We start from the raw sequence: 144,179 nt of genomic DNA on the forward strand, positions 1-144,179 counted from the left end.
TTTCCTTCTTCTTCTTCTTGTTAATCTTTGAGACAATTTCTAGTTCTCTGAGGGTGGCTCAGTATTTAAAGAAGCTGCAGCCCAAGCCTCCGCAACCTCTATGGGACCCCCAGAGCCCACATAAAGATGGCAGTGGAGAGCCGACTCCGCTGTTGTTCTCCGAGCTCCTCACAGGCTCCAGGGAACTCGGTGACCACACTAAGAGAATAAAGAAAATACATTTTGAAATTTAACTTAAAATACAAATAAAAAGATTTTTTTAAAGGGGATGGTGAGAAGTCCCATTGAGTCAAGAGCTCACTGCACAAGCCTGCCAACCTGAGATCAATCAGCAGACCCCACATTAGAGAGAACGAACCCCACAGAGTTATCTTCCAACCACCACAGCTGTGCCAAGGCATGCCCCCCCCCACACACACACAAGCGAAATCCAGAAGCACAACAGGAATGACACACAGGAATGGATTCTGCATGGATTATTGTGGAATGGCACACAGTGGGAGGAAGCTGACCCGGCACCCCAAGTCTATTCCAGACTGTATGGAAGGGCAAGGTTTGTTATTCTGGTCTTGTTCATTTGGTCACATGACTTCTTTCAGTTGGAATTTTACCTTAAATAAAGGGTTCAGATTTGTTTTTTCTTTTAAAGTGTGCATTGGTGTTTGACCTGTGTGTATGTCCGTGTGACGGTGTCGGGTCCCCTGGAGTTCCAGCTCTGAGCTGCCACGTGGGTGCTAGGAATTGAACCCAGGTTCTCTGGAAGAACAACCAGTGCTCTTAACCATTGAGCCATCTCTCATTTGAAAGAAGGTGGTGTGGGTGAGAGGAAAGTCAACAAAAGGACAATGTAATGTGAGAAAGGTATGTTTCTGTATTTTAGTAAATATTCCATTTTAATTCAATGTCAAAAAATAACAAGATCTCATTATATAACCCAAGCTAACTTTGAACTTGCAACCCTCCTTTTTCAGCCTTCAGAGTGTTACAAGTACGGCATGTGCTACCATACTGCTCTGGGAATGGATCGTTTTTAACAACTAAATTGGCCTCCAAATGATAAACCAGGACCATTCTGGGCCCATAAAAACATCTTGCCACTTTCTGAGAAGGTCCTATTCTCCTAAGGCCAGCCTAAAAGTGACCCATTTCTTCTTCGGTGTGGAGAAACCCATCTCCAAATAAGTAAATGCCAATAGCTCAGACATTTTATCGTTTTATCACCGCTTCTCAATTTTCAAGGGTCCATCTTGGCAACATTGAGGTAGGTCATGGAAAAGTCACATGGGGAGCTGGAGAGATGACTCAAGAGTTAAGAGCACTGGCTGCTCTTCCAGAGGCGCTGACTTGGCGGCTCACAACCATCATCTATAGTGGGATCTGATGCCCTCATCCGGCATCGAGTTGTTCATGCATATATATATATATATATATATATATATATATATATATATATATATAATAAATCCTTTATTTATAGCTAGTATTCACTTATGAGTGAGTAGATACCATATTCATCTTTTGGGGTCTGGGTTACCTCACTCACGATAGTGTTTTCTAATTCCATGTACCTGAGCTAATGGGAGCTGACCAACTCCAGCAGGACTGGGAAGGAACAAGCATAGGACCAAACTAGTTCCTCTGATTGTGGGTGACAGTTGCATGGCTGGGGCAGACTGAGGGTCCACTGCAGTGGCATCAGGATTTATCTCTACTGCATGTACTGGCTTTTTGGGAACCTCTTCTCTTTGGATGGATACCTTGATCAGTCTAGACATAGGGGGAGGACCTTGGACCTTCCCCAAAGCAATGTGCCTTAGCCTCTCTGAAAATTGGATAGAGGTGGGGTGGGAGGATATGTGGAGGGAATGGAAGGAGGGGAGGGAGTAGGAACTTGGATTGGTATGTGTAACGAAAAAAAAAAAGATAGTTTTCTTTTAAAAAAAATAAAGAAAAAATAAATCTTTAAAGAAAAAAAGTTATATGGGACCCAGCTGAGAAAATCTGGGGGTGGCAGTTAGATTGTGCTAGACTTGAGCATGAGGTAGAAGCAGACAAGGTTTTTCTGAAGGCCCATTGTTAAACCAGAAAAGCCAGGCATGCTGTCTACCGACTCCCTACTTTCTAGTTCTAGGTCTTTCTCCCTGCTCCTTCTGCCTGTGGCTACTCAGCAAACTAAAGGCAAGAAAATCTGATCTTCACTTTATCTCCACCCCAAATAACTATTTTCTTGAAAAACTAAAACTAAACAAACTGTGTAGTGACACAGGGCTTTAGTCCCAGTACTTGGGAGACAGAGGCAGGCAGATCGCTCTGAGTTTCAAGGCCAGCCTGGTCTACAGTGAGTTCCAGGGCAGGCAGAACTGCAACATAGTGAGACCATGTTTCAACCGCAACAAAACAAACAAAAACTGAGGCATTGTTCACATTAATCAAATTAGCACTTTCTGAATATATAATCAAAGGTAAGCTGGTACATTTAATTGCTCAGAAAACCCCAAAATAAAATTTTAGAATATTCTCATTACCAAAAGAATGTGCCGATTTATAGCTCAGAGGACCCTTTCTATCATTGGTCCTTTCCGTCCCAGTTCCATCTCCTAGATATGTGGGAAATGCTGCAGTCCAGCACCACAGCCAGCCTTCTCGGTGGATGTACTGTTACGCACCTCGCTGGTTTGGTTTTGGTTCTTTTATTTAAGCTTTATTGATTTTTACTTTACATGTTTGAGTGTTTGCCTGCATGTATGTCTGCGGCATCCAGGGTTTTTGTTGTGCCCTCCTTTTCCCTCCCTGGGAAAAACTGCACAATTAGTACTAGGACCCGGAGGCGTGACTCAGTCACAGCTGGCCGTTCTGTTCTGACCACTAGAGCTAGAAGCCTAAGAGCAGCCACACTCAGTGGGACGGTTCTCTCTGCTCCCACCTTTAGGCCTTGGGCTTTCTAGACCACACTTTCTCCATAAACCTGTTAGGGAGATCAGTCCCTGGATAAACTGTACCATCTGCGGGTTATTCCTGTTTGAGCAATGCCAGCTCCTCTGATCCCCCCCACTGTCCACTGCCTGGGAAATTCCGCTCACCTGAGCTTTACTTCCCCCAACCTTTTTGTCACTGTGTATTTTGTGCATGATATATATGCACAGCCATGTGTGTCACCGCGCCTGTGGAGGACAGAGGGCAGCTCTGGGGAGTGGATCTCAAGTCGCCAGAGTTTGCAAAGCAACTGGTTTTACTAGTTGTGGCACCTTGCTGGCTTTTCCACTTTAAAATGGTACTTTCTCTCAGAATCCCTTAATAGTCTTCAACATAAAAATTCTGAAAAGCTTCATTTCCCACTTGGCTTCATCACCATCACTTGCTGAGGTCTGATGGAGACTAGTTCAGAGCTCCAAAAGGTACCTCTAGAAAATTCACAATAAACTTAGGTCATCCATAACTGGATTTAAAAACACTGTTCCAACTTCTTCACTATCCAGCTGTGCCTGCTATCATGGAACTGATATGCTAGTGAGGGTTGAGGAGAATGTTCCTGTCTGCAGAGGAAAGACAAGATGGGAGAGAACACTGGTTAAATTGTGGTCTCCCAGCAGCAGCAGCAACAACACCCGATGGGAAGTTGGTAGGAGATAACTCTTGGGCCCTGTCTAGACCAACGTCAAGCTATTGGATCCTGATGCATGTGAAAATTCAAAGGACCTGGATTCCTGTAGTGTCTACTCAACCACAGACCAGGCTGTACTTAGAAAAAACTGATTGAAAAATACCTCTTCTAATGATCCTCCCCTCCCATGGCTGCCCTCACCCCAGGGGAGCACCCCTACTTACGTGTATGTTTCGACTCATTTATCATTTATGGGAATGTGTTATCACCTCATGAAGCTGGTATTTAGTATTAGACTTGCTAATGAGCTGTATCAACACGCTCCTGCTGCCCGTCATTCCGTGCAGTTACAGGTATACTGTGTGCAGCACAAAAGCTCAGCAGCCAGCCTTCCATTGTCAACGAACACGCAAGGGGAGGGTCCAGAAGTGTCGTCAGTGTGGACGACAGAGGGTATTTTTTTATTCTCATGCAAAAGGGCTAAGAGAAAGACCAACCTAAACCAGAAGCTAACATCTGCAGGGAGGAGCTCCATGGAAAAGGCAATGCTGGCCGCTGTCTTTGCCGATTCCAATTCCAGCATCATGAATGTGTCGTTTGCCTACCTCCACTTTGCAGGAGGGTACCTGCCATCTGACTCCAAGGACTGGAGGACCGTCATTCCGGCTCTCTTGGTGGCTGTGTGTCTGGTGGGCTTCGTGGGGAATCTATGTGTGATTGGCATCCTCCTTCATGGTGTTTGGAAAAGCAAGCCGTCCATGATCCACTCCCTGATTCTGAATCTCAGCCTGGCTGACATCTCTCTCCTGCTCTTCTCTGCACCTGTCCGAGCTACAGCATACTCCAAAGGTGTCTGGGATCTCGGCTGGTTTGTCTGCAAGTCCTCTGACTGGTTCATCCACACATGCATGGCAGCCAAGAGTTTGACAACTGCTGTAGTTGCCAAAGTATGCTTCATGTATGCAAGAGACCCAGGCAAGCAAGTGAGTATCCACAACTGCACCATCTGCTCAGTGCTGGTGGCCATCTGGGTTGTAGCCAGCCTGCTTCCCCTGCCAGAATGGTTCTTTAGCACCACCAGACTTCACGGAGGTGTGGAAATGTGCCTCCTGGATGTGCCAGCTGTGGCCAAAGAATTCATGTCAATGTTCAGTAAGCTCTACCCTCTCCTGGTGTTTTGCCTTCCTTTACTTCTAGCCAGCTTCTATTTCTGGCGAGCTTATGACCAATGCAAAAAGCGAGGTACGAAAACGCAAAGCCTTAGAAACCAGATGCGCTCAAAGCAACTCACAGTGATGCTGCTAAGCACTGCAGCCACCTCTGCTCTTCTGTGGCTTCCCGAATGGGTAGCCTGGCTGTGGGTATGGCATCTGAAGGCTGGAGGTCCGCTGCCACCACAGGGTTTTATAGCCCTGTCTCAAGTCCTCATGTTTTCCACCTCTACAGCAAACCCTCTCATCTTTCTAGTGATGTCTGAAGAGGTCAAGGCAGGCTTGAAAGGCCTATGGAAATGGATGATAACCAGAACGCCTGCAGCTGCCTCAGAGGTTCAGGGGGCACCAGCGGGAAACACAGAGGCCCTCCCTGACAAGACTCCGTCTCCAGAGCCCCAAACATCCACTCAAGAGACAGACAGACCTGACTTTCCCAACTCCAGCAAAGAGAAAACTGACAAGGCAGTGGCTCCCATCCTCCCTGATGTTGAGCAGTTTTGGCATGAGAGGGATGCGGTCCCTTCAGTGCAGGACAATGACCCTGTACCCTGGGAACATGAAGGCCAAGAGACAGAAGGCTGCAATTAATGGACTTGATTTTCAAAGAAAAACAAATTGTCATTATTGTATTTACTTGGGCTGTTGCTTAGCCTTATCCTGACTCTAAGTTACCATTAGAAATTGCAAAGGTTTCTATCTGCATTTTCAAACCATTCAACCGGTAAGTAGACTGGCATGCAGTGCTTAGGCTTCAGAGTTCCCTGTCTAAAGAACTCGTTACAAGTGTTATGTAAAGTGATTATTGGGTTCACAGTAACATATGCCCAGGGAACCCCCTAAACACAGCCAGGTACTGCACTGGCTGAAGTAGTTTATCAGACTGAGCCCATGTTCTCTCTATCTTCCCGAAACTGCTGGCCTCAAGTCAGTCAGCAAGTTATATTTCACCTAAGCATAGCTCAAAATCTGTGTCTCCTCTGGCTTTTTTAAAAGTGTAAATTTTACTTGTAGTTCTCTTCATTAGCTTTTAGCACATGCTAATATCAAGTCCATGTAATTTTCCTGAACAAAATTTACAAAATAATGAATAGATCTTCTATTCTGGGCTAACTTCAAACCATGGCTTTTGGGGCCCAAGTTTAAGTAAATTCAAGTTTTGCCTTACAGTATAAAAGCTGTTTCAATCTTGAAAAATATACCTGAATGAGTTTTGGATTAAAATTCTGAGAATATTAGTAGCCTAACATGACATTCTATATGTATCACAATGCAGAGAATTTTCAAACTATAATGTCTCTTCTCTTCTAAGAGTATTCTCCTTGATCTCTGTTCTTTAAGGTAGACTGTAAGCTGAAGCTAATGATACAGGTATTAGCTACTGGTTAAAGACAAGCATAAAGGACAATGAGGGGGGACTTTCCCTGTGTCATCAAACTTGAATACCCTCAACTTTTAAAATATTGCAGGGCTTCTAAGATATATAATCAAGTGAAACAAAATGGAATAATACACATTCAAAAAGATAGAGAACGCAGCAAATAATAACACGAAATTTAGGAAACACGAGAATGGTCCCAAGGACTATGCAAAGCAAAGATCAATATAAGCACTCGGAGCTCCTAGATGTGGAAAATTTGAGTAGAGCAGCAAGCCAATAAAGCATGATCGTGCATCCCCTTTAAAGATAAAAAGACACTTAGGATTCTTAGCTGCTCCATTAAGGGAATTTTGGGATTTTTCCACTGTTGGGTACTTCTGAGAATAAGAATGCCTCTAAAACAAGCAAGGGAGGAGTTTGGGGAATATTCTGTACAGTACCAAGAACTGTCATTTGCAATATTCAGTCTTGAAATGATTTTACTACAAAAGGCTGTAGTATTCACCAGAGACAAAGCTGCCTTCCTTTTCACTTGTTTCAGGATAAACTGGATTTGAAGCTGTCATTTTAAAATAAATAATAGTATAGCCCAAGATTCCAAAATAACTGCTTTGTGAATCCAGATACATGAAGAGCTGCCACTGGAACTGAAAAGAAGCTTTTGTTTTATAGACATAATATGTAGAGTGTAAGCTTCAAGTATATGACATCTTGACTTGTAAAGAAATAAAAGCGATGCTTTACTTCTGACAGGTGTTACAGACTTAATGCTGTCTTGTGTCTTGAATTAGCATTTCAAACCATCACTGAGAACAAGAGGGCTTTATGAGGTAGCCTGAGGGTGACAAAGTCCCAGGTTTCTAGATAAGCTGCAGTAACACCTTAAGCTACACATAAAACAACATATAATTATAATGAATTGTTCATTAAGAACATCAGAGTCTGATCTGATCTCTTTAAAAATCTGCAAGGGAAGAACTGCCTCGCTCCTTCTAAGAAAAGTCCGCACAAAGACTGTGCCCAAACTAGGAAGCAGGAGCTCTATCTCATGGAGCTGTTTCTTTACTCTTTTCTAGGATGACAGATGTGGTGGATGTGCAGACACTACCACACGGAACTCAGAATGAAGGCCTCAGGGAAGGAAGGCACACTTCGGTAATAGTTTTTCTTTTGGCAAGCATTCAGTCAGTCTCACTCCTTACAAAACAAAAACACTAAATTTATAAACGTGAATTTCAAAAGGGGTGGTGTATAAATTCTACTTGTCTATCACTTTCACAGCTTTAGAGCTCAGTCTGCTCATCAATACCAGGCTTCATAGTTTCTATGACACCCCACACTAAAGAGTATGGACAGGAATGGCATACATAACACAAATAGGCCAGCTGGTATTCCTTCCTTTCTCAGGCTTTGTTGCCATCCTGGAAGGTGGGAGACTAGAGGTAAGGTAATTAACCTATCTTCTCACACATCTTATTTATGTGGCACCCTGGTACTAGCAACCTATGAGACCAACATAGGATTTACAAAGAGAGAACAAGATAACGAGAGAGACAGAGAGAGAAAAGGGAAAGCTAGGAGAATTTAACTGAACATCAAAGGAAAGTTCATGGTATATACATGACAAGTTGAAAGGAAGCCCAAAAGGCACAAACCTTTGATATGTTAAGAAGATAGAAACAAGAAAACAAAAATAACAATATTCTTGCCTCTAAGCCCCAGGTAGCATTAAAAGACTGAACACACAGGCACACAAAGGGAAAAGGAAGAATAGGCTTTCTACAAAATTTCTTGTCTTTTATATTGGAAATACAATATCATAGTCAAGCCTTTAAAAACTACATACTATCCAAGAGTCAGTTGTCTCAAATCTCACTTGCTTTCTTTAAAAATAAAAAAAAAACAGATTTAAGAGTTTTTATAAAATATATTGTGTAACAATAATCATTTACAATCCACATATATAAAAGGGTTGGTTTATTGTAGTTCAAATACATAAACTGAACATTCAAACATCTTAAAATTAAACTTTAGAAACAAAAGTTCAACATTCAAACAGGAGTAGTTTACAGGGAACACCCAGAAAGGTAATTTTGTATCTAATTCAGAATTTCGGTAAAGATCATTCACTGGAGAATAAAGTATGTTTAACCAGGATTCTATTCTGGTCAACATGTTAGTTAAGAATGTGTTCATACCTGAGAAGAAATTACTAAATAAATCTTCTCCTGGGCTAAACAAGACTTGGCCTCTAACTCAGAGGGGAGAATCAAAGCACAGAAGTAAACAAATACAACTAAACTGTTCTTTAGAGACAAAGGTCAAAGTGTGTCCATTAGAATAGTCATAGTCTCCGCAAGAATTCAATTCAGTGTTTTCTCTTTTACCCGCTTAAAAAAACCAAAATCAAAACAAACCCCTTAGTTTTCTTGGAGTTTGTGATATCTGCAAGCTCCAACCACAAAGGCTCCTGTCTTGCTGAGTAACACTGCTGGTGAGAACACCACCAAGTCACTGACTTCCACACCTCAGAAAAGGATGATTTTTAGCTTCAAGATTTGAAGTTTACTAGACAGCCTATAGATATACTATGACAGTATGTACGTCAGTCATGCCGCACGAAGAAAAGCATTAACTATGTTCAAAGTGTTCTCTTCAGAGACTGTTCACAATTGCTTCTTCTGCTCATCAGGTGGTTTCGCAATAGGTTGACTAATGCACATGTATGTAAAAACCTGAACATTTGGCTCATGCAAGCGTTTTCAATAACAGAGAGCCCGGGGAAGGGTATTTAGAATTATTTTGTTGATCGTCTAGTGGGCTCTGATGCTGTGGGAGGTGGAGGTGGACCCCGGCGATCCAGGTCATCAACGTAGGCCACAATCAGTTTCCTCCTCTCCTCTGGTACACAGTCCAGTACTAGATACCGTTTGTCATTCTGCAAAATCTTTTCTACGTCTTTCAGGTGCTGGTCAGATTCTTGGATTAGCTTTTTGGATCTGAAATAAGAAAAAAAGTACAAGAATTACTGACTGCTGTTCACTGGTCTTTCAGAAATGAGCCGGAAATGTCCATCTAGTTCCTAATTGTGTTTCCACTTTTTTTTAAAGAAAAATTTCACTGCAGCAGTCACCTTTGTAAATCACCTCGGCAGAGACTCCAAGGAGTGAAAGGGCCTCAGAAGCTGAATTACCCTCCCACCCCTACTGGTGGTCCCTCCAGATCAGGGCTGAGGGTGGGTAGGTAAATCTTGCCCGTGCTGTACCTGTTCTGTGGATGAACAGAGGACTTCAGTCTGCGGGGCTGCCAATCCCAGCATCTTTCACAAGCTTTCACTTTCACATCTTTCACTAAATTAACTATAAAAATGTAGAAAGAAGTCTTACTTCACATCTAATTTAAAAGCCCAAGCTGATGCAAAACATTAAGGATCCTGACCAAAAAATCCAAACGACAAAACACCTGAGAACCACACCTCAGCACTATCTATCCTCCCGTGCACACCCTTCATCAAGGTTGTCTTTAAAGGAAGAAATGCTGGAGCAAGAAGCATAACTAGTTCCTTGAACATGACTGAAGGCAATGCCAAACTGATTTCCTGATGAAAGGTTACTAGTGGTGATGGATTACTGGGTGTGCTACACCAAAACCTTCTTTTAAGGGCTCTGATTTTTTTAAAAAAAATAAATGTATCCAGCAAACTGATTTCCCAAGAGGGAAAAAATGACTTTTCTGCCTTAACAAGATGATTTCAGGCACTGACAGTCTAACCACACTCAGCAGTTCTCAGAGGAGGCAAAGATAATTCATAGTGAAGGATTCATTTCAAGTCTCTTCGTGAATTCCAATTCTTAAAGAGTTGAGGGTCCTCAAAAAAGTAAAAAGAAGCAGTGAAGTAAAAATAAAAGTGTATTTAAAAACTGGATGTAGATAACACAAAATAAGAATTGACATCTGGGCCCTTTCTTTAAAAAAACAAAACAAAATCAAAAAGGTACTGTGGTACAGCCTGTATCTGCCTTTGCGGAGAGCTGGCATCTTCTGACCCCTACAACTCACAATGTCAACATGTGTGTGAATGAACAGTATGCTCTGCCATCAGAGTACAGGCTAGGAGACACCGCTGCCAGTGGAACACCTGACTGCACGCACCTGTACGTGATGAATTTGGTCTCTTTCAAGAGTGTCCGGAAGTCAGCTTTGGCAGTGATGTATTTGTCTCTGATGTATTCTTCAAATTCCCTTTGTTTTTTCTGCAGGGATAGGGGAAAAAAAATAAGATTAACGAGAAAACCCATAAACTTTAAAATAACTTCTTTATTAAAGCCGTAATCTGTGAGTCCTGTAATAAAATTCAGAATAGAAAAAGACAGAGAAATGATTTTTTTTCTATAGAACTTACTGTAGTATATAACCTACACATTCTTAAGGAGAAAGAAAGAAAACCACAAGGGTGTGGAGGTACATTCAGCTAAAGTGAAAGCTGTCTTCATAATGTCCTCAGGAAGTAAGCACAAGAGAAACAAGGCACTAAGAATCAAGCACTCATTTCCTATAGAGTGTCTATCTTCCAGCACAAAGAATAATGCCATATAATGTATGAATATACAGAGCAAGAGAATACTCAGAACATAAGTACATATTGTGCATTTGGCTTTCTCGTGAGGAATTGTAAGCAAGTTCTATATTATCTGTATAGACCTTGCTATCACTTCCTTATGAGCAGTGAGGTAAATTAGGAACTGTCAGTGGGTCCTCTATGACTCTTTCCTAGTTCTACATATTTTGTGGTAAACACATCAAAAATTCAACTTAGTCGAGTTTGACTAAGGTTTGAGAAATTCAGTCTCTGGGCTTTTCAATGTCAGACCTAGAGATACCAATCAGTGACAAAATAAGTAACAGCAGAGGGACAAACGGTGTATTATGGAAAGTTATTTTGCTGTATTATTTCCTATATGAGACATCAGGTGAGTTTCTTTCCTACACAGAAGCCAGTGCACAAGAACTTGGCTCTGCTTTTAAAATCTCATACACAGGAGACTCTGCTACTGTAGTCTCCTCGGCAGAAACTCAGGACCTCACACTGTTTGTCAGTGACTTCAAAGGAAATGAGTACCAACTGCCAGCCTAATATTCTCCTACCAGAAACTAAATATAGTTTCTTTCATTTGGTAAGATCCTTAAACACAAACTCAACCATACTAATTAAAATTCTAAGCTTTAGATTACTGCTTTCTTGTTAATGTATGGAGCACAAATTTTAAAAATATGTACTTGAAAGACAGGCATTTCAGCACATGACTTTAATCCCAGCTCTAGGAAGGCAGAGAGGCAGGTGGATTTCTATGAGTTCGAAGCCAGCCTGGTCTACAAAGTGAATTCCAGGACAGTTAAGGAACTTACAGAGAAACCCTATCTTGAAAAACAAAGCAAATAAATAAAATGTACCTAAATCCTGGTTTCTATTTCACTTAAAATCATGTTTGTAAAAATCAGTTTCATGTTTGGTCGAGCCACTAATGACATGTCCACCTATTAGTATTTATAAACTTCAAGGTGTTATAGTGCACATCCATACCTGAGCGACATAGTTAATTCCATACAAACCCAAGTGCCATAAAGAGATATCCCAAATCCTCTTACCCTGTCACTAGAGGAGAACTTAATGCACCGAGGATCTTCCTTAATTATTTTTTTCACTTCTTTCCATGTGGATGTTAAGGTAATCTTTGGGGGAAAAAAAAATGAAGAGAAAACATAAATACAATTCCCGTTTACTCAGGGAGTCAAACTGCAGCACACATGGTACATAATATTACACACTGACCTGCAATCTCTCGTAATGCCCAAGCGTAACTGGACTAGTTAGGGACAGGGAGCAGCTTTAATACAATTTCTTTTTGCTGGCTTGACACAAGAGTTATTTTCATGGCCATACTTTCAAGGTAGCCTAAGACAATCACCTGCAAACCCTGTATTTACATGGGCAAACATCATAACTTCTGAAGAAACCATCACTAAAAAGAGCAGATAAACAGGAACAAAACCTGGATAACAAAGCATACAAACTGCCAGGTAAGGGGCTATAGCACCACACTGCACACAGAAGGACAGAAGGAGAGCCTGCTGGCAATGCTCAGCTCAGGCATTTCAGTCCAGAGAAGCAGCTATACATGTGGAAGCTGCAAAAAGAACTCATCCATTCCTGACAAGTGACATAGTGGCATGTTTTAAAGGGGGGAAAATCAGAAGAGAATGTCATAATGCCTAAGAATTCAAAAATGGGTCTGACCAAGACACCAAAAACTATGTTAGTATATTGTACTACCAAACTATAAATGAAGATTCCAGAAATAAAAGACAGGGACTCTCACCGCAGAAGTTTCATCCAGAAGCTGCCTAAAGTGCTCCCTTTTCTTTTTGGTAAGTGCTTCAATGTGCTCATTAAAAAGCTTCTCTTTCTCCTCTCTTTCCAGTAAGGACCCAGATTCCCAGCGGTGATCTTTCCGGAGGGTTCTCCTTGTATCAGACCATGACACATCAGAAGAACGTACCTAAAAACAAAGAACAATGTGCATGCTTGGTGTGTGCACATGAAAGCACGTGCACATACATGCGCACACCCAAAAACACCACCAAGTAGACTTTGTGTATTTACACAATAAGAAGCTCAACACTGTGGTCAGGAATGATTAACTTCATCTGGGCTTTACAAAGGTAGTCACATTCAAAACTAAAATACATTTCCTGAAAAGCAAACAACCTTTTGACTACATTACCTCATAAAGGAATCCTGTGGTAAAAGACCACTTTACGTACAACATTTAGAAAGTAAATTGTTCAGGAGATTAGCTTACCACCAGGTTAATCAACAACCAAGCAATGTACATTTCTAGTAATTTAAGCAAAAACCTTGTGGTTAATGCCATTTTAGTTAAGAAGTCACCTAATACCTATTTTAGAACAGACACCTTAACTCCCAGTGATCAATTACATGATGAATAATACGCAAGCTGGGGGTAGTGGGTAAAAATGAGAAGCTGATCATCTTCCAGTTATGACCACTAAAAAGTTTAAACAAGTCTTAAAATGTGTCAAATTAAAAAAATGTAGTAATGAAAATAATTATACAGTTGGGGGTCAACCACAACATGAGAAACTGTTCTAAAGGGTCACAGCATTAGGAAAATTGAGCTACTAGCCCTAAAACATCCAGAAAAAAGTCCAATTATGCTCAGCATTTCAATGGCAGTATGTAATATTTCAAGATGGCTTTCACCAAAACCTATCTTAAAAATTGTTTTGAAGTTACAAATTTTATTTGTAAAACATTGAGCTTTGAAACTTGTTTTCCTATGCCAGTAGTACTAATACCAAGAATTCAATTTTTAAATGCTCCACAAATAAGAAATATTTCATAATCAATTTACAGAACATTGGTAATAAAATGGACTTCCAACATCCAGTATTCAGAAGAAAAGTACCATGTCAGACAGAAGAGCCTTGAAATTCTGGATTGCTTCTTCTCGTTTGTGCTGTTCTCTCTCTCGGTCAATTTCTTTAGTTTGCTCAGAACGTGCTTTTTGAACTTCTCTTTCTCGTTCTCGGAGGCTTGCCTCAATTCGGGCTTGCCTTTCTAGCTCCTTTTCCTTTTCTGAATCTAAATTCTGTAAAAATAAAATTACATTATCCTCCTTATCAACATCATTAAGATTTTTTTCATAAGTTGGGCAGGGGCAGTGCACGCCTTTGGTCACAGCACTTGGAAGGCAAGGCAAGTAACCTATGAGTTCAAGGCCAGCCTGGTCTACAGAGCAAGTCCCAGGATAGCCAGGGGCTACACAGAGAAACTCTTTGTCTTGAAGATTTTTTCTCCCATAAAACACCTTGTCAACAAGTGTTCAAGTGTAATTTTTGCCCAGAACATTTCTAAACATGTCCTCTCAATCAACTACAAGATTCATAATTCCACCCCAATATCCAAGCAACATACACCCTTAAATAACATTAAGCAATGTAATACCCAAGGGTATAATACCAGGGAGTATAACTGTTACCTTAGCTATTTTTTCGATGTACTGTTTGAAAAGGTCTTCTCTCATTGAAGAACTATCCACCGCTTTGTACCGTGGGTCACTTTCTACTTTGTCTTTTACTTTGCTCCATCGAGACTGACTGTCCAAGTGATGATTGGATAACAGCTCAAAGAAATCCGATTTAATCTACATTTTAAAACAAGAGGGAGCAAGATGATGCACTGTGAGAAATTCTCCTTGTCTAAGTAATTAACAATTCAACAACCTACTTCTTACCTTAAACATGATCATAGTAACTTTTAAAAGTCACTTACTTGGAGGGCAATGAATCTTACTGAAAGAGCAATTCCCCCCATTATTAAGAAAAGATAAAACTCAAGATGCATACAGACTACTTAAAATCTGCCAAATTCCCACCTTGATATTTTAAACTATACAGACAACAGCATTTAGTTGCTTACAGCCTTTGAGTCCAGGGCTGCGTGTTTTCATACAGAACATCAACTCGAACTGAGATGCACACAGTGTTAGCAAGATCCAGACTTATGAGGTCACAGCAAAATACTTTAAGATGAAGATGGTAAGAATGATTCATTTTAAAAACTAGATGAATAATTTTCATTCATTAAAATTAAGAGAGAATCCAGAAATCACTGAACATAAATAGCAAGTTTTTATGACCTGCTATCAAATGTCTAAAATAAAAGAATTTAAATCTTCTATTTGCTTTAAAAACACAATATTTATACCTACTTTCCTAAGTAAATTATACAAATTTTTATAATTACAATTAGTTTACAAAAGTATTCCAGTGTCTACTTTTTGAGTAGTAGGTGCACATTCACTTTGTAATAAAGTTTAGAGTATACACATTTGTCAAGTACTATCATCAAATTCAGTGTCAAAGGCCCTAAGTAATACTAAACCCAGACCTCAACCCCAAGAGAGGTCTGTTTAACAGGGGAGAAAATGTGGGGGGGCACTTGTTTTATGAATCTCCACTGGGTTTTACATGTTCATCCTTTGATTATTACGTACTGTTACAAAAGAAGATAACCCAGAGTCAGTTCAACACAGGATTCCGGTTAAGTCTCCCTTTTACCACTGGGATTTAAATATTCTACCTTTCTCCTGACCGAGGAAGGAGGAATTAGAAATGGCATTAGAATAATCTAAGATGTGTCGCACAAGAATGAACGGATGATGCTTTCTGTCTATTCCTAGTATCATGTCCTCTCAGAACCACATTTCTCCTATCAGGATTATGGGAAGTTATGTTCTTTTTGAAAATCATTTGTAAAGTTCTAAAACAAAGAACGTCTGTATTAGAAATATTTTTGAGCCAATCAGCCATGAATTCGCTATTAAACTTGAACCTTAGCTTGAATTAAGAAACGCCCATAAGCCCAGTTTTTCAAGTATTAAAGCATTTGATATAATGGCAAATAATAAAAATTCACATGTCAACTTTGTATCTAATAAACCAAATTCCTAGGTGTATTTGGTAACTAGAAGGTGAAATTTACACTAATATAACACATGTACTTTGTGTCAAAAAAGATTTAAGCCATGGAAATTTATATTAACTTAAAACTCTTCAAACACTATATATAAACTATATAAAGTAGTTACAGTTTTTAACATGTGTGATACATAAACAAATACTATAAATAAACTCTTAAAATCTTTTCATTGTTGGCATTACCATGACAAGCCTACTAAAGCTGCTAAGTATGAAAAAAAGTAGTTAATAAATGAATGGGAAAAATAAAATTTACCATCAGCTTAACTCACAGCCCATTTTTTATCCTTACCACAGCAAAAATGGACTGTACAGCACAAACTTTAGACAGAAAAAATGCAAATTTCCTAACATGATTAACTCCACTACTGTTGCCTTCAAAGGTGCAGTTATAAAGGACGAAGTGTTCCCAGTAAGCAGCAGTAAACAAAAGCTCAAGCACTGGCTTCACAAACAAATGCACACTCCCATCAGGTAAAAGCCAATCAACTCTAAGGGCATGTTTTTACAAAATGAAAAGCTACAGTGAAGCAGACCCTAATTATCCATACCCTGCTACTGCTGCCAGCAGTCTTACGAATAACAAGGTGACACTTTTTAAAGTCTAAGATTAACCGAAACAATACAGAGGAAAAGAGATAAAATTTATTAACTAAATACCACAAAATGTGAACATAAAATCTATTACACTTAACCCTTGTAAATTCTCTGATGGTCTAGCAATCTGTTTTGCATTTTTTAAATTAGCTCAATCTGTCTTTATAATCTAGAGGATAAAGATTTTATAGAAGTCTTTATTCGGATTTATTTGCTGTCCTGTCTATTGAATGCTCTTGACTGGGGACACCACACTGTAGGGATATCAGGGGAAACTTCTAAAAATAACATATGGAAGTACCAGAACTTCAGGACGCTAAAGCAACAACAGCACAACTAGGAGATCCCCTAATACCAAAAGCAGCACAGGGCAGCTGTTAAAACAAAGGCAGTTGTGACCCAGTCGGAAAGAAGGCAAAATGTGACTGCTTCGCCAAAAAAGGCACCAAGCCACGTGGCCAAAATAGACAAGTATTGGCTAATACAAGTTATAAGAATTAGTTAATAAGAAGAGCCTGAAATACTGGGCCAATCAGTTTATAATTGGGGGGAAAAAAACCACATAGAATAAAACTGCAAAGTTTTATTATAAAATAAAATTCTTAAGTTATTCCAAACATGTTTATAGAAAATTATGTCATTAAAAAAATTTACATTAAGTGTAATCATATACTAGCAAATGATCGTTTGGTTTTTGTTAATTAAATACATTATTCTAAAAGTCAAAAGTAGGGGCAAGAGAGATGGCTCAGCAGAATAAGAGCACTGGCTGCTCTTCCAGAGGACCCAGGTTCAATTCCCAGCACCCACATGGCGGCTCACAGCTAAATGTAACTTCAGTTCCAGGGTTTCTGACACCGTCACACAAACATACATGCAGGTAAAACACCAATGAACATAAAATAAAAATAAAAAACACATTAAAAAGAAGAGTAGCAATTCATTTATGTGATCCTAACAGATATATAAAATACTCATGTAATTTCTGTTTACATGATAATTCTGTACATTTCTTTTAAGAAGCATAATCATTTAAAATTATCTGTAAAGTAATTCTATAAAAGTTTACTTTGAAGCCCAACATATCAGATAACCAGAGTTCATCTAATATTCTTACTATTTTAATTGGAAGAGGTTTCTGAACAATGAGACTTGGGATGATTTCCCTAACAACGTTTCTTAATAGAATTTATAACATTTTAGCTTCCCACAATAGAAAGCAATTTTGAGTATCAGGAATGATGAGGCTCCAGAGGGGCTATTTCCCCCATTACAAAGCATACTGGAACACTCAGGAGAGTAGCTGTTTTGATGGCTCACAGTGCCATCTCCCCACTGTTCTGCCTCCACATGGTGAGCTCTCTATTCCTGACATTGCTATCAAATGACATTTCAGACGCATTAATCTTTAATAGCTGACCTTTAATTCTGAAAAGCAATAATTTATATGTAAGATACATTTACTGAAAGATTAGAAACTTACTAAAATGATATTTTATGTAATAAAAAGATTAAGAAGCCCTTTGAAATTCAAATGTTAGTATTTATAAAGACTTCTGAAATCTTAACACACTTTAGTTACCAAGGAGCATGTAGTTCTAAAACCTAGTTCCAGGTTTACCAGATACCTTATTTAATAGCAATTCAAAATAGTTTACTGAGGTTTCTAAAATAAGGATTATGAAAATATATATGTATAATATATATTATACCAACAATTGTGCAAAACACTGATCCAATTGCTTGTGCCTACAAACAAGGTTAGGAAATAGTATAATAATTAGTCCTCATTCCACCAAACAGGCCACTAAGAATAAACCATCTTACCTTCTCACCTCTGCTCTTCGAATCTTCCTTTTCTTTCTTCCTTGCAGCCGCCACAAATTCATTAAACAGCGCTTCTCTATCTTTCATCTTTTCAATTGCTTTGAATCTTGAATCTTTAGCATGTTTGGCAGCAAATTCACTAAAAGTAGCTCTGTAAGAAAATGGTCAGTATGCTAGCTTTAGTTGACTACTTGTTTGTAAAACAAGCATAAAAGGAACACACCATTTTCCTAGCAAGAATTATGTGCCACAGACGTGTAGGTCCCAAATCTCAACAGTGACACACAGTAAGGAAAGAAAGAGGCCCTAACTGAAAATGTGGTTGGTGGTTGTATGCCACCAGCCAAGATCAGGGAATGTAATAAATTACCTTTTAATAAAGGCACACCAAGATGAAGAATGTATCTAGAGGCTTAATAACTCATCTACTACCCAAAAGTTTTATAGCCAAGGCTTGCTTCAAACACAATGGGATAGCTTATCTGACCGACTCTTCCTAAACTGAACAAAGTACATAGGGCAACTGATCTACAGCAGATGATATCAGGTAGGAGTAACGGTACCTGAAAGGAGAGACTTCATGAGGTATACCATACTGTTATATATCTTCAAGTAACTGCCCAAGGTGCAGAGCTAGGTGCATGTAACACAGTGGCCACAAGAATTTGTGCACTAAAAGAGCAGAGGAAGAAGTCCTAGAGACAAGATTTCCCCAGAAGACTCATTGAGGGGTAATTCCCAATGGGGCCTCAGACACAACCTACCTGTTGAAAAGCATGGCACAACCATTTTCTCTGCTGTAATCACAGCTAAGAATGAAAAAGCGTCAGGGCATGGTGGCACACACCTTTAATCCTACCACTAGGAAGGCAGAAGCAGATGGATCTCTGAGTTCGAGGCCAGCCTTATCTACATAGCAAGTTTTAGAACAGCCAGAGCTGAGTTTGGTTTCCAACACCTACCTCAGATGGCTTACAACCACCTATAAGTCCACTTCCAGGGTATCCAACACCCTTTATGGTCTCTGCACGTCACTGCACTCACACCCTCATATAGACATACACACACATAATTAAAAATAAAAAACTACAGAGATAATAGACTTTCAATATGCTGAAAGAATAGTATCAAGCAAGCCCATAAGGGAGATAGTTCCATTTGCAGAAGTCCACCCTAGTAAAACATAAAAGTCAAGCCAGTAATTACACTGTCTGCTTAGCAAATGGAAGATATAAGAGTACAGAGTTTGTAAAATCCATAATGCTAAATATTAAAAAATACGATACATACAAAGAATTATGTACATAGCTTCAGGGAAAACAAACCCTAGACAGACATCCAGATACTGTTCTAAGAACCAATCAATGTTTTCAAGCTATTATAATTACACTAGAAAAATAAAAATCAATTCAAACAACTGAAAATTATCTTAATTAATAAGAAGTTTCAACACACAAGTTGGCTTCAACCCTACAAAGATCCACCAGCTTCTGCCTCCAGAGTGTTGAGATTAAATGCATGAACACCCAAACTAGAAAAAATGTTTACAAAAGTTAAAACCATTAAGAAAGATTAACTGAGTATGTTTAACATTATAATGGACACACTAAGAAGGTCATTTATGTGAAAGTGAGATCAGTAACAAAGGATGAGCCACAGAAATGACTGACGGTGGGGAGCCAGGAACTTACTAATACATGAACAGGCAGACCCCCAAAAGAGCCAAGAGTACATGAGGACATAAAATCACTAGCCAGAATTTCCCAAATTTAATTAAAAATACCAATTTTTAATTCTAAAAATCTTCGCCAACCCCAGAATGTCAACTACAAAGATAATGGCTCTAGGCTAAGGACATAATGAGGTAAAGGGGCAGTTCCTACAAGCCAAACAGTCAGGAGGTTCAGTTGGGGCTGCCTACCTTTCTCAGTCCTAACAGAAAGGTCAACTTGTCCTCTGTGCTATTTCTTTCTTTTAGATGCTGGCCATAACCAAAGTGGGCTTTGACCAGAACTTCGGGCTTTCTTACTTTTCCTCTACAGCGTCTCCCCATCATGCACCACCTGTCTAACCACTATCTGATCTCTGAGCCTGCTCACATGGCTCGGATCTTCTCATTCTCCTCCTCCAGGCAGCTGCTGAGATTTACAGCTTGCCTGGCCTGGGATTTTTTTTAATCCAAAAAAACTATACTCAAACTTCAAAAACAGGAAAAGGGTAATTTTCCCATGAACACAAAGCATTCTTTATAAAGCTTATACAATGAGATTTACTCCTATAATAAAACACTTTCATGTGGGAAGGAAAAATAAGGCTTATTTATCCCTTTAAAAATCATGTTAATACAAAACTAAAATACACTGCCTTCTGTGTTAAAAAACAGAAAGCTAACACCACTACAGCCCAACTAAGCCACTCCTACCTACACTATTTTGAGCAACAGCAAACTCCTCTCTTGTCACCACCACCTAATTTGCTTGTTTACGGTCCTTATCTACAAAATAGGTAGGTAGAACTTGATTACCTCACTCACTCTGCCACATACACACTTGATTATGGGGGAAATACATACTCAGATGTGACTGGTAAAACACATACCTTGGATTAAACTTTGCTTCTTCCATCATTTTTTTGAAATCTTCCTTGGCTTGCATTATTTTGTTTTTCTTTTCTCTGCGTTCTTCCTCTGCTCTGGTCTTGACATACTGATCAAACACCTACCACACAACCCCCCCCACACACACAAAAAAAAGAGAGAGAAATACCAATTTTATAATGCAGTCTTTTTTTTTTTCTTTTTCTCTTTTTTTGGTTTTTCGAGACAGGATTTCTCTGTGGTTTTGGAGCCTGTCCTGGAACTAGCTCTTGTTGACTAGGCTGGTCTCGAACTCACAGAGATCCGCCTGCCTCTGCCTCCCAAGTGCTGGGATTAAAGGCGTGCGCCACAACCGCCCGGCTATAATGCAGTCTTAATAGAAAATTATAAAACAAAGACTCCATCCAAACTGTACTAGGGCCTGTATACTAAGTATAGATAATTAACAGTACATTATCTCCAGCAAATCTCACTTCAAAGTTTCACCAAAATAGTGCACAAGTATATGGCTCTCCATTTAGCAGTCTGGGACAAAATAGAAAAAGAGAAACAAAGAAAAGTTTCACAATTTTCTCCCATTGGTACAATATATAAGTATTTCAAACAGAGACATCCAAGCTAAACCATAGTCCTCTTGAACTCATTCTAGCAAAGTCAGAAGCACGGAGTCCATAATTTAATTCTACTTCAATACTTAAGTCTATTCTATACTATCTCCCCACTTAGTATCTGGCCCTTAAGAAGTTTGCTCCCTGTTCTAAAAGGTCAAATAAACGAGTGTCTCCTATCTTGAGGCAACATGATTTCTGAAAGCAGCATGCCAGAATAAAAACTGCATCTCAGAACTGAGGCACAGTTCTCTCTGAACTATGGGGGTTGGGGCTACTCCCCTCAATTACTAATCTAAGTAATCCCTCAGAGGCATGCCCAAAGACTTGTCTTCCTGTGTAAGTCCAGATTCTGTCAAACTGACAATATTAGCCATAACCAGAGCATCTTTGCAGAAGTGTCACCATGGGAGCCCACCCAGATGGCAAGCTGTTTTGGTGCTTCACTCTTCACCATGAGGCAAGAGTTCAAAGGAATCTGGTTTAGGACTCTGTCAAAATCAAAGTTCCAAAGGAAAGGTGGGGGGGGGGGGGGGAGACAACACACACAATTTAAACAAGTTATGAAACTAACTATAAAAGAAACCTAAAAAAACCTTAGAAATTGATGTGGAAAAAGTAAAATTTGAACTGAACAAGTTGGCTAAGAATAGTGAGGGAAAGCACATTTAAAAAGAATCAAGAGAAAAGAACAGGATTTAAGGATGAGGGCTATGGATTTAGTTCAGCGGCAGAGCACATGCCCGACACATGGAAGACCAGGGGTTCAATATCCAATACCACAGAAAAAAAGGGAAGGGGGGAAAAAAGGTGCAAGAGAGAGGCTGGGGATGAACTCAGAAAAGTAAATCTGCTGCTTCAAAACAAAACAAAACAAATTTGGAGAAACTGTGACTGGGAAGTTCATGCACCATACAGAGAACCTAGTATTATTATTTTTATAAAGGTGTATAGTGTCAAACTTTCTTCTAAACACTTATCTCTATATCCAAAATTTACTCAAGCTTTCAGCCCTCATCATAGAACTTCCTTTTCGCAGTCGATGGCTATTAATAAAGAATGAGTAGCTCTAGAGTTCTCAATCCTAAATGAGACACCTGTATCACACTACTCCCATAGTGCAGGGAGCACTGTGGAAGAGGAATTGGAACTACTGCTAAAGTAGATGTTGAGGAGGAGCCAGAGGCTATGACTGCCTGAAAACGACCTGGTTAAGACCAACCCAGGGCAAAGTCCAGCACAAAAGAGGAAGGGCTACAGGACTTACATAAAAATGAAGACTTCAGCAATTAAGGACTGTTGAGTAGAATGTCCCACTAGGTTACCTGTGATCCAGTCAGTGGCCTATACCAAGAGGATGTGAGCTGGGAAGCAGTCATGGCAACGGAGGGTCTGGGAAGAGCTGGGGTTGATATTATAATACATTGCATGCGTGTATGAAACTCAAAAAGTAACAATAATAGTGACAACAAAAGTAATGAATGAAAGAGAATTTCCCAAAACTGAAAAACAGCAATTTCCATATTGCATAATGTAATCTACTCGGACAAATCTCATTGGAACACCATCAGATCACAAAGGGTTGAGAGAGAATATACATATTTACTGGGTCTAAGGGAATCAAGAAAATAATAGGTAACACTACAGCTTCAAAAATATCTCTGAACATTAAAAAGCAAAGCAAAATCCTTAAGAAACAATACTTAGCCAGCCCTACAGTGCCAAAAAAGACAAACAAGGCTTCCTCAAATATGTAAAACTCAGTAAGTTATCAACACCCACCCCCCACTTCATTGTAAGCTAAAAAGGGATGAAAGCAGCAAAAATAAGTACAACAAAAACCACCTCTGATTGGGCACAACGAAGGTAGATGGAGCACAATTTTGAAAGCAGCCCAGACTACATGGGAATATCCATCTTAAATGTACGCACCAAGGAGGAACTCAGTAGCAGAGCATTACTCAGCTCATAGAACACCTTCATCTACAGTACTACCCCAATGAAAACCAGACAAAAACCTCATGATGGAGCCAACCAAACAAACGGATGAAAGAGGCCTTCCAAATGATCAGAGTTCATCTCTGAAGATGACAGCCAAAGAGAAGGTGAATTCAGAGAGCTGTGGGGGAAAAGGTCTCACTCCAGCATCAGAAGGTCCATAAATACACATGAGATAAACAGAAAATGTTTCCTAAAATGCCTTTCGCCAGGCCAGTCTACACACAGTACCATCAACAAAACTGTATGTACTGAAACTCTAGATTACCTTACCCTGCCAGAGAGAGACAACACTCCTTAAGTCACAGGAAAGCCTCTTTTCTCCTATCTTCCTAATCACCCAAGTATTACATAATATATTAAAAGTAACTTCTTTCCTTGAAGCAGGAACATAAATGAAAGCCTCTGCATCTCTGCTTTCTGAGTGTCAATATTACCACAACAGCCTCAACCAACTTTTTCGATACTTGAAAGAATTATATATCCCCTCCTTTAAGATAGTCCAGACCAATGAATGCTATGAATTACTGAGATGCACATCATAGAAAACAAGGGTTCTCCTATGCTCTCAAATAGCTCCTTATGCCTATCACGCTTTCCAATATACTTGAATGAATGTGCCCTATTTTAAACCATCATTTTCTTTTAATTTCAATTCATGAATGCAACAGTTACAATGAGAGTGGATAGGTTTTAAAAGTAATTCCTAGCTAAGTTCCTTTTATAAATATAAGCAAAACTACATTAGAAAAGGACTATACCACCTAGGCAGTTCTGGGGATGCTGGTAACATTTCTTTATCTTGGTAACTTACACGCATACATGTTCCTCTTGTAAATATTCACTCATCATTTTTGCTTTTCTAAGTGTTCTTTTTCTTCATAAAATAGTTTATGGGGCTGAAGGATGGCAACACCAGTAAAGTTTAAGCATGGGTACTGAATTCAGATTCCCAGCACCCACAGGAAAATCAGAAACAATGGTGTACATCTGGTCCTCAGGCTCTGGTGGGAGGGAGCGGATGAAGACAAAAGGATCCATAAAGGTTACTGGCCAGCCAGTCTAGCCAAATCAGTAAACTCCAGGTTCAACGAGAGACTAACAAAACTAAGGTGGACAGTGAGGAAGGAAGACACCCAACCTTGACTCCTAATCTCCGTTTGCACATGCACGCACTCACACATGCACATCACACCTGCATAAATACGTATGTTTACAAAAACACGAGACTATCTAATTATCATATCAATATCGCCTAGATGCACAATCCTAAAGAATCATGCTGGCAACTTGATCCTAACAGTCAATTTTCTGAAACTCTGAATTACATACATTAAAGCAATAACTCATCCAAATGTTAGTAATTATCTACACCAGAGCCTAAACTCCTCCACAGACTTCTGTGAAAACACCGTTTTATAATTTGTCACAACATATAATAAAAATTTCTAACCCTTTAGGATACCTTTCATCCAAAACAAGATTAAAGACAAACCATAAGCTAAAACGTATGGTTAGAACTGAAGGATGCAATTTTAGATTAAGACATTAAACTGAAATTTTTGTGAAGTCAAAACACAAACTTGGATAGGAAATTATGATGTGCAAATGTTTAGTAAGCACCTATTTACTTTATCCTTTATTTTTTATTCACATGCAAATAATAAAACCAAGTACTTAAGATATATATAACTTAAGTTCTAAATAGTACTTGGGTTTCACTCAGACAGAAATTTTAACCCCTAGTAATGTAAAAAATGTGCTGTTAAGTTTTCTAGGTTTTTTTTTTTTTTATAATAGTCACTGATCCAGACACCATATAGAACTAAACTGCTGCCCTTACAGAGTTTACATCCTGCAGGAGAGGGAAACATATGATAAACAATGTGATTTTATTTTATTTCCACTTATCTATTTGTATGTATACATGTGTATCTATCTGTGGAGTATGTATGTGGGCATGTATGCCACAGCACGTCTATGGAGAGCAGAGAACAATCTGCAAGGACTGGTTCTCTTCTTCCATCATGTGAGTTTGCAGATCAAACTCAGGTCAGGTGAGTCACCCTGCCAACTCCAATCTACTAATTTCAGATAATTAGAGCTATCAGTGCTATTCAAAAACCATAACAAAACCACAAAAGGTAAAGAGAATATTGATACAAACTGATTATGCAAAGAAGTGTGTTGCCTTATCCGTTGTTGTGGCTATAATATGCACAGAGAAGAACTTTAGAGGAATATAGCAATGACCACATGTAAAACATTCCATGTCAAGAGTCTGTTTTACCTTAAATGAAATAGAATACATTAGACAATTTTAAGAATAGCAACTTAATCGAATTTCTCTTAAATCTTAAATGACTCTCGGCTACTATGTAGAAAAACTTGACTATGAAAGAAATAGAAGAAGAAAGGGGGCTATTTAAAAAATATGAGGCTACAAGATAAGAGTCCATCTTTGTGGTTTAGACATGTAGTATTCATGCACACAAACATTCCAAGTACCACACTTCCCAGTATTCACAAACACAGACAAACTGGCACACTGGTTAGGAAGGCAGTGAACAGTGGTCATGTCTGCTGGGAATTACAGATGGGTGTTTCTTTCTTAAACTCTATTTTGTTATTTTCTACTCTAAATTTACATAATTTGCACAAATTGATAAATGCAGACATAATTTCATTAAGTATAAGGCACATATGAAAGTGGCAAAAATAACCTTGTTTCTGAACTGGGAAAGCTTCCACACTGACCTAAGCACTAAGATGCAAAAGTATGTTGTGAAGTACTGTTAAAAAAAAAAAAAACAAAACCAGATGGAGGTTAAAGGGTGTGTGCTGTGATTCCAGCACATGAGAGCAGTGCAGAATGACTGCGAGCTCAGCCAGGCTGGGAGCTTGTTTAAACACTTAAAACATCAAATTTCATTTAAGTAAGTTCTCACTATTTTATTTCCTTTTACCTGTTTTCTTTCTTTAGGATTGAGAAGCAAGTACCGAGGGTCAAATACTATCTTGTGCAACTCCTTCTCCCACGTTGAAAAAGCAGACACCTTTAAAATAAAAAGAAAGCATTGCCTCATAATTAAGCAGAAAGGTCATAATTTTGCTTGAAATCTACAGGGCATCTGTTTATAAAGGAGACATTAAAACCATAGTGAAGTTTCCATCACTAATAAATGATAAGCAGTGGGAGGCTAGCAACAGCAAATTTCCACATTAATTGGCTCTGACCATTTCTTTGTTATAAAGAAATAACACACACTTCATTGCTCATTAAAATAACCACTACTGTGTGACATTTTAACCTTAGTACATCAGAAAAGGCCTTGAAGATTTGCATTTTGATTTCACACCCTTAACTGCAATCTTAAAAGCAATATTGTGATTTAAAATAGAATGGCTTACTTAGTCAAACACATTTGCGAATACAACCAAAGTTTCTTTCTCATTTAGCTTTCAATATCATAAAAGTATCGTTTTTTTCGCCAAAAGCCACTCTGAAGATAGTGGAAGAATCATATATACCTTACCTATCTGAAGCAGTCCGCAATTCTGCAACGTTAATACTCATTCATGTTACCGAAATTATATGACCCCACAAATGTTAAATGCTATTTTTACTTAAGGACAGCAAAATGCCACTTAGTTTAACATGATATAAGCCAAGGAAAAGGCCACTTCAAAAGTGTACAGTAATTTAATAGCTTCCCTTATCCTTCCCACCCCAATTTTATGAGCACTAACCTTAGATTTGACCTTTTAGCAAGACATATTTATATTACTTATATAAAACAGAAATATCTCCCCCAAAGATTGTTTTCTGACCCCTCTCTCTAGCAGCATGTCCTTGAACTGCTTCATTCGAGCCTCCAGAGGGACAATGGCCCTTTCTCGGGCAGCTTTAATTTCAGCTTCCATGGCAGCTTCTTTCTCTGAATCAATGTCTTTATTATCATCTCTCCTATAAAAAAAATAAATCGTAAGGTGGTATTAATACAAATCTTACTAAGTTCTTAAAATCAGGGGAATTTTCAAGGCACTACTAAGCAGCATATTTTTGACTAAACAAATCATCCTGACGATCTCAAATAAAATATATGGCATAGCTTTCATTCTAATAATAAAATTATAATGCATTTCTAACGTTACAATGGCTATACTGGTCAAAAAAAAAGTTAATGTATTTTCTCTCTTACTCCAGTTAATATAGAAGGTGAACTAAAATGAAAAAACTTTTCAGGCATTGCTTGCAAAATTACGATAGAATTAAATAGAATATATTTTTAGTTCTTGATACATAGAAAAAATTAGCATTTCCCAAAATATTTTATTATAAATTCTTAAAATATTTAAAAATCTATTAAGATGATAAAAAGTCTTAATAATTTCAAATATTTATTTTAGGAATAAAATTAAAGTGTCTTCTAACTTGGCCAAGTGTATGATGTCTGAGATAACACCTTACCTACTCGACATTTTTATTACTCACTTTCTGGGTGTCAAGCAGAAGTTTAAGTTGAAGGGCAGGTCACAGAGAACAACAAGGGCACAGGAGTAGTTAGGTGGGAGGGATCAGTAGGAAATAAAATGGTTCAAAGGCTTAGCTTACTTCTTGTTTATCCAAAAAATGCACTTCAGGGCTAAGGTTGGGCCTATTACTTGTATGTATACAAGGAGACTGTAAACATGAAATCAGGTGACCTCTCAAAACATGTGCACTATGAAAAAGAACTATATTTGTATATCTAATCCAAAAACTAAAACCAATGTATTCAAATGTATTTGAACAGATCTTCCTTCTTAAATATGATCTGCTAAGAATATAAAACTAATATTATTCATTTATATTCCCTACACGAGTTACTGCAAATTCAAAAGTATATTATAGGTGGCCTATGAGCTACAAAGACTAATTAATAGTGACAGGTAATTAGCAATTGGGGAATAAAGGAATGCCTCAAAAAGAAACAGAAAACACCACCTATGACCTACAGGAACTTAGCAAGACAGTCTGAGACCTAAGACATGCACAAAATAAACAGGAAAAGCAATTTGCCAAGCAATATACCTTCTTACTTTACTGAAGAACTATTTAAATAGCTAAAGGAGTTCAAAGACAGCAAACAAATATAATAGAATCAACCTTTACAGAATTATACTAAATGTCACAATACAAACTATCACTATCTAGCTCAATAAGATAAGTAAAAAGAAAACTAAGCCAGGAAAAACAGGCTTTTAGCTTTGTACCTAAATAGAGAAGCTCGGGCAATCCACATAAAGGACTTCTTTGACATTCTCCTGATAAAAGCAGTTAAAAACCTTACAGAGATGTCTATAAGAACAAACAATTAAAAACAATCTAAAAGTTTAACATCACAGAAATATCTAAAAATATGGCAAATAAACAGAATGAATACAATCATTTACAATAATTAAGAAAACAAATGTCTAATTCTACAATTTTCTAAAAAGAACATAAAATAACCACAACTAGTAAAATTACATTTGATTAAACAATGAAAAGGTCAATCGTGAAAATAAGAGCTGTCTCAGTTGCAGATTACGGTAATTCTCTTTAATAAGACCTTAATGTAACACTGCTGCCCATAAACAAACAGGTATTTAAAGGAACCACTCTTCCAGGAGTTGTTCTACTCATCTTGCCACAACCGGGCTGCAGTCAATCTGTTCTTTTTCAATCAGAACTATTATCAACCAGTCCCTAGTAATGATCTCAAACTTTCTTATTTGCTGTAAAATAATAATCCCATTTACATACACTTTATACTCCAACTTTACTCCCACCCATAAAAGTAACATCACATTTTGCCCAGTTCTAGAGGACTATTCACACCAATGCTACAACCCTCTTCCATTGTCTCTCACAGTATTTCTAACTGAGTCCACTCCCCACTAGGAAATAATGACCAGACTCTAGGAATAGGCAGATCATACTCTAAGCACATATAAAAAAAGATGTCCATTTTTAATATCACTCTTTGAATGGCATTTGTGTAGGTTGATAAGAGAAATTTTATTTTTTAATAACATCTAGACCTACTTAAGACTGTAGAAATTTAATCAATGAATTCTAAAATGTCAGCTAGCCTCATAATATCTATTTGTATAACCAAGTATTCTGAACTCTAACAGAAAGGAAATCATCTCTACATTACAAAACAAGATTAATATCAGGTCCAAGAAGGCAATTATGACTACTGTTTCCTAGTCACAAGTACTACACATTTACCTTCCAATCACAAACTGATAATTTTATCAACTCTATACTCTAAGTCTACCTGGATATGCATAAACTATGTGTTACTTACTTCCGTTTTTTTGCTTTAATAGGCTCATCTTCATTCATTTCTTCCATTAATTCTTGTTCTTCTTTAACTGTAAGATAAAATTTAGAAGACTGCATAAACATTAGCAGATAACTACTGAATCTCAGCCTGGATTCCTCTGCTAACGACTACCGGAACACGGGTGTTCATGCATGAAAACGCTGCACAGTTACTGCACTCACTTGCACTCATCGAGAACTGCCACTTTTGGATGGACAGCATTGTTGGAGCCGGGTGTCCTAGCAAAGACATTTCAAACACTGTTACAACAGTTATATACACATATTCACAAGCTTTTTAAAAAAATGCAGTCAGGGTAAAATATCTACCTAACAATCACTAAGCCAAGTAAGACAATTCTACAGTTTAATTTACTTTGAGGTTTCCTACCTACCCCTTAACTTTAAAAGGTACAAGTTTTCCCAGTTTTAACTTTACAAATAAATAATACTCCTGATTCATAATTCATAGAACTTTCATAGATGCACATTATGCAACAAATGTGACTCAAATATAAAGAAAATGTTCCCAAAAAAACCCAAAAGCAAATTGTGTATTTTTTGGCACCATTCACTACTATGATTATAAATAACATCATCATGCCTATAAAGTAAATATTGCTGAAGGTGAAAAAAGAGATGGTAACAGAGTACCAGATAGGCAGTTACACTGATCTGCAAAGTACTTTAAAGCACAAAATGACAGAAATTATAAATGTATATATATACATGTATATTCCATGTAAAGTTCTTGACCACTTTAAAGACCACATCAAGATTTATTACATTAGAAGTTTTAAATTATTTGCTTACCATGTTTCTACATTATTTATGAATATGAGTTCCATAAAAACTGAATAAAATACTCTGAATAAACGTAAGTGTAATAAATATATAACAAAAAGTTATACACAAATCTTTGACCCAATGTTCTGAAATACAATCAGTACAGGAAGTAGATTTCAAAATCTCTTAAGAGATAGGATTTCTTTATTCAACAAGGAAGTTGTTATTTAGTTCGAATGATTCAGGGGGGTGGGAGGTAACTATGTATGTAGCTGGTCTGGAACAAACTCTGCAGACCAGACTGTGCTGGATCTGAGATCTACCTGCCTCTGCCTCCCACATGGTAGGTTAAAGGTACATGCCACCGCAGGATTAGCTACTTATATTTTCATAAAAGTTTACATTGTGTAGTCTACAAAATTTTAGCAAAATAAAAATATTCTGCATAGTCTGATTATTGCAAAATATATCACTAGTAACAAAAGGAGACAAAAGGCTATCTAAGGAGTGTTTCAAGTGGCATTAATGAGCACTAAGCCAAGAGCAACAATTCCAAAATCTCAAACTAACTGAAAACCTTCACACAAAGTTAAGACTGTTCTACCAAACAAAACCTTATCCAAATTCTTCACATTTCTCACATTTTTATTGTATCAAACCAGAATAAGTCTATTTTTAAACATTAAATATTTTAAATGGCATTTATACTTCCATCAAAAAATAAAAAGGGGTTAAATCCAGAGCATGAGTTCCTAATTTAAAACTTACTTAGCTTCTTCATGTCTTCCAATCCTTTCTTATGAGGGGGCTCTTGAATAATTTTGTCAACATCTGCCCTTCCAATCAAATCATCAGGTCGGTCCCACATAGAAAGACGAGTGGTGGGGTTGTAAAAGAAGACCCGCTCATCGCCAGTCCAAACAACACACCTGAAGATTAAGATAAAATACCATTTTTCTCTATTACAAAAATGCACTCTGACGGCTATGTCTTTTAATGTTAACTCTCAAAAGACGAAAGGTCAGTAAGTAGTAAGAAAAGGAAAGATCCTAATTAATAATGGTTTTCATATGGCTTTCAGAACAAAAGAGGGCCAAGTAGCTACAAAAATGCAAACCAATGTGTGGTTAGAGTTTAAAATGTTTACAAACTGAATTCACCCAATTTGACAGCACTAAATTTTAAACTATTTAAAGTTCAAAGGCAACAAAAAAGCTAGTGTGCTAGATATCTCTATAATTTTGTTCTAATGACTGCAGAACCTGAAAAAGCTGTTGCTGCTATTGATGCATAACACACTGCTATTATTGATTTATTTATATAAGTATAAATATATACACATATATAATTTGAGTTTTGTCAATTTTGGAAAAAGTATCCCAGTTTACTGCATTGAGTCACCATTGTACAGAAATTAACAACCATATTGGTCTCAAAATGTTGAACTTAATTTTTCTTTCCATTTGTTCAGGGGTAACACACTGTATTAAATATATAAGGTCTTATCTACATGGGTTTGATTACAAAAACTAATATTCTCTAAATAATAAAAAAACTAACACCATAAAAACTCTACAGCTTAAAAAGCAAGTCACAGTACCCAATAAATTCTTAGTATTTCTTAATAAAGCAAAATTACATATCAAATGCAAACATGATCTAATTATAGGTGATATAAAATATAAAGAACTACACTAGAACCCCACAAACCACTACAGTCCATTAATCCTATTTTTACAATTAGAAAATTCAAGTCATAACAAAAATCAAGCATAAGAAAGGATTTATAAGTTTCATAATAAATATATAGAAGTACAGTGAGTCAAAATTTACAGAGGCAACTATAAGGAAGTAAGTAGCCATTTATGCCCCTTTACAAGTTCTAGTCTGATGATAGTTTGTATAAGAGCAGACAGCCAAAAGTCCAAAGGAAACCAGATCTCTCTAGACAATCAAAAATTAACAACTGTCAAGCTCAAAGTGACCTGGACATTGAAATGAGAAAAGGATCCTATGGTGAAATAATCAGATTCCACAGTAACAACTAAATTTCATGGGATAAAGAAAACTGTATCTGAAATTAATGAAAAAAAAAACCAGCTGTTTTCAGAGAAGAAATAGAAACAATTTTAAAGATAAACAGGAAATTGATTAACTGAAACTGGGGTTGGAGAGATGGCTCAGCAATTAAAAGCACTGACTCCTCTTCCAGAGGCACCTGGTTCAATTAGCAGCACTACATGGCAGTTCACAGGTAACTCTTTTTTCAATGGCTCCAATGCCCTCCTCTGGTCTCCCTGGGTACTACACACATGATGCATGGGGAGACAGACACACATGAAGACAAAACACACACACATAATATTTCCAAAGGCTTATATAAAGGACAGACTTCGCTCATACAGGTAAACCTCAAACAAAATAACTTCAAAACACCTGGCCTAGATAGGACCAGCTGTTAAAGTACAAAAATCACGATAACTAGGGATGGGAGAAAGAAATGACAAAACTTCTCTGAGCGAACTTTAATCCTTACCAAGAGCCCCACAATCCAAAATATGAAGGAACATCATTAAGGTTCTGGGAAAAGAAATTACCAACGAGAACTTCACATCCTACAGAACCAAAAGGGGAAAGAATTTTAAAGAAAAGGGACTAAGAGGTTCCAACCCAGAAGACCAGATTGAAAAGGAACGTTCTCAATGCTGATAACTCAACAAAGCCTGTGTTTTAAGCAATGAAGGCAGGAATTGTCAATACAAAATATCATCATCTTCTTAAGTTCTTTGAAATTCTATTTGCCTGATGGAATTTTAATGCACACAGCAGTTCTATGTAAGATAACTAAGACATAAGCCAGGGTGTACAGGTTTAAAGGGCCCTGCCCTGCAGGGTTTATCCATAGCAGAATGGGGAAGTTACATATGGGTGCTATAATTCCTGAAGTAACGACTGAAGACAAAAGAGATGCCCTCAAAAAGCCATTAAGTTAAACAGAATGCTAAACAAATCAAATATAAATTAAGAGAGAACAGAGGAACAGAAGGTTAGAAAAGAAAACCAGTAAATAATTATATCTCAAATTCAATGCTATCAAAATTTACATTAACTGTTAATAGTTTCATTATACCAAATAAAAGCAAGAACTGACAGAGTAGATTTTAAATGACATTGTAAGCTGTTTGTATAAACCATAGCAAAATTGAAATATAAAAATATATCCAGCCGGGTGGTAGTAGCACATGCCTTTAATCCCAGCACAAAGACAGGCCAACCTCTGGGTTTGAATTGTAATATAAATATCTGTTTTCTGATGTTCTTAGGCAACTCCTGTGAAAAGGTCATTAGACTACCAAAAGAGGTCGCAACCCATGTGTTAAGAACCTCTAACTTAAGGGATGCAGACTACTGGTCCGGAAGATGTGAATGGGAGTCTGAGCAGACTGGTGGTGGTGGGGAGGCCGTAGACCCAGAATGCTTAAACCCCTCACCTACTACCTTGTTTTCAGATCTGCCCTGCTCAGTCCCTCCCCACCCTCAACCTCAAGCTTTAACCCCCTTAAAAAAAAGTCTTAAAAGGTCAATTGGGGGGAGGGGGGATACAACCCTACAGATAAAAATCATAAGAAAAACAGTTAAGGGTTTGGAGGGAGACTAGATTCAAATGTCTAGACATATAAATTACAACTGTTTCACAACAGAAAAAATAAAGAAGCAATAATTACAAAAGTCTAAAGGAATGTTCAACTATTCCAAGAACAGGTCCACATGTGAGCATGAAGCCCCAAACGTATGAGGTTGGTTACCAGTTTTATCATGATAAACCAAACTCAGGAGCATGCGTATTAAATACAGACTATTTTTATAACTCTGATTTTATATAGAAACATTTTGCATAATTACTTTTAAATGAGTTTATTAAGTTTATTAAATCAGTGAATAATATATGTAGAAAACCATACCTAGGGTCTTTAAAACACATTTTTACTACAAGCCTTAGTGATATTCCCTACATACAAAATCACAAAAGCGTAAACTGCCTTAGCAAGTACATGAGATAGAGTTAATTACACTAAAGGCAGTGTCAGTACTGATATTGTGGCCCGTGTGAGAAAGGTAAATAGTACAGTTATGCTGCCCTCATTGAGAAACAGGAACTCAGTACGATGTGAGACAGATGATGCATTCAGAAAAATGGCGCTACAAAACTCAGTGGCACGAAATGGTATGAAGTCACATTGTACCTTTAAATATGAGTCTTCCACCTAAATCTACCACAGTATTTTTAAAGTCAGAATTCAACAGCAGCACTATCCCAAGATTTAACACCGTGACTTATAAATGTCACTGCTCACAAAAATGAACTAGGTCTCCTTGGAAAAATAGCTAAATCCAAAACCAGAAATACAGAAAGACAAGCCTCAACATCTTGTCACAACAGAAAGAAACAGAAATATGAAAGAATCAAATCAGGAGTGATTTAAGAACCAGAGATGAGCTATCAGTAAAGATAATACCTCCACCAGAAGAAACATAAGGACATTTAAGTCAACTATTCTGGAACTGCTAAATACTTTCTAATACAGTCTGTCCCCTTAAGATAGCAATGCTAATGAGGGTCTCTCTCCACAGATATTTCCATTAATAAAGTAGAAAAGGAGCTAATACAAGGACATACCACTGTCATCCCTTAATAACATAGAATCTAGTCTAGGGATGTCATTGCCCTCAAGATCTGCTTGCTATTTTGTGGGAAATTCAAAAAGAAAAGAACCTATTTAACATTATCTCACAGACATGGTTTTTAAACACAGATGCTGGGTCACCACAGGGGAAAAAAAATGGAGGGGGGGGCAGCAGAGAGGGACAGGGACAAAAGTAGCAACAAAAATAAGTTGTGAAAGACTCTATGTAATAGTACAAAGCCTCAAGAAGAAACAAGTAGCCACAGTACTGCAGTGGATATGGGTTAAATAAGTGAGAAGGAACAGAGGAAGAAACACTAATGTGGCAGAGGAAGAAAGGGAAAAACCACACCCAAGAAGCAAAAAACAAGCCCAAGAAGAGTAAGGAGATTATTCCATAATTGGATTATAAGTTGTAACTTTACAGATTTCTGTAATAATCACATAGTGGGAATCTACATATGCATAATTATATGTACATAGAAATAAATTTAAAACATTAAATAATAAAAAGCAGGCTCAAGATTTCACAGTGGTTCAAATACACAACTATAAGGACACGACCATAAAGGGAAGAAGATATTTGTTTGGTCATTATGGAAAATATTTGTGCCAACTGAATTTTAGGTCTGCATACCCCAACTATAACAAACAAGAATCAAAATATTGAACAGTTAAAAAAATATGACCTATACTTTTAAACCCTATTTTCTTCCCACAGAAGTCAATTAAGAATCAAGTAAAATAAATAAAATTCCTCAGTTAAGTACATACCATGGAGTACCAGGAATAGGAGTAGTAGCTACTGGCTTTGCCTTCTGGGCAGCCTTTTCTTCTTCAGTCATCTCTTCTTCTTTGGGCTCCTAAGAGAAATAGTATTTTATTTAATAAATAGTACACGACAAATGAAAAATAAAGTATCATCACAAATACCTCAAATGGAAACTAACCCAAGACCTATTGTAAGAACTGTAAGATTCTGGGTAGGAATTTCTATAAAGTTATACATCCTTGTTCTACATTAAGAGCTGAATCTCACTTCAGCAGAAACGAGCAGCAGCAACTAGCCCTATATCACAGACTAGCCATGTGCTTACAACAGAAATAACTAGAGAAAACTAGGAGACCTCTTCCTTTAACATGGTTTCTTACTTCTTCTAACTTTTGTAGTACTGAAACATGGCTATCATTGTCATCTTAGAGAATGAAAGAAGCTCCACAAACCAGAACTCAAGATTACAAAGGGACCACTCCACACTAAGTGGACAGTGGGGAGGGCAGATGAAATACACTCAGCATTCTTCAAACAGTAAATTGTACTTCTAACTTTAACATGAACCAGTCTGCAGGTCAAGAGGCTGGAGATTAGTTTCAACCTTTAGGTCAAAACCTTACCGTTCAATGGACCTCAGTTAAGTATAAAAAGGAAAGGGCTGGAGAGATAGCTCAGCTGTTAGGAATATGTACTGCTCTTCCCAAGGCCCTGAGATCAGTTCCCAGATCAAGCAATTTACACTGCCTGTAACTACAGATCCAAGGATCTGACACCTACTCTCTTCTGGCCTCCAAGGGTATCCACACATATATACAATGAAAACACACCCACACTTTAAAACAAAAATTATTATACCTAAAATATTAATGAACCTTTTAAAGGGAAAAATATTAGAAACTTCAAAGAACCCCAAAATTTCAAAAGTCAAATTTGAAACTGTTTTAATATCCATCAAATACATGTTCAGTTTTGTGTAGATACTACAAACAACACAGGTTGGCCCCCAGTTTAGCATGCCTTGGCCCTTTACCTCCTTTATCTCCTTTATAGGTTCCTCCTTAGGATCTTCCTCCTCTGTCTCCATTGGCAGTGGTTCTTCAGATGCCTCCTTAATTGGCTCTTTAATCTTCTCATCTAATTTTTCTGTTAAATAACTAAGACAATGTCATTCAACAGTTTTCTGTAATTTTTAAAAGAACTTGCACAGAGTAAGCAGTTGAGATGCTCTATTTCTAAATGATAACCATACACATAAAATGCACTTCTTGGTACTATCTCTTAATATAATTAGAAAACTCTTTAACCTGCTGACTTCAAGAGAACATATTCTCAGGTCATGTCTATCGCCTGCAGCAACTACCCATAAAATACTGAACTATGCTGCGGAGAAGCAAGGACTCATAACACGCAGCATTATAAACCTGCTACATACTAAATGCCAAAGACCTAAATTTTGTTAATCAGTGTTATCAGTCTCCATAAGGACAATCTAATTATACAATGCTTCATAACTGAAAAATGTGTAATATGCATGAACATTTAAAAAATATTTTGTAGTTTACAAAATATGAATTCCAAATAGCTACTTGTTACAGTTCATACTACGTCCTAAGCCACAAACAACTATACCTTTTTCCTTCAGTTCTTGGGGCTTTTCCCATGTTGATTCTAGTGTTCTATTATTGTAATAGTACGTCTTCCCATCTGCCGTTTTATATTCAGTCCACTCAGAAACTGCTGTTGCTCCAGCTAATGTAGCAGGTGAAGCTGCAATAGCAACCTGGGGATGTATCATGGGTACTATAGGAGGGGCCATTCCTGGTAATACACCTAAAAAAGAATAATAAAAAGTTAGATCCAACTACTAAATAAAACCACAAGCTAAATCCTCCTAGTATAAATATTAATAAATACTTAGAACAAGAATAGTATATAAAAGGTGAACTAAATATTAGTCACCCTATCTCCTTGGTCTTTTGACTCTAATGTCTAAATTCAACTGGATGCGGAAACTGGATCCAAAAATTAAACCTTAAGAACAGTCAAAAGTTTAGGTGTCTTCTATGACAGTGTCTAAATATCATGATAGACTAAATAGACTTTTTTAAGTTCCCAAATTCTAAAGAGATAACAATTCACTGAGTGTAATTCCCTACTTCTCAGAATAAAGATCTTTGTTTTAAAGAAACATGACTTAACAACTGCAACTGATAAAGCCGTACAGACTATCACATCACCCTTTCCCTTAACAAGTCAGACAGAGTCTAGTTTAAAAGACAAGCCACAGTTTTTGTTTTTTATAATGCTAAATAAGCCGGTATTATTTAAAATACTGTTAAAATATGGATACAAGAATCCAAATGGAAAACAAAATCCTAGGATCTATGTTCTAGGCAGTTTACTTTGGTCACTTTAAAATGCAAACATATGCTATATACAAATATCACACGCACATAGTCACTTGCATGCAAGCATAATCACATCATTTTTTACACATGGAAATGACATTTTAGATTTAACTTAAAAACATACATCAAAAATAAAATTAAATGTTATGAATATGAGAATGAAGTTGTTTACACTTATTACATAAATTAAGATATAAAGTGATCTGACCTCATTTGCTTTTGTGAACCAAAGAAGCTAAAACTACAGGCAATTGGGAAATTAAGTGTTGGCCAAATATGATAACTGAATTTAAACTGCTCATTAAAAAGAAAAATATTTTTTAAGCTCCACTCACTAGGGCAAAAAATAAATAAAAGGATAAACAACAACATTCACTACCATGCCAACTTACAGACAAAACAAACTAAGATGTTTTAAAATTACCGGTCTTGGTGGTAGCGACTGTCTTTACATACGGGCAGCTGACTATTTGCATCATTGCTACACCTGTAAAATGGATAAGCAAGCATTGGTTGGAAAGCTGCCATTGTATGTCGGCTACCACTGGGATTCAGGGAACTATTTTACCACTACAATTTAGAATCTATTTCCAATGAGAAAGACCAAGAATGGAATAAAATAGTAGTTGACATTTTGTGGGAAGTGGTCCAAAGCCAATGATTCTATTTCTAAGCTATAACACCGATTACCTACCAGCTCTCACATCTGAAGGAGTCTCAAAGTTTAAATTCAACGAAAGAAAACCCCTTTGTCACTCATATGTAATAAATTCTCATGTGGGAACTTTTCCCACCAGACACCAAACCCAGCTGTGGTTGCTTACAGGCCAGTAAAAGGCAGTGCACACAGCACTGTGCTGACAAGGTACTTTTGCTATGCTGATCTCATTTCAAACTACAGGCTGGGTCTGAAGAATAGAGCACAACTATGCAAAAACAGAAAGGTAGACAGGGCAGAGGGGCAAGGGAAATAAGAAAATAAGGCATAAAATGGATTTAAATATCCCACTGCAAATAATGGTGAAAACAAAAGCATAGATGGAGAGAGCAGCATTCAACTAGTGTCAAAATATCTGCCTGGTGCCCACAGCATGGGATGGCACGAACATGGAACACTGTGGAGGCAGGCCAAGACTACACTTCATCCCTTTAATGTTCTCAGTCACTGTCTGCTGGGAACAGCAGCCACCTCTATCACTCTGCTGGCTACAGCAGCCCATGTATTAAGAACAGATATTACATACAGTTTTGAGAAGAAGGAAGACTTATCATAAGGCATTACAATGATGGAAAAAGAATGAAAAGAAAAGCTGGAAAACCGAGGAAGTTCAAAATTGAATGTGAATTTCAAAATGTTTAAAAGTCTGAAGAATACAGGGGAAATAAGTTTTTTTTGTACCTGGAAAAAACCCTCAACTTAGTTTGGTACTACAAATCTAAAAAATTAAAATCCTTTACTAAAAATAAACTTTATTGCTTATTTTTATTTATTAAATCCTATTGAAGGTAGGGAAAAGAAGTCTCTCCTAATCAGAAAGTAAACTGTGTTTTCAAACAATTTAAACTGGACACACACGCACAAGCACACACACATTTTTGAACTGTCTTTAATTTCTTTGCCATTTCACATAAAGAATATTAACACTAAACTTTCTACAAACTTAAATCAAAATAAAATCCTTGAATTACCAAAGCATGCTGAGTGAAGAAAGCTTATTTCCCTAATGTTGAAATAAAGCAAAGAAAAATTCACTTCACTAAAGAAACTACAGGCTGTAAATATTAAGTTAATATGAATACTGTAATCTACAAGATCACCAAACCTATTAAGCCACCACTTCCCTTAGAATATACATACTTTATTCCCATCTCTATTCTTCTAAACTAGCCTCCAAAAAATTTTTCACTATGTAACTTAAAATTAATCAAATCTTCATATTCAGACATAACTACCAATGATAAAAATCAACAGGGCCAACTCTAGTCTTTCCTCCTTACTATAAGCTAAACCGATAACTCTAAGGCTTTCCCTGACAATTACAAGCATATTATGAATACTCACAAAATAACCACATATCTGAAATACTAACCTTTTTTAAAGGGGGAGCTTTTGTCCAATTTTCCTACAAATTATGCTGTCCTCAAAATATGCTCTATTAGGAAATTAGAAAATTCCACTTAGCATTTTGCATAATTCTGACGTCAGTGACAGTAAATTTCTTAAAATTGCAGGTAAGATTTCAGTTTTAAAAACAGACATCCCCTAACCCTAATCTGTTACCACCCTCAAATCCTACCTCTTATTCTTGTATTTCATCTAATTCTTCCACTACTTTCCTTCACCATGTTTATCTCTTACTTAATTATTCTTATTACAACCAGATGATGCTATTTTAAAAAATTTCAAGCTGCAAAATAAATAATATACAAATAACTCCTGGGCGACGGTGGTGCACACCTTTAATCCCAGCACTTGGGAGGCAGAGGCAGGCAGATCTCTGTGAGTTTGAGGCCAGCCTGGTCTACAAGAGCTAGTTCCAGGACAGGCTCCAAAGCCACAGAGAAACCCTGTCTTAAAACAACAACAACAACAACAAAATAACTCCTTCCAATTTAGCCAGGTTCTGGCACACACCTTTACTCTCAAGAAGCAGGTGGATCTCTGTGAGTTCAAGGCCAGCCTATTCAACAAAGCAAGTTCCAGGATAGCCAGGGCAGAGAAACCTGTCTTGAAAAATCATTAAAAAAACAACAACAACAACAACAACAACAAAAAAAAAACCTTCCAATTTACCTTAATTCAAAGTTGACATTAAAACAGGGAAAAGAGAGGATCTAATTGTATAGAATAAGAAATACAGGGAGGAGATACTAAGTGTTTTGGTCATTTTCACTAAACTAATTTGTAGAACTTAAGAATAAAAAAGGGTAATGAGAAAAATAGATGAATATTGAATCAAAAATACCATAATACCAACAAATATCACTGTTACTTTCTATAAGACACCCTCCAAAGAATTTTGATATCTTGGACAGCCCAACTGCTACCCAGTTGGGAGTTTTCTTGGGCTGGAAGTATAACTCAGGAGTACAGTACTTGCCTAGCATGCACAAGTCCCTGAGTTCAGTTCCCAAAACTGCACTCGTGTGCACACACACACAAACACTCCACAATGCACAAACACAGAGAGGAAAGAAGAAAGAGAGACAGAGACAGGGGAGGCCAAGTTTCCTTCCAGTTAACTTACAAAGTGTTATTAGTGGCTGCCATGTATTGTCATTTATTTCCAAACTTCAAAAGTATCATCTTGATTTTGTGGTCATGACTACCTACCCTAAATTTAGAAAGTGAAGTATGAAAATGAAGAATCTGGCAAACTTCCACATTCCACACAAATCTTGCTAGTGTGTGTGTATACCCTCTACCTTTTCTCTGCTCCAAGTAGGAACACTAGAACAAAGAATCCTTTCAGAAGACAATGGTTTCTCAAAATAGTGTGAAAGCATCACCATGCTACCTCTCAGTCTGTCCCTGCAAATTAACAGCTCAGTACTTCCAAACTCAAACCTGGAGCTAGCCCCAACACTGTCCTTAACCATAAAGGAGACCACCATTTCACGGTTTACAACTAGAAAAGTGAACACTAGGCTAGGGTGGCCTACACGGCAAGACACTATATCTCTCAATAATAATTTTTTTTAAAAACAATGAACTTTTGACAAGTATCAAACTACACCCCATTTGCCACTTCCCTACAAAAATAAGATGCTGCTTGGGAGCTGGCACACACCTTTAATCCCAACACTCAGCAAGCAGATTTTTATGAGATCGAGGCCCGCTTGAGCTACAGAGAGAGTTCCAAGACTGCCATGTCTACACAGAGAAACCCTGTCTCCAAAAATAAATAAATAAATAATAACAATAATAGTAGTAAGCAGCAGTAGAACAAAGTACTCAGCTTCTCTTAAATTTAACTCAAGAGAAAAAAAGCAATCCTTAGTACTGAACAACTTCTGTTTTTCTTATTTTTAAATAACTAGAGTTTTGTCACCTTCACATATAGAATATTTTTTAGTACATCAACAATGTTTAAAAGATTTTTATTAGAATAAAAAAATCAATTCTTAAATTTTTGGTTCTTGCAAATGTTTACTATTTAAATGGAGTTGCAGCACATCTCTATTTTTACACAGAACCTGATAGACTAAAATGGCAGTAATCTCATGAAAAGTGTCAAACTTAAGAGACAGAAGCCGGGTTCTCTTCACCCTCACCAAACTAGCCTTGTGAACTTGTCTACAGGTATCACTATTTTCAACTACAGCACATAAGGAATAAATCATGGATCAAGGATGAAATCCAGGCATTTGACAACAGCAAACTCACTCAAATCAGAATGCCCAACACTATTATGCAATCCCTGACAGAAAACTTACCCACAAGTCTTTTAATTCCTTCTCTAATCTTCATAATTTCATATCACAACAACACACACAAATTTGCCATAACAAACTTTTAACTAATACATATTATAAATGTTGCACAGAAACCTTCTGATTTGTCTTACCCCGATCTGTTCACACTTAACTGACTCACATTTTCTTCCCAGAACAACATAATTATTAAGAGCTTGGTACCTGGATCCGGAGGGTACCAGATCGATATCTAACCCTATCACTTAGCTAGGTGACACTGGCCAAGTAATTTAACTTGTCTGTGTACCTACCTCCTAAAATGGTTTAAAACTTAAGACTGAATGCATGTGTTAGAACAATATACTGTGTACATTATTCAACCTGTGCTAGCAGTTATAGCTTGTAACTCATCAGCTTTATAGACTCAATCCCTTTAAAAATTACATTTAGAACACATTTAGAAACAAAAAAATCATTTCTTTCACTGAGGCTATTATCCAAAATAAGTGTAGTTTTAAATGTGACTCTAAATTTTAAGATATGTAAACAACAACAACAAAAAAGACATTTACCAAAACTTAGGAAAAAAATATCGCAGTTAGCCATGAATCTTTCAAAAACGTTTCAAACAGGTGAGATTCAAGGCAAAATTCAAATGTAACAGACACATGAGAACAGACTGACAATGTGAAAACAGCTAGAAAAGCAACCGCAATCTGTTGTTTACCTGGAAGTGGAATTGGCATGCCAGGAAGGGGAACACGAAATGGAGGAACCATTACTGGTGGAAAAGCAGGTATTGCTGCTGCTGGCTGAGGTACTGAATGAGGAACAGCAGGAGGTAACGTCTGGGGGTGCGGCTGGGGTACAGTTTGCACAGGTGTGGCTGTAGGAGCAGGAGTTGATACACTAACTGTAGGCGTGGCAACTGAGACAGCAGAACTTGGAGTCTGGTCCTGTGTTGTTGGTGCTGATAAAAGAGAAAACACATATCACTCCTTCGGGAACCTTTTTACTGTATTCACCTATCACTCATTCATGCAGCATTTAAAGGCCCATTATCCCATACACTGCAGAAATGTTTCACAAAACCCATCTTCCAGAAGCTTGAAAATAGTCAGCAAAATGAAATTTAAGCAAGTAGTAAAAGAAGCAGGAGTGAAGGCAAAGAGGACAGAGCAACAGAAGTGTTCAGAAAACGCAGGTGACACTCGACTCCTAAGACACCAGCCTTGAGTAAGGAAGGATCACAAAGTCTGTACTTCTTTGCTGGGTAGGGGAACACTTATGCAGACAAAATGGAGTTGGAAAATGGACACCACTGCGTATAACTGTGTCTTCTCACACTATTAGCATAATTTCATAAATGTAAACAAAGAGTTCATGTGATGAATTAACACAGGAAGAAGAGAAGAAGGGAAATCAATTACATTACTGGAACTATCTAAGCAAGTAAGAACAGAGGAACAAGAATGTGCAAACAATTAAACTCTAGCTATGAATGAATAGACAGAAAACATCTCACGCCTTCTTTAATTATTTCAAAATTTAAGAAAATATTTTACATATTTCCTATCTACAGTATATCCAGGTGAATTGTAAAATATTTAAAATAAAACACTTCATCTCTTGAATTTACATTTAAAGTAGAAATGATCAAAAAGGTCTATAGTTCACATTTCTAAGGTTTTACCTCATTCACTAAAACATAGTATTTATTTATAACTTACCTAATTCCAAATAAAATCCACTGTGATAGTTCACTAGATTTCAGTCATTTTTTAAAGAAAGGGAAAGTATCAAACTCTATCTATATTAGACTAAGAATAAACTTACCAAATTAGTAACAGTGCTTTTCCAATCTTTAAGCAACTTCAATTCTAAATAAAAGCAGAGCTGGATACAAACCACCCAACTGTACTGTCCATCTGACAACAAAAATCTGTCCATTATCACCTTCTTGCTTCTAAAAATGAAAAACTCACTTAGGCTTAGAAGATGTGAGTAATTTCATACTTGTTAATGAGGAACTCACCTTGGCTAAATAGACAGCAGGGCCAAACAAGTATCTTCAGGGGCCCAGGAATGAATTGTTGGTCTAGCATAGACCTAGCCTTAGGGTACAGTATGATATTAATATAATTTATAACAGTGTGAAAAATACAAAGTACATGCAACATTTGCCCAGTCCCATACAGTCAACAACTGTAGACCAGTATAATGTCTATTTATTTTCTTCCCAATTTCTCTGAGAAATTGACTTTATGATCAGTTTCCATAAACTTTCAAAAACTGAGCTTTGCTCAACTTCAAGTAAAATAAATCATTTTAATGTTTAGTCCCATGTACCCACAGATCTATACTCTAGCTTACAGAACTAATTTTAAAGTATTACTTGTATTCATATTACTAAAATTATGTTCCAAAGCACCAATGCCAGAAAAATGAGTTTATAGGGACATAAAAGTTCAAGCAGAAAAGATTACAATCAAGGAGATGGCAATAGTATGCACTCATCTTTCCACAGCAGGGTAGTCAAAGGGAAACCTGGGAGAAAGGCAATCAATAAGTTCCTATGAGTTCCATGTGCTCAAATAACTACCAATGCGCTACATCTCAACCCATGCTTTTTAACCCAGGGTGGGATTCTAACATGACAAGTGACCATGTAGAGAAGGTGGAGAAATAGTTAGACTAAAACCACAGCACCAGAAAACTCACACACACACAACATAAAAACTGGTACTCTAGCAGCGAAGAGAGCACTGACTTTGTTATCTTATGTTGAGAATAAAGGTCCTTTCAGGACAATTACAGCAGCAAAGGTTGGAGCACTCAGAAAAAGGAGCATACACAGGACAACTAAAATACCTACATAACCACACTCCTTAAAGCAAAAGAAGGACCATCCTTCCCAAGCCATCAGAGAGACCTTAAGCAACAGGAGGCTCCATAGAGAGTTATATTGCCTCTAAAACCCTGCTCCCATTATCACCATGAACTCCATAAATCACTGGCAGGTTTCTGCCTTAACACTCAAGCATAAAAACCATAAGCTAAAAATCACAACGTAGTTAGGCAGCACAACTTTCCTTCCATTTACATCTTATACTTATAAAACATCTATGTTTTCCTGTTTCATACATTTTCCCCAGTTTGTCTAAAAATACTAAATAATGTCTAAAAAACTGTCTCCAGGCAGGATTCATTGCTAAGCAGTAGAGTACTTGTCTAGTATGCATAAGGCCCTGGGTTCCATATATGCCTATACACATACCTTACTTCCTCAATCAATAAGGTATACTCAAATTTGAATCCATTATGATTGTATATTTCAGTAATTTTTTACACTACTGATTCCCAAGCTTCTGAAGCTACCAAGTATAATGTGTGGCTTGTTTTTCTCATCTATTGTCCAGACAGTAAAACAATAGGAATATCCCGTATAAGGAAATCTAGTCAGTGCAATGCAGTAACAATGATCATGCCAAGATTATTTCAAGAGTTCTGGCCCAGTCTGTTTCCAGAGTGAGACCACCAACATACAAAATAGTTGTTTAAAAAAAAAAAAATTCCTCTTCAGCCCTTATATGTGGTATGTATACATTCTTGTTTTTATTTTTATTTTTTAAAGTTCTAAGTCTTGGGATGTAACTATATACTTGAAAATTTTTTCCTTCTCACTGTTTCCCCTGCATTTACAAATAACTTACTCAGGGCCCACCATCTCTAAAAAAGTAAAATTCCTAACAGCCTTCTCACTTCAGTTTCACCCAGACCTAGCACCTAAAGAACATTCCAGAACATGTCTGATTTTTTTAAAACTATCCATCCCCTGGGCTTGCTCTCACGCAGTCTATTGACCAATATAAACTGTCCTGCCTCAGAACTTCCCTGCCAATCCCATAAACCACATCAGTCCTCATTTGTTGACCTTTGTTCAAGTCTCAATTAAAAACTCTATAAAATAAGGTCGAACACAATTTTGTAATTCCTTAGTCACTAGTGTTAGTCAATTAAAATAGCTACACTTTTACAGTTTAACTTCAAGAACTACACTTGGGCAAGTAAGAGTATGTCTACTCAAATGCCTGGTTTTCTCTAACTCAGAAATTTTAATGTCAAACATTTTAAGTACCATCAAAGGTAATGCCAGAAATTACCTTTTCAGAATACAGTACTTATTTGGTTTTACACCCTAAATACAAACCCCCATCAGGACAGTACTCACTTGATACTGTCTGTGCAACTGAAGTAGCAGTTGTTGTGGTAGCTGTCGTAGAGGATGGGGTGGACGATGGTGTTGAAGTAGACACTGCAGGAGCTGGGCTACTGGTTGTAGGGGTGGGGGCGCCTACTGCCTGCGCTTGCACTTGTGCTTGTACTTGCGCCTGGGCCTGGGCTTGAGCTTGTGCCTGGGCCTGAGCCTGGGCCTGGGCCTGGGCCTGGGCCTGGGCCTGGGCCTGGGCCTGAGCTTGGGCCTGGGCTTGGGCTTGGGCTTGGGCCTGGGCCTGGGCCTGGGCCTGGGCTTGAACCTGCGCTTGGGCTGCAAGCATAGGTGTCAGTTCTGATTGCTGAATAACCTTTACTCCATCTGGCTTGGTCCACGCAGATTCACGTGTCCGAGCATTGTAGTAATAAACCTGCAAAGGAACGGGGAAAAGTGATAATCACAATATCTGATATTACAAATAACATTACTATATTTTGTCTTAAAAGATTTTTAAAGTAACTTTAGATAAGGTTACAAAATACTCATATGAGTCTATGTGTCTATGAAATAGAAAGGAAAGCTAATGTAGTATTTTGCAAAGGAAGTTAACAAAGAAGGCCTGAGACTACAAATAGAGGAAAGCCTTGCTGACAATATTGGCCGTTGACTAGTTATGTTCAGAACTGGACTTGATGTTGCTATGCACTGTGCCTAAACTGTGTATGCAAATGATGCAGCCATGCTGAAAGTCTCTTTTCCTTCTGGGAGTCTGGAATTTTAGGAAATGCCAGACTAATGGTACTGTATGACCAACCTCTAATAAAAACCCCACAGAAAACCTCTAGGCTCAGGTAAGCATGCTGCTAGAAAAACTTCTTATGTGTGGCCACCACTCTCCTCTGAAGAAAATGAAGCACACATGGTTTCATTCCTTAAGAGGACTGTGGTAAGCTGAGGTACATTTCCCTTAGGTCACATTTTACCTCAGACACCTTCTCTGTTAGTTTTGTATTCTTTCACCGTAGTCTCAGCTACTACAGTTCAACTACACGCTAAGCTCTGCTAATGATTCCCATGCCTAAAGATAGTCTAGAGAATCTGTGGTACATCATTTAAAATACAAGCCTCCATGCAACCTTATAACTCCAGCAAAATCTAATGCAGCCAGTTCTTCTGGAGTTATAGCCTAACCCCTGCTGGAGGCTCATTTTTAACGAACAGAAGTACTACAATCTCAATCTATCAAATTTTCCCTACTTTGGCACCATAGAAATAACAAGCTGAATATGTTTTGTAATTTACCTTCCCATCTGGAGTTTTGTTTTCTACCCATATCTCCTCAGTGGGAGGCAGTGCTGGGGCACCAGGAGCAGTCCCAGGAGGCATTCCTGGTGGGAACATCATACCTGGAGGAGGAGGCATGGCTCCCATGGGTGGAGGCATAAAAGGTGGTCTCTGTGAATACACAAGAACAATATGGTCACTTATAAACTCCAGGTTATTATTATTAAATTATACCTCTACACATAAGCAAAGAACTATAAAAGCAAACAGTTGTCTGCTCAAATACATTTGGCTACTGCATAAGAAAAATGATTAATCTTTAATAAAAATGATTAGTAACAAGAATGTCAAAATATTGACAGGTGCTAATTCTAGGTTATACCACCATGGTAAGCTTTTTGTTCTTTTTATTTCATTGCATTTTTCATACACTGGATTGCTTTAAAAGAAAAAAAGTTGACTTTTTAGAATGTTCTGGGAATTTTTTTTCCATGTTTTGTTTTTGTGGTGGTAGGAGTTGAACCCCAGGGCCTTGTACATGCAAGGCAATTGTTCTACTCCTGAACTATATCCCAAGTCCCTATGTTTAAATACTAAGCTTATCAATGACCTAAACTCATTCACAGTAGCTACTAACAAACATTATTTTACAAAATCACACAGCAATAACCCTTCATTATTTACTTCAAGAAAAATGTAGTTATATAGGTATTTTCCTATCCTATTTTTCCTATAATAGTAATAAAACTAATTTTAAATGTCAGTGAGTGTCACAAATACAGAAAACAATTGTCCACTCTATCTTCAGGCTTCTTTTATTCTGGTCTGGTGTTGGCACTGGGAATTGAACTCACCCCTGCATGAGCCTCTCATCCTACTCTTTAGTGGAAACCTTAGAAATAACAGAGTCCATAGAACCTGGAAATTCCTCCACTGTCATCAGTGACTACTAACAAGATTTCACAAAGCTGCATCTGAAGCAAGAGAAGTTGCTGCTTCTTCTGATACCTAGGGGCTTGGTAACTTTAGCATAATAAAGTACTCTTTGATCAACTAAGTTTACATCATCAGTTTCAGAAGTAAAAATAAAATGAATATTGGGACTGCCATTTTGAACAAGGATAAAAAGATGTTGTCTATAATTTGAATGTAATATAAAAATTCAATTACCAAAACCAACTTAAGTTGGACAAGGAACTGAGTCCCACTTTCCTGAAAGTACCCTCTACCCCACTTGTTTCTGTTCCATACACAGACCAACAGACTCCATTTATAAAAGATCTACCCTAATGTCCCATGAACCCTAAGCAACAAATAATTCAGCGGATTTAATGTAAAGCAAAACAATTATCCATCAAGACCAAAAGCAGCATCACAGCATTTAAGACATGTCACTCCACTACTAGAGGAGCACACTTACTGACTACATATTGTAATAATATTCAACTAATAGTTTTAAATCAACTGCACTAGATCAAATGTATATATAGTAAATTTATAGTCACTACTTAGAAAACTGGATTTTTGTAACTTCAAGTAAATATAATGCCACATCACTTATAGATAAGCCTCCAATTAAATGAGTTTAGCATATTTTATATGGTGGTGCATGTCAACAATTCCAGCACCCAGAGGCCAGTCTTGGATACACAGTAAATTCAAGTCCAATCCAGCCTATGCTAAACAGCAAGTCCCCATCAAATTCAAAAAAAAAAAAGAGAGAGAGAGAGAGAAAGAAAGGGAAAAAAGGAAGAAAAATAAACACCTCTTTGTACATCACGAGGGAAAAAAAGAAAGAAAAAAACTGAAATCTAAATCTACTATCATTCTCCAAATTCTACCTCAGGATCATTTCGAGAAGTGGACAATTACTCAATATTATATTTATACATCTACATCTATTATATACTTGCTAGCAACATAAGCCATGAAAGAGAAGCATCCTCCAGTCAGTACACTAAGATGTCAAAGTCTTCTCACACAGCAGACAGGTTACAGAAGAGAACCCAGTTACTGAGGATAAACATAAACTAGTCGTCAAGGCAGGTGTGTTAATGGTCTTCTGTCACCACCCAACAAACTCCCTGCTAACCTCCCGTATTAATAACTTCACGTCTCCTTAAGTGTCATTTTCTATAGTTCTACAGTTCAAGTTGAAAACTTGAATTTTTGTTAGATGAGATCTCTCACACCTATATTTAAGAGCTAAGGCAGGAAAATCAACAGTAAATTCAAGGCCAGCCTGAGCTATAGAGAATCTGTCTCCAAAAAATAAAAAAACAGAAACCGAGTCAATAGTTAGGTATGTTTGCTCCTCTTCTAGGGAAGCTAAGCGTGGTCTCCAGTACCCATGTCCAGTGGTTCGCAGCATCAGAAGGCATTGGATACCCACTCCCACCCCCTACCCCCCCACTAAAATATAAAACATTCAAAAAATTAAAACATTTAAAAAATGAAATAAAATCTTTAGGTGCTGGAAAGATGGCTTGGTTTCCAGCACCCACACAGTGGCTTCCAACTGTCTTTAACTCCAGATTCAGGGTATCAGATACACGCTTCTGGCCTCCGTACATATACATACATGTAGGCAAAACTCATACACATAAAGAAGAATCTTTTAACAAAAACAAATAGAATCAAGTTTAAGACAAAATCTATATATAAAATTGATTCTGATGCCAACCAAGAAATGGCAATCTGTATATTCTTTACCTGGAGGTGTGGTGGGCCCATGGGTGGAGGTATTCCTCCTGGGGGAGGCATTGGTGGCATATTAGGATCAAAAGGAGGCCGTCCAAAGGGGGGTCTGGGTGGTGGTGGAGGGCCTCTCATCATGCCGAAAGGAGGAGGAGGTCTCATGAGAGGTGGCGGGCCTCGCATCACTGCATTTGGTGGGGGAGCTGGGCCTCGGAACCTCAAGGCCTGCTGTTGAGCCATCCTGTATGGAAGAACAGTGAAAGAGTTTCTCAAAACTACAAAAGTAGTTAATACTAAACTAGAGCAATTTTTCAAGGGCTCAAGTGCAAGCAATAGTTGAAAAGCCATTATTCTGCAACTGCGTGGTAAAATGAGATGTGAATGAAGATGAGGAAGGAAATTTAGATGATTTTAAAATATCTTCCCACAACAGTACATATAGTCATAAGGTGGACTGAAAAGCAAATCAGAAAATTAAGCAATACCAAATTATCATTATTAACGTTGTCTAAGGATATGACTGAGAGGAACACCCCACATATTCCAACCAAGAGTATACAACTTCAATCTAATAATAAATATATAATGTTTTGGGCAGTGAAAAGACTCAACAGGTAAAGGCACTTACTGCCGAGCCTGGTGCCCTAAGTTTGATTCCCCAGATCCGCAAGGTAGAATTAAAGGGTTAAAGATGTGCAGCACCGCTGCCCGGCTTTTTTAAATTGTTTCTTTTTTTTGAAACATGGTCTCTACATGGCTCTAGCTGTCCTAGAACTAACTCACTACCTACACTGGAATGGCCTCTGCTTCCTGAGTGCTGAGATTAAAGTTTTTAAGGCAGGATGGAGCGCTGGTGAGATGCTCAGCAGGTAAAGGTACTTGCTGCCAAGCCTGACCACCTGAGTTTGATCCCTGGGATCTACATGATAGGATAACGAATTCCTCCTGCAAGTGTCCTGACATCAAGGCACACACAAAAAATATTTGTAGCGAGAATTTTCTTTTTATTGGAAGAGAGTAGAAGTAGCTTAAGACACTTCAAATATTGTGCACTTTCCCTTCACTGCACCCTCCACCACAAGCTATGGCCAAATATCTCAGTGTAGTCTCTCCACGGCATTTGAGTAAATAACTAATAAATAAATAGCTAGGTGGTGGTGGTGCACGCCTTTAATCCCAGCTCGAGAGGCAAAAGCAGACGGATCTCTTTGAATTGCAGGCCAGATTGTTCTACATAGTGAGATCCAGAATAGCCAGGGCTAACAACACAGTGAAACCCTGCCTCAAAAAAAAAAAAAAAAAAAAAAAAAAAAAAAGGGGCTGGAGAGATGGCTCAGAGGTTAAGAGCATTGCCTGCTCTTCCAAAGGTCCTGAGTTCAATTCCCAGCAACCACATGGTGGCTCACAACCATCTGTAATGGCATCTGGTGCCCTCTTCTGGCCTGCAGGCATACACACAGATAGAACACTGTATACATAATAAATAAATAAATATTAAAAAAAAAAACAAACCCCACAGTACTATTATTTACCTTTGCCTCGAGTGATCAAAAAAAAAATCCCTAGAAGTGGTGCCAAGGTGCCAAGGAGTATGCTATGCTCTTCAAATACTGCTGGTTTAGTAACACTTGTATGAGAACATGAGGTGAACACTGCCATTATCCCCATTCTATGGTAAGGACTAGGGCACACAGAAGTGAAATGCCGTACCTGTGGCCGAGGCCTCACCGCTGGCTCAGTGGCCAAGCAAGAATTAAAATGTCAATGTCCTATAAACCCTCTCAGGGGAGTCTGCTCCCTCATTTCCCCAGCACTGCCAGGGCTAGACACAGTATGGCCCATTGAATCCTCATATGAGGGGTCGAGAGATGGCTCAGCAGATAAGAACACTGGTTGCTCTGAGAGGTTTAATTCCTGCACCCACATGGCAGCTCACCACTCTCTTCAACTCCAGTTCTAAAGGATTCAACAACATCCTCACAGACATACGAGCAGGCAAAAGACCGGAGCACATGAAATAAAAATAAGTAATTAAAAAAATACTCATATGGCCAGACATAGTGGTGCACACCTTTAAGTTCAAGCACTTGGGAGACAGAGGTAGGCAGATCTCTATGAGTTTGAAGCTAGTCTGTTAAACAGTGAATTCCAGGACAGCCAGGGATACAGAGAAAAACAAAACAAAAACAAAAAATCCTACTCATACGAACCAATGAATACTTTAGTGATACTATACAAAAGCTACCATACAAGGATGAGACACAGAACCTACAATAATTATTTTTATTACTGCCAGACATGGTGGTTATTGCCTGCAATCCTAGCTATTCAAAGACAGAGGCAGATCAGGCATAACGATGCAGGTCTTTAATCCCAGCACTTGGGAGGCAGGAGAATCTTTGCAAGTTCAGACGAACCTGGTCTACAGAGCAAGTTCCAGGACAGCCAGGGCTACATAGAGAAACCTTGCCAAAAAAAAAAAAAAAAAAAAAAAGGAAGGACAGACGGACAAACAAACTACATAGTGAGATCTTGGGGGGGAGGACGACAATAGATCATAAATTTGAGTACAATCTAGGCAACCCAAGACCCTTATCTCTAAATAAATAATTTTTTTTAAAAAAAACCTATTTATAAAACTTCAACTTGCCAAAGTCAATTACAGCACCTACTCAGATCTTCTAGGTAGCTAAACTAAGTTTGTACATTACACACAATCTAAATTTCCATACCCAAAAAACTAGATTAACAATAATATTCTTTCTTTGGAGTGGGGGTTGGTTTTTCTATTTGATGGTGCACACCTTTAATCCCAGCACTCAGGAGGCAGAGACAGGAGGATCTCTGGGGAGTGTGAAGGCAGCCTGGTGTACATCTACAAAGCAAGTTGCAGGACAGCCAGGACTGTTACACAGAGAAACTCTTGTCTCAACAAAAAAAAAAAAAACAAACAAAAAAGAATGTACCTTAATATCAAATATTCTTTTGGTGAACTTTTCCTTTTTCAAAAAACCTACAGTATTTTTCTTTGGAATTCATATCTCCTACCCTAACTTAAAGTCAAGCTTTAAGCCAGGCGGTGGTGGTGGGAGCCTTTAATCCCAGCACTCAGGGAGGCAGAGGCAGGCAGGTCTCTGACTTCAAGGACAGCCTGGTCTACAAGAGCTAGTTCCAGAACAGCCAAAGCTACAGAGAAACCTTGGCTTGGGAAAAAAAAAAAAGCATTGAACCTCTAGGACCACGAAGCCATACCCGCTCTGTTCATCAGGCAAGTTACATTAATTTCCAAGTCTGAATTTCCTACCGCAGAAATGAATGAAGACTGCAAATGAAAGCTACCCCACAGTTCTGCTCAATGAGATGACCCTGTGAAACAATTTAAGGTACCAGCCAACATACAGAAAATTGTATTAGCACTTTCAATTACTCCCAATGTCTCAGAGCTTCACCTATATAAATAAGGTACTTAGTTAATTTCCCAGATTTCTGTTTAAAAGCTGCCACTAATTTCCTGCTGCAATAGCCTAAGGTTACTATTTTCTGATGCCAGTTACATGCAGAACATGTCCTGAGATCTTTATATACATTACTTCAACACTTCCTCACCCAAGCCTAGAGAGAGGACTAAATAACAGATGAAGCACCTGGAAGAGCAACTACCAGTATGCTTTAAAGCACTAGCCACTCAGTACTGTTATTGCATTAACATTAGTGTCCCATGCTATTAAATTACTGCTGTTGATATTAATGTCAGCTACCCAGCTAGTATCAGGCTGCTCTTATCTGGATGTTGTGGGCATTTCCAGACTCCAGTATTTCTGATCTTCAAATACATCAACTTTATTAAGCTGAAGTTCATGCTTACAGTTCCCATGTTTGGCATGTGCTTCCCACATCCAACTGTTAATCATTCAGACTCAGCCCAAATGTCACCTCAGCCTGTTCCCCACCTCTAGGGTCTGTCTCGCGGGCCTTCTCTTTCAAGCACAGCAAATGCTATGAAGCCCTCCACCACTGACCTTTACTGCCAGTGGCCAGCTCTTTTAGTGCACTGAACTGCGCTCACTGTTAATAGTGCCTATGAGCTGGCACTTCCTCTTCACCAGCACAGTTACCTGGCATTTTCTGTACTCTCTTAATTCTTATAACTCAAGTGAGTTTAATGGCATCTTTACAAAGAAAAAAGTAGCTTGTTACGGAGGCTAGTTTGTAGTAATGCCAGAGTATTCTCATTCCTGTTTTCACCAGCAAGGAAATCCAGGTTTGGGGTACCTTGTCCTAAGTATTAGTAGTAAACAAAGCCCCCCTGCACAAAACTGTCTGCAAGTTACTTCCAGGGCCCTCAACCATAGAATGACATTTGGATCTCTGAATTTCAGGGACTGCAAGCGACTTAAGATCCCACCAACTCCCAACATTTTGGAGGAAGTCTACGTGCCTGAAGAAAAAATGTCTAATTTTTTTTCAAAAGGACATCCTGAAAAATACAAATATATTTTTCTAGAAGTAATCTATCTAGATAAGCAAAATCCTCAGAGAAAACACTTTAGTCGAATGAGCAAGGAACTAAAGATGCTACCTACTTACATACAGGCAGCAAATATTGGAAACAATCAATTAGCTGGGACCCAAGACTTCGTCCCAGCCCAGCCAACTAGCTTCACAATGCTTCACACCTGTAGAATGGTTCCTCATTTGATGGGGTCAGTTTCCTTTCAAATTTGACCAACCTCAATTAAAATGGAAGGTCTTTGGGAATAGAGGACTTTTTCCTTTACTGCCAGGACCTAGGCCAGTAACTGTCACAGACTGCATAATAAGTGTAGTAGAATAAGGCAACCATATCTCAATATTGGTTTATTACCACATTTCTACTACACACTGAATTTCTCAGACTATATGATAGACACTATTATGAAACATATGGGATGCAAATACAAGACAAAGGCCAGTTTCGGCCATCAAAGCAGCCAGCTTATCATAAATCTAGAGCAGTGCTAAACCCTCTACAATGTTATCTACAAAGCAAGGAGACAGAGTCACAGGAATCGAGGCTGGCCTGAAACCTAACAGTCTCAGCTTCCTGAATGCTGGATTAACAAGTATTTGCCACCATACACAGATCCATAAGCAACTTCGAAACCACGAAGCTAAGGTACCAAATACTTGCAGCAGGCCATCTAATTAAAGCCTTATTAAAAATCAGTTTTGCAATACTGTCTAGAGTCTAGACTACCAGGATTAAGTTCACAGGACTACTAACTGTGAAGTTGAAGTCACGCTCCACAAGGCTCTGCTAAGACACTGAGACCAGCTAAGGTAACCTCTTGAGACCACAATCAAAAATAAACTTCCTATATCACTGATACTGGAAGACACTGAAAACGCACTCCACACGTATGGGGATAAAAAGGGGTCAAGATTCACCTCAGAAATAAGACAAAACCTTGTTCCTGCCAAAGAGGGGAATTTGTGTGTGTGACATTCTGGACCCAAAAGCCATTATTTTCTTCCAAGCAAGACTAATCTCCATTTCCTTAGAAAGTTTCAGTCCTCACTCTAGAAAACACGAGTCCTCGAAACCAACACTGCTGTTTTCCTTTGGGAAAACGGCACGATTCAGAATGGGAGCTGAGTATCTGAAATGGCAATTCTCCCTTACATTAAAAAAAAAAAAAGTACGGACAGAAAAACATAAGTCACCTCTCTTTCTCTTCAAAAACCACCTACAAAGAGATGGTATTTCCCGGTCACTCCGATCAAACGTTAATCACGGACTGCACAGGCACTGAAGAGAGGAGGTCCCAGAGGAAGAAAGGTCACTGCCTCTGTAGGGCTAACGCGTGGGTAGCAAAGAGCGAAGTGGCAGGCTAGGGACCCAGGCACATCAAGCCACTTCTGGGTCCACCATTCCAACCTTTACCCGTTCTACCACCCCAACCCCTCTGAGAAGTCCCCTCGATCACTAAGGGGGACGAGTGACAGGCCTGGCGCCGCCTCTGGCCCGCGAACGGAGCCTGCAACCCGTTCAGAGCCGGGGTGAGGATCCGGGGGGGGAAGAGAGCGCTTTCAAGATGAAGCCGTCGCGGCCCAGCAAACGGTCAGGGCTGCGAACCCTCACAAAAGAAACGGAATGGCGAACAAGGGCCGAAGGAAAGCAGGGCAGGCTGAGGAAGGGGGAGCGGGAGGCCGGGCCGGCGCGAGGCCGCGGAGGGCGTGGAGGAGGCCACGGCGGCTCGGGCAGTGCCGGCCGGGCCGGGCGGCGGAGGGGAGCGGCCAGCAGGGGCCGCCAGGCGAGGCCGGGGAGCGCGGCCTAAGGCGGAGGCGCACAGATCAGGGCTGCGGGCCCCGAAGGACGCGGGTGCGCCCCGCCGCGCGCAGGAGGCCGCAGCCCAGCCCCGGCCCGGCTCTCATTCAAGCCGCCTTCCCTTCCCCCTATCGCCAGCCCCACGCGGTCTGGCCGGCCCCGGACTGCCGCGGCTCCTGTCCCCACACCGTCCCCCGGGGCTCCCGAAGCCAGCCCCAGCCTCTGGGACACCAGCGCGCCGAGATGGGAGGAAAGGGGGCGCCCGTTACCTCAGCTCCCCCGGGTTGAATCGCTCGCCTTCCCCTCCGTCCCCGCCACGCTCCGCCATTACAGACACTCGCGTTCATCTACCCGCCGACCCGGCGTCCCCAATTGGTCGGAAGGGTCGTCAATCCCACACCCAGGAGGTGGGACTACGCGGGATCCATAATCTGATTGGGGAAGCGAGCCATCAATCTTGACACTAGGCCGGCATTTGCTTGACTATTGGGCAAAGGGCCCGCCGACTTTGAAAGCGGTATTGAGGCTGTCCGTTGATTGGCCGCTCGTAGGCTTCATGGGAAATGAGACGGTGGCAAGGAGGAGTAGGTGGCGCCCTCTGGCGGAGAGAAAAGCTAGGTCCTCCCGAGTACACCCCTGCCTAACGCAGCCACGTGTCTGCGCGGCTGGCTGCGGCCAGATGTGGAGCCATATTGGCCACTAAGAGCTCAGTCTGAAGGCTTGTGCGTTCTCTGAGCCAATCGAAATCGACCTGGGGCGCACCTGAACCAATTACCAGGTTGCCAGGGAAAGCGGTTTTTCTCTCCCTTGCAGTTTACAAGAAGAGGCATAAGTCCCTAAGCTGTGTATGCTTGTTCTGAAATAATTACAAGCATCAACTACAACGGGAAGGTATTCCAGTTTGTCCACTCAACAGCAGGCTGCTTGTTATATAATTTACTGCATTAAAGTAAGTAAATTGGAGAAGGGAAGCCTCTGCGATTTACGGCTTTAGGATCTCTCCTTCACTCTCAAAGTAAAGCTGTCTAAATCAGCACGGCCTGATGCCAGAAGTAATTATAAGTATGCTATGTGTTTAACTTAAAAAAAAAAAATCGGGCCTGGCGGTGGTGGCGCACGCCTTTAATCCCAGCACGCGGGAGGCAGAGACAGGCGGATCTCTGTGAGGCCAGCCTGGTATACAAGAGCTAGTTCCAGGACAGGAACCAAAAGCTACGGAGAAACCCGGTCTCGAAAATTTAAAAAAAAAAAAAAATCGGACCCAGGGATTTCAGTGGCATAGTGAAAATGACCACTGTCATTACTGAACTCAAATTAATAATAAATTGGGCTGGAGAGATGGCTCAGTGGTTAAGAGCATTGCCTGCTCTTCCAAAGGTCCTGAGTTCAATTCCCAGCAACCACATGGTGGCTCACAACCATCTGTAAGGAGGTCTGGCGCCCTCTTCTGGCCTTCAGGCATACAGACAGAATATTGTATACATAATAAATAAATAAATAAATAAATAAATAAATAAATTTAAAAAATTAATAATAAATTTTACACAGACCTAATATATGTGCTATGCACTATTCTAAATCCTGGCCATGCATTGCTTCCTTTCGACTTTGAAATCCACTAACAGGTAAGTACAAATACTTATAATTTATAGGTGAGAATAAGACCCAGTTGTTAAATTACTTGCTCAACATGTGCAGCTAGTAAATGATACATCTTGGCCTTAAACCGAAGACAGTGCAACATCAAGGTCCCACTGTGGTCCAAAGTGATTCTACCAACTCAAAAACGTGTACTCTAATGGTCGTTGTACCATTATTCACAGTGCTAAAAAAGGAGATGACATCCCTCAGCTGGTACATGGCTTTAAAATGGGATATAGCCCTATGCCGTGCTGTAGGAATTCCTCCCATTCCTACCACCAGTACCATTTCAGTTACCCGCCCACTTGGAGTGGTCTCTTATACAATTTTTGCCAATGTAAAGCACGTGTCCACCCTTTTTTTTTTATAAATGTGGGATTTGGTTGCTGTTCCTCGTTCCAACAGAGGATTGTGATATGTGAGTCTACCCCTAAATAAATAACCCTCTATTATACTCAATTCTGAGCTAGTGTGGGATGTCTTTTACGCGTCCTTATTCAATGATGGAATATTTTTCAGACTTGAAATACCTAAAAAAAATGGATGGATGGATGGATGGATGGATGGATGTTGAAAGCAGTATACTAAGTTAAAGAAACCAGACACAAAAGTCCACTGCTGTATTGCTCTATTTATATGAAATGTCCAGAATAGGCAACTCAAGAGACAGATTCAGTTATTATAGAGTTGGTTAGCCATTTGGGCAAGAAACTGCTCTTGCCTGGACTGATGTATAAACTGGACACAAAGAACCCGCAGAGAGAGGACTGCTAAACTTGCCTAAAGGTGAGATGGTCTTTCGGGGTTCCTGATTCATGAAAGAGTCTATAAGACATTCTGCAGGGCACAGCAGATAGTGACTGAACTGCCTTTGAAATTTCCTGCTTCATGGAAATGTCTGCTAGATCCTATGGGCCTGTAGGCTGAAGATGAATGCCCCAACAGTACAAAAGAACTTTGGGTGACTGTCTAGATGGCGAGATGTCTCTGTCATTTCTAGAGTTTGGAAGTGGCTTATTTCTTGTTTGCTTAGGTAATATTATATCCTTCTGGAGTCTTTGATGGAGTTGAAGAATAGATAGATAGTTACAGTTTTCCATTGTTATGATAAAAGATAAAATAGATATAAATATTGTAACTGTAATTCTTGCTTGATAACTGTTTTGTTATATGTAATTTTATTATGTTAAAGTGAAAGCCTTTCCTTTTTGTTTAAACAGAAAAGGGGGAAATGATATAGGTGGGTCTTCTATCTATCTATAGGTTGGTTTCATTGGTTAATTAATAAAGAAAACTGTTTGGCCTGATAGGTCAGAACATAGGTAGGTGGGGAAGACAGAACAGAATGCTGGGAGGAAGAAGGTAGTGAGGCAGAGGCCATGATTCTTTGACCCAAGACAGATGTAGGCTAGAATCTTTCCCAGTAAGCCATCACCTCATGGTGCTACACAGATTATTAGAAGTGGGTTAATCAAGATGTGAGAATTAGTCAAGAAGAGACTGAAACTAATGGGCCAGGCAGTGTTTAAATTAATATAATTTGTGTGTTGTTATTTCCGGGACTAAGCTAGCCTTGCAGGAGTCAGGCAGGATGAAAAGCAGGCCTGCTCGCCTCTCATCACTACAAGAATGATTGATTACAGTTGAATAAAAACCTGTTCATAACTATAAAAAAACACTCTGTGTTTATACTAGCACCTAAATGTTGGGGGAGGCTCCTTGTTCATTTTCTGGCTACCCAGACTCCCGAATAATCACTCAGAAAACTATGTTAATTAAAATCACTGCTTTGCCAATCATTTAAGTGTCTTTTTGGCTAACTCTTATTTCCTAAACTAACCCATCTCCACTAATCTGTGTATCACCCTGTGGCTGTGACTTACTGGGTAAAGTTCCGTCCCTGGCATCTATCTCTACTGGGGCTACATGGCATCTAGAGACTCGACTTTTCTTCTCCCAGCATTCAGTTTAGTGCCCCCTCCAGCTCTACCCTGTCCTATCACAGGCCAAGACTGCTTCTTTATTCATTAACCAATAAAAGCAACACATACAGAAGGACCTCTCACATCATTTCCCCTTTTCTGTTTAAATAAAAAGGAAGGTTTTAACTTTAACATAGTAAAATTACATGTAACAAAACAGGCATCAAGCAAGAATTATAGTTACAATACTTATATCTACTTTATCTTTTATCATAACTAAAGAAAACTATAATTATAACTATCTATTCTTCAACTCCATTAAAGACTCCAGAAGGATATAATATTACCTAAGTAAACCAGAAGTACATTGTAAGCAACTTCCAAAACTCTAGAATTGGCAGAGACATCTCGCTGCCCAGACAGTCATCCAAAGTTCTTCTGTACCGTTGGCGCATCTATCTTCAGCCTATAGGCCCATAGTATCTAGCAGACTTTTCCATGAAGCTGGAAATTTCAAAGACAGTTTTGCCTATATTGTCAATTTGCCAGTCACTTTCTTCTGTATCCTGCAGAATGTCTGGAGGTCTCTTGCATGAAGCAGAACCCTGAAGGACCCTCTCACCTTCTTTAGGCAGCTTCAGCAGTCATTTTTCTGTGGGTTCTGCATATTCAGTTCATACAGCATAACATCAAGCAGTCCAGGCAGGAACAGTCTCTTGCCCAAATGGCCAACAAACTCCATAAGGAGCCTCTTTGGTGCCCATCATCCTCCTGGTAGATTGGTGCTACCAGGAGCAGATGAGTTTTACTGTCATGAAAATCCTCAATTTTTAAAACATTTTAAATGCCATATTCCATAGGTCTTTGAAAGGTTTGAAGATTATCTATCTAACTGAAATATATCTTTATATATCTAGAAAACCTAACTAATGTGACTACAAGCTTGACTGTTATAGATGATTATCTGTTACCCTGTATTTCTTAATTATACATTACATTTTTAAATGAGTTGCATAAGCACAACACCTTAATCAAGAGCAGAAATATACATATAACAAAATTGGCCTTAAATTTGGATCAATATACCAAGATCCATACCAATGCAAATCTCTATAGCACTTAAAGGAAAAGGAAATTACAACACTAATTTGAATATAGTTGACATGGCTGTCAAAAAATATCATTTCATTCTGAAAATTGACCAAGGGGAAGAGTTAGATCCTTATTCACTTTTTAAAATTATTTTAAATTAAATTTTATTTTATGCACACTGGTGTTTTGTCTACATGTATGTCTCTTATATCCCTAATCTCTCCAAGACTTTTAAGAAAGGGTGTTGGATTTTGTCATACACTACAGCTTAAGCCACAGACTGACCCTCACACACTGATAGTGGGAGACTTCAATACCCCACTCTCACCAATATACAGACCATTCAGACAAAAACTAAACAGAGAAATGCTGGAACAAATTTGTATCATAAACCAAATGGAACTAACAGATATTTACAGAGCATTTACCCTAACACAAACATATATGCCTTCTTCTCAGCACCTCATGGTACTTTCTCCAAAATGGACCACATACTCGGACCCAAAACAAGCTTCAATAGATAGAGAAAACTTAAATAACTCCCTGAATCTTATCAGAATGCTATGGATTAAAGCTGGATATCAACAACAACAGAAACAGCAGAAAGCCTACAAACTCATGGAAATTGAACGGCGCTTTACTGAATAAAAAATGGGTCAAGACAGAAATAAAGAAATTAGAGACTTTGTAGAATTCAATGAAAATAAGTACACCATATAACAACACTTTGGGGACACTATGAGAGTGGTGCTAAGAGGAAAGTGCATAGCACTAAGTGCCCACATACAAACACGAGAGAGATTAATAGCGACTTAACAGCACACCTGAAGCTCCAGAACAAAAGGTAAGTATAGCCAGGAGGAGTAGACAGCAGAAAATAATCAAACTGAGGGATGGAATCAATCAAATAGAAACAAAGAGAACAGTACAAAGAACCAATGAAGCAAAGAGTGGTTCTTTGAGAAAATCAACAAGATAGACAAACCCTTATTCAAACTAACTAAAGACAAAGAGAGACTATCCAAATTAGCAAAATTAGAAATGACAAAGGGGACATAACAACAGACACTGAGGAAATCCAGAGAACCCTAAGGACACACTTTAAAATATTGTACTCAACAAAATTGGAAAAGCTAAAAGGAATGAGTAATTTTCTGGATACATAGCACCTACAAAAATTAAATAAAGATCAGATAAACATTTTAATTAGATCTATAATCCCTAGTGAAATAGAAGCAGTCATTAAAATCTCTCACCACCACAACAACAACAACAAAAAAAGCCCAGGGCCAGACAGTTTTAGTGCAAAATTCTACCAGACTTTTGTAGAAGAGGTAATACTACTTCTCAAATTACTCCACAACATAGAAACAGAAGTAACATCACCCAATTCATTTTATGAGGACACAGTTACCCTGATACCCAAACCACATAAATGCTGAACAAAGAAAGAGAATTACAGACCAATTTCTCTTATGAACATAGATGTAAACATACTCAATAAAATACCTGCAAACTAAATTCAAGAACACACCAAAAATGACTATCCACCATGATCAATCATCCCAGAGATGCAAGGATGGTTCAACATATGAAAATCAGTAAATAAAGCCCACCATATAGGCGAACTGAAAGAAAAAAAAAACACACATGATCTTCTCATTAGATGCCAAAAAAAAAAAGTGTATGACAAAATCCAACACCCCTTCTTGGAGAGATTAAGGATATAAGAAATATACCTAAACATAATAAAGGTAGTTTACAGCAAGCCAACATCAAATCAAATGAAAAGAAACTCAAAGCAATTCCACTAAAATCTGGAACAAGACAGGGCTTTTCCCTTTCCATATCTATTCAATATACTACTTGAAGTTCTAACTAGAGCAGTAAGGCAACTGATGGAGATCAAGGGAACACAAATTGGAAAGGAAAAAATCCAAGTATTATTATTTGTAGATAATATGATTATATAAATAAAATCATATATATGTATATGTATGTGTATGTATCTGGAAACACCACCGGGAACTCCTACAGCTGGTAAATACTTCCAGCAAAGAGACTGGACACAAGATTAACTCAAAACCTCAGTGGCCCTTCTATATACAAAAGGCAAATGAAAAAGAAATCAGAAAGCCTGCTGGACGGTGGTGGCACACGCCTTTAATTCCAGCACTCAGGAGGCAGAGGCAGGGGAATCTTTGTAAGTCAGGTTCCAAAGAAACACTGTCTCAAAAAAAAAAAAAAAAGAAAAAGAAAAAAAAAGAAAGAAATCAGGGAAACAACACACTTCATACTAGCCTCAATTCCAGGCACATGCATAGCCTCTCACAACTGTAACTCCAATTCCAGAAACACACGTAGACAAAACACCAATGCACATAAAATAAATTTTTAAAACAATTTTAAAATGTACACAAAGATCTAACTCTTCTTCTTTGTCAGTTGTCAAGATGAAATGATGTACTGACAGTCATGTCAACTATACTCAAATTTGTGTTGTAATTTCCTTTTCCTTTAAATGATAGCATAAACAGAGTTGTTTTTCAGTAATTAGCAGGTTTTATTCAATTGTAATCAATCATTCTGATGCTCAAATCTCTACACATTATCCAAGTAGTCTTTGTAACAATCATATGCAATACCACTACCATGCCCTTTTACTTACCTTTCATGAAACAAACAGGGTTAAATCAAGCAACTGAGAACTAAGTATCTAAGAAAGTCACTGACTTAGGTCACTCAGAAGTAACTCCAACCAGCAGGTCGATACAGACTCAGAAAGTAGGGACATGTTCATGTTGTTTAAAGCCATTCCCCTGAATGTAGCTCAGTGCAAGGCAACAAATAGTTCAATGAGCAAATAAATAATACTTTCAAGTTGACACAGAAATCACCCAGTAGGTTCTCAGCCTTCCTAATGCTGCAGCCTTTTAATTCAGTTCCTCATGCTGTGATGACCCAACCATGAAATGACTTCCTAACTGGAGTTTTGCTTTTGTTATGAATCATAATGTGGATCTGGTGTGCAACCCCAAAGGGCCAAGATCTGCAGGCTGAGAACCACTGACTTAGGTGCAAAAACATATGCGGATTAGCTTCAAAATCCTCAAGGAGGGAGCAGAAAGGAGGGAGAGGGAAGATATGGAGGGGGGACATAGTTGACAAACACACAGCTGTCTGTAATGGAAAATTATTCTTTTACATTTATTTATCTAGGCGGTAGGTGGCGTGCCGTGGCCTGCATATGGAAACTAGAGAGCAGCTCATCAGGAGTTGGCTCCCTCTGTTTCACTATGTGGGTCCTGAGGCCAGAACTTAAGTTATGGGTTTGACAACAAGCATCCTGACCTGCTGAGACCTCTCCCCAGCCAGCCCGTCATGGATGAGTCTTTTAAAATGATTTGTTTTTATTTCATGTGCATTGGTATTTTTGCCGGCATGTATATTGCATGAAGGTGTCAGATCCCCTGGAACTGGAGTTACAGACACTTGTGAGCTGCCATGTGGGTGCTGGGAATTAAATCCAGGTCCTCTGGAAGAGCAGCCAGTGCTCTCAATCACTGAGCCATCTCCAGCCCTGAGGCATTTTCCTAATTGAGGTTCCCTCCTGTCAGATGACTTTAGCTTGTTGGTCAAGTTGACATGAAACCATCCAGCACAAATACGGTGCTAGAAAACTGGATATCCACACATAGAAGAATGAAGCTTGATGCTTCTCTTCCACCCCGAACACAAATCAGCTCCAAATAGAAGAACTCAATGATAGACCTGAAGTTCTGAAACAACTTCTAGAAGAAAAAGTAAGGAATACCTTTTAGGATGTAGACACAGGTGAGGACTTTCTGCCCAGAACTGTGGGTGCCCAGGAAACATGAGCAACAAAACCAACAAGTGGGACTTAGTGACAGTAGCCGCTCCTGGACTGTAAAGGAAACATGATAGACTGGAGAGACAGCCTAGGGAGTGAGGGGGGAAAGCTCTGCTAGGTACACATCGGACAGGGAGTTTGTTTCTAAAATATACAAGGAACTCAAGAAGCTGAATGCCTTAAATACAAGCAACCAAGTTAAAAACTTGGTGGTGGGCCGAGCGGTGGTGGTGCACGCCTTTAATCCCAGCACTTGGGAGGCAGAGGCAGGCGGATCTCTGTGAGTTCGAGACCAGCCTGGTCTACAAGAGCTAGTTCCAGGACAGGCTCCAAAGCCACAGAGAAACCCTGTCTCGAAAAACCAAAAAAAAAAAAAAAAACAAAAAAACTTGGTGGTGGAACTAAACAGAGTTCTCAGAAGAAAAAATACGGTAGTTTAGAAATATCTTTAAAACGGTTCACCAGCCTTAGCCATTAGGACAGGCAAATTAAAACTACTTTGAGATTTCATTTTCCCTATCCAAACCAGAAAGATTAAGAAAGCAAAAGACAACAAACACTGATAGGATGGGGGGAACTGGGAATCCTCCTGCACTGTGGGTGGGAGTAAGAAATGGTTCATCTGCTATGGGAATCCTCGGAAAGCTAAAAATATGTCTACCACATGACCCAGCTATAACCAAAGGCTTCGATTCCTACTGCAGGGACATATGCTCATTCATATTCAAAGCTTCTCTATTTACTGTAGCTGGATGAGGTAGTTTGAATGAGAATGACCCCCACAGGTTTATATATTAAATGCTTAGGGAGCAGCACTACTTGAAAGGATTAAGAGACATGGCCTTGTATGAGGAAATGCGTCTCTGAAGTAGGCTTTGGGGTTTCAGAAGCCCAAGCCAGGCCCACTGTGGTGTGGCTCTTTCTGCTGCCCATAGATCTGAATGTACTACCACTCTCAGCTGCCATGTTGGCCTGCTTACTGCCATGCTCCCTGCCAGGAGGATAATAGACTAAACCTCTAAACCTGTAAGCAAGCCCCAGTTAAGTGTTTTCCTTTATAAAAGTTGCCATGGTCATTGTGTCTCTTCACAGCAATAGAACATGGGCTAAGACACTGGGACAAGGAAGCAGCCTGCATGTCCGCCAACGGGACCTGAGTAATGAAAATGTGATACCTACATACATACAATGGATGTCATTCAACTGTAAAGAAAAATCAAATTACATTTGCAGTTAAATGGGCGGAGCTAGAAAGCATTATACAGAATGAGGTAACCTTACCCCAAAAGACAAACACTTATACCATGTATATTGACCTTAGAGCATTCATAGACTCCAACATCTAGAAAGGAAGGGTTCATGGGAAGAGGAAGTGAAATCTTACAGGACTGGGTAAAGGACAAAGATGGCATGAAGGAAGCAGAGGGAATGATACAGAGAGGCATTTACACAGAGAGAAGGATGGGAGGAATGAGAGACGAAATGACTAAACATATATAAAAATCTTTATTTTTTCCAATTTGAGTTACCCTACATACGGGATTATGCTCCTCCTGCAACCCATGGGTTGCCAGATTAAAAGCCCAGAAGGATGTGGGATACTTCCCGTTGAGTTGTTGATTCGAGGTATCCCAGAGACCCTGCGCCATACACAACAATAGAGACTATAGCTATTGCTATGGCGTGCCCACCAGAACTTAACGGTAAAACATTATTGCTAAAGAAACCATACTTGTTCATCATAAGACATGGAGGACACTGACACAGTTGACTGGTTCAAGCAACTGACAATGGCTGGTGAATTCAGGAAGTGGCAGGCCCTCGATATGACTTCATAAACCACCTGGGATCTGTGAGCCACAGATTGTATTACTGAAGAATGGCTTGAGCCATGGATTATATTGCTGGAAAATGACTGTCTGCTTGCTTCCGTAATTATTTTTCTTAGTAAGATACCATATGATTATTTAGGTTTCCACTTACTCAGTCAAATGGTGAGCACATTCTGTAAACAGAGTTTGTGGATTTCCTGGGATAAATAACCACACATTTACAATCTCTTGGCTTATTGACAATAGACAGGTATACTCCAATCCATTGTGTATTTGTTTTGCTAATTTACTCTCAGAAATGTTGAATATGTCTAGACTAATTAATGACACATTTGTAGCCTGGTAGTTTATTAACATAAACAGTTTATCAAACCCGCCATGTAAAGTCGGTACTGCCATGTCCTTCCAACATTGTGAGCAAAGAAAGTCGGCTCCCTTATCTCTTTCTCTCCTGTAAAACCAACAGTATGCTCCTTCACCCTTTATTCTAGATCTAAAGTCACACTGCTAACATTTTCTTGTTTCTCAAAACTGATAGCAACCAAGTCTTGTATACATCACTTAAAGATAATACTCAAGACTGCGTTAAAATACAATTGTAAAAAAGTAAATACTTCATTTACTTCTTTTCCTCTATAATTTCCTCAGAGAACCATCTTGAAAAGTCACAAAACACTTGGTTGAAGGGCTGATTGAAATCTGCAAAACCGCCTTGCCCACTGTAGCTCAACAAATAAGGAAATAGAGACTGAGATTTGAACTGGGGTCTGGGGAGACAGAGGACAGTCCCAGGTATAGCTCTTTATGAGCTGGCCTCCTTATTTGTGACACAGGCTCTCCCCCTGGCTTGGAACTTATCAAGAGGGTTAGGCTGGCTGGCTATCATGCCCAGAGGATCTACCTGTCTCCACCTTCCCCGGCGCTGGAATTACAAGCCCAGTTTTTGTTACCTGAGCTCTGAGGGATGGAACCCAGGTCTTCAGCTTGGAAGCTACGCACATTAACAATGGAATTGTCCCCAGACCCAGGAGATCAACTTTCCCTCTTTTTCTTTTCTTTTCAGACTTATTCACTTTATTTTTCTGGTATAAAAGCCCTATGTGGTGGCCACAGGTCCTAAGTCCTCTGACTTTAGCCTCTACTGTGGGTTTTCACAAGATGGTCAGTGATTTTCCAATAAGGAGACTTAGTAAATATCAACTCTTGCCAGGCCTTGGGGAGGATGACAGGCAAGTGGCTACAGGTCTTGGAGATGGCATGAAAGGCTGCCTTGTCAAGTTGCCAAGGTGGCAGTGTAATCCCTGATCAATGTGTAGCAGTCATCAATACTAGCCATCAGCAGCAGTCTCTTGGGCACAGGAATAGAGACAATGCCAGTGCCTGTGGGGACAGGGATGAGACACATCAGTACAGAACCACACTGGCCTGTCACCTTGCATGGAACAGTTATGGGCTTGCCAATCTTGTCGCCCCAGTAGGCCCGCCATGCAGGAATGACGGTAAAGGCTTTCTCCTTGGAGCACTTAACACCACGATCAATATGACCATTGTAGTCCCTGATACTGACAAGAACCTTGAGCCTGGCCTGCTGGCCAGCCAAGTCTGGTTCTGCGCTGGCAGTCTTTACAATCTCATCCCTTAGGAATGCTCCCAGGAAAAAGGCAATCATCTTGGATCCCCTAATGGGCAAGAAGCAAGGTAGATCTCTAGATCTCTTCCAGGGACTTGTGATGTGGGAGTGTCATATATCAATCTGTTGATTTCATTGGTTAAGCAATAAAGAAACTGCTTGGCTGGCCCTCATAGGTTAAAACATAGGTGGGAGGAGTAAACAGAACAGAATGCTGGGAGGAAGAGGAAGTGAGCTCAGACTGACAGCTCTGCTCTCTGGAGCAGAGACGCCATGCTTCCCACTCCTGGGCAGACACATGCGATGAAGCTCTGACCCAGGATGGATGTAGGCTAGAAGCTCCCTGGTAAGCCACTTCATGGGCTACAGCAGATTATTAGAAATGGGCTAGTCCAGGTGCGAGAGTTAGTCTAGAAGAGGCTAGATAGAAATGGGCCAAGCAGTGTTTAAATGAATACAGTTTGTGTGTTGTTATTTTGGACATAAGCTAGCAGGCGGTTGGGGTGCTGGGGATGCAGCCCCGCCGCCCTTATTACTACAGACTTGGTCTTCCTGTTCTTGACCAGGTGGTCCAGCTTGGTGATAGGAATCTACTCTTTGTCTTCAGCTTTGCCTCCACAAGCCCGGTGGTCTCAACCACAGCCATGGCTATAGTCACAACTGCCTGCAGCCTCTAAGACCACAGCCCATCCCTCTGCAGAAGACTGCCTCATGCCATCTGGTGTTTTCCCAAAGATTGAGTTTGAGTTTCTAATGATCACGTGCCCAGCTAATGGCAGAGAATGAACCAGAACCCAGATCTTTGCAACATCGTGTTCCTCAACAGAATCAGACTCCATTACAATGACTTCTTAGACTTTGCCAAGTTCAATGTCTCTACTGCATCATCAGGAGCCACCTCAGGCTCAGGACAGGGGGTGAAATGGTAACTGTTTATTGTTACAGAATTAATTCACCATTTCACAAGTATCCTGAACTCTTCTCCAAAAATCAAATACGTTATCCAGTAGTCCAAATCTGTAGTCAGAAGGTAATCTTCTACCCATTCATTTGTCAATTTGTCAAACATTTACTGTACTGTTGATTGTGTCAGTAAATATCATGCTTGCTAAAGACACTGAGTCCATGGAGCACACAGTCTAGCAGGAGACAGATAAACCAAATATTGGCCAAGACTAAAGACTAATATTCATTATGTGGTTAGTATATACAAACATCTTAAATGAATTTTCTCATTTAACTATTCATGACAATACTGCATGATAACAATTTGTAACCATTTCACAGACAAGGAATATGAGGCTTGGGAAGTTTAACCAAAACTCGGGCTGATATAATTAGGCAATTCCATACTACCATGTTTTTCTCTGGATTCCAATATGATACTGCTTAGAGTTTAGCAGACTGAAACACAGGGACTCTTTGGAGAGAGCTCTTACTATGGAAAACAAGTGAACTGGGATAACCAAAGTGATGTGGGATGTCCTTCTGTATAAGTGTTGCTTTTATTGGTTGATGAATAAATCTGTTTGGGCCAATGGCTTAGTAGAGTAAAGCCAGGCAGGAAATTTGAACAGAGGTATATAGAGAAAGTAGGCAGAGTCAAAAAGACACCACGTAGCTGCTGAAGGAGAAAGATACCCAGTGGAACCTTACTTTACCTGTAGGTCACATCCTCATGGTAATACACAGATTAATAGAAATGGGTTAATTTAAGATGTAAGAGTTAGTTAATAAGAAACTTGAGCCATTGACCAATGTTGTGATTAATACAGTTTCTGAGCAGTGGGGAAACAAACAAGCAGTCTCCATCTACACTAAAGGATACATTAGAGACATCATTTTGGAAGAAACCTTAGGAACAGCAACAGTGTTACTAAGACTGGAGCATTGATGTACCTGGGCAGGGGAGGGCAGCAGGAGAAGGGCCTAGAGAGGTGGATAGAGTTGTACCTTATTCAGAGTAGTAGAGCATGCATATTTACGGATTTCGGGGTCAGGTGACAGATCAGGGGTGCTTCTTGGACACACCAGTTTGAGCACAATGAGAACAGAGAGTTACAGCCAAGCAAGTTTGTGGTTAGAGAGCTGGGCCAAAGCTCTTGAGACTGACCTTGATGAGATCCCAGACTGACAAGGAGGGGAACAATTCAGGAGTTATTTTGCAGTTAGATTCAATAAAAACAAGGTGATGAGTTGAACGGCCTAGCAGGTAAAAGCCCTGGCTGTTCTTCAAGAGGACTTTGATCTGATTCCTAGCACACAAATGCCAGTTTGCAACCACCTGTAACTCCAGAAGGCAACACCCTCTTCTGGCTGGCTTGGTGCCACAAATGTGGTACCAGGCATACATGCAGACAAAATATTCATTTACATAAAGAATAACATAAAAATAAAGGGAATTTTTAAAAAAAGATTTCAATATGTAGAGTTAATTTACTCACTTTTCAGACCAAGAACAATTGTGTTCTATGTGGACTTCTACTTGAGACTGTTTTACACTGAGTAATAGTCCAAAGCCCCATTACTGAACTCCCCTTTCACCAGGTCCTATCTGCTTTTTGGGACAAAACAGAAAGTAAAGAATGTTAAAATAAAATTATTTACCCACAGCCCAGTCTTATCAGTACTTGAAATCTCCATGACCTTTGAATAAGAAGTTTCCAGAACTGCCATGAAAGACCACAAGTCATTTTGTCAGGCAAAGTTATCATAGTAAAATATAAATAAGTAGAGTGCTTACCTGCCACTTTGGAGACCCCAGGTTCAATCCCCAGTACTGCCTACAAAACCAAACCAAACCACAACAGCTTGAAATGTGCACAGTTGGTAGGCTCTGGGTTTGGTCCCCGGCATCATATAAATCCAGAGTGATGGCATGTGCCTAGAATTCCAGCTCTCAGGATGTGGAGACAGGAGGGTCAGAAGTTCAAGGTCAGCTTCAGCTACACGGTGAGTTTAAGGCCAGTCTCAAATACGCACACACACACACACACACACACACACACACACACACACACACACACTTGTGCCGAGCAAGACAGTATTGTGGAAATTCCCTGAGCGATTATTCACTTACTTGCTAGGTTTCATTCCCTTTCTGGTTGGCACCAGTCTTACAGTAATAACGAAAGTAGTGGTGCTTAGACCCAACTCCTGCCAAGGAGCCTGTGATTTAATAAGAAATACCAAGAGACGAAAGAAACTGAAGGCACAGATGAAATGAGTGCCATCAGGGATTAGCTGAGGTGCTGGGAGTCAACTTGTGAATGGGGAAGAACTCAGGCCTGTAGGCAGAGTGCCCTGCTCACCAGCACCTGGCTAAGTCCCCAGGAGGAGGTGTCCGACTATGTTACAGGCGGTTAGGAGAGCAAGGCAGGGGCAGAGAGGTTTGGTTGCAGAGGGTGTTCTGTGAAGCAGTATCAAGAACTACACATGCAGGGCTGGAGAGATGGCTCAGTGGTTAAGAGCATTGTCTGCTCTTCCAAAGGTCCTGAGTTCAATTCCCGGCAACCACATGGTGGCTCATAACCACCTGTACTGAGGTCTGGTGCCCTCTTCTGGCCTGCAGACATACACACAGACAGAATATTGTATACATAACAAATAAATAAATATTTAAAAAAAAAAGAACTACACATGCAGTGTACACAAACAGCTGCAGCCCCCGGATCCCAATTCAGCCTGTTTGAATCTGAGATATGCCTCTTACCGTGGGATTTGGGGGCAATTTGCTTCTGGGGTTAACACATATTCAGATGGAAGTAATTGTATTTTTACAAACCTTTGCTTTGAAGGTTAAGTGAATGTAAATCATTTGGGGAGTTTAGAGCGAGCTCAAAGTAAGTCCTAATAAACATTAACAAGTGGTGCTACTATGTTGCGGGAGGTCCTTCCACTCCTCCAGCCAATAGCCGCTGAGATACCAGCCCATTGGGGCGTGGTTTCTCTCCCTTTAAAAAAGCGGCTACTTCCCTTCTCACTCTCTTTGCTTCCTGCTCTGTTTCCAGCGACTAGACTCCTTCCTGATTGCGCAGAGGGCTGTTGTCTGGGATGGTTATCTGTAAGTTTTTTCCCCTTAAAATAAATACCACCCTATTAATCATAATTCCAAACTAGTGTGGCATTGTTTGTGATTTATGCCTTCACTACTATAAATGCCTTTTTTTTTTTCTGAGACAGGGTGTCTCTGTGTAGCCCTGACTGCCCTGGAACTCACTCTGTAGATAAGGTTGGCCTTGAACCCAGAGATCCCTCTACCTCTGCCTCCCCAGTGCTGGGATTAAAAGCATGCGCCATCACTGCCTGGTTATAAATGCCATTTGATGTCTTTATTTTTTGTTGTTATTGTTTGAGACAGGGTCTGACTGTGTGATCCTTCTTGTCTCAACCCCGTGAAAACTGGGATGAGGATTACACATATGGTCTATCACAGCAGGAAAGGAAGGAAACATGAAAAGCTGGAACATGAAGGAACAAAGCAGGAACATGAAGCCGGCCACATTGAATCTGCATCAAATATCAGAGGACAGGCAGGAAAGACAGCTCGGCAGGTAAACGTATTTGCCGACCTGAGCGAATGCCCGGGAACCCACATGAAAACCTGGACGTGGTGGTATCTGCAATCCTCACAGTCCTACAGTGAGATGAGAGTGCAGGTAGGAGAGTTCTTGGAAGATCATGAAGCCAGCTAGCCTAGAGTATGCAGTGCCCCACTGGAAACAAGAAAGACCCTGCCTCGACAGAAGAGATGGGGCAAATTAACTCCTAAAAGTTGTCCTCTGAGCTCGACATGTACACCATGGCACATAAGCACCCATGAGCTAACGTTCCAGAATAAAATAGAGAAGCAGAGCACCGCCAATGAATACTAGAGCTCAGCTCGCTGGGTCATCTGCTGTCCCAGGATCCCTTGCCCAGGGAACATTCCCATCCATGGTCAAGATGGCTCCTCCCACATCAATTAATATAACCGGGATAATCATCCAGGGGCATGCTGACAATTAACACTAGCCATCATGTAGGAGGAGGCCGCTAGTTAGTTCCCGGCTGCTTAGCCCCAAAATAATCACACAGAAACTGTATTATTTAAGTCATTGCCTGGCCCATTAGCTTTAGCTTCTTATTGGCTAACTCTTACATATTAATTTAACCCATCTCCATTAATCTGTGCATCACCACGAGGTCATGGCCTACCAGCAAAGTTTCAGCGCATCTGTCTCCTGCAGTGGCTACATGGCTTCTCTCTAACTCCTCCTCCTTTCTCCCAGCATTCTGTTTAGTTTTCCCCACATAGCTCTGTTCCCCTACAGCTCTGCTATAGGCCCAAAGCAGTTCCTTTATTAACCAACGATATTCACCGCATACACAGGGGAATCCCACATCATCATCACTTGGGACATCTTCCCTCTCTCTCCATGCATGTGTCCAAATCTGTTTTTCTAGTCCTCTTTGTAGCACAGAATGCCCTCAATTGTCTAACAGCTTAGCTAAGAAATAGATATGAACTAATAGTCTGCGGCCCAGTTCATCTGGATTTGCTGGCAATGCTAACTAACACAAATTAAAACTTAAAATGACTATGTTTGCATAGTCATTTTAAGTTAAATGCAGTATTGACTAAAGAAAATCAAAGTGACTTTGATTCAAAATGAATAAATTTACCCTGGAAAGTTGCATCTGATGTAGATAACAGTCCTGAAAGGCTCTTCAGGCCAGAGACAACTCAAATCTAGACAGAACTCTTGGATAATTATACTTACACCCTAAAATTTAAAGGAGAGGATTTGGGACTTTAGCTCCATGGCAGAGCACTGGTTTAGAGTGGGCAAGGCCCAGTTTTGAATGAAAAACTGCTTGTGTCAGAGCTCACGTCAGTAGCTGAGGGGGCAGGGTAGCCATATTAGTCACTTAAAATGGTTTTTTAAAACAAAGTTTTTTTGTGTAGCCCTGGCTGTGGTAGAACTTGCTCTATAGACCAGGCTGGCCTCAAACTCAAAGATCCACCTACCTCTTTCTCCCAAGGGCTGGAATTAAAGCTGTGTGCCACCACCATTCAGCAACTCTCGGTAGTTTTAAATTGACCATCAGTATTAACCATTACAGGAACACTTATGTATAGTCTAAGTACTTGGGAGACTGAGGCAAGAAGCTCATGAGTTAGAAGGTAGCCTGTGTTACATAACAAGACTATCTCAAAACAAAACAAAACAAAAGACCTAACAACAACAAATCAAAATAAAGCAACAAAGCAAAAAACAAAAAAAACCCATAATTTTTATTTATTTACTTTTTCTGAGATAGGATTTCTCTGTGTAGCCCTGTTTTTTCTGGAACTCCCTCTGTAGACCAGGCTGGCCTCAAACTCACAGAGATCTGCCTACCTCTGCCTCCCAGATTAAAGGCGTGTGCCACCACTGCCTGGCTCAATCCATAATTTTTAATAGCAAACATTTTTAAATATAGGCTATGGTTTATCTGTAAAGCACTTGTCAATATTGCAGTTTATTATTTATTGAGTTTCTTGAAATTTTCTAGGGTTATTGGTGTTTGTATCTAAAGTGTTCTATGTTTATACAATTTTGATTCATTATTAGTTTATTACTAGGATGCAGAGGACTGGGTTCAGGATTGGGGTCTAGATCAGACTGGGATGCGTGTGCACAGAAGAGATGCTGGGGGAAACAAAGGGCAATGTCCCCACTGGGCACCATGCAGACCGTCCCCATGCTCTCAGGAATCCTGTCATTGACCATGACTGATGCCTCTAACTGAACACTGTCCAAACTTCAGAAAGAGTTCCAGCACTCACTAGCTGGGACACCCTGAAGAAGTCACCCTTTCCTCCAAGCTTCAGCTTCCTCTTCTGAACCTGGAAATTGCAGTGGCACTTGCTTCCTGTGGTTATGGTAAGACCACAGAGACAATGCCCCTGGCAGGCAAGCCTGGCATGTGGTCAGCCTCAGTGCAGATATGAGCTATGGCAGCTCTAACTCTGTGCAAGTTCATTAAGTTGCCTGGACTTTGTGTCTAGTTAATTCTGGTGTGTGATGCTTTTATTTATTTGCAAGTTTTTTTTAAAAAAAATAATAGTGTTTATTTTAAAAATAGCTACTATTCTTCTCTCTCTGTGTATGTGTGTGTGTGCGTGTGCACACTTCTAGAAGTTACTCACATAGCCGACTGCTAGTTCCTTTGCAGTAGGTTCTTCATATCACATTTCCTCCCCCTGTACTGGTTCCAGGGCCCCAACACAATGCCACGCTTAACATCAGATCCTACTGATTTCCAGTCGGCGGCAGTTGCATGCAAAGAGAAAGTGAAATAAAAAGGGGGAGAAGAAAGAGGCTGGAAGCCAGGGCTGTTGGACATGTGGGGTGCATCAAAAGCCAACTGGACAGATGGCTAGCAGGGGAGCCGATCAAGGCAGGGAGAACACCTGGGCTCCCTGCTAATGAACTGACAGGTGGGTCAAGGATGGGCAAAGATAGCGCGCTGGATGCTGCTTATTCCCCAGCATCCGAGGCTGCCTGAGGCAGAGTTTGTTACTATCTTTTCTCCTCCTCGTGGCTGAGTTAGTACAAGTTCAAAATATGTCCCATTTCACCTTGAAGCAGCCCTGAGCACAAGGGAAGTGTTGCTGACGGGTTTGATAACGGGGGCCTTTTGGGGGCCACTTTGACCTCAGCCAGCTCTCTGCTTCCTCCACTTACTTCTCCCCGCAGCTAAAATACAGCTCGGAAAGACAGTCCGGTGCCCTCGCAATAGCTGTGGCTTCCTCAAGCCATGACACGCTTTCCCTTTACGAGCCTGCAGGGCTGTAATTCTCCTTGCTTGACGTTTGTGGTGCCTCCATGTGAGCCAGAGGCTTCCTGGCTGTTTTTATGAGAACTATCTTACTAAGCCCTGCGGGGGTTAATTTCCCAGGCTGGTCCGGAGGACAGAGCAAGGTGGCCATGCCAGTGGCAGTGGCCCACTGGCCCCAGAGGAGCCAGGAAGAGGGTTTGCAGATTTCACTGCCTCTGCCACTGTGTCTAACTCTGTCCTCCATATCTGAGTTACCAATGGATCCTGAAGCCAAGACCCCAGAGGCACCCCCAAACCTTCTATTTCTGTCACCCCGCAACCTACCCTACTCCCAGCACTGCCCACTTCCTCTCCTGCTACTGCCATCATCCACCTGGGGGACAGTTGTCACCTCAGTGTTTACTTACTGAATGTAACTTCCTGACATTTGGGGGCAAATTGTCCTGGATATCCTGTAGGAAACATAAGGTGTGTGTGTGTGTATACATGCACATTCCAGGCGACGACCCCAGTGGCCATTCTTCAGGCCCCGTCCACCTTGTCTCTTGAGATAGGATGTCTCCTTGGCCTAGAGCTTGCTAAGTAGGCCAGACGGCCTGGTCAGCAAGAGATCCACCCGTCTTCATCTTCCTAGCACTGGGGTTACAAATGTGAAACATGATGCTCTGTCAAGCCAGGTTCTGAGGATCCCACCCAGGCCCTCATAGTCACAAGGTAAGACCATTACTGATGGAGCTAAGCAAATTACTGAGCAAGCTACCTCCCGGTCCAGCCAGTCTGTGAGCGTTCCAGCTTCAGTGAGAGACCCTGTCTCAAAGCATAAAGTAGAGAGCCAATGTGGAAGAAATCCAGTGGCAACCTCAGGTCCCCACATGAATGCACACACATACACAGCACACATAGGTTTTGTTAAGTTGAAAATATTGAATTTTAATTGAAACCATTTGAAAACTTCTTCTGAATAAAAGAAATCTATCCAGAACAGAATCCATGCTCCTTCTGTACGGCTGGCACCCCTGCTCACATCTCCCCAGTCTGTCTTTTTTGTTACCTAGGCTCCTGTCCCAGGAGTCTCCATGTACTTCTCTAACTCCTGGAAGGCTCTTGGGCCAGGCTCAGAGCACACAGTTTCCTGGCTATTTTTCCATCACTAGCTGCAGATCCATCTTGAGTAGCCATGTCTCCACTCTAGAGTACTCTAAACACCCCTAAAACATTTCCCACCTGTCCCTTGAGCATATAAGCTCTCCTTGAAGAGAGACCTCAAACCCATATTCAGCCCTGTGTACCATGGCTCACACAGCACAAGGCAGAAAAGACAGCCTGTCAAACCACTTGCAATCTTCAGTTTAATCAGTAGAGGGCAGCAAAGACCCTGAATTCTCTAAATTCTGGCATTGCTCTCAAAACTTCTAGATCGGTCAGTTTTGCTCTTTGTCAAAAAGCAAGCTGGAGTTCGTCGGGAATTTAAGGAACATGTTCACCCATACAAGACTCTTTTCTTTCTCTCATTCACGGACTGTTCTTCACTCTGAATCACTAACAAGGCATTTCTGTTTGTTTTAAAGATTTCAAGCTGCCAATGTACCCTTAAGAAACAAGGCAGATGTTATATAGCCTAAGCCAAAAAGAAGCCCAAAAGCCTGAAGCCTTTGTGCCTGTACCTGCCTGCCTAACAGGCCAGGAGTGGGAAGAGAAGCCTACTTCACGGTTCACAGCTGTTAGGGTTTTACAGCTCTTCCCTATGGTGTGTGGGGAGGAGCAGGTACCAGCTAGGGCACAGCAGTGGCCCTTTGTACTTCAGTACCAAGAAGAGCAAGCTATGTGTCTGCTTCAGTCTTCTGAATCTGCCTCTGCTTATTTCTCTCTCTCTCTCTCTCTCTCTCTCTCCCTCTCACATCTTGAACTTGCAACCCTTCAGAGCGAGAACTTCAAGGTCTAAGTCTCCCACCTTTGTGGGCTGCCAGGGTACTTTTACTGAGTTCACACTAAACCCGGATCATCAGACATAGAATGTCCGCACTCCCCTCTGCTAGCACACCCTTTGATTCTTACTGTATGTCGGACATAGGTCAGTGTCCTGTGGGCAGAGGTGCTGCATTTGACTGAAACAACAGTAAGTGTAATCAAAAGGGGCACAAGGAGCCAGGCCTGCTACTTCAGGCCCAGAATCCCAGCTCCTTGAGAGCTGATGCAGGAGAATCAAAACTTCAGTGCCTGTTTGAGTGACAGAGCCAGTTCAAGGCCAAACTGGACAACTCAGTGAGATCCTGTCTCAAAATGAAAAGTACAAAAAGGGCTGGGGGTTGTAGCTTGGCGTCAGGGTACTTGCCTACTATGCGCAAGGCACCAGGTTCAATCCTCAGTACTGCGCTTAAAGAGTGGGCTGTGAGGGGTTGTCAACCTCAGCATTGCTGACATTTTGGGCTGGGTAATTCTCACATAACAATATGGGAGAGTTCTAAATTGTTCATGACATCCTGGTTCCCACCAACAGTGTCTTTCTTAGTTAGGGTTTCTATTGCTATGATAAAACACCATGACCAAAAGCAAGTTGGAGAGGAGTTGGTTTATTTGGCTTATACTTACACATCACAGTTCATCATCCAAGACAGTCGGGATAGGAACTCAAACAGTGCGGGAACCTGGAGGCAGGAGCTGATGCAGGGGCCATGGCAAGTTGCTGCCTCCTGGCTTGTTTTCCATGACTTGCTCCGCCTGCTTTCTTAGAGAACCCAGGACCACCAGTGGGCTGGGCCCTTCCCCATCAATCATTAAGAAAAACCCCTACAGCAGGATGTTGTGGCGGCATTTTCTCAATTAAGGCTCCCTCCTCTCTGCTGACTCCAGGTTGTGACATAAAACTAGCCAAAACAAGCAGGCTGTAATGACCACAATGTTTCCAGATGTCATGGACAGGCTGGAATAACCACAATGTCTCCAGATGTTGCCAGCTTTCCCTGGAAGAAATTTCTTCCCCAACCCTCTGAGCTGCTACTTTAAGGAGACAGTTGTAGAGCATGTAGAGATACTGTTGCAGCCTGGCATCAAGGACTCTGGGGTCTAGTTTTGCTCTCCTTCCTCCACGTGTATCTGTTGTCACTTGAAGCCTCTGGACTTGGTGGACTGGACACCTGACCTGACCTCACCTCTCAGTTTCTCTCCCCTGGGAATCTGAAACTCGGATCAAGGAACAAACCAGCCACCACACAGGTTCCTAGTGGAGGTCAAAGCTTTAATGAAAATGTACAAGGTGTGTGTGTGTGTGCATGTGTGTGTGTCTGTGCGTGTGTCTGTGCGTGTGTGTGTGTGCGTGTGTGTGTGTCTGTGTGTGTGTGTATGTCTGTGCGTGTGTGTGTATGTGTGTGTATGTGTGTGTGTGTGCGTATGTGTGTGTGTCTGTGCGTGTGTGTGTGTGTGTGTGTGTGTGTGTGTGTGTAGGAGGTGTAGCATAGGGATATGGAGACAGAGCTGCCCTCATGCCATGATAAGAATAAGAAACAGGCAAGAGGCACTAAGTGGGTACCTGGTGTGAGTTCCACCTGCCTCCCAACGCTTTCTGAAGCACAGCTACATGTCAGCCTTCAGTGACTTAAGCCATCCCTGTACATTTATAACCATGGCCTCTTCTGTGAGGGGGTCTGGCTTCTCACATTTCCTGTTACTGGCCAGTGTGGGGTTCTACCTGGTGCATTCTCTGTGGCTTGGAGCTGAAACTGTAAGTTGAAAATACCAGGGTCCTGGTAGCTGCTAGAGCCTGTTCTTGGCTTGAACCTGGCCTGGCCTTGCCATAGCCTCTTATCTGTTTGGAGCCGGCTTACCTGCTGACAGCAATGGCTGCTTGGGGTTCTTCCCATAGAGTCCCAAGCAGGTGAGTCCGATCAGCTCATACACAGAACATGGCTGGCTGCTCACTCAACAACCGTCCCTCCTTACTTTTGTTCTGGTGACTCTTCCCAGGTGGTGAGTGATGATTGACTGTGTGGACGAGGAGGTGTGAGGGAAATCTTAGGGGGATGGGCTTATGGGGAAGAATGCCACACAAGAGGACAAACCTGAGAGGGTTCTAACGGGCACCCTTCCCATCTTCTTCGGGCACGTCACGCGAGGACATGATACATAAAGTTGTGTAGGCATCTTACGAGAGAGATAAAGCTGAGAGAAATGCGGAAAAGGTGACAGATGAGGGCTTTATATCCTGGGACTGGCAACTCAACGATCCTGGAGCCATTTACCTTTGGACTTCTTATTACATGAGGTGTCCTTACAGTCTAAGCTGCCTTGACTCAGGTGTCTTGTTACTTGAAGCCCAGATGATCCTGACCAATGCAGGTCATCTCATCTTTTCAGGCCAGGTCACTTAGGTCCTAGGATAGAGTCTAGGTGGCAGGCCTGAAAATAGAGGAAATTGGACACTCAGTGAATTTTCAGTCTAAAGTTCTTCGGCACTTGCCTCCTAAGAAACAAGGACATTCTTTTGAAGAACTGAATTGTTGTTGCTGCTATTATCACAATTATTGCTATTATAGATTTAATATTTATTAAGCTACCATCTAATACAAAAATCTTCAACGCCAATTTTTGGGCTGGGGTGATAACTCAGTCAGTAATGTGTTGTCTTTCAAGTGCAAGGGCTTAAGCTTGGTCCCCAGAACCCATATAAAGAGCCAGGCATGGTGACACAGCCTTGTAACCTCACACACTGGAGGAAGAGATCCCTGTGACTCACTACCTGGCCAGCCTAACTTAATGGTCAAGCTCCAAGCCAATGAAAGACACTGTCTGAAAAATAAGGTGGATTGCTCCCTGAAGAATAAACCCCGAGGTTGTTCTTTGACCTCATCCAAATGCACTCACGTATGGAAGAGTATACTTGCTCATATACAAAGGGGTTTTGCAGGGGAGGGTGGGTAACTTACTGGAGTTCAATAGAGAAACAACTTGACAGGCGCCATATAAATCTCGGCAGCTTCCTGGAGGCAGGAGATGATGAAGTAGTAGTCATGCCTTCTGGGTTAGGGTCAGCAGGGGAGGTCTGCAAGCTGCTGTGGAGAAAAGGAGGGAGGGCCTTTAGAGAAAAGCGTGGGAGACGCCCAGAGTGTTAGGGCAAGCATACTCAGTTAGCATTTGGGTGGCTATCCAAAGAAGAGACAGAAAGGGAACAAGGGAAGTTCTTCTCTGACTTAGAACTTAGAAGAGTCTGCAGATCTCAGTGGTGCAGGCCTGTGAGCAGCCTCTTTGGATCCTTTGTGGTCTGTCTTCTCACTTTAACTCTCTTTAAGACATTATCTGCTGTGTCTGTTCCCTCTCCTGTCCCTTCTGTTTGAGTCTTCATTTCTAAAATGATTAATGTTGACTCTAGCTGTGAGTCTTACCTTCTGAGGTCTCTAATTCTGACTTCAATGGTCCTTTCTTTCCCAATGTTATTTTTTCTAGATTTTTAGATCATCTTCAAATCGTAAGCTACCCTTTTCCACTGTCTTCATAAATATTTCCTTCTGGTATGTTTTTATTGTAGGAATGCTATTTTGCCCAGTGCTTACTTTTCTTCTTACATCAAGTTATTTGAGGCATCTTTGGTCATTTTTATACAAACTTAAATTTTCCTTTATGATAAAAGATGGGTCAGAATAACTTTTCTAGAATCCCAACCTCATCACTTCCTCTCTGGGCCTTTAGAAGAACTTTATAACATGTGGCTCCTCTCCTTTAACCTGTGTCTTCTACTTCCTGTCAGACTATGTGGTGGCATTTCATTTGTATTTTAATAAATAAAGCTTGCCTGAAGATCAGAGAGTAGAACAGCCCCACTGATCAGCCTTACAGACCAGACAGTGGTAACACACACCTTTAATCCCAGTAGCCACACTAGCTGCCATAGAAACCAGGCGGTAGTGGTGCACGCCTTTAATCCCAGATCTAGAGAGGATTCTAAAATTGGAGGAGACAGCTCTCAGTCCCAGTCTCATTCTGAGGTTTCGTGGAGGCAGGATCACCATTTTCAAACAGAGGTCAAAGTAAGAGCCAGCGATTGGCTGTTTTGCTTTTCTGGTCTTCAGGTTGGACCCCAATATCCGTCTCTGAGTTTTTATTAATTGTGCTTCAATACTATGGGTTCCCCTTTTAGAATTTGCTTTCTACACACAGTCTACTTCTGGTGTGAGACTTCTGACTTCAAAGGAACCTTTCAATTTTGAAAGGTCACAGAGTCAAGATTTCCAGCTCTTCTTCAGCCCTTCCCTTTGTTGCACCCACATATCCCCTGCATCCACATATATATGCACAATTTTTTTCCTGTGGTTTTTGAGACTGGATTTCTCTGTGTAACAGCCCTGACTGTCCCAGAACTCTCTTTGTAGACCAGACAGCCTCGCATGCCTAGCTGTATCCCCAATCTTAATTGTGTTTCTATGGTGCACATAAGTAAGCATATACACATATTATCATAAGATCTTTATCTATGTCTCATAATGTATAACATAATTTAAATATTTACATGTGTATATATAGATTTGGATTTCCATTTAACATTTCTTACCAATCTGAATTTATAAATATGTTGCCAGTTAAAATAACACATTCCTATAGTCACCGGCCTTAGGTATCAGAGAGATCATTCTAATGTAAAGTTTCCATTTATAATTTAATTGTTCAGAAAATTCATCAGAAGATGAAAACCATGAGTAAGAACTAAGCGATTTTACAGCAGATATATTTAATTAATTTAATGAATGTATAACATTTATAAACTAGTTATAATCGACTGGAGCAGCTATGAGTTTAAACAGAGACCAAATCAGCTGCACAGAATGTTTCTATATTAATTTTACAATGAGAAACTTGAAGAAAAATATCAACAAAGAAGAAATGTTTGCAATCTTACAGATATAAAGCCAACAAAATTTTAGTACCAACATGGAAAGTGTTACAAATGTATTTACCTGGGAAAGAAGCCCAACAAAGCTTTTATATTGTAACTTTCCTTGTCTATTTGAAAAGATACATAAATCCCAGTGTGGTGGCGCATGCCTTAATCCTAGCACTCAGGAGGCAGAGGCAGGTGGAGCCCTAAATAGGAGGCTAGTTCCAAGGTAACCAAGATTACACAGAAAAACCTGTCTCACAAAAACTAAACCATCACCATCATTATCAAAATTAAAAAAAATACATAAAATAATGTGTGTGCAAGTTAGTATTTTTTTTCTAGAAAAACAAACATTCCAATACTTGTGGGATGAGCCTCCTTCTACTCCCATATGGGAGTTACTGTGTTGAGGGTGATGGATTTTGTACAGAGCTTGGGACAGCCTTTAACCTGGACGAGAGGCTCCACCCCAAAGGTTCTGTTTGGAGTCCCACATCACAGATTCACAATGGAAGGCAGGCTTACTAAAGAACACACGGTGCCTGCTGCGTGGTACAGCCATGGCCCTCAGCATGCACCACCTCAATTGCTACCCTTGCCTTCTTCCTTTTTCTTTCTTGCTTCCTGTCCTGGAAGCAGAAGGTGACTTTCTCCATATGTCACGAAGACTGTGGCTTGTGCCGCTGCCAACACCACGGAAGGACAGACCTAAGTAGAAGGATTTGAGCTGTGGCAGCATTTAGGCAAGAGAAAAGGCCAATTAATTAACCTGTCAAATCCTTCCTCTCAGATGTCATGAATGCTATAGATTCTTGCATAATAAAGTATTGTTTCCCAGGGGGTGATGAACAGCCACTTTCTTGCTTCTTCAAGTTCCAATTTGCGGGCCCTATAAGTACTCAGGGATTAGTGCAGTGTCTGCAACAGCTGTACATGGTGGCCAGCGAACATTTGCAATATTAAACAGCATTTACTCTTAGTTTTCATAAACAGTATAGACATAGCACACTGGAAGCTGGCTTCGTTTGCCTTCCATTGCTGTGATAAATACCATGGCCAAAGCAACTTGGAGGGCAGAGCTTATTTTGCCTTACAATTTGTGGTCCATCAAGAAGGGAAGTCAGGGCCGGAACTCAAGGCAGGAACATGAAAGGCAGAAACTGAAGCAAGGCCATAGAGGAGTGATGCTTACTGGTTTGTTCTTCATGGCTTGCTCAAGTCTGCTGTCTTATATCGCCCAGGACCACCTTCCCAGAGGTGGCACTGCCCACAGGGGGGCTGGGTCCTTCCATATAAGCCATTAACCAATAAAATACTTTACAGGGTTGCCTACTGGCCAATCTGCCAATCTGATAGAGGCATGTGGTGGTTTGAAGAACGGCTCCCAGAGGCTCATCTACTTGAATGCTTGTTCTAGGGTTGGTAGATTGTTTGGGAAGGACTAAGAAGTGTAGCCCTGGAGGGGAGTGAGTCACTGGTTGGGGTGGGCTCGGAGGTTTCAAACGCCACACCATTTGCAGTTAGTTCTCTCTCTCTCTCTCTCTCTCTCTCTCTCTCTCTCTCTCTTTCTCCATTGTGGTGGTATCTCAAGAATTAAGCTCTCAGCTATTTCTCCTGCTTCATGACTGCCTGCCTGCTACCATGCTTCCCACCAGGATAGCTAGGGACTCACTCTCTGAAACTGTAAGCCCCCAATAAACTTTCTTCTTTAACAGTGGTTCTCAACCTTCCTAATACTGTGGCCATTTAATACAGTTTCCTGTTGTGGTAACCCCCAACCACAAAATTATTTTGTTTCTATGTCATACCTGTAATTTTGCTACTGTTATGAATCATAATGCAAATAGCTGATATATAACCCCAAAGGGGTTACAGCCCACAGGTTGAAAACCACTGTTTCATATGTTGCCCCCATCATATCTTAGCACAGCAACAGAAAAGTATCTAATACAGAATTGAGAAGAGGGCGTTTTCTTAGCTGAGGGTCCCTCTCTCCAAACAACCCTATCTTGTATCAAGCTGACAAAAAAACCAACCAGCATGATGACATGACATTTTTTATTTACCACTGATATGTTTCAAACAAAAAATTGCATTTTTTTATAATTTGTATTTATAAAAACATTTAGTAAAAGTTTCTTTAGAAGTAAATAATTACTTTTATTTAAATTTTTTAATTTGTGTAAACATACAAAATTACTATTTATATGTTGCTATTATGTACTAATTGATAATTTTAGATGTTTTAGAAGAAAAATAACCTTGAGGTTCTAACATATAAAAATACTTTTAATTTTCTGGTATCTCGATATCTACTTCCAATACATTTTTGGTGGCGTATACTCAGACTTGAAGGCCTTTGAGTGAGATATTTTAATTGTGTATGTGTGTGTGTGTCTGAGTGGGTGTGCATACACCAGGCATGCTCAGAAACCAAAGGGGGATGTTAGGTACCCAATTCTGTCACTCTCCTTATTCCCTTGAGACAAGGTCTCTCCCCGAGTCTGGACCGTGGTCACAGCCGCAAAGATTCTTCTGTCTCTACCTCCCACAGTTCTGGGTTATAATCCCATGCACAGCCACACTCACCTTTTGGTACAAGTGCTAGGATTTAAACTCAGTCCTCACACTTTCACAGCAAGCACTATTACCCAGAAGTCTCCCTGCCCCTCTTTTATTTCTTTGTATCATTGAGAATGGAAACAAAATGATGTTGGAACAGAATTAACAAAACCAGAAAGAAGAGCTCAGAAGAACAGGGGCAGAAAAGAAGAAAGCTGAGCATGTTCAGAAAGTTCTGTCCTGCTGTGTCCTTTTAAACTGAAGAGCGTAGCCTACGTAAAACTCACAAGGAAGTCTGACAAACTCTTCGTTTAGTGAAGATTTAGTCACTAGGTAAAGCAATTAAAATAAGAGAAAATTCACAGACCAGATGAATCCTCTCTCACCTCATATTTTTTTACTTATGAATGTTTTTCTTCTTGACCCAAACAAAGTAATTAAAAAGGGTTTTTTTGTTTGTTTGTTTGTTTGTTTGTTTTTTGAGACAGGGTTTCTCTGTAGCTTTGGAGCCTGTCCTGGAACTAGCTCTTGTAGACCAGGTTGGCCTTGAACTCACAAAGACGTGCCTGCCTCTGCCTCCCAGTGCTGGGATTAAAGGCTTGCGCCACCACCGCCCGGATAAAGGGTATTTTTCATATCTAACTCACAACTCAGCACAGATTTGACATGGATCCTCTTCCTGAAGATAAAGCGCAGGAAAATTGGTGAATATGGAGAGGAAGAGAAAAGTTCTCAATCTTTATAAATTCTCATCGTGAAGAGCGCTCAGAGAAGCACACTCAAGCCTTCTGAACTCAGGAGCATGTCTCCAGGAGGACAAGCTGATTCTAATGAATGATTATTGATTTTTCACTCTATACACTGGAAGAAAGTTTAGCATTTCCTATCATGGAAGAATATTTTCAAAAGGAGAAATTGTAACAACTTTCTAAAGTGGAAAGCCAAAGAATGCTGTTGCTGTTGCTATGCCTTCCTCCATCTATCTTCTCCATCCCTTTCCCCCAGTGATGGAGTTCACAGCCGGAAAGATTTAGGCTTTTAACTGAAAGAACAGAAAATGTTAGTTAGTTGAGCTAAGAACGAGGCAAGGGACAAATACTAGGACCAAAAAGATGTCTGAAATAATTGCCAACAATCAGAGGCAATCAACAAGGAAACAAATGCAGATATGGGCATTGCTGCCTCACGATAATCGACTTACAAAAATAGTGTTAGGTGTTCGACATTTAGCCCAGCTTTGTGTGCAACCAACAGTGCAGTGTTCACAGAAGACAATGAAAACGGTCTAGTTTCGTAGAAAAAAAAGCAATGCAAACTTCACGCCAAGATGTTAAAGCCTGCAAGAGTCATAAAAACTAATGCGGAGAATAACATTTTAAAGGGTTGATTTATTTTGTAATTGTGTGTGTGTGTGTGTGTGCGCGCGCCCTCACATGTATGTAGGTGCCCTCAACTGGAGTTCCAGTTGATTGTGAATGGCCTGTGTGGGGCGGGATGCTGAGAACTGAACTCAGGTTCTTCTGATAAAGATAACAACTTTCTTAAGGATTTTTAAAACTGATTTGCCTACTGGATACATAAAACACTAATTGTAAGTTAATGAGGTGCTGAGAAGTATTTCACACATGTGTACCTTGAGTCAACAGATTGAACACACATACCTCTTCAAAAATTTATCATTCCTTTATAACAGAGACACTCAGAATCGATTCTTCTAGAATTTTGTTCATTTGTTTTGTTTTTCAAGGCAGGATGTCCGTGTGATGCTCTGGCTGTCCTGAAACTCACTATGTAATCCAAGCTGGCCTTGAACTCTCCATTCTTCTAGCGTTTTGAGGCTACAGCACAGTTTCTAATTAGAGTCCCTTCCTGTATATCTGCATGTTACAGCTGCTGCTTCGTATAAATGTTCATTTATTTTCACATGTGTGATTGTTTTTCATTCATGCAAGCAATGCAAAACTTCCCGCCAAGATGTTTTTCATGCATGTATGTCTCTGTATCATGCTTAGTGTCTGCAGAGACCAGAAGAGGGCATCAGATCCCTTAGACTGGGAATTATTGATGGATGAGAGTTGCCACGTGAGTGCTGGGAAATGAACTGGGATCCCCTAGAAGAGCAGTCAATGCTCTTAGCTGCTGAGCCATCTCTCCAGCCCCTCCCTCAGCTTCTTATTCATATAAACTAGCAACATAGTACCCATGGTATCATAATCATCCCAGCCCCGCCTATAGTCCTTCACCTCTGGTAAATAAAATTCTTGTCTATGTCTGTGAAACTTTTTGTCATTTTGTTTTGCTTTTCGTTTTCCTCTTTGTAGTCCTTGCTGTCCTGGAACTCACTTTGTAGATCAGGCTAGCCTTGAACTCAGAGATTCACCTGCTTCTGCTAGCCTCCCAAAGCGCTAGGATTAATAGCGTGTGCAACCACTGTCCAGTCAGTTTTTTTTTTCGATTCCAAGTTCATACACAATTTATCTTTGAGTGCCTGACTTATTTCACTTAATTTAACGTTCTCCATTTCTTCCATGGTGTTACAAATGATAGGATTTCTTTCCTTTCAGTGCAGAATAGTATTTGATATGTGTGCACGCACACGCACGTTTGTACACGTACATATATATGCACATTTTCTTTATCCATCCATCCAGGGCAGATACTTAGATTATTTCCACTACTTGGCTTCTGTGAATAGTGTTACAACAGACGTGGAAGTGAAGACATCTCTTTGGACATGCTGATTTCATTTCCTTTGGATACATACTTGGCATTGGGAATAATATAATAGTTCTAGTATTGATTTTCTGAGGAAATTCCATGCTGTTTTCTATAATGGATGTACTACTTGGCTCTTCCACCAAACAATTGTTCGAGATTAAAGAATAGGTTCCATTAAAGAGTCATTTGGATCAATATGGAACATGAATAGTTTTTTGTCATGATTTTTTAAATAAAAATCCGGCCTTGAAGATTGCTTAAAAAAACTTAATTTTTATTGGAAACATATTCTCTTAGAGAAGATGAAAATTGCAATGTGAAAGATTTGTTTTCTTTTTTTTTTATGGTTTTTCAAGACAGGGTTTCTCTGTGGCTTTGGAGCCTGTCCTGGAACTAGCTCTGTAGACCAGGCTGGTCTCGAACTCACAGAGATCCGCCTGCCTCTGCCTCCCAAGTGCTGGGATTAAAGGTGTGCGCCACCATCGCCCGGCAATGTGAGAGATTTGTATGCTGAAAATATGATAATATTTTTATGATAATATTCTGCCCAACATCATACAATTTGTCTTAGGGTTTCTATTGCAGTGAAGAGACACCATGTCCATGGCAACTCCTATAAAGGAAAACATTTAGTTGGAGCTAGCTTAAAGTTCAGAGGTTTAGTCTGTTATTATCATGGAGAGAAGCATGGCAACTTGCAGGAAGACGTGGTGCTGGAGAAGGAGCCGAGAGTTCTATATCTTGATCTGAAGGCAACAGGAAGTAAACTGTCTACCACACTGAGCATAGCTTGAGCAAAGGAGAACTCGAAGCCCACCGCCACAATGAAACGCTTCCTCCAGCAAAGCCACATGTCCTTATAGTGCCATTTCCTTCAGGGGCCGTTTTCATTCCAACCACCAGACTATGAAGTGTGATTTGTGAAACCTGCGCTTGATTTCTGAACGGAAACTCTGCTGAAGTAGCTTTGCCAACAATCACAGTTGCTTTAGACTTGAAATCAGGTTTTCTCCACATCACATTTACTTTTAAAATAAGGGTACACCGACCTAGGAAATGTTGTCTAATTTGGCATTCCTTCTTTAAAACATTTGTGTGAAATTCTTGAGGATAACATAAACGGTGGTTTTGTTAAAAATTAACGTGAAAAGTAGCGTAATAAAATAAATATATAGCAATATAACAATGTATGAAATTCTGAACACTTTGTCATTACTCAGCCAAACTACAGAACTCTAATAAGGGTGCAGGATGTTGCAGACCAACCCAGAGAGACGCCTCAAGAGTTAGAGGAGCCTGCCCTCCGAGTCAAGATGACCTGAATTTGATCCCCCAGAAGAAGCCCAGTATCTGAAAGCTTTCTTCTGATCTCTACATAGGATGGTAAGCACTCCATTCTTCCCACACATGTGATTGCAAACATAGACACAAGAAATAAATATGAAATTTAAAAAATGTTAATATTCAGTATTCAGTCATGTAACAATCTGTTTGCACTGTCAGGTATGGCGATACATGTCTTTTTGTTTGTTTTTGCGGGTTTTTGTTTGTTTGTTTGTTTGTTAGTTTTTTCTGGCTTTTCAAGACAGAGTTTCTCTATAGCTTTGGAGCCTGTCCTGAAACTCGCTCTGTAGACTAGGCTAGCCTTGAACTCACAGAGATCTGCCTAGTGCTGGGATTGCTGGGATTAAAGGCGTGCACCCCAAACATCCAGTGTGATACACGTCTTTGGGAGGAAGAAACAGGTTGATTTCTGTGAGTTCCTGGGCTAAATAATGAAACCAGGACTCAAAAGACCTGTCCCTGTTGCGTGTGGTGGCGTGTGTCTAGAAATCCTAGTGCTCAGGAGACCTACACCGGGGAATGAAGAGTTCAAGGCCAGCTGAGGCTCTTAGTGTCTTGAGCCCTCAAAATGAAAAAAAAAAGGCCAAAGATAAAAGGTTTCTTTTTTTTCTTCCTTTTTTTGTCTATGAAGTTGCTGTTTATTTTTATTGGCCTGTTTGATGTAAATGTGAAACAATGTCCAACAATAAATCGGAATTTTATGTTGCTGAGTTGTTCTATAATAAGGAACAAGCAGAAGGGTGGGACATTCAGTAGTTTGTTAGCTGATTTAGAACTCTTGATTATATTGACAACTAGTTCTTTGTTTATATATCTGCACTAGACCTACAGCTCTTTGTGAGCTTTTTTTTTATCACTAATGTTAATAAGCAGTGATATTTAAGTGTCAATAACTGGCTAGGCTGTAAATCAGGTCAGGTTTTTGTTTGTTTGTTTTGGGTTTTTTGTTGTTGTTGTTTGGTTGGTTGGTTTTTGGTTTTTAAGACAGTGTTTCTCTGTGTGACAGCTCTGGCTGCCCTGGAACTGGCTTTGCCAACCAGGCTGGCCTTGAACTCACACAGAGATCCACCTGCTTCTGCCTCCCGTGTGCTGGGATTAATGGCGTGTGCCACCACCGCCTGGCTGAGTCAGGTGTGTTTAGACAGCAACTTACAGCATGTCTGAAAATACCTCTCATAGCACAGCCATGGCATCAATATCCTTCTTGGATCTGAAGAAACTGAGGCAGAGAAGGATTAAATTACTTGCCTAAACATGGTCAGTGCTGCATGGAATGAACATTGACTCATCCCAAGAGGGAAGTATGAGTGAAGGAAACAGGACAGGGAGGAGCTTCATAAATGCAGGGTGTTCTTCTGGTCAGCCACACGCCTCTCCTCCAACCTGGCCTGGTCCAGTTCTACAATTGGTGCCTTTGGCTTCAAAGCCCTCTTAGCCTCTGCAAAGCAATTCTTTGAAACAGAAGTGCACCTTCAAGGTGGATGGGGCCATGATGACCCACACCTCCAATCACAACTTTTTTTTTTTTTTTTGAGACAGGGTTTCTCTGTAGCTTTAGAGCCTATCCTGGAACTAGCTCTTGTAGACCAGGCTGGCCTTGAACTCACAGAGATCCACCTGCCTCTGCCTGAGTGTTGGGATTAAAGGCGTGTGCCACCACTGCCTAGAAATCACAACATTCTTGAGGCTGAAGCAGAAGGATGGCAAGTCCCAGGCTGTACAGCAAGTTCCAGAGCAGTCTTGGCTGTATTGCAAGACACTATTTCAGCACACACACATGCACACACCTATGGAAGATGGCAATATTAAGCCAGCATATTTCTCAATGTTTCTCCCTCTAAAGTTACCCATCAGACAGAAGGAAACTCTCAAGCTCCAGGAGTCAAAGGTCTAACACCAAAGGCCCTGGACAGTTTAAGTCTTGGTTCTCCTAAAAGCCATACATGAAAGTTTGCTCCATGACCTATAATATTCTTAATATGAAAACATTAGGTTTAAAATAAAAATGATGCTTCAGCAGAGTCTTGGTCCTTGCTGTGGAGCACAACAACCTTGTCACGACATTCGGACTCCTGGTCTGAAAGGCAGAGCCTTAAACCAGCCTGTGACCTTCAGCTAAGACCAGGAAAGCAAGGTCTGAGAGGGCAGCTAAGAAGCATGAAAGATGAGGACAGGCGTGAAGAAGACAAGACACTCGGATTCATCACTTCCCCGATTCACTGACGATCTGCCGTCTTCATGTGTGGTTTTACTCAACTTTCTCATTATTTGATTCAAACACACCCTGCAGACTGTCACGGGAGATGCATGGAGGAGGTGAACATGGCATGGTGGACACGAGACATGGATGGCGGGCTACCAGGAAGAAGTGGTACCCAGGTGGAAGCTTAGATTGAGTGGGCGTTTGCTCAGGTTCACCCGAAAAATCAAAAAGTTCCTGCATTTAGGATTACAACCAGTTTCAGCGGCGTTTTGTTCACCCATTCCACTTGTCTATCAGCTGAGTATTTAGGGAGAGATGTGTTGATTTTTATAGAATCAGCCATGTCCACAGAGAAAGAGAGGGAACCATGGGCCAGCTGCCTAAAACCTGTGTCAGCTATGGGAACCAGATTGCAGATTTACCATGCAGATCCTAAACTCCCTTTATAACCAATATCCACAGCTGATTAACCAAGAGAAAGATGGGGGCTGGGGGGCGGCGGATGGAGATGTCATGCTGCATTTGCTCCTGGACTATGAACACAAGAAGAAGAAGGTGCTACTACAGGGGAAGTCAAGCTCCTCCATACAGTAGAGGTTATGGTCCTCACTGTATAGACAGCAGGGCCAATAATCCAGCCCACAAAACTGCCAGTGGGGGAAAAAAAAAAAGAGCCCAAAGCCTTTGAAGTAGTTAATGAATCCACTCTTTTTAACTTACTCTGGTCTCATTGCTGAGAGCTGTGCAGTTGCTCCTGGGCAGAAGTTTCACTAATGCAGGCATGTTGACTGGCCACGGCATCAAATATTCATCAAGTCACAGATGGGAATCTACAAAGAGTTAGCAGAGAGCTTTCGTGTCTCCCTTTGGTTCTGGGGAAGCACACCAGCCCTGCGAAATGCAAGGCCACAAGCACACTTTTAAGGTGACGGATAGGGTTGCTGACCCATTTAAACAGGTTAAACGGGGCCAATTTAAAGGCTTTGCTTTTTTTCTTAAAGTAAACGTGTACACTTTTAGCACAGACATTTTAGAAAACACCCTTGCAAGAAAAGAAGAGAACAGAACTCGCCCCTCATCTTCACACTGGTTGTGCTGTGCACGGTATCATCTTTTAAATAAAAAAATCAAGCCAAACTATGTTGAGTATTTATACTTGTTTCTTTCTTTAGCTTTTCTGACTTAACAATACATTGCCTTTTAAATTTTTATTTTATTTATGACGTGTGTGTGTGTGTGTGTGTGTGCACGCGCGCACGCATGCACGCCCCTGCATTCAGATACACATGTGTACCACAACCTGCCCATAGAGGTCAAGGGACATGTGTGTGTGTGTGAACGTGTGTGTGCCTCTGCATGCAGGTACACATGTGTACCACAACTCGCCCATAGAGGTCAAGGGACGATTTTCAGAAGTCGGTTCTCTCTGACCACTGTGAGCGACAGGAATTGAACTCAAGCCCATCAGAATGACACACAGTGAACGGTGCCTTGGGGAAGGAAGGTGAGAGAGACTCCAGAGGGCCTTTTACCTCAGGTGCATTTTGTCTCTTGGATTGTTCATGAACGTGATTTCTTGCCTGCTATGTTAAGCTTTACATTCAGTTTGTAAGACATGTTTGTTCTTGTTGGATGTTGGAACATAGCCGCAGAGCCCGATCTAGCGAAAGGACATGCGGAGCGCTGTCCTCGGTGTCCCCTGAATCCAGATATGGCCTTCCGCCTTGCTTTCATGTTTTCCCAGATATGATCTATAATACGTACCAGGTAATTGTGTTAAAACTGGTCTGCCCCGAGAAAGTTCTGGAAAAGGGATCTCTGCTGATATTTAGTATGTGTTTACTGATATTTACTTACAAGTCTTTCTGATCATGTTTTTCTGAGCTAAATTAGCCCTTTTTGGGTCATTGCTTTATTTCACTCGTGTATAAAGTGCACTGAAACTGGAGTAAAGTTGTCTACAGTGTTAGATTGCAACCTGCCTCATTCTTTCCGGTCCTTGACACTTAGGTCTTGAAGACAGATCTGCGTCAGTAGAACAGTCAGGCTGACGTGGACATGGGTCAAGGTGCACTTCCAGGAAAAGTGACGTCTAAATGGAGGCTTAAAGATTGGGTGGGAGTTTGCTCAGGTTCATCTGGAAAAATCCCTGCTGAAGCTGGTTTGAATGATGAATAACGACTCCCAGATGAACCAGGCTGCCGACCTTAACAATACATTTTCTTCTAAATAAAGAGTATTTTATTTGGTTCTTTTTGCAACATCTTGGTGGTAGATTCACAATAATTTTTGGTATTTAACAAAAAACTCAATAAATAAAATGTAACCCATGGACTCTTTTTGATATAACTTTTGATTATGATTACATAATTTCCCCCTCCCTTTTAACAATACATTTTTACAGATTTGACAATATTGAGTATTTTTCTACAACACATTTTATATGTATTTAGTCTCTCTCTCCCTCTTTCTCTGGTTTTTCAGACATCATTTCTCTATGTAGCCCTGGCTGTCCTGGAACTCATTCTGTAGACCAGGTTGGCCTTGAACTCAGAGATCCTCCTGCCTCTGCTCCCAAGTGCTGGGATTAAAAGCACACACTACAACCAACTGGCTAGACTTGCTGTTTTGCATGGAAAGGTTACACAGTCTGCATAGCCAATCCCTAGGTGTTGGATGTTTCAGCTATATCTAGCTTTCCTGAGTACTGAGTAGCATTTTTAATTGGTATCCTTATAACTTTCATTTATACCAGTGTTTATTTCTATGGATAGAGTATGAGAGGGGTGGAGCTGCCATATTGATGAACTTATCTTATCTCCCTTATCTCCAAAAAGGATAGGCTGCAAAGTCATTGAGAGCCACGTCATTGCTGTAGAAGTTTGAGGGTTGCTGGTAGGTGTGTTGGTTCTCCTCACAGCCTCTCTGTAACTTGAACGGTTTCCCTCTTTAATTTAACAGCTATCTTGTTTCACTAATCTCCCATCTACTTAGTTACACTGGAGAGGAAGAAGGATCCCTTTAATGGTAAACAGCACGGCCTGAGCTCATGAGGATTTATGGCTTGCTGCTTCGCATTGCTAGTGACCACAATTCTAATGTGGGCTCTATCAATATCTCTTTCCTCTAGCAATAGAATGTGAGCTGTTTCCTGCAATTGAAGCCTCCTGGAACAGAGGTTCAATGATATATGGGGTAAAGCACAGAAGAGGGCATTGGTAAGACAAGGTCGCTGGCTTTTATGCTTGCCAAACAGATGACAGTCATCTATTGCCTTCCACAAGCCACTGAAGAGTGGGCACTGTCACACTCATGAACTCACACAAAAGAACAAAAAATGAGAACATGGTTGTGTAACAGGGGATAGCCTTACCGAAGGAAGAATGGTTGGCAGGCTTGCACACTCCATACTCCTCCTCCTCACACAGGATTGGGAAACGTCAAGTACTTTGGTGTGAATCCCTGGATCTTTACTTGAAGACTAGAGTCTTGGAACATCGTGACTAAGTCTGTCACACAGACAGGATCTGAGCCAATTCTCTTCTTCCCTAGACAAAAAAGAAGTGAGACCATCCCTTCGTGCTCCCGTCCAGACTCCTATTCCTAGACTACAGTGTGTAAGGGTACCATTATCACAGTTTGTGCATATCCACAAGACACAGTATCGGTGAGTTAGGATTTGGTGTGCATGTGTGGAGGGGATGCCTTTTGTTGGTGTTGTTTTGATGTAGGGTTAGGGGTCAAGCAGATAACCCCACACACAGAAGGAAGTGCTCTCCCCCTGAACTATATTCCTAGCCTTAGCATTTGTTTGAAATCAGCACTTATAAACTTCAATGATTAAATTTAATTAAAAGATGTTGGAACATAAATGAACCACCAATATGCTTGTCATAAACGAATGAAAAGAATTACCTTAGATTCTAGCCTGAGATTTACGCCTGTCATGGGTCCTGAGCCTGAGACCTGTGCTTTCTTTGTTTTTAAAAATAGAAAGAGGGAAAAACTGTTAAAAATTAACGCTGGTGGATGAAGGATATAGGCTAGGTAATGCTCTTACCTACTATGAGAAAGACCCTGAGCTCACTCCCCAGAGCTGAGAATTAAAGGATCAAGTATAAGTGGAACTTTAACATAGACAGAACCAGTGTTTCAGGGGGCTGTAAAGGGAACAGGTTTCTCAACATGAGTGGCCATGTGTTTGCTGCTTGTGTGCAATTGGCCGGTGGGGGAGGGGGTCCCACAGTTTGGAAACAAGAAAGAGGGCGGGGGACAACAACCAGCATTGGTTTCGCCCTGCCGGCCATTCCTCAGGTAAATACTTTACTCCTAAAAAACAAAACGAAACAAAAAGGAAAAAAAAAACCTAGCTGCCAAGCAGATAGTAATAACTCTGACAGAGATGTTGGATGTGGATTGGGAAATGAGAACATGAACATTTCTGGATTTTTTTTTTTTTTTAATATCTCAAGTAGAAAGTGGAAGGCACTGGGTTTGGAACCATGTGATAAGTTTACTAACTAGAGGCAAAGAACTTTGGAAATGGTGCAATCAGAGGAAGCTGTGATAGGGGAGAGGAGATGAATGGAGCAGGAAAGAGTGCCCAGGAGTCCCAGGGTCTCCATATTCTTCAATACCATCTTAATCGCCTTGGCTCCGCAGGGTTGCATGGGAATATCTGGAACGTTCAGAAGCATCAGCTATACTAGGGCTGGTACTTAGGGAGTGTTTCTTGCATTAGTAAGGCAGGCTTCTTTCATGCCCTCAGCTCCTTCCCAAGGCAAATATTATCACTCCCACGGTTGAAATGAAGGTTCTTCTACCAAGATGCTCTGTAAGCCTATTCTGTAGGATATAAACTCAAGTGTAAAAGGGGTGGCCCCAAGGGCCATGCACTTCACTGCTAAGCCATTCCCTGGTACTGAGTGCTGGCTGTCACTATACTAGGTTCTACTGTACAGTTCCAGAAAAAAAAAAGATAGCACCCCAAGCATTCCTAATTTTAAAAGGATTTGTTATAGAACCCTTTCAAGCTCTCTTACGTGTGGGAAATAGTAATCAACTTGGGAAATACTTTAAAAACCACAACTGGGGCTGGAGAGATGGCTCACTTGGTAAACTGCTTGCTGAGCAAGCCTGAGGACCTAAATCCAAATGCCAGCATCCATATAAAAAGGAGCACCCACAGTCTCAGGGCTGGGGAGGCAGTGACAGGGGAACCCCTTGCTTGGGCTTCCTGGTCACTCAGTCTAGGAGGACAGTGTACTCTGAGTTCAGTGAGAGACCCTATCTAAAAAAATAAAGGCAATAGCAATTTTAAGGAGACGCAACCAATGTTGACTTTTGGCTTCCATAACACCAGTACACATATGTGTGTGCACCTGCCTACACATGGGAACACAGAGAGAGCACAACTGAAGACTGCACCAACGTGGACCTGTGTGTGCATGTGCACACCCTTGCTGAGAAGCCTGCACTCGAATCTGAGATATCTCCGCAGGGCAGGTCTTTGGGAGACGGTGCAGGCAGATGTAGGATGAAGTCTAGAAGAATCTCCTGGGCCCCTAGAGCAGGGCTGCCTGTGGTTGAAAGAGGCCTAGAAAGTTCTCTCACTGACATCGGTCAGTGGATTTTGTCTCTGCTTCCAGCAGAGCGCACTGGGGCTTCTGAGACTTTCATCATTGCTGATGGAGGTGCCTCAGGCAGTCCACACCCCGGGCACACTGGCCACCTTGGCAGATTTCCCTTTAAGCTTGGTGTTGGCTTGTCAGCTTCATCCTTACAGGAAAGTTAAACAAACAATCTGTTAGATTCCCAGCCCCGCTGGACACTGTGACTTTTATTTAAGGGATTGTTTCTGGTCTTTATATTTTCAACCTCATTAATTATCTCCTTTCCGGAGGAGAAAGGGTGTGTCTTTCAGCTCGAGTAAGAGGATTGTTATGTGGATGTGGACATGGAGTCTGCGTGCCTGTTATGAATATTCATAGGCTCTCTTAGATACATCACATCAAATCTGCATGCCGGCCTAGGCATTGCACTCTAAACATCAAAGCTGAATGAGATGCTTTTAAACCGTCATTCGGTTTTTATCATAAATGAATATATTTATGTTAAACTTGGATTCCAATTAGATGTAATGCACAAATTCATAATTGGATAACTTGCTTTCTTCCCTTAGTAGTATTTCTTACAGATCTTTACATGATCATTTAATTCTGAGTCTTTAAAACAGATATGAATAGACATGTCGGATCTCACAGCACGTTACTGCCTGCTCCATTTCAAAATGGCCACTTTAGATTTCCTAACAACTAAAAGTGGCTCTGGTTTTCTTTCTTGGTCCTTTTTCTTGATCTGTCATCAGGAAAAATTGGGATTTCATTGTCTGTTTAGTTTTATTTATTTACCAATCTTGGAATTCAATGTTTGCTCAGGTAGAAGTCTATTTTTATTGTTTGTCATAAGAAACTGAGGGTGAACACCAGCAGCCATCGTGTGTGCACTGCCCCGTGCACAGACTCACGACGGAGGAGACAAAGGCCATTGTCCTCTCACTGTACATATGAGGAAACAAACTCAGAAAGTCCGGGAACGCTTGAGGAAAAGGAAAGAACTCCATTACCAGCTGAACATGCAAGTTAACCTTAAGCACACTTAACCTTCCTCCAATCCACAACTGCACACAAAGTCCTTTATAGGGAGCGGACCTTGCTCTCAACACTGGAGAGACGGGGAGCAGCAGGCAGGCAAAGCCCCTGCTCCCAGGAAGCTTGCAGGCTGCTCAGCCTCCCTACCAGTCCTAAATTACAAACTTAGCCACTCAGTGATCAGCATGGGAGGATGTGTGTATGTGGGTATGCCTAGATCTCCTTGCTAGTTTAAAACTAGTATGAGCAGTTCTTGGCTTTAGGCTGGTCCTTATTTCATTGACTATTATGGTAACTGAATTCGTTTTCGTCCTTAATAAATACTTGTCAGTTGTTGCTTGTTTTGAGTTTTTTTGTTTTGTTTGTTTATTTTTATTTTTTGTTTTCCATTTACGCTTCCATAAGAGGAAAAGGTGAAGTTGCTTGGGGTGAATAATACCTCATTTACACCTCCCTTTTAAAAGTATCCCAGGGGCAAGGAGGGCTCAGAGGCTGACAACCTAAATTTCAGCCCCAGAACCTCCTGTCAATGGAGAGAACAGTCAGGAATTCTGACCTCCACAGATACACTATGGCACATGTGCACTTATACAACACATGCATACACACATACATACGTTCAGACATTAATCAATTAAATAGTTTTCCAGGTAAAATCCAGCGGGGTATAGCAGACTATAATCCCAGCTACCTGGGAGACTGAGGTAGAATAATCAAAAGTTCAAACCTGGCTATGCTACAGTGACGTCCAGGCCAGCCTGCATAACTTAGTGAGACCATGTCTCAAAATAAAACATGAGAAAGTGGGCAGGAGATATAGTTCAGAGGAAGAGTACTTGCCTAGCATATGCATGGACCTGAGTCTGATTCCTAGTACCAGGAAAAAAAGGTTCTGGTTTGACTTGAATTTTCTCTCCTTCATTCATGCAAGTGCCAGAAGATGATTCAGGAGAGCCTGCCATTTCACACTGCACACAACATTTCTACCCCTTTTATAAACATTGGACCAAGGACTAGGGAGAGAGACCAATTATTGTCTGCCCTGACTTCTGGAAGATGTCAATCGGGAAGTTAGACTGTGGCAGCCCAAATGGATCCAGTTCCCACTCTTTCCTGGCTTTGGGGTCAGGCACAGTGGTACACAAATATACTCTTAGCATTCAAGAGGCAGAAAGATTGTAAGTTCTAGGCCAGCCTTGGCTACAAAAAATAAATAAGCAAAAGGTGGCCAGAGACTCTGGGGAGATAGCTCAGTTAGTAGAGTGCTTGTTACACATGCATTAGGACCCAAGTTCAGATCCCCAGCACCTATGTGAAAAACCAGGCACGGCAACGTCTGTAATCCCAGCACTAGAGAGGCAGAAGCAGGTGAACTCCCAAATCTCTCTGTCCAGCCAGCCTAGACAAATGGATGAGTTCCAGGTTCAGGGAAAGACTGCCTCAAAAACTAAAATAGCAATTGAGGAAGCTACCTCTGGCCTCTGCATGCAAGCATGCACATGTGCACGAACACAGGTAAATGAATGCACAGGTATACCACAAAACGCAGACACACACACATGCATGCACAGCAATCCATCTGCCAACAGGAGAGATTTGGAAAAGAGTTGCTACCTTCTCTGGGCTGCTGCCAGACTCACAGTGTAGTTGCCCACCTGTACTACTTGACAGTGTGGCGCCTACACTACAGGACCATTCGTGAGCCTCGGGCAAGGGGCTGGAGATTGAAACACACAAAGACACACAGAGACAGCACAGACAGACACACACCTCTAGTTGACAAAGAAGTCCTTTATTGAAGAGCACCACAGAGGCTTATATATCCAACACAGTCGGGTGGGCCAACAGGTGAAAACCTCATCCCCTGATCCTCAATCAAGGCCAAGGAAACACACGCTCAGGAAGCAGAGCTGGACACAGCTTTGAGTAGCACAAATCAGAAGGCCAAGTAAAGGTCACTAGCGGGGGAGAGCAGCTAGAGGAGGCCAGGACTTCAAATGGTCCCAACACACAGCACCTGCCTCTGATCAGTAAAAGCAGGGTTATGATTCAGAGCACTGGCCCAGCCCACTGCTTTCTGCCTTTGCCAGAACAACTTCTTTGGCTTCCAATACTCATCAGGACACAAGAGTGCTTTTCACAGACATGATAGTGTAGATCCTCCCCAAGCTGTAGGACCTGTCTCTCTGCCGTCGGATTCTTTCATCTTCATTCACACTCCTTTTTTGGGGGGTCTCTTCAATAATTGATGAGGTTGTGCAGTTATGGCATCTGTGCCATCGACCAGGATGGAAAGGATGAAACAGAGGGAGGGACTGGGGTAGTCCCTGGCCAGCTTCAATCCATGTTCCCTCTCCCTCTTCCAACTCCAAAAGCCATGTGTTATCACCAGGCTTGGTTTTCTAGGCTCAGAGCCTGAGATATGGATACTTGGACAAGGGTTTAACTGAGGGAAAGCCCTCTGAGAAGACCTGGATTGAGGGTTGGAGATGGAAGCAGAGAAAGAAATAGAATAGGGAAGGGGGTGGACTTGGAGAAAGACCAAGACAGGGTTTAGGAAAAGTGCCACCTACCAGGAGATCTTCAGACTTACTGCATCTCAGAAATTGTCCAGTCTGGGTAATGAAACTGGTATTATATGCTCTGATATCAACCAGATGCTACACATTGTTCATGGGATGACTTCCCAGGCATCATTCACCAAGAGGTTTTCTGCAACCAAAGACAAATCCTTCCAAGAAAGGATCAGTGTATGAGAGTTAGTAATAGACAATGTCTACAACAGCTGGTGGTGGGTACTGAAGTCACACTTTGTGATGGAGTGATCAGAAAGCTCTCTCCAGGCCAGAGAGAACCCATAGTAGCCTCCCCACCTCCTTTCCTCTCCTTTTCCTCCTATAGAGATTCATTATTAAACTGGTCATTGTAGAGTTTAGAGTCTAAGTGTCAAGTCGTGGGCAGGCATGTAAATGAATGAACACAAAATAATTCCAGGTTATTGCTGTGGGAAGATGTTTTTGTCCACTGTAAAGATTTGTCGCTTGTATTGGGTTAATAAAACTTTGATTGGCCAATAGCCAGGCAGGAAATGTAGTTGGGGCAACCAGACTAGGAGAATTCTAGGAAGAGAAAAAACTCAGTCTGCATTAACCACCTAGATGCAGAGGAAGCAAGATGAGAATGCCTCACTAAGAAAAGGTATCAAACCAAGTGGCTAAACATAGATAAGAATTATGGGTTAATTTAAGTTGTAAGAGCTAGTTAACGTTGGAAGAAGACCACTTGTTTATACCGGCTGCCCAGAACTGAAATAATCACACAGAAACTGTATTAATTAAATCATTGCAAAAAAAAATCATTGCTCTAGCTTTTTATTGGCTAATTCTTGCACATTAATTTAACCCATTTCTTTTAATCTTTGTATCGCCACGTGGCTGTGGCTTACCAGCTACAGTTCTGACATCTGTCTCCTGTGGCTACATGGCTTCTTTCTCACTCCACTTCCTTTCTCCCAGCATTCCATTTAGTTTTTCCTGCCTAGCTCTGTTCTACCCTATCAGGCCAAGTCAGTTTCTTTATTCATTAACCAATAAAAGCAACACATATACAGAAGGACCTTCCACACCAAGTTAAAAATAAGCCTAGGCTAATAGGTGAAACAGTTTAAAATTAATATAAGCCTCTGCGTGTTTCTTTGGGACTGAATGACAGCAGAACCGCGGGACAGAAACTTCTGTCTACAGGTTATGATCATTGCTTTGAAGAAAAGAGAGTGCTGTAGTGGAGGATGACTAACAAGAGAAGAGGCTTCTAGTCTAGGTTTCTTCAAGAAAATCTTTCCTGAACAGATGACTTTTAGGATACTGCCTTCAGTGAAGAGATGGAGAATCCAGCTGTAAGAATGCAGAAATGAGCCAGGTAGTAGTGGCACACATCTATAATCCCAGCACTTAGGAGGCAGAGGCAGGCAGATCTCTGTGACTTCAATGCTATCCTGGCCAACAAAACAAGTTCCAGGACAGTCAGAGGTGTTACACAGAGAAACCTTGTCAAGAGAAACAAACAAACAAAACAGAACGCAGAAATGGAATACTGAGTTTCTCACAAGGCCCATCACCTGTGCCTCAAAGCCTTCTAAAAAATAAATTTCTCGGAATTTATTTTTAATACTTTTTCTAGTTTATGTGGTTCTGAAGACAGAACCCAGGGTTTCATACCTCTTGGATAAATGCTTTGCCAAATGAGTTGCCTTCCCAGCCCACCTCTATTTCATTTTCTTATGGAAGCCTTCTCCAGCTACTGGAAGAATATAGGCTATACTGCTTCTCTGTTTAATGGTAGATAAGTTTTGTTAATTTTAACTCGTACAACATCACTTCAACTTGGGAACTAAGATGCCCAATCACCATATAGTAAGAAATTTATCTGCTATTGCTTGAAATGTGAGGTATCCACCAGAGAGTACTACGCAGATGCAGGTTCAAGCCAATAGAAAGGTTTTATTAGCATACTGGTGACCACATTGGTATTCAGGACTCCTGTGCAGTCCGGAGCCTTTTTCAGGATGAGCTCTCAAGTGCAAAAAACACACCTCAGTTAACAAAAACAGAGCCAGAAGCAGAACGAGAGAAGTCAAAAAGAAAGATGAATACATGCTGTGGAATATTTGTTTAATGGTGCAAAGATGTATTGCATTCTTTCATGTTGCATTTATTTAACTCTGTAAAGCTGTGTTGCTTTGCTGGCTAAAACACTTTATTGGTCTAGTAAAGACCTGGCCAATAGCAAGGCAGGTAAGAGAAATAAGTGGGGCTGGTGGGCAGAGAGAACAAACAGAAAGAGAAATCTAGGGAAGAGAGAAAGGAGCAAGACAAGGAGGAGAGGAGGACACCAGGGCCAGCCTCACAGCCACAAAGAAGGAAAGAAAGACATATAGAATAAAGAAAGGTAAAAAGACCAGAGGCAAAATGTAGCTAAAGGGAAACAGGATAATTTGACTTGGCTAGAAACAAACCAAGTTAAGGCTGGGCATTCATAAGTAAAAATATCTCCGTGTATTTATTTGGGAGCTGGGTCGTGGGCTTACATAGAGTAAATAACAACAACAAAAACAACAAAACAAACAAAAAACAACCACAAATACACTCAAAGGACTTTCCCAGAACTTTGGATTTTCATGAGTAAAGTCTCCTTGTTCTTGTTTCGGGAGGTATCGCGGTCTCTGTGCTGGGTTTCGGGGCCTGGACAGTACTTTCATCATGCCATGGCATCAGCTGGGCTAAGGTCTGGAGGCCGATTAAGGTCTGGGGTCAGCAGGGGTGGGGATTGTAGCAAAATGTTCATCCTCTCCTCTCTGCCTTTAGACCGGGAGCTAAAGATTGGGGCGTCTATAACGCCTTAAATACTGCTCATTCTTCAGTCGCATCTGTAAGTCTTCAGAGGCAAGGCAAGGCTCGGAGGCAGCAGCAATAGTCTCACTCCCTGTGACAGTGATCAGCACTCTGGACTGGCCATACACACAAAGATGGTTCTTTTACTGTGAATTCCTTGGAGATATCCATAGCAAAGGGTGATGGCTTCAGTTTCCCTGTCACAGGTTTTTAGGTATATACATTCCTTCCCTAGCTGACAGCTCCTGGCTCCGCCCACATCCTCCCAAGCATCTTAGACCCCACTTCCAGCTTCCTTCCAGCGAGGTCCTCTTTCTATAGGATGGTCCCATTGTGGGGCAACAGCTAAGTCAGCCCACTCTGGCTCGCTCTTGCATGTGGACCATGTCTAGTAGTGAGACGCTCTCCTGTAATGTTTGTCCTGATGACCTCTAGAGTAGCAACTATTCCCCAATTCCCAGCTCCTGTCCAGGGACCAGGGGTCTCTCCAGCTAGGCTCTCACTCCTTCGCTGTCCAGAAATAGCTCACATTGTTCATGGCGTGCCACTTACACAGACTCATTTAAAGCTGCTAAGGTATCTCCTCGGAGTCAGCTTCCTTAGGTCTGAGATGCACCACAGTTCCCGTGCTTCCCTTTGGGGTGAAGAAATCCTCTTCAAAACTCCTCTGATTTCCAACCCATGGCTCTTACAAAATGCTCTAGAGGTAAGCGAGGGGTTCTTCAGCCATCCACTCTAAAAGTGTTTGCACTTTAGTCTAGTGCCTCCCCTTAGAGCATGTGTCTGCCAAAATTCCCCTTTTAATGTCCTGTTCTACTCAGAGCTCAGTGAATGAGCTAATGACTCATTCTCCCCGGTGGCCAGTGGGAAGGCGCCCTTAAACAGCCATTATCAGCTCTTGGTTCTCATCCTGACCTCAGCCCCGTTTCTCCAGGTGACCTTGAGGCAGCCCTTTCATGGCTCGGGGTCTCGGCATCTCCTCTCAGTGAGCTGAAAATCAGATCTCTGTTCTGGTCCCTCTCTCTGGGGAAGTATTGTGAGGAATAATAAGGCAATGCCTATAAAGTGCTTTAAGTACTTCGGGGAAAGACGCTGGCTAAATACCAAATGATAATAATAACACCGTCATCAGCGTCCATGGTATTATTCATGGTTGAGCAGAGAGAGCAATTGCTGATGGTGTCTTAGCTCTGTGGGAAGGAGGACATCAGGCCCCAGAATGTTCTGTCAATAAGTCCAAACCAATAAATACTGAGCGCTGTAAGGGGAAGTTACCTAGCCGTAAAGGCTGGGTGTACATGCCCATTTATATTTGAAATGACAGCAACCGACTCTGTTTCTCATTTTTTTTATTTTTATAGCTTGTCTCAGAGCCATTGGGATAAAGGATTGTGTTTTACGTCTTGGGTTTTACTACCCTCTGGCCTCTTCTTTCCCACACTCCCTCCGTTCCCTCCCTCTACTCTTATTTCACTCTTTCCATATCAGAGTTCTGATCAGCAGACAAGTTGTCAGTCTGGTGGGAGCTGAGCCCTGGGGAGAACCAGGGAGCTTATGAAAGAGAAAAAAAGGCCCTTCCTCTTCTGAAGCTCCATACTAAACTCTCATCCACTTATCCTAAAAAGAGGATCCCATCTCACTGGCTACCTCGCTAGGGCCCAGAGATAAGTCGGTAAAAAAAGAGATAGGTTCATTAAGATTCTGCAGAATCTTTTTTGGAAGACAAGTGACACAGCACAGTTCAGGGAACAGAGAACCTTTTACTTGGCAAAACTTACCCCCTCCACCACCGTATACAAGCAGTGAGTATCAGACATTCGTGAGATTACCCCTAGCTGCACACTCACACAAACACATGTCTCCATGTGGCAGGTCTGAAGACGAGGTTACTGCCCAAACCCACCGCTTCAATTTCCCTGGGCCTATTTCTTTACATGCAAACTGAGAGTAAAAATAGCGGCTCCCTAAACTTTCCAGAGATGCTGTGGAGGACAAAGATAATAAGCACAGTGGTGAACTGCATGGATATTCTTCTGGAAGTTATGAGAGGATGCCTGCTTGGAATCAAACATCTTGCTAGGTGAATGAGCCCTTGAACTTTGGCTGGAGATCTGAGCCCGACGCTGAACTTCCGGGCAGGTCAGGGCTTGCTGTTTTCTGTTGTAGAATTCAGTGTGTATTGAGGGAATAGGAAGTCAACTTTGTTACCATTTTTAGTTAATTTATTTTTATTATTATTTTTATATTATTATTATTTATTAGTTGGTTTTTAGAGACAGGGTTTCTCTGTGCAGCTCTGGATGTCCTAGAACTCACTCTGAAGACCAGGCTGTCCTTGAACTCAGAGATCTGCCTGCTTCTGCCTCCCGAGTGCTAGGACTAACTCTTGGCTACCTTTTTGATGTTCAAGTCTTTTCCAGTTATACAAGTTTTATATATATTCAGACAATTAAAAAGATAAAACTTGGGGCCTTCCAAATTATTCGATGTGCATTTGAACACATATACCCTGTGCCCCGTGTTGTCTTTAAGTTCAGTATTTTAGAGCCTACCTTTTGGTGGTAAGACTATACATAGGCCAGCTTTCCATCTGCCCTGTGTTTTGTTAAAACACCCTCTAGCTGGGTCTAGAGGTCTCCTTTTGAGATGTTGCCTCCCCTGTCAACTCTAATAACATCCTTTAGGGTCTCTTTGATGGGTCACAGTCATTCCCAGTGGCCACTAAAGGACAAGAAACTTCCCCAGCTCGAAGAAACCCAGACCGCACATTTCCGAGCCCCACTCGCTGAGTTCTGAGACGTTGACATCTTGTCGTTTCTCCCCTCTTTTTAAAATTTCAAGCTGAAGTTTGATGCTGAATTTAAAATGTTGCCAGGGGCTGCCTGCAGGGCCCTCAGGCTAAAACAGTGGCAGCATCTGCCAGGGGAGACCCACAGGTCCTTCTTCGGACCATGGCAACGTACATCTGGCATCCCAGCCTGGGAAAGAAGGGAGAAGCATGCACGTGAGGGAAATTCAAGGACTAGTACTTATTTTAAAGGAGCAGACGAAGGCCCCCTCAGCAAGAGTTGTCCATTTTATTTGGGTTTTATTTCCCGGAGCCCATAGGACACTTTGTTCAGATTTTTTCTGAGAGGGTAGAGAGAGAGTAGCAAGTTGTGGGCGAAATGCCAGAACTCATTAAATGTCTAGGGATCCGGTATGAGTGATGGAAAGTGGGCAAGTGTAAGGCTGATCAACACATTTCTTTCATGCAGTTTCCGAGTGTTGCCATGCGAATCAAAAGAGAAGAGGCTTATGGGCGTGCCCTGGAAACAGCAGCCAAAGTCCTGAATTTACTGTGTTCGTGTTTGTGTGTGTGTGTCCTTGTGTGTGTCCATGTATGTCCGTGTGTGTGTGTGTGTGTGTAGTATGCAGAATGAGTATTTATATATGTGTGAGGGTGTGTCCATGTGGAGAACATTTGTGTGAAAGTATGTACACATGGAGACCAGAGGTCAACCTTATTAAACATCATTCTTCAGATGCCTTCTGTCTTGTGTTTGGGACAGGGTTTCTCACTGGGACCTGGGACTTGTCAATTTTACAGGGCTAGGTGGCCAGCGAGCCCTAGGGGTCTGACTGTCTACTCGTCCCTAGAACCATCTTGCCCAGCTTTTTATATGTGGGCTCTAGGGATCAAACACAAATCAGCATGTTTGCGTGGCAAGCACTTTACCAACTAAACTATGTCCCAAGCCCCTCACTGTGTTCTCCTTTCCACACGAGACTGGAAGGACTCACGGAGCAGCAGACAGACACACCAGATAGCTGTAGTTGGGAGCACGCGGCTAACTTGCTTTTCATTCCAAATCTATTTCCTCTGTGGTCTGTGCCATGTACATGTCTTATCTTTTTTCAGAAAACAAACCATGACTTTATTTCTTAGCTCAAAGGAATCTCTAGCCCTGGTGCAGCTTGGGAAAATGACTCCTCAGTAAGAATGGCCTTTCCTTACCTTCACATCATGCTAAAGCCTCCAAAATCCTCATGGAAGAGTAGTGACCACCATGTTCTTTCCTATGAAACATTGTTTAATTATTGAGTGAGGAAGGGGGCTGGGGACTGAAAGACCTCACAGGCGCTAAGGACATGCTCTACTGCTAAGCCACAACCCTCATCGTAATTGCTGTTCTATAGGATTCAATTTATTAGGTATACTTTGATTGTACTAATAGAAGTTTGATGACCTCAGATGGTGTACACTGCTTCCAATTAACAAGAGTGGCTTTTGCACAGACCCTGGGACAGTTGCTATATTGTTTACTAGTACTCAGTCCATAAAAGTGACACTAGGCATACTATACTTATGGGTGTGTTGTTTGAGCACACTCTCCATTCCAGCTGTGCTGCCTTACACGGTTTCCAGCTTTACTGCTCAAGATAAGTTCCTTAGCCAGAAGTGCAAGAAAAACTATTCTTATTTAAATATGATTTTTGTTACTGCTGTCCTTGAAGAGAACTGAGTACTGAACACTCAACTTGACCCATCGGTACACTGAGTGGGGAAAGACAGAGTAGAAGTAGTTTGGAAGGATAGTTGTGGGGCTGGAGAAATGGCTCAGCAGTTAAGAACACTGGCTGCTCTTCCAGAGGATCCAGGTTCAATTCCAAGCACTCCTATGACAACTAACAACTGTCTGTAGCTCCCGTTCCAGGGGATTCAACACCCTCGCATAGAGAGATACATACAGGCAAAACACCAGTGTATATAAAACACAAAACACAAAGTAGCAGTGCAACAATTGGTGCAGATGCACCCTGAAAACCTGACTAGGAGCAAGGAGAGATTAAAAAGACAGACATAAGTAACATGAAGGAGGGATAAAGTGTTCTGTGCACTTAGATGGAGACACACCAGCAGCTAGGATGGTACAAACAACATGTTTGTTACATACATCATGAATGCCAAAGCAGATTGGCTCACCTCAGTTAGGGGTCTGTGTAAGGGAGCAGTCTGGGAGTAATGCTATCTTGAAGTCACCCTTGAAAAGGAAGCTGTGCTTGGTACTTTCTCGATGTACTGTTTTTAGCGAAATGCTATTATTTGTCAGTATCCAATCTATGGCCAGTGGAAAGTCTTGGCTTCCCCTGAGTCTAACTTGGGGAAGACATTGCTGTTCCCATGAGTCTGAGGCACTGAAGTTCTTGCCATGAGCGCTTGTTTAGGCAGGGGTAGACCCACTCCCAAAGTAGTTGTTGTTGGGCCTTAAAAATATTGTTGAACAAACCCACATAATTCTCAGACGAGAGGCCTCTCTAGGCAGCCTTTGAGTGAGACTTTATCCTGAACTCATTTTGCTGCCCTTAATGTCATGTTTTTCTCACCATGTGCTGTGCATCCCCTGAATCCTGGGATTTAGCCCTTTCCTAGGTGGGAAGGTGCTTCTAGAACTGACTGTGGTAAGTTACAAATGCTGGGAGAATACAGAAGACATGAATGAACCCATGCTTTGCTCATTCTACTTCCTCTCCTCCAAGAAATAATTATTAAATGTCTACCATCTCAAGCACTCTTCTAGAACGGTTCTTTCCAACTGAGAATGACTTGCATTCACAAGGGACACTGAGCAAAGTCCAAACATTTATTTTTTGTTGTCACAACTAAGGGATGTCACTGATGACTCTTCATTTGGTTACGGATGACACCAGACATTCTGCAATGGACAGATCAGGCCCCAGCACAAACAACTATGCAGCCCCAAGGTCAGTAGTGCCAAGGATGAGAAAGCCTAGTCTAGGTGTTTGGAGAAATTACCTTCCAAACACCCAAGCACCCCAGCTGTCGTAGAATAGCAATGTTATAAGAGATCAAAGGCGGACTGTGAAAATAGTGCTTGGATTAGACATCAGTATATACTCAGCTGCAACACTGATTGATGTAAGAAAACAAAAAAAAGCAAACAACCAAACAAAAGACCCAAAAGAACTGGTCATGGGGAGTATTAAATTGAGAAACGTAGGCCGACAGATATCTAAGGGAAGAACAGCTCAAGCAGAGAGAACAGCTACAGCCAAGTGTCTAAGGCACAGTAGGCTGGAAGCATCCCCTGAGAGCCAGGAGGCCAGAGTGTGTGATGGATGAGCCAGGACAGAGGAGGATGAAAATACAGAGCAAGCAGAAATCTAGACCGTGCAGGATCAGATGGGTTACAGGAAAGACTTCAGGATTTAAAGCTAGGTATGGCACCACATGCCCACAATCTCTACACTTGGCAAGCAGAAGGATTCTAAGTTTCAGGACAATCTGAGACACACAGAAGAGACTCTTCTCTGAAAGAAAAAAAAAACCTTCAATATTCACCCTACATTACTAGTTTGAGTATAAATGTGACCCAACCTGACTTACACAGTTTTAGCTGCTTTGCTGAGAGCAGGATAAAGAGGGGCAGGGCAGATCAGGAGACCCTACCAGGGATGGTGAGGAGTGGGTAGACATGTTTGAAGAGAAAAACTCACAGGATTTGTAGTGACTGAAGTATGTTACAGTTTTGGATCCGAGCAGCTATAATGACAGATAGTATAAGACAGTAAGATGAGGGGGGATGCCTGGTCCAAAGTGGCTTCAGTGCAGAAGTGCAGGGCTCGAGACTCTGACCTCATCTGTGTTTGTCAGAACTCTGAATGGAATTGTGGTGTCAACGGTCGGATATACACATCCTGAGTTCAGGAGAGAGAAGTCTGTGCTGAAGACACATGAATCAATGGCATGGAGGAGAGAAGCGTTGAGATGACCAACAGGTCAGACAGCAGGAGGGAGGAGTGAAGAGCAAGCCTGGGATGCTGCGCTCAACACACCTTGGAGAAAGAGGGAGGAACCAACAGGAGACCATGAAAAAAGAATCGGTGCCATAGGAGAGAAACAGGAAAATGTACCATCACAGGTAAACTGAGATGCCGGGATAGGCGGCCCACACCTTTAATCCCTTGGAGGCAGAGGTGGGCAGATCTCTGTGAGTTCAAGGCCAACCTGCTATACATACTCAGTCATAGGGCATCCAGGGCTACATAATGAGACCTTGTCTCAAAGTAAAAAAATTCATGGGACTAGAGAGATGGCTCAGCTCTTGGAGAGGGCGTGGGTTCCGTTCACAGAACCTACATGTTGGCTCCCAATCAACTCCAGTTCCTAGGGATCTCGTGCCCTCTTCTGACCTCCTAGGGCATTAAGTACATATGTGATATACATACATGCATGCAGGTAGAACACTTGTGCACATAAAAGAAAAAGAAAAGATCATGAACAATTTCAGAAAGAGGGGAGATAGAAAATGAGGAGGCAATTGACAAAAGGGGGAGGGCTGAAAGTGTTCCTGGCAGCGTGAAAGCCTGCTAGAGAGAGAGTAGGGTGTGAGAGAAAGTCACAATGTTTGGAGCACAGGATCCAGAGAACTACACGGGACTGCAGAGGCCAGCAAGGACATGTTTGGAAGATTTAGCCCGTATAAAATTTGGGTTTCACTCCATGGACACTAGCTCCATCAATTGGTGACTTGCAAGGTTTACTCTGACTGCCTGGTGGGAGAAAAGCATTGGAAGAAGGCAGCACATTGGGTGGGGGTTAGAAAACGAGCTAAAAAGTTATGCAGACACCAGGGTGAGACAATAGTGTCCTGAACTAATCCTTGGCAGCAGAGATAAGTGAATGATCTCAGAGATGGTTGGGGTGGTTGAATTGATAGGTCTTTGCAGTTTACTAGCTTGACGGAGTCAAGGAAAGGTAGGTATCAAGAGAGATGTATAAGAGGCATCTTTGGGGGGAATATTGGACCTGAAGTGCTGTAACATAACCAGATAACATAATATTTCAGAAGGCAGTTATGCTTAGAATCTGGTACTCAGAGTCAGGGAGGGCACATTTAACAAGTATCTGTGAATAGATGGTAACTGAAGCTATGGGGATGAATTAAACCAGCTGCCAGCAGTGTGGGGTACAAGAAAGGAAGGGGTTAGTCAGAGCTTTGAGGAGCACCAGCCTATAAAGGAAGGTAGGAGGGAGAGGCTTCCAGTAGCTAAGACCAACTGGACAGGTTAGAGGAGAAAGTCGGGCGAATTCGGAGTGATCGAAGCTCAATGAGCACGTGGTTAACAGTGCCCAACATCGCCAATGCCAACAGCCAAATAGCAGGAGGTCTTGGGGATGCTCGAGATCTGAGCATGGCAGCTGTGAGGCTCAAGTCCAGGCCACGGGGAATTAAGGGGGAAACAGGAGTTGAACATTTTTAGCAAATGAATGTAAAGAGTTTTAGAAAGTTCATTATACCTCCATGTGAATGGGGGTAAAGGGAAAATTGGAGCCTATCTCCACATAAACAGTCTCCTAGGTGACATGCTGGTCCATTTTCACACGGAACTTCAAGATAATGACTTCAACTCCCTATCTTGTTTGGAAGCACAGACTGAGCCAATGACAGGTATTTCTAACTCATCGCAAATTTCCTTTCTTGAAACAAAATTGCATCTCTTTGGTGAGGCTTGGCAAATCTATCACCCTCTAATTATTCTTGCGACTGTCCTCAGAATGGTTCCCAAATTCTTTGAGTTTCTCTTTAATCATGGAAGCATCATGAAATAGAAACCTAGCAACATGAAATACAGTAGGGACTCATCAACTAAGTGACAGAAACAGACTAGCTAAACAAAGAAATGACTCCTCCCCCTAAAAAGGATACAGCCAGAGGCTATGGGAGAACACACACAAACAAAAACACAGAAGGGCAGAGAGGGCAGAAGCCAGAACAGTTTGGGCATCTTCATGCCAGGAAATGGTGACACCATCTCTTGAAGGTGTGGCTGCTGGGGTATAGCTTGCTGGTGGCCACAAGCTAACCTTTGGCTAGGAGAAGGGCTGTGTCTTAACTGGCAGTACCATGACAGGTGGAGCAGATTTCCATCAAGGCATAAACTAGAGGGAAGCAGGCGGGACATTCACCGTAGACTTAGGATATGCAAGTAATGGGGTTAAGAACTGGTTCTCAATAGTCAGCATTTGTTTAGCTGTGTGCAAGGCTGATCATGCTGAGCCCTGAATGAGAGAAACACAGACAATCCCCACCCAGGGTGCTTTCTCTGCTGTTGACATTCCATCTATGGCTCCTTCCTACCTGTATCTTCGTTCTCACCCCTTCCCTGAGCTTAAACAGGAGGCAACTCTTCATGACTAGGGATGAGTACGCTGTTCTTTTTTCTCTGGCCAATCTTCCTCCTTGCTCTGAATTAAAGTTCAAATCCCAGAATTCATTCTGGGACATTGATGGATGGAGCGTCTACACTGGGTACCTCTCCTACCTGCCTCATTTGACTATTAGAGAGAGCTGGAATGGAAAATTCAGACCCCTGAGTATGCTCTGAATCTAATGGTTCCATTTGGCTGAATCCCCAGACGGAGCAACTGGAGAGTAATCAAACACCCACTCTTCTTTGCACTGGGCACATGCAGGCAGCCGAGAACCTTAATGCCTTTATAGTTAAATAACTTCACAAACTTCACTGCTATCCCAGGCTAGACTTGTCCTTGATGCCAACATTAAATTGTATGCAAGAAGAAATGTCGAGACCTTTCTCTTTTTAAAATTTCATAGGTAAATAAGAGTCTTTTCAAACAGGCATGTCTTGCTTTGCAAAACAGGTGTGTTTGTGGAAAGATGGGGACAAATGATTTAGGGATTTTGTTGTTGTTGTTGTTAAATTAATCCGTATTCATTTCCCATGGGCTCATAAGAAGGTCATCACTTCTGCACATCCTTACAAGTATAATGATGTATCAGAAAGTTCTCTGACTTCTCAGGTAGCCAGCCTGAATCCAAATCCAGCTCCACATTTTTCTCTAGTTTTATTCCCCTGCACACATTGCTTGGTGTTTTAGGTACTCGTTTTCCAACTTGGGAAAAGGTGTTCTATGTCTTAGCAAGCATCCAGCTTAGCGGACACTAAATACTCAATAAACATTAGTAGTTGTTATTACATCTATATCTTTAAATCTCTATACCCCCATCTATGTTAGAGGATTAGTAACTTGAAAACCTTAAAAAGTATTGCTATTATAGGGGACTGGAGAGATGACTCAATGATTAAGAACTCTTACCGCTTTTGCAGAGGGCCTGGGTTCAGTTCCCAGCACCTACATGGTGGCTTATAGCCATCCATGAAACCAGTTCTAGGGGCTATGACACCCTCTTCTGCCCTTCTTGGGCACCAGACACATGAGGCACAGACAAACCGACAGACAGACACAATCCTCATGTACATGAGACTAAAATCAAGTGTATAATTCAGTGGTTTTCAGTAAGTGTCTTCCTGTAGCATTGGACGAGAATTAGTTTTATGAACTCTCACGGATGCTAAGATTCACAGCTACCCATCGTTTGTATAAAACGGCACAGTGCTCGCATATAACCTAGACACAGGATCTTGAACTCTTATGTTGTATTTGGCTGCTTTTCTCACTGCTGTGATCAAAATACCCTGAAACTCCTAGAGTGCAGTCCTTCACAGTAGGGACCACACGGTGGCACAGCACCATCAATGGAATATGTGACGAACCCTACTCACAAAGTACAGTATTCTCCGCTAGAGACTAGGGAAGAATTTGGATTGGGTGTTGTGGAAAGCATTTTCTAAGCCCACACTTAACATTGTGTTGTGTCCTTGAAAAAGATAGTCTCAATTCTATCCCCTGTATATGTGACCTTAGTTGTGAATGATCAGGTTAAAAGGATTGTGCATCCTTATTTAAAGGAGAGATGGCTCAGTGGTTAAGAACACTGACTGCTCTTCCAGAAGTCCTGAGTTCAATTCCCAGCAACCACATGCTGGCTCACAGCCATCTATAATCTGATGCCCTCTTCTGGTGTGTGCCTGCATGCAGACAGAGCACTCGTTCCTTAAAACTACATTAAAAGAAAAAAGTTTTTTTAAAAAAAAAAGGGGGGGAGGGGGTAGACACAGAGGTTTGCACACCAGGAGTGTGCAGAGGAGAGGGCAGAAACTGGCATGGTTCACTCCAAACTAAGGAATGCCAGGTTTCAATAGGACTCCGGAGAGAGGTTGGCGGCAGGTTTTCCTTCAGAAGGAACCAATGCCGACACAATGATGTCGGACTTCTGCACTCGGGACCCTTGAAACAGTTCCTGTTGTCTGGGCCATCCACTCTGTGGAACATTGGTATAGCAGCCCCAGCGAACCGATTAATATATGTTGCAATGAGTCCACTTGGCATCCAAATGCAAAGAAGGCAGTGGGTATTGCAGCTCAGATATGCTTGACGCCATCTTCCCGAGCCCTTTGTCATGTGGAGTGACTTCTTTGGGCTTGTTTGTTTGAGTTCTTGGTTGCTTGTTCTCTCCTTAATTCTGAGTGCTGAACCCTCTTGCTTTCTTTTCTTTTCTTTTTTTTTTTTTCGAGACAGGGTTTCTCTGTGGTTTTGGAGCCTGTCCTGGAACTAGCTCTTGTAGACCAGGCTGGTCTCGAACTCACAGAGATCCGCCTGCCTCTGCCTCCCGAGTGCTGGAATTAAAGGCGTGTGCCACCACCGCCCGGCCCCCTCTTGCTTTCTTTCACCTTAAAACATTTACAGTCGGTTTCAAGCTCCCTATTCTTCAGTATCACTTACAGTGGTCACCCCCACACATTGATATGGGAGATCCCACTTTCGGGGTGCGTGCTCTAGGGGAGACAGTACAAAGTATAAGTGATGTTCCGTAATTAATTTACTTGATTCTGAGGTGCCTCTGTGTTCGATCAGTCACCGCTGGGAGAAACTTACTAGCAGGAAGATCGGTGGCAGAGACTCCTTTTCTTACTTCAAACACCTAAAACGTTGCTCCGCTGAGGAAGACTCTTCGGAGACATGATGTAACAACTGTACTGAAAAACCAAGTGGAAGCATCCACCAAAGAAAGCGGAGAGGAGAGCTCAAACAGAGTGGACCACGAGTAAAGGAACCGACGCAGGAAGTCTCGTCATGGAACAGCAATTGGGAAGTAGAGAGATCAGGCTTGGGACTCCACACCACCCAGCCAGCTAACCAAATGAGCCGAAGCCAAGTGCAGTAGCATCCACAAACCTCAAAAGCATAGATTTGACAATAGTCACATTGGAAAGAGAGTGGTAAAATACATACGATTTCATAGTAATAGTTACTTCGGGGGGTGATAAACAGCAGAAAAAGTAGGGGTGACTTTGGGAGAGTGAAGGGCTTTGAGCCGATGTAGGTAAAGGCCTGCATCATCTAGCAGTGCTTCTAATGTCCTAGCTGAATCAGACACTGTTAGAAAATCTGTGGGCGTTATCACCCAAGCATCAGAACACTGCCAAAATGTGGTTCGCCTATTAGCCACCATTTCCAAGAGGAAACAGCCTTGTTTAGTCAAGGACCACGTTCTCACTGCCAGTCGGCCCTGCTGAGGAGCCTGTAATCTTAAAATCTGCACCACACCCCCTTTCTCTGTGCACAACATGCTAAGCTGCCAGCAATACTGTCACCGCGACAGAAAAGAGCGTTTTCGGCACTCCAGCTACAAACCCCTTTAAAAGAGCAAACAGCTAGAAGGATCAGATGCCCACTTGAACCTCAAAGATTACATTTGGCTTGTAGGACAGCTAACGCTCGTCCCCAAAGCTCTGGGAGGAGGGGTAAATGGCAGCATTTAGCTTTTGTGACTGAACCATGGGGGCCTTGGAACCCTTCCACCCACTTGAAAAACGGTCGCCCATCTGACATTAATAGAAAACGACCATTAAAAAGCTTTATGCCATTCTGTTCTCCTGCTTCTGGTCCCTGTTTGCCTTTGTTGCTGCTGGCATTTTATAAATTATGGATGCGTGTAGGTGCGGCTGTTCCCGCGTTTCCTCTGTAGTGCCGCTCGCTCAGCGCGCCTGCCTCGCATCCTTCCTCTGAGCAAAGGACCACGCGGCCCAGACCCCACATCAATGTAATTAGTGCGCAGCACACAGCTCGAGTGTCAGGACTGCTTCCACTCACTGCCAACCTTCTGCCAGCCCCTGTCATTCACGCGGAAGTCTGCCAGGCAGCGGCAAGACCAGCAGCGCAGCCTCCCCTCCGCAGCAGGGAGGGGGTGCTCAAGGTGCAAAAAAAAAAAAAAAAAACCGTCCTCTACTGCCAGCCTGGGTACTGAGAATGCGCTGGGGTGTGACAGCGGTCTCAGACAATGTCTGATCACAAAGTCAAGCAATGCAAAAAGGCGGGATGTAATATCTGCCCTAAAGGCCAGCGGTAGAGAAATGGAGGATGAGTAGGTGGAAAGTGGATAGAAATGTCCTGTAGTAGGCATGAATTTTATGGACCATGAGCAAGTTTCCCAAGCTGTGCACTGGTGAGGTTTGGGTGGGAATTGAGAACACTGACTGCTGTATATTAAGGAGAAAGTGTTTATTTAATTTTAATTTGAGACAAGATATCATGTATCTGGGGCTACCCTCTAACTAGTTTATAGCTGAGGGTGAGCTTGAACGTCTGATGGTTCTGGGTTGCAGATGTATACCACCACAAGCAATTTATGCCGTGCTGGAGATCAAACTCAGGGTTTCATGCATACTAGACAAACACCCTATCAACTGAGTTATATTCCCACCCCAGGACTTTTATTTTTTATCTAAAAAGGAAAAAAAAAACCTAGGACATGAGTTATTTTAAAGCATACATTATGTATTATATATCACCAAACACATAATTTTGTGAATATGAAATTATGAAAGTAGCTATGGTCGTGTATCCAATTCTGGTTTAAACGGAAAATTGTAAGGAAATTCTGTACCAGCGACACAGCTAAAAAGCACACATGTGACATGGGATTGGGAAGAACTAAAGAGGACCAGGGACCTTTATTGTTGGAGTCCTGGGACTCTAAGTCTGACCTTACTGAAACTAGAGGAATTTTCCCCTCTGAAGTTATAACAGCTCCATGCACTCTGGGACAGCCACTTCTTGGCTGCAGAGACATACGTGGAACCCAGATTAAGATCCTCAGGGACCACAGAGGCAGGAACCAGGCTCTATTCACCCCTGTGCCCTGGTAGTAGAGACTTAAACTATTTTGTTAAGAAATCAATGAACTGTAGATCATATTCTCCTTTTGTTCTTTCAGAAGATGAGCCTAGGCTCACAGGGCATCAATGGACACATCCAAAAGAAAATTATGCAAAAGCCCACGTCTCCTGATTCTAGTAAGTGTCCTGTTTATTCTCTAACCTTGAAACCGCCTCACTATGTCTGCTGTCTCCTGCTGACATCCACGGTAGAGAGTCAATACTTTGGGGTTCCAGAGATGGAAAAGAGACTTGAGGAGAACATGAAAGGACAGAAGATGTCATTGGCCTCAGGCCTTCCGTTGTAACAGCCCCACTCCCCATCACCACAAACACCAATGGAAGGGCCATTCTGAACAACAAAGGAGCTAGAACGAGGGTGGTGAGCTCAGAGCAGCTGTCTGTGTCACCTGTCAGGGATCACACAGGGCAGACTTGCCTTGGCATGTTCTACCGCAGCCCTTTCTGGGTGTTTATGAGACACACAAAGTTTACATAGGAGGCCCATTAATGCTCTGTCTCTGGGGTTAATATTTAATAAGACAACTTAAAATGTGCACCATTACTGGGGAGGCTGCCTTGGTGCTTGTCTCTTCCCTCTGGGATTCGGGGTTTAGACATAGAATTCTGAACCTTTCTTGGTTCCCATGGAAACCTCACTACTGATGATTCTAGGATGAGCACAGGGGTCAGCAAAGGCACCGTGAATACCCCAGTGTAGAGCACTGAGAGCACTCTTGGGCCAGCTCCTCCAAGGGTTCAGCCAAAGGCCATGTGACAGTGGCCAGTGTCACAGAGCTCACTCTCCCAGTGGGAGTATATCAATCCTGGACCACCCTGAGGGTGCCAGGGGCCCTCTGCAGATTAACTCAGGTCATCAGTTTTTAAGGTTGGGTTTTAAACTATGGCCATTGAAACCAACTTGAATTTCTTTTCTTTTTTTTTCTGAAAACTTCCTCTTCTTTATAAGTTCTTTTTTTTTTTTTTTTGATTTTTCGAGACAGGGTTTCTCCGTTCTTTATAAGTTCTTAACTGTCATTTTTTAAAGCACTTATTAAATGTTCCTTTAGCCCTCCATCCCGTGCAGAAATTGCCGCATAAGGCTGGCCAAAATTTCTAAATAGAAACCCAACCCCACATTTATTTTGTTGTACAAAAAAATTTTCTTTCCGTAAGCCATATGCAAGTGTTAGGAACAGTGAATAAACGTTTAATTTGCATGTCTCTTTATGTAAAGCCTAGGAGGACCGACCTGAGAGGAAGGCGTTCCCCATCATTTGTGGTTTGCTTATTTCTAGCTGATCTTTCAGAAGGTGGTACTCACTAGATTCATTTTCTTTCCCAACTCCATCCTTCTCCCAAACGTGAGAAGCCTGCCTTTTGGTTTTCTGAGTTGTTGACAAACCTGGAGCAGGAGAAATAGGGACAGAGCCCTTGAACAGGTACATGTGGATGCTGCTGGGACTTGTGTGCCTTGTCCACATCTTCTGTCCCACCTGATGTCAGGATATAGACAGCTCCGAGCTCAAGGTCGGCAGCACTCCACTCTAGAGTTTCCAGTCCCATGTCTGCTCTCCTCGCCTCCTTCATAAACACCGGGTAGAAGGTAAATCTTCCAATAGCAGTCATTGACTGATGGACATAGAAGTCTGTGGATAAATGCCCAGCCTCCCAAAGGATAATCCAGCCCAGGGAAGGTCTCCAGAGAGTCCCCAGGGAGGGTGAGGGCCAGCAGCACTGGAGATGATTGCTCAAGGATGCTCCCCACCCTCGGTGGCTCTTCCCATGTCTCACTCACTTCTTTCAATCGGGCTCTGAACTGTTACTTCCCAAGGAAAATACCTGCCCTTGGCCACCAGGGATGTCAAACTGCAGTCAGCAAAGAGCTAGGAAGGTGACTTTTGATTCCACAGCACCTTTATAGGTAAGCGTCGCTTTTAAAACTACATCACACTTAAATTCTCACTAGGAAAATGAAATATAGAAAATATAGATAGAAAGCTTGGGAAATAGACAGCTGAAGAGAAACATGTAATTATAACTCTACCATTTTAAAAAATAATACCAGATGACCATTTTATATACTATACTTTCGATTTTTGTTGAACATTGTTTTAGATTTTTAAATGGTATTTTATGTATATGAGTGTTTCCCTTGCATGTATGTCTGTGTACCACATTTGTGCCTCCTGCCCAAGGAGGTTAGAAGTGGGCATTAGATTTCCTGGAACTGAAATTGTAGAACTGCTGTGTGGTACCGGGAGTCAAACTCAGGTCCTCTGCAAGAGCAACATGTTGTCGAGCATTCTCTCCAGCCCCTGCCGAGCATCCTCTAATGTCAAGAGACTTATACAGAATACACTCAGTGTCTCCTTATCCCTTCCATGTTACAAAATTCTATGAAGACCTTTATTTTCCTTTTTTAATGACTATTTTTTTATCTACTATTTTTATCTTACATGCATTGGTGTTCTGCCTGCATGGATGGCTGTGTGGGAGTGTTGAAACAGTTATCGTGAGCTGTCCTGTGGGTGCCAGGTCCCCTGGAAGAGCAGCCAGTACTCTTAACTGCTGAGCCATCTCTCCAGCCCCCATTGTTTTCAGGAGTATGTTCACTAATTATCTTTATCTGTCAGTCTCTGTAGGGTCCCTGTCTATGCCTTGGTCTTCCTAGCACTTGCAGGACCTGTCTCATATTAACAACCGTGACTGGCTACATCAGTGATCAAATACAACATAACCTCTGTGGAATCTTCCTATGGTCACTCATACTGCGGTGCACTTTGAGTATTTAAGACATCTGAGGTTCCCTTCTTTTCCTTCATCTGTGTTGCTGTTAGCCATGTAATAAACCTTGGCAGTCTGTTTCAGGTGAAAGGGTGGGGCAAATAACTCCGGACACATCACTTGTTTCACTGACTGGGTAAATTACAAACAGCATAGGTTTTGGCTGGACTGTACCAACCACACACGTACCCTAAACTTGCTATCTTTGCCAGAGATTTCCTTCAAGGTTATTCCATGCTGAGTCGTACTCCAGGGGATTCTGAAGGGATGTCTTTTTTTTTTCTTTTTAATTTGTTAAGGCAAGGTTTCTCTGTGTAGCCCTGGCTGTCCTGGAACTCGCTCTGTAGACCAGGATGACCTGGAACCTGCCTCTGCTCCTGAGTGCTGGGATTAAAAGTGCGCACCAAACCTGGCTAAGGGATATACATTTATTCCTTCTGCTGATCAGAGAATAGCTCACTTATCTACTTACTGACATCACTTTACTTCCTATGGGCTTCTAAACACTGTGCCAATAAATTCAGGATGACTCAATAACAAATTTATTTTTTTGCTGTGAATGTAAAAAATATTTTACATCTAATTTTCATAGTATAATTCTCTAAGATACCTACTATGATTTTCTTATTAAATAAATAAAGAAATGGAAACTGTGAGAGGTTCAGTAATTTGCCCAGAATTACATAAAATAGAGAATAAAATACAAACTCATTTTATAGGTTAAACTATTTTTACTAACAGATATTAAGGTGTTAGGAATGTAACTCATTTGTTTAGAATGCTTGCTTGTCTAGCATGCATAAAGTCTTTCTTTGAATCCCCAGCACCAGGTATGGTTCATATGAACACACTCCCAACACTTGGAAGATAGAAGCAGGAGGAATAGAGATTAAAAACTGTCTTCAGCTACATGTTTAGTTTGAAGTTAGTCTGAGCTACATGAGATCCTGAGGGGTTTTTTGTTTGTTTGTCTGTTTGTCTGTCTGTGTGTTTAAACAGGAAAGAGAAGGAAGGAGAGGGGATAAGAGGAAGGAAGGGAGAGAGGAAAGAAGAAAGGGAGAGTGGGAAGGAAGGGAGAGAGGAAGGAAGGAAAGAAAGAAGGAAGGAAGGGAAGAAAGAAAAAAAGGAAAGAGGAAAGGATGGAGATTTGAGTATTAACTCCCAGGACTGGTTCTCTGAATAAGTAGGGAAGTCATTTGTTTGCTATAACCATGGGATATTAACATATCACCCTGATCTTAAGGCTGTACCAATTGTTTTACACTACTCGGAGGCCTTGAAAAGCATGCTGTCCAGCATCCATTCTCTGAGTTGTGGATTAACTGTACGTAGTCCGTGTGAAGGAGAAAAAATCACGCAGCTGAGGCAGTTCTTGAAGGCGTTTGCTCCCACAGACGTGCCAGCCCTCATCATTCTGTCAGGTTCATTCACTCCACCCTTTCAGTGCCAGCAGCAATTATCATTATCACTCCTGGACAACTTCTTCAGCCCTCTGCTGCCTGGATTGCATCTTTGCACTTGAAATGCTGGTTTAATTTTTCTGTACTAGACTGAGGCCCAGGTTAGCCTTGAGAAGACAAAGTGATCACTTAATAAGATCCACCAAAAAGGTGAAACATAGAATACGTAAACTTGACTGTGAATGTCTGAATGAAAAGGTGATTCTGAAGTTTGATATATAAATGGGAAACCAGGCATGGCGGCCAGCCCCTGTCATTCCAGCACAAGGGAGAGGAAGCAGAAGGCTAAGAAACTTAAGGCCACTCTCAGGCATATAAGTTTGAGGCCACACTAGGCTGCATGAGATCTTTTCTCACATAAGCAAATATAACAACCAACAAACTTAAACAGGAAATAGCAAGGAACATCAGATAGGGGTGCTGGTAACTTTTCTCTATGTGCTTGCTTCAGATGGACTCGATCTATTCATTCCCAGTCCTTTCTTCCAGCTTCTAATTATTTAGAGCCTCCTTGCTGAACTCCTATGCTACAAATCTTAGCCTCTGTTTCTAGTGTCGTGTCCCCCAGGCCAGGTGGGGACAGAATAGATATGAAACTGGGATCAAGCCAAGCAATCTGTTTCTACTCAGCTGTCACTATGAAGAGGGCAAGCAGACATTCAGACACTTGACCTGAAGCAACAGGATGTGAACGATAGGGTCCAGGATGAAGGGCAGGAGGTGTCATGTAGAAAGAAAGAAGTATGGCTTACAAAGTTCCCTCCTGAGGCCCTGGCACACAGACTAAAGTCTTTTAAATAGGCATCTATGGCATTATCTTGGGTAAAGATGGGAGTCACTGAGGCCATTGGGGACCCTGAGTCAGGCAGAGAATTCTCCCACATTTAGCATCAGAGTCAGCTGTCAGCTGGAGAATTATTCTCTTTAGATATTCTTAGAAGCTGAAACATTGAAGCACATTATATTTATATGACAGAAATAATGAATTTATTGTTTGCACAATTTTTGCTAGTGTTCAAAAAAGTTTATTATTTTATTCAACCTCCCACAGTAACTATATCATATGTGTGTGTGTGTGATTATGGCCCTTACTTTCCAGAATGAATGTAGTAAGTTGGTACGTACTTTTTTCTTTTAGGAACCTTTCCTTTTTTTTCAGAGGTGAAAAAGGTAATTCATTCCAGGACTCCCTTGCAGCTAAAGTCTACATGTGCAATAAATAAACTCTATGAAGTAGAAATACCCTGGCAGAGAGACTAGTGTTTTGTCTGCAGCTCCCAAAGGTACCGCTAGTGGCTTGAGGTTTCAGCTGTCTGGTAACCAGATGACTTAAGAAGCAATGGAGACATTGTGAAGTACAAATGGTGGCCAAAGATAATATAGTCTAGCCCTCAGTTGCCCCAGTTGCAAGTTGCTTCTCCCTTACCATCCCTGTCATGGCAAAGGTAGTTGCTTCCCTGACTCTTGACAGTACTTCATGAATTATTCCAAATGCCTAATCAAAAGCCCACATCTCATCCTTCCCAAATGATTTCATGGGTACCTAATTCCTAATGTTAAATAACCCCTTGTGCTTCAAAGTTACTGAGTGACTTCTGTTTCTAGCACTGAAACTATTTTCTTTTCTTTTCTTGCAAATGAAGAGAGTTGTAAAGACCCTAAATAAGGTTACACAGCTAAGGAGATTCTGTGCTTTGTTAGTCAGAAAGTGCTCCAGAATTTAGAAGAGCTAGAGGGAAGAATTCACGGACCACTTTTCTAATACATTTGACAAAGCAAAGCCAAGGTCACATGCGCTCTCTTCCCACTTTTCAACCTATGAGCTGCACTTGTGATTGCGGTAAGTGCTTAACTTAATTGGTTTGCATCCATGCCGGGACCTCTGGGATGCCACGCACATAACTCATCCACAAGGGTTCGTCTTGCCAATAAGTACTCACAGAAGGCTCTCTCTCTCATTCAATAGCCACATTAAATGCAGAACTCTTGTCTGTTGGAATTTGCTACCTACCTACCCTAAGTCTTCAGACCAAAGGATCTGAGGCATAGAAATAGAAACTGCCGACATGTGGTGGACATGTGACAGGAAGTGTTCTGTCATTTTACCTTATCTTCTGGTGTAACCGTCATGACAACTCTGTAGGCAAACACAATTATTATACACTTCCTAAAGATCAGGACATTGAAGCACACAGATTGTTATCAACACACATAGAAGTGATTGGTAGGGCCTCTATACATTCATATGTGTTCTGTCTAAAATATTTCACTGCCGTGATCCTCAACCTGTGGGTCATGGCCACTTTAGGGGTTGAATGACCCTTTCACAGGGGTCACCTAAGACCATTGGAAAACACAGATATTTACATTATGATTCATAACAATAGCAAAATTACAGTGATAAAGTAGCAACAAAAATAATTTTATGGTTGGCGGTCACCACAACATCAGGAACTATATTAAAGGGTCACAGCATTAGGAAAGTTAGGAACCACTACTCTGCTGGCTTCCAGTAATACTCAGTGTTTTATTTTAGCTTTGTGTACTGCGGTCAGCTACATAAATCCTCTCTAGTAAGATCCGCTAGAAATAAGCAAACCAAAAACGATGAGTGATGGCTTCCTTTCAGGCCAGTCCTCCTCAGTTTCGCCTCATGCTCTCTTCTAGGTAACATTAAGCAGAAGCTCTGACTTCATGGAGTAAGCCAGGGCAGGGCATGATCAGTTCCACCACAATGGTTTGCGGTAGCCATATTCATTATCTCGTCCTTTTGGATGGTATGCTGACGTCACCTCTCACACGCGGGTCCCCTTCCATGGGTGTTCACGGAAGGAGGAATAAGAAAAGAAGGCATGGATAGGTATTATCAGATAGTAGACATGTGGGCACAGAGAAAGAAATCAAAGATATTACTTGAAAATGGTTAGACCTTATCTCATGAAAATTTAAAATGAGAGCAAACACAAGGCTCTTTAATTAGACAGCCGTCTTTCTCCTGGCCAGCATTTCTCCCGATTCCCATTTCTCCTAGAAACAGGCCTTTATGGAGGCGAGCATCTTTTTAAAATTCTGCACTACATAGAGCCAGACAAAGATGGTTCTGTTGAAATTACAAAACACTATCCTTTCAAATAGCGGCTGAATTATTTAGTGACTTTACACCGTCCAAATGCTAGGCTCTTTGGGTAGACAATGTCTTGGTTTCCCTCCTATCTCTTTTGTTATGACATTCAGTAAATGGAGAGATATTGCTCTTTTTAATAATTTATAAAAACAATAATCCACATTAAGGATCAAGCTTTCTGATAGGTTTGGGGTTTCAAATCAGGTTGTCGAGGGGATGGGGAAACTGACACCTTCTTCGGCTAAGTGATTGGTCTGGCTGTGCACACACTGAACTCTTGAGCGTTTGCTTCCTTCTCTGTTCAATCTCTTCGGCCTCCTGGAGCTTTACCTTGTGTGATCTCTGGAACTGTCACCCGCACTCGTCACTGCTGCTTCCTGGCCTCTGACCCTCTGATTCAGACTTACAGCGCAGAGCTGTACGTGTCCTTGTCATGGACCCCATAGTTCCGTGTTTCCCACTTACTCCAGCAAAGCCAATTTTCCAGACCTTTTCCAAAAAGGTAGGAAGGGAGAGTAGAAGAAAATGGGAGCCTGAGCTTAGGAAGGGAGAAGGATAGGTTTAGCACGTGTGACTCAAAATAGGGTACTTGCTTAGTGTGTCTAAGACCCTCGAGTCAATCGCCAGCACCACAAAAGAAAGAAAAGTTGTTTAAGCAAAAAAATGGGGTTAAGGTGGGAGATAGAGAAATGGCTCAGCAAGCCAAGAACATGAGAACCTGAGTTGAGATCCTAGCACTCACATTTAAGAAGCCCCATGTAGCAGCAAACTAGGCACCTATAATCCCAGCATTGTGAGGTTTAGAGAAGGGAGGTGTATGGGGCTTTCTGGATACCAGCCTAGACGCGCACGCACGCGCACGCACACACACACGCGCACACAGACACACACACACACACTGCGGGGGAGTATTGATAAATAAACCTCCACTCTCTTAAATACAAATGCATTCTCCCACTTCTGTGTACAATGTATGTCCAGCCTCATATGACAGCTACAGAAATTATTAATATGTATCTTCACTTAGAGAGTCAGAGTTCCAAAAAGCTATGTAAGTCCTTTGAGGACCAGGAGCCAGCCTTTTACGGTACAGCTCTCCCAACAGTGTTTAGCATAGAACCTTGCACATCTGTCCAATAGATATTAACTCAGTGCTTACAATATGAACAGGGTGTAAGCGTGTAAATAACATGACAATCATGGTGAGCACCATGGTAGCCTTCAGTACACAGTGCTGGGACCACAGAGAGAGGACCTACAGGCTGACTCTATTTAGAGAGCACTGGGAAGTGTCACAGGCATGGTGGCATCTGAGCAAGGGCTTTCTGGAGGGTGGACAGAATTCTGCCAGGCAGAGGAAGAGCAAGCGAATTACAGCAACAGGCAAGGAATGGGGAAATGAGGACACTCATGTGTACTTAGCAGACAGCTCCTGCTAGGGAGAGGAGTGCGGCTGGTGAATGAGGCATACTGAAGACTTCCTCAGCTTGGTTTAGGAGGGGAGAAGAGCAGGTGCTCTCCCACAGGAAGAGTGGGTACACTCTTGATGAAGCACAAACTAGTGACATTTATCAAAAATGAAAAGTGTGTATCCCTTTTATCCTGGGAGTTACACATGTAGGACCTTATCCTGTTGATGCGCTGAAAACCTGTCAAAGGAAGCATGAGATTCCTTATACCAGCATCACTTTCAAAGCAAAAGACTAGGTAAAAATGAACGCCATCAATGAGGATTAGTTAAGTAAATTATAGTGTACTGATAGAGTGGAATAAATTTTAAAAATGCCTGGTGGTGGTGGCACACACTCTTTAATCCCAGCACTCAGGAGACAGAAGCAGACAGATCTCCATGAATTCTAGGCCTGTCTGGTCTATAAAGCTAGTTCCAGGACAACAACAACAACAACAACAGCAAAAGATATACAGGCAGGGAATAAATACCAAGATATATTATGTGAGATAATAAAAGTATAGACTAATAGACAATTTGCTGCCATCTAGAAAAGAACACGTGAAGACATGCATACATGGGTGTATTTATGCACACATATAAACATTCATGCTTATTAATAAAACATCTTCAGTGGTGTTTGGGCTGATGGGAATAGAAGGAAGGAATCTGGCTGCATATCACTGTATGCACAGGACACAATTAAACATGTTTTCTAGTAAAGGAGGGACTCTAGAAAACAAGCCACCAGTGGTGACACTTGGGAGAGCAGGCCCTGCACCTTGCCGGGGCAGCACAATAGAACCAACCCAGTCAGCACAGGTGTGGGTGAGCTGGTCCCGAAGTACTGGACATGGGAGAGCGGTCCCCATTTTACAACTGGTGGACCCGGCTCAGGCCCAGGGTTATGACTTGGCCCACCCAACATCCACCCCATCTATGATCTGCCAGAACCTGTGAAGAAACCTGACCCACAGACCCAACGCTGCAGCATCTCCACAACACAGGGCAACAACATAATACCCAGGAATAGTGGGGGCCCAGCATCAACTATGTAGTGGAGACCAGGGGCTGCACACCAGACCAATGACTCTTTGCAAGTAAAGATCTATGGACCAAAGAAATCTATGGCGTGACTCACAGTGTCACACTGCAGCTTCCATAATGAAATTTTTAATTTTTTCCTTTTTTCTCTTAAATTTTGCTTTATTGGGGGGTGCAGGGACGGAGGGCAGATGCAAAGGGACCGGGAAATGAATGGGATGAAGATACATGATGTTAAAGATACATCGATGAGAGAGAGAGAGAGAAAGAATGAAAGAGAGAGAACAAAACATGAAGAGGGAATCAAAGGCTACTGCATCTGTCCAGTCTAGAAGTGACGGCAAGCAGAGAAAGAGTGGATTTTGGTATTATGTGTGGGTAATTTTTACCTGTTTTGACTATTTGCTGTATAAATGACCAGAATTTTATGCACAACAGCCATGGATCTCTCTCAGCAAGCTAAGCGTTTGTAGGTATTTATTTCATCTGACAGAAAGCAGAGCGACTGAGAACCAGGATTCGGACTCCTGTCTCAGGACCACACTGGATGTTGCTGCAGCTCGGAATGAGGGTAGGGCAGACAGCTGAGCTTCCGCAGAATGAGAACCGCAGAAAAGCAGGGAAGCTACTTTGACAGCTCTGGAAAGATGGAGTTACTAAGAGGTCAAAGACAGCCCAGAGAAGGAACGTGAACTGGAAATCAGGGCATCCCTTAAGGGACAAATGATTCCGTTGACCTAGGGAGGACCAAGAATACAAAAAAGAAAAAACGAGACCTCCCTAAGATCCTCGGAAGCCAAAACGTTCTTGGGCTTCAACTCTCTGTCTCCTCCCCTCCGGGACCTCCTACTCTGGCTTCAGAGGTCCCCAGGGCAAGCCAGGCCTCTCCCTCCCCAGCAGGAAGTGCTAGAAGGGGTTCCCTGAGGTGCCGTTTGGCTGGAACAGGCTCCTTATTTTCCTCCCCCAGCTCCCTGCAGTAGCAAGTGTGTGACTATTGATTTCTTCCCTGCATTTGTTTTTGTTATCCATTATTTATGGGATCATTTTTCCATCCTTCGTGCATGAAGGCAAATTTTGTGTAAAAATCAATCCAGTGAGCGCCGCCGACGGCTTGTTGCGTTTTCTTGCCTTTCATCTCCAAGGAACCCGGTTCTGGGGAGAAGTGCGGCAGGATCCTGGGGAGCACGCTAGAAGGGGAAGGAGTGTTGAGGGGGCCTGCAGGGTCCAACACCTTCCTAAGAGACCTCGCCCGCCCGGGAGGTAGCTTCTGGTCCCTCCCAGAGCTCCCCTGGAATTCCCGGCTGGGATTAAGGTCCTCCCCGCTGCGGACCTCTATTTCCACGCCCATTTGCTGGCTGTGATGGAGGAAGGGGTGGAGTCACCCATGAAGGGCTTCTTCCCAAGCATACATTTGAGCTCCTTTACACTCCAGGATTCCGTAGGATCCAGGATCCAGCGAAATGCTCTCTAGGGCCTTACCCAGGAAGCTCTAGGGGAGTTACCGAAAGGGTCAGTTATTGGGGAGCATAACCGAGGACAAGTCTGACGCCTGCGATCACTAAATTTCTGTTGTGTGGGTTCAGTACAGCTTGTGAGGTAAGCTTTGCGTAAAGCCGGAAGCCAGAACCACTGTGAGATGGTCCAGCAAATAAAGTGTTTGGTGTAGATTTGAGGCATACACCCAGATAAAGATGGAAGGAAATCACTAGCGCCACACAGTCGACCTCCGACCCCCACACACAACACACACCTCCAAAAAAAATCACACATAAACACACAACAATAAAAACTAATAGATGGGCTGGAAAGAAACCTCAGTGGTTTAAGAGCACTGGCTGCTCTTTCAGAGGACCTGGGTTCAATTCCCAGCACCCGCATGGCAGCTCACAACTGTCCATATCATAGCTCCAGTTCCAGCGGATCTGATACTCTTTTCTTCCCTCCAAGGGAAACAACCAAACAAATGGTACCCTGACATACTTATACGCAAGACACCCATATACACGAAATAAAGATTAATTCAAAACTAATAGAAATAATAATGGATATATGATAATATATCTTTTTTATTATTTAAGGAGCTAAGGATTTGGTGTTTTGTCCTCTCTAAAGTTCCTACTTGATACCTCCCAACCTGTGTGGTCCTGGGTAACATACTTAACTCTCTGCCCCAGCCCTCTAACATTAGTGCTGGCCTCAAATGAGGTCCTGCATTAATGGTAGGTAGCTGCCTTGCTCATAAGGACCCGGCAAAGGCTGATCCCTTTAGCACGTATGTATCCATTGAGATGCCTCTTTCACAGACAGCCTGTTCCTTTCTAACCTGACCAGCGTGGTCACTCCCAATCCTGGCCATGATTTCTTTCCGCCCACTCTCCACGGCCTTCTGATGTTATACAACTGAACCCCTCCACCCCTAGAAGATTCTGTCTAGTCTCCACCAGCCCCAGTTAAAATGTAAGCCACACAGGGACCTTGAATGTCTACAGTCAAATACGCTCCTGTGACAAATGGGAGAATCGGTGACTCCGTCCTTCCCCCCATTTCCCAGACAGCTATGGTGAGGCCCAAAGTCACCTCACTGGCAAGTGGCCCAACTGGTATTACCATCTTAACCCACTCTTTCCTCATCTCCACTTTCAAGTTGTCCTGCAACAAACCGGGCATGCCCTTGTGTCTCTACTCCCTCCTGTTCTAGTTCACCCTCTGTGGTAGTCCAAGGTGGCTGGGAAAGGACCTTTCTCAGCTGTCTCTAACCAGGTCACCAGTCCTGGGGACTAGGGTCATCTCAACTTTCCAAGCTCCTGTAACTACCTAGACTTGCCACTGCTCCCCAAACTGGCTTCAGGCTGGGTACCACTGAGGCACGGTGTTATCAAAGGACAACTTCTCACAAGAAAGGTGTCCCAGGGACAGCTCTACTCCCTTCTAGGCTGAGGCTGGCAGGGGTTAGGGGTGAGGAATTTTGTAAATTTTGACTTGGTTTTTTTCGGCTTTTCACATGCCAGGTTGACTGGACTACGAAACAGATTTCTTCGTCACCCAGAACTTTGCCAGATTCTACCGCTGTCTTCGTGTAAGCAGACACTGTGTTTTGAGGGGCTGTCTACAATCAGAGCATGCAGCTTTCCAGAGGTGGGCTCTACGGGCTGCAGAGTGGTTTTATGGTTTGGAGGTTTTTCTTTTGGTCTTGTGTACATTGTTCCATGTGACAGGGTGGGGGTGTAGTCAGTGCTATTCTTTAAGGTGAAGATACAGAAAAACAAGGAATAAAATCAACATCCTCCTTGGCCAGGGCTGAGGTCTTCCAAGGTCCCCCATGTGTATATACAATGTTTGGAGAGTGGCAAGCAAACAGCCATCAAGGAACCTTCTAGAGCCTCAAAAGAGCCTCGAACCACCTAAGACAGAAAGACCTGGGATCAAAATGACCCAGAAAAGGATGGGGGTGACTCATGGAAAACATCTACTCTATGGGTCAGCCAAGTGTAGTCTCTGGGCCCAAGATCCCCAGCTGCCCACTTTCACAGACTGAGGATTACAGGCAGAAACACCTCGAGCCAGTGTTCTGCTCTGCCCGTGGCTGCTATGGGCAGGTGCCTATCTCACCACAGATGAGACTGTACTGAAATTTGTGCTCCCAGGCTCTGAGTAACTGGCCCCTGAGTAACACCAGACTCCTCCAAACAATGGGGGCTACAAAGAGGAAAGGTCATGCTTTGGTCACAAGGGTCTGAGGAGTGTTACATTTTATATTTCTTTCTTGTTTTAATTTGTAAAAGACTAGAACGTTCCAAGTTCTGGAATCAAAACAAATAACAACACTAATGGAACTGCCTTGGACGTTTTCTGACTTTGTCTGACTTGTTTGTGGCACTGGTAGCCGAGCCACCTGTGGCCTGCTGACCATGGTTTGGTAACTATCTAGATAGCTGACAGTCCCAAAATGACAGTAATTTTGTGACCATTTTGTGCTATGGGACAATGGTCTTGTACCCTATAAATATTTATCACCTGTATGGTTTAATAAAATGCTGATTGGCCAGTAGCCAGGCAGGAAGTATAGGTGGGGTGACCAGAACAGAATTCTGGGAAGAGGAAAGGCTGAGTCTGCAGTTGTCACCCAGACACAGAGGAAGCAAGATGAGACTGCCTCACTGATAAAAAAAAAAAAAAAGTACCAAGCCATGTAGCTAACACAGACAAGAATTATGAGTTAATATAAGATATAAAAGTTAATAAGAAGCCTGAGATAATAGGCCAACCAGTTTATAATTAATATAGACCTCTGTGTGTTTCTTTGGGACTGAACAGCTGTGGGACTGGGCAGGACAGAAAACCTCTGTCGACAATTTTGTTTGCTGTAAGCATATGCCATCCAATACTATTTATTGAATGTATTTACTAAAAAATGTTTAGCAAGAATGAGTTTTTAAACTCACTCCCTTTGAAATCTTGTTCTCAGCCAGCTCTGGAGGCTGACAGCTATAATCCTAGCACTTGGGAGGTGCAGGCAGAAGGACAAGTTCAAGGCCAGTCCCAGTTACATAGTGACTTCAATGCCAGCCTGGGCTGCAGCAGACTTTAAACTAGCAAGCAAAGACTCTCTCTCATGCAGCAGCCTCAGAGAAAACATGGAAATTAGAGAAAACATGCACCCATGTATGAGTATAGACCTCAGGATGTGGCTGCAGAATAGACGAGCTGTCCTATGACCCCACTTCACTCACGCACACCTGCTGGGGTGTAGGGTGGGAAGACATGCTCTACACTTCCCAATATGGTAGCTACCTGCCACTGTGGCTTTTAAACTTAAAAGAAGTGAAATGCAACTAAAAATTAGTTACTTGGTTGCACTGGTCACATTGTAAACACTCAACAGCCACATGTGGATATGGGTACCATGTTAGACCAGTGACAACAAAGAACATTTCTGCATCCTGTAATCCCAGCACTCGAGATACCGAGACAAGAGGATTGAATATTCTAGGACAGCCTGGGATACACAGTGAGAACTTTCTGGGGAAACAAAAGAGCATTTCTGTAATCTCAGAATATTTTAGGTGGCAATGCTAGACCTTTCAAGGACCTTTAAATCTGTTTAACATTGTTGCTCCTCCCTTTCTATTCTATCATTTTTTAATAACTTTCCCAGAAAATTCTGAGTGTATAGATAGGAGGACTGAAGCCAGTGCTTTTTTTTTTCATTTTATGTTATTAAAAACTATCTCTCTTGGTGTGAGACAATTGTCTATATTCTGTCAATTATGTTTTAAATAAATGCTGATTGGCCAGTAGCCAGGCAAGAACTATAGGTGGGACAACCAGACAGGAAGTAGAGGCAGGTCAATGAGAACAGGAGAATTCTGGGAAGAGGGAATCTCTCTCTGCAGTCCTGTCCAGCCACAGAAGAAGCAAGATGTGATTGCCCCTCTGAAAAAGGTACTGAGCCATGTGGCTAACATAGACAAGAATAATGGGCTAATATACATTATAAGAGTTAATAACCCTGAGCTAATGAGCCAATCAGTTTATAGTTAATGCAGACCTCTGTGTGATTTTTTTGGGAATTAAGGACTGTGGGACCCAGGCAGGACAGAAAACCCAGTCAACTCTCTCTCTCTCTCTCTCTCTCTCTCTCTCTCTCTCTCTCTCGTAGTAATAGGAGCGGCGGGGCTGCATCCCCAGCACCCCAGCCGCCTGGCTAGCTTATGCCCCGAAATAACAACACACAAATTGTATTCATTTAAACACTGCTTGGCCCTTTAGTTCTAGCCCTTACTGGCTAATTCTGATATCCCGATCAACCCATCTCTAATAATCTGTGAGCACCGTTCTTACCGGGAAGATTCTAGCATACGTCCATCCTGGGTCGGAGCTTCATCGCGTGCATCTTCCTGGGAGCAGGGAGCATGGCATCTCTCTGAGGTGTCTGCTCACGAGAGGAGAGCTGTGGAGTCTGAGCTCACTTCCTCTTCCTCCCAGCGTTCTGTTCTGTTTACTCCTCCCACCTGTCTTCTAACCAATGAGGGCCAAGCAGTTTCTTTTTATTTAACCAATGACCTTCCTCCATCACTCTCTCTCTCTCTCTCTCTCTCTCTCTCTCTCTCACACACACACACACACACACACACACACACTCGCCACTATTACAAGACAGATCCAGAGACCCAAGAGACCCAAAAGGTAGTCTAGAACTTTCTATACTGGGCAAGGATAGCATTTGGCCATCTTCATTCTGGGATGCAGCCTTCTAGTATGCCAAAAGAAAAGATGGGCTTACATCAGACATCTCCTATTAGTGATTTGTGAGCTAAGTCTGACCGATAGATATGTTTGGTTTATCCCAGGAGGTTTTAAATTTTGATTTATTTTATGGTAAGAGGCAAAAGGAGGTATCATATTTTAGAAATCTAGATTTCTGTCTTTTCTGGGGAAATGAGAAAACCTGCTCACACTGCTTCCATCCACACACAATTGCGGTGTTGATGGATGCTGGAAAGCCTGTCTGCTGTAAGTCAGGCATGCACTGCTATCTGGTTTAAGGCACAGCCCTAGCTTTTCTCATTTACATGACCTCTGGTGACTGAGTTTGTTACTGTGAATCTGTTACAAATTTTGTCAGTTAATTTCCACCCCAAATTTCAACATGGGTGTGCTCTGTCCTTAAGGAAACCAAAATTTCCTTGAACCTAAGTAGAGCTATAGCATCTGGTGAAATAGCTGTGACTACTTTGTTACCACTGTTCTGTTTTAACATTGTTGCCAGAACCTTCATCTGTTTCAGCACATATGGCCTCTTGAGAAATGGCACGCAGCTGTGGAGGTGGCTACAGAGGCTGCCAAGAATTTGATACAAGGTATAGACTTAGCAATGCTGAGAATACAATAGATATGGCTTTCCACACAGTTTCAAGGGATACAAAGAGCACCTAGTGTGCCTCCCTGACCCTACATGAGTCCTTAGTACTCTGGTCAAATCCTCTCTGGAGACTTACAGCCGCAGTGTCAGGCTGAATGCATCAACTCCACTGTCTAACAAACCCTAAGCCTGAAGTAAGCATTAGTGATATATAAAGCATATACTTACAGGCAACATGTAAGTACCCTGCAATGCTCAGCAAATTCCTTTCTAGCCTTGTGAAGAGGAACAGGCACTTAGAACAGGGAATTAGGAACAGGATCCAGGGGACTGGTCAAGAATGTTTTTCAGAAACAGTTACTCATGCCCCCTGTCTCCCCAGTTCACTCCTTCCACTTCGCTCAGCCTTTCTCCAAACTGCAAGAATGTTAGGCATTTAGTCATTGGAAGGTGGACGTTTATTATTGAGACACCAACTACACCTACAGATGGTGTATATTAACCGTTAACTTCGCGGGCTCTAGAATCACCTTGGAGACATATGTCTGTGAAGGAGTTTGTAGATAGGAAAGACAGAGGAAGTCCTATCTACAAACTCCTTCACAGACATATGGGAGTTGCGACCTCTTTGGAAAACCTTTATCTCCAAAAATTATAATTTGAAACAGCAGCAAAATTAGTTATAATGTAGCAACAAAATGACTTTATAGTTGGGGGGTCACCGCAACATGAGGAACTGTACTAAAGGGTCACAGCCTTTAGGAAGGTTAAGAACCACTTCAAGTAGAAAAACAAAGAAAAGAAAGCACAGAACAGAGCTCTACTTTTAGAGATGGCTTTACTATGTAGCCTAGGCAAAACTTGAACTCCCAATCCTACCTCTGTTACCCACATTCTGGGACTACTGATGTGTGCCACCATACCTAGTAACAACAAACATTTTTTCCTCAGTTAATTTGATGGGTTTTGTTGTTGTTGATTTGGTTTGGTTTGGTTTGGTTTTTCAAAACAAGGCTTTTCTGTAGCTTTAGAACTTGTCCTGGGACTAGCTCTTATAGACCAAGCTGGTCTCAAATTTACAGAGATCCGCCTGCCTCTGCCTCCCAAGTACTAGGATTAAAGATGTGCACCACCACCGCCCGGCTAATTCAGTAGTTTTTAATACAATGGCAAAGGCGAAAAAAGACATTTCAAAGAAGTTGTTGGTAATAATCTTAGACATATAGCTTAAAGGATAGTATCTACCTAAGAAAAAAAGAAGCTATTGCGACAGTTCTCACTGTGTAGTCCTGGTTACCCTGGGTTGCAGTGAAGCTGTATAAACCATGCTGGCCTGGAACTCATAGAGATCTACCAGTATCTGCTTCCTAAATGCAGAGATTAAAAGCACTAAGACACATGGCCTCTTTCTTTTAATTTTTTTTTACATTTGAAAAAAATAAGATTTATTTTATTATTTTTGTGTGCATGTGGGTTTTGTTGGCATATATGTCTGTGCACCACATGCATCCCTGGTTCCTGAGAAGGTTGTAAGCCTCCATGTGGGCTCTGGGGATCAAACCCAGATCCTTTGCCAGAACAAGTGCTCTCAACCACTGAGCCAATTCTCCATCCCCAAGTCTTTTTCTTCCTCCTTCTGTTATTCTACTGTAACTTCCCCAAGCAAATTTCTTTTTTTTTTATTGGTGTATAATTTATTCACTAAAAATTTACTTATATTAAGTGTGCAATTTAATGATTATTAATAAATGATGTTGATGACTCCCTAGCAAATTTCTTTTTTAAATTGTTTTTAGATATATTTTTATTTTATTTTATGTGCATGAGTGTCTGTGTACTACATGCATGCCTGTGCCCACTGGGGTCAGAAGAAGGCATCGGATGCCCTAGAACTGGAATTATAAATATGGAGCTGCTTTGTAGGTGCCGGAAATTAAACCTGGGTCCTCTGGTAAGAATATGTGCTCTTAACTGCTGAGCCATCTCTCCAGTCCTCAAATTTTCTTCTTTAATATAAAGAGCAAAAAGATTTTCTTTAAAAAAATTTTTAAATGTGATGTGGGATTCCCCTCTGTATGCTGCGAATACCATTGGTTAATAAAGAAGCTGTTTTGGGCCTGTGATAGGGTAGAACAGTGATGGGGGGAAAACTAAACTGAATGCTGGGAGAAGACCAAGTCAGGGAGACGCCATATAGCCACCATCGGGAACAAATGAGCTGAAAACTTGCCAGTAAGCCACAGCCACATGGTGCTACACAGATTAATAGAAATGGGTTAAATTTAAGATGTAAGAGATAGCCAATAAGAAGGTAAAACTAATAGGCCAAACAGTGATTTAATTAATATAGTTTCTGTGCAGTTATTTTGGGGCTGAGCAGCTGGGAACAAACAAGCAGCCTCTTACAACATAAATGGTCACAGAGTATATGCAATAAAAAGGGTTGGAAGAAAACATTCAGGTTTCCTCAGGATAGTCCAGTAGCCTCAACCTTGAGGGGAGACAGGGGATGACAGCTGATTCCGATTCGGGGTTCTCACTGGCCTTGTTTGCATCATTAGTAGACTATTTCCTATCACTATGACCCTGGACCCCTTACCCATGGTAAGTCATATCACCTCTCTATGGCTTTGCTAATAGGCTTTATTTTGGAGAGTAACCCTAAGTGTGCAGCACCTGCAGCAGGGTTTTCTGTTTTAGATGCCCCCAGCTGGCAGTATTCACCATTCAAGACCTCACTGAAAAGGGTAGTCCAGGGTACTCAGTGTCTGAGGCTTCTGAAAATCCCTGTTTGTGTAGACATAAAATTAATAGTACAGATTCCAAGCTGTGCGTTTGTTGGCTTAATTAAGCTTAGCTTTTATGTCTCTATTTGCTTAGAGCTTTCTACATGGCCCACTACCTCTAGAATACTCCCAGACCCACACGAAAATGCAACAGGTACTAATCTTCCTAAGCATCAAATCTGGCCAGGAGAAAGGAGAGAAGGCTGCATACCGTGATGCACACCTTTAATCTCAGCAGAGGCAAACAGAAGCAAATGGATCTCTGGAGTCTAAGGAGACAGGAGAAAGACCTTCAAAACTGGGTGGGGGAAATGCTTGGGACAGCACCCAAGGCCTTTCCCATGCTAGATGAGCGCTCAACCACTCAGCTACCTTCTAGCTTTTGTTTTTCACAACCTATTTAGAGAAGGATCTCAGTGCTGTCCAGGCTGCCCATGAACTCATACTCCAGGTTAGAGACGCCTTAAACTTTTCATCCAGCCTTAAGGACCCTCTTGGCTCCATTATAGACCTGAGTCACCAAGGCTGTCTCCTTTTTTTTTCCTATAGGAGAAGAAAATATCACACCAACAAGCAATGACAAGAAAGGCAGCCAATTCAGTCTCCTCTCTACAGACTTTTTAATAACAACTCCATGGCTTCCTGTACTAACACTACAAACAGGCAAGTGTTGTGGAGTTTCCTAGTCCACTTCATTACTAGAGAACCAAGTTTAATGCCTAATCAGTAGTATTTTGTTATTCCAAAAACAAACACAAAGATTAACAATACTTAACCAATATTTATGTTCCTCAGTACTTCAGGAAGTACATGCTCCGGATTCGACAGCACTTTTACATTATCACCAGGAGAAACTGAGAATGACTTGGTGGAAATTCTGTAGCCTCGGCTCTCAGGTCAAGTGATGCCCTCTCATCCAGCCACACATCTAAGTTTAGCATCTTCCCCACACATCCCAGGACTCACCGGCTCTGTACAGGACTGCTCTGCTCTGCTCTGCGAGTCATAGCTCAGCTTAACTTTGATGACTGACAGGATGTTCTTCCATGACTGCAGTTGAAATATTTTCTCTGTGTGGCTTTTTAATTCCTACCAAATTGTGGCCCCCAGGACCCCCAGTGAACCTTCTTTCCCATAAAAACCCTTCTGATCTCACCTTTGAAAGCTTCATCTATTTTCTTCCACAGAAGCACAGTGGCAAACCCAGAAAACTACAGGAAGACAGAACAGCTCACAAACTGACTTGGTTTCAAATGTTTGTTAAATTTCTAGTCTTCCAAAGTAATCACTAAGAGGTGTTTTTTTTGTTGTTGTTGTTTAATTTTTTATTTGTTTAGGTTTTTGTTGTTGTTGTTGGGTTTTTGTTTTGTTATAACACAAGCAATAGATCTTCCATATCTATGGGGCTTAAATCCACAGATACAACCGAGAAGATGGTGTGTTTGAACTGGACATATACATACCTTGCCCTTTCTCTGAAGAATACAGCCTGGGGAGACGGCTCAGGTGATAAGGCATTTACCATGCAATCATGAGGACCAGCATGGTATGGAGCAGTTCATCTGTAATCCCAGTGCTCAGGAGGCAGAGATGGGATCCCCGGGCCCAGCTGGTGAGCAACGCTAGCTGAGGCAGCAGGAAACCGTGCTTCGGCCAGTAAAGGGAAAGTGATGGAAGGAGAGGTCCAAAGTCAAGTCAACCTCTGGCTTCCATGTGTGCACTCTAACACTTGAACACACACGCACACACCATAAACAAGAGGCGCCATATTTTTTTTAAAAAGGACACAATTGGTCTGGTTAATTTTTGTGGTAAACTTGACACAAACTAGAGTGACCTGGAGAAAGGGGGTCTCAATTGTGGGACTGCCCAGACTAGATTGGTTTATGGCTCTGTCTCTGGGAAATTGTGTTCACTGATGAACGGTGTAGTAAGGTTCAGCACACTGTAGGAGGCACCATGGCTAGGTAGGTGAATCTGGCTGGATAAGAAAGCTGACAGAACATGGGCCATGGAGAGCAAGCCAACAAGCCACATTTCTCTGTGGTCTCTTCTTCAATTCCTGCATTTAGGTTCCTGCCTTGAGTTCCTTCCTTGAGTTCCTGCATCCAAGTTCCTGCCTTGAGTTCCTGCTCTGAATTTTCTTGGTGTACTATTTGGAAGTGTAAGCTGTAATACACCCTTTCCTCCCTGAGTAGTTTCAGGACTTGGTATTAAACACAGCCACAGAAAGCAAACAAGGACAACAATGCAATAATGATTTGCATAGTATTTACAGTGCAGTATGGAGTATATGTAATCTAATGATAACATAAAGTACAAGGGATGATGTGTGCTGATTCATGTAAATACTGTTTGATTTTAAATGAATGACATGATGCTTTCAAATTTTAGTATTGTTCAGGTGTCTGTAATTCATTCCCTGCTGCTCCAAAGAGGATGATATTAACTAATGTGTACTTGGGTCTAATTTTTACCCTAGTAGCAAAAAGGTTACACTAGTTAATATTTTGTTCTTGTGGACCAGCTATTAGTGTATAGGACGCCACAACAGCTCACTTTATTGACACGCAGTAGTCTATAAGCTAGGAGCTGAGTATTGTGCCCACCTCAATTTTTAAGCTGAACCTTTTATCCCCAATGTGATGGCATCTGTAGTGGGCCTCAAGGATGTAATTAGGACAGGAAAATGGCTTTCACAATGATTATTAAGCACTTTATATTAAATGAGACATATAGAGGCTGGGGAGATAGCCAGAGGTCAAGAGCACTTGCTGCTCTTGTGGAGACCTAGATGTGGTGTCCAAAACTCACATTGTGTGGCTCACAACCATCTGTAACTCCAGAGGATCCAATGTTCCCTTCTGATCTTTAAGGACACCTGCACACATGTGGTACATATTGGTACATATATTACATTCAGCGTCCTGGGAAGGGGAGGGAAGAGGGAAGGAAGTGAGTAGGTAATGTCTCTACCACATGGTCCCAGAAGTCTGAAAACTAGAAACCCCGGGACATGGCACACTTGATAGCCCTTTCTTTCAGATTACTGCCTGTTTGTTCGTTTTAAGAATGTGGCCTGACCTCTTGCAGATGAAAATTTAGTTTCCTCCAAGAGAATATCACTGGAGAAACAAGCTACTCTTCAGGGTAGGCTGCATGCCCAGCAGTAGAAAACCCACAGAAAGGGAACTTAACGGCATCTTTGGAGGTTTCCTGTCTTTCTTTTACTTCTATCTTTTTTTAAATGTTTATATTTTTTCTTCTTTTTACCCTGCAGGTCCTTTGCATATATATCATGGCTTTTAGTTCAGTGTTTTTATGGGATTCCTGAGTGTGTGAACAAATGGGTCTCCGTTTCTTGTGCCTTCCCTTGGGCTCTTTTTCTTTTGTTTGTTTTGTTTGCTTGGTTTGTTCAATCTGATGTGTTAGGTTTTGTTTTTATTTTAATCCCATAAAAGCTCATTTGTTTTTTAATGAGAGACAGAAAGGGATCTGGATGGGAGGGGAAGAGAGGAGGAGTTGAGAGGAGTAGAGGGAGGGGAAACCATAATCAGGATATATTATGTGAGAAAAAAATATTTTTGATAAAAAGAAAAAAAAAGAATGTGGCTTGGGGAGGGGAGGGTGTTACAGAGATGGCTCAGTGTTTAAGAATACTTGTTGCTCTTCCAGAGGATTTAAGTTCATTTCCTAGGACCCATGTCAGGCAACACACAATTGCCTATAACTACAGCTCCCAGGGGATTCAACACCTCTGCGCTCACATTCACACACACAATACACACACACAATAAAAATAAATCTTTTTTAAAAGCATGCTTTTTTTATTTTAAAGATGGCATTCAGTTCTAGGGCTGAAACTATCCTTCTGCCTCATCCTCCCAAGGAGTGGGATTAAAGCCCCACCAGCCTAATTTTGATTATTACTCTAAGGGAAAAGAAAAAGAAAAAAGAGAAAAGACAGAAAGACAGAAAAGAAGCCAAAATGCATGTCAAAAATAAATTATACCAAACCATATTCACAGAGCACAAGGGTGTGCTGGCTGCTTCAGGAAGCCCCTGCCACCACCCAGCCCTTGGTTTTAGAAGACTAGAGGAAGGACATTGCCAATTTGAAATCTCCACTCTGGCTGCTGGCAATACCAGATCCTCAAGGCCTTTCCCAAACCTGTGGCTTAGAAGACTAAGTTCTGCCCTGAAAACTCATTTTGCATTTGGAGCCTTTGCTGGCAATTCTCTCTCCGCCCAGCTAGCTTTTCCTTTCACCTTTGGTGAGCTTCTTCCCTGTTTGCTAAACTGATTTCAGGGTTTAGAGGCATTTATATAGTCACATACAAGGAGATATAACTCACTAGTCTAAGGCTCTACCGTGGTGAAGGATAAAAAGGAAAAAAAGGAAAAGAAAGGAATGACTGCTGTGAGAAACTTTACTGTAGATAAAAGGGAGAATGGTAGCCAGAGGTAGGGACATCTGGGAGTACAGAGTGTGAACAGGACCCTGAGTCGGGCCACGCACGGAGAAGTGGGAGGGGAGGGGGCGAGCCAGACCAAGAGGCAGGAAAGTAAAGGGTAGACCGGAATAGAGCAGGTAGCCAAAATGGCTGGATGACGTAGGAAAGGGCAGCCTAAGACTGGAGCGTTTAGGGGAGGGGCACGCCAGCCTCAGTAGGGACTGAGGGCTGCTGGGAAAACCTGTTTAAATAGGTGCCTCAGCCGTCCTTTCCAGGAATGCTGGAGGTCCATGGTTGAACGGCTTTAAGAAACTGGCAAGTTATTTGAGTTTGCAAAGGTGTCTTTTAAATATCTGGAGGAGAAAGCATTTTCCTCACTGTCTTAGGGGATCTTGTGACTCTTCACAAAAATCAAACTATTATCTAGTTCAGTTACTTCAGGTTTAAGCCTCTGGGGAAACCGAGGCATTGGGACATCAATAGACTTGTCCGGGTCAAGCTGAAGAGAAAAAGTCTGGAAGTCAGTTTTTTGTGAAAACCCCAGGTTCTTTCGCACCACACCAATGCCGGTGTAGTGTGGTGTGTTCTTTGGAGATGATTCCGTTTCTGACATTTAATTCTTCTGGGGAGATATTCAAGGTGCTGTCTGGGGTTTGGGCCAACCAATATTGAACAAACCTTGGCAACCAAGAATTGGACAAATCTTTTCTCCTTTAGATTGATTTCCTAAAGTTAGGTTAGTATCTGTCATTGCAGTGAGAAATGAAAACCAAAGGGCACTCTGAATATCTTCCAGCAGAAAATCAAGACGGCCACCCGAGAGTGCTCTTCCATTTCTCCCCATGCCTGTGTGCTCAGCGGCACTTTTTTCAGCACGGTGCTCAATGTCTCCCCCTGACCCATACATAATAGCTGTGCACACCAAGGAAAAACTCATCTCACTGAAGGAACGGGCTCACTTGGAGGGGGCAAAACAATTAAGATTTATTTTTTTTTTTATTTTTTATTTTTTTGGTTTTTTTTCGAGACAGGGTTTTCTCTGTGGTTTTGGAGCCTGTCCTGGATCTAGCTCTGTAGACCAGGCAGATTTATTTTTAAGGCAATTTAATAAAACTGAATTCTACCATGTGTGGTCACCCACCCCTGTAGTCCCAGCATCTGGAAAGTGGAAGAAGGGGTTCGGAAGTTCAAGGTCTACCTCAGTCACTTACTAAGGAGAGGCCTGGGGATAAGGTAGGAGTGGGGGTGGGGATGGAGAATGGAGAAAGGGAAAGGAGAGAAAGGAAGGGGGAGAG

General features: G+C 41.5%; 2 protein-coding genes and 1 pseudogene across 6 annotated transcripts; 1 reads left to right on the plus strand and 2 right to left on the minus strand.

Moving 5' to 3' along the window:
- Positions 1–4,065: 4,065 nt before the first annotated feature.
- LOC121453614 (G-protein coupled receptor 151 protein-like) lies at positions 4,066–6,852 on the plus strand. The gene has a single exon (XM_041660495.1). The coding sequence runs from the start codon at positions 4,135–4,137 to the stop codon at positions 5,401–5,403; it is 1,269 nt and encodes a 422-aa protein (XP_041516429.1). The 5' UTR covers positions 4,066–4,134; the 3' UTR covers positions 5,404–6,852.
- Positions 6,853–8,153: 1,301 nt separating this feature from the next.
- LOC121453456 (transcription elongation regulator 1-like) lies at positions 8,154–57,667 on the minus strand. Of its 5 annotated transcripts, none has more exons than XM_041660251.1 (23): positions 57,576–57,667; positions 51,015–51,240; positions 48,321–48,473; positions 47,037–47,448; positions 43,533–43,775; positions 38,814–38,876; positions 37,611–37,811; positions 37,012–37,124; positions 35,981–36,069; positions 31,290–31,450; positions 29,919–29,975; positions 29,719–29,785; positions 28,637–28,687; positions 27,212–27,347; positions 26,347–26,436; positions 20,777–20,895; positions 18,179–18,329; positions 14,254–14,418; positions 13,681–13,863; positions 12,571–12,750; positions 11,840–11,923; positions 10,346–10,446; positions 8,154–9,192 (listed from the first exon to the last, which is right to left on the minus strand). In XM_041660251.1, the coding sequence occupies exons 1-23, from the start codon at positions 57,632–57,634 to the stop codon at positions 8,991–8,993; spliced, it is 3,306 nt and encodes a 1,101-aa protein (XP_041516185.1). In that variant the 5' UTR covers positions 57,635–57,667; the 3' UTR covers positions 8,154–8,990. The 5 variants fall into 5 exon arrangements, with proteins under 5 accessions (XP_041516185.1, XP_041516187.1, XP_041516186.1 ...); XM_041660255.1 differs by lacking the exon at positions 8,154–9,192 and adding an exon at positions 9,459–9,552; XM_041660253.1 differs by lacking the exon at positions 38,814–38,876.
- An 11,128-nt stretch (positions 57,668–68,795) lies between these two features.
- On the minus strand, positions 68,796–120,546 carry LOC121453560 (annotated as a pseudogene).
- Positions 120,547–144,179: the final 23,633 nt, after the last annotated feature.

This window comes from Microtus oregoni, unplaced genomic scaffold (assembly GCF_018167655.1).
Source record: "Microtus oregoni isolate MIOR12 unplaced genomic scaffold, Mior012 000011F_ref0000422, whole genome shotgun sequence".
In the NCBI taxonomy this organism is placed as follows: domain Eukaryota; kingdom Metazoa; phylum Chordata; class Mammalia; order Rodentia; family Cricetidae; genus Microtus; species Microtus oregoni.

What these genes read in the sequence shown, in the direction of transcription:
- LOC121453456 (XM_041660251.1), bottom strand. Translation starts at nt 57,634, where the DNA reads ATGGCGGAGCGTGGCGGGGACGGAGGGGAAGGCGAGCGATTCAACCCG. An exon ending in AGGCTCTTCTGTCTGACATG is followed by an intron (nt 12,751 to 13,680) that starts GTACTTTTCTTC and finishes CTTTGTTTTTAG; the next exon opens with GTACGTTCTTCTGATGTGTC. An exon ending in TTCTGGATGAAACTTCTGCG is followed by an intron (nt 11,924 to 12,570) that starts GTGAGAGTCCCT and finishes TTTCCCCCAAAG; the next exon opens with ATTACCTTAACATCCACATG.
- LOC121453614 (XM_041660495.1), top strand. Translation starts at nt 4,135, where the DNA reads ATGGAAAAGGCAATGCTGGCCGCTGTCTTTGCCGATTCCAATTCCAGC.